The sequence below is a fragment of the Zootoca vivipara genome, chromosome Z1, assembly GCF_965207765.1.
Source record: "Zootoca vivipara chromosome Z1, rZooViv2.hap1.1, whole genome shotgun sequence".
NCBI lineage: Eukaryota > Metazoa > Chordata > Lepidosauria > Squamata > Lacertidae > Zootoca > Zootoca vivipara.
The window spans coordinates 69,256,355-69,378,250 of NC_142583.1; the positions used below are offsets into that span (position 1 = coordinate 69,256,355).

At 46.5% G+C, this 121,896-nt stretch overlaps 1 protein-coding gene across 10 annotated transcripts; it reads left to right on the top strand.

The window, feature by feature from the left end:
• Positions 1-53,583: 53,583 nt before the first annotated feature.
• Positions 53,584-121,543, top strand: RNF24 (ring finger protein 24). Of its 10 annotated transcripts, none has more exons than XM_035103049.3 (7): positions 53,639-53,747; positions 89,705-89,833; positions 105,673-105,822; positions 112,402-112,444; positions 112,883-112,924; positions 115,373-115,452; positions 119,202-121,543. In XM_035103049.3, the coding sequence occupies exons 2-7, from the start codon at positions 89,757-89,759 to the stop codon at positions 119,341-119,343; spliced, it is 534 nt and encodes a 177-aa protein (XP_034958940.1). In that variant the 5' UTR covers positions 53,639-53,747; positions 89,705-89,756; the 3' UTR covers positions 119,344-121,543. The 10 variants fall into 10 exon arrangements, with proteins under 10 accessions (XP_034958943.1, XP_034958940.1, XP_034958945.1 ...); XM_035103054.3 differs by lacking the exon at positions 89,705-89,833 and adding an exon at positions 62,163-62,256 and having other exon boundaries at positions 53,658-53,747; XM_035103052.3 differs by lacking the exon at positions 89,705-89,833 and having other exon boundaries at positions 53,584-53,747.
• The last annotated feature ends 353 nt before the right edge of the window (positions 121,544-121,896 follow it).

Here is a 121,896-nt window from a genome sequence, read left to right on the forward strand (position 1 = left end):
CATCTAGCTCAAGAAAATTTGGGAAGACACGACATTAGGTCCTTGTTTCTTGTAGGATTTGGTACACAAGCAATCAGATCAGCAGGGTTTTAAAAGAGTGTTAACAAGACTGATGAGACAAAATAAAAATAAAATAGAAAAATTCCATCCAGTAGCACCTTAGAGACCAACAAAGTTTGTTATTGGTATGAGCTTTCATATCTGAAGAAGTGTGCATGCACACAAAAGTTCATACCAATGACAAACTTAGTTGGTCTCTAAGGTGCTACTGGAAGGAATTTTTCTGTTTTATTTTTACTTTGTTTCGAAGGCAGACCAACACGGCTACCTACCTGTAACTAAGACTGATGGGAGGCAGGCCTGCGGGTGCCTGCTAGTCGTCGCGTTGAATAATAATAGAACCTCCATTTCCAGAAGCAGTGTACCTTGTGGGGACCAGATGTTGGGGAGCCAAAAAAACAAGAGGTCGAGAAACACTCACATTTTTTTTCTCAATAAGATCTGTCTTGTTTTAATTACAGGTAGGTAGCCGTGTTGGTCTGAGTCGAAGCAAAATAAAAAAATTCCTTAAAGACCAACTAAAAAAATTCCTTAAAGACCAACCAAATAAAAAAATTCCTTAAAGACCAACTAAGTTTTTATTTTGGTATGAGCTTTCGTGCATGCAAAATAAAAACTTAGTTGGTCTTTAAGGTGCTACTGAAGGAATTTTTTTATTTTGTCTTGTTTTAACTTCAAGATGATGATGATGATGATGATGATGATGATTTGTTACTTATACCCTGCCTATCTGGGCAGCTCCCAACAAAATACTGGTATTAAAAAGAAAAGAAAAGAAAAGATTAAAAACTTCTCTAAACAGGGCTGCCTTCAGATGTTTTCTAAAAGTCAGATAGTTGTTTATTTCCTTGACATCTGGTGGGAAGGCGTTCCACAGGGCAGGTGCCACCACTAAAAAGGCCCTCTCCTTGCTTCCCGGTAACCTCACTTCTCACAGGGAGGGAACTGCCAAAAGGCCCTCAGAGCTGGACCTCAGTGTCCAGGCTGAACGATGGGGGTGAAGACGCTCCTTCAGGTCTACTAGGCCGAGGCCGTTTAGGGCTTTAAAGGTCAGCACCAACACTTTGAATTGTGCTCGGAAACGTCCTGGGAGCCAATGAAGGTCTTTCAGGACTGGTGTTATATGGTCTCGGCAGCCACTCCCAGTCACCAGTCAAGCTGCTGCATTCTGGATTAGCTAATGCCTTGAACTGGCAGCCCACTGGCAACCATTGCAGTGCCTGATGTGCTTTGAACCCACATTGCAGCTCCAAATATCTAAAGCAACTGCATTCTGCACTTGCTGCAGCCTCCAGACCATCTTTGTACACACACACAGAGAGAGAGAGAAAGAATGTGTTATGGTAGGTGGCTCGTCTCCTAAGAATTTGAAACTCGGTCAATACTCTACATCCAAGTAATTTCCTGCCTCGTGAAAACATCAGGAGGCTTAATTAGCGTTCACAAGCCGTTAGGCTTCCTCTGGAAATGAACATCCAGGGAGTTCAGAGTGTTACTAATTAGAGTCAGGTCCTTTCTGCTTTCCTGATCCTTCAGTGACCCCTAGCCTCATCTGGGCTTCATTTGCAGTTATCTTCAGAGCAGCTTAGAATCCTGGGATCGTAGAGTTGGAAGGGACCCCAAGAGTCATCTAGTCCACCCCCCTCCACCGCAATGCAGGCATCTCAGCTAAAGCATCCATGATTAAGCAGAGATTGGATGGCCATCTGTCAGGGATGCTTTAGTTGAGATTCCTGCATTGCAGGCGGTTGGACTAGATGACCCTCAGGTCCCTTCCAACTCTACAATTCTATGATGCTATGATTCTATACAGCAAGGACAGGGAGCCTGAGGCCCTTTGGCTGTTATTAGCCTAGAACTCCTACCATCCCTAACCATTGGCCATGCTGGCTTTGGCTGATGGGAGTTGGAGTCCAACAACACCTGGAGGACCCACACTCAAAACCAAGTATAACCAAACTTCACAGCAGTATCAAGCTGGCCATCATTGGAGACTATATACTGGGCTAGAGGGACCGTTGATCAGATCAGGCAGGGCTCTTCTTGCATCCACCGGCGCGAGTTTTTTCGCAAAACATCTCACATTAAAGCACCCATTTCCTGTGAACTGGAAAAATCGCAGGGAAGGTTATTTTTAACCTTGACAACCGAAGAGCTTGCAGAAAGATACCATGGAAGCGAATATTAAACATTATATCGCATCCCACACCTTCCCATAGTCTAGGTTTAGGTATGTTAACTAAAAGAATGCAGAATTTAGGAAATAACAAGCAGGCCAATGGGGAGATGAGTTTCTCCATTTGGGAAACGGAGAAGCAAACAAACAAAAAAGGGGGGTAAGGGCCTGGTGACTTTAAAAGCATATTTGCATTCAGTGTTCAGGCTTTATTACATGCAAATGAGGAGGTTGGCTATTGGGATTGTGGCAGCTGTGGAAGGGAAACATAGGCCTGCCGTGATGCAGAAGAATATCCCTCCTTCCAAGCTAATATTTGCATTGGCAGCCACAGTGGTGGTGGGATTTGCTCCCAATGCAAATATGTACTTACTTAACTTACTTAAGGGTTTTATAGCTCGTGTTCCACTATATATGCCTCAAAGTGGCTTACAGGGGTGACAGTCTTAACAGTGAGTCTGTAAGTGACTGTGGAGGCCAATTCTGGATCCACACGTCCTTCCACAGTGGGGACAGAGGAGGATTCCAGGCGGGAGTTGATCATAGTGAGGGTCTGCCAAGCGTCCCTTCCTCTTAGCATGTTTCTTCCTTTCATCCTGAGGTCAAGTACCTTCAAAACTCATGACACCTTTGGTAAAGGCTGTTCTCCAATTGGAGCGCTCGCAGGCCAGTGTTTTCCAATTGTCAGTCTTTATAGTACATTTTTAAAGGTTTGCCTTGAGAGCCTCTTTAAACCTCTTTTGTTGACCACCAGCATTATGCTTTCCATTTTTAAGTTCGGAGTAAAGTACTTGCTTTGGAAGACGATCATCAGGCATCCGCACAACATGGCCAATCCAACAAAGTTGATGTTGAAGAATCATTGCTTCGACACTGGTGATTTTTGTTTCTTCCAGTACATTGACATTGGTTCGCCTGTCTTCCCAAGTGATGTGTAAACAATTTTGGAGACACCGCTGATGAAATCTTTCAAGGAGCTGGAGATGGCGTTTATAAGTGGTCCATGTTTCTTTTCTTTTTTAAAAAAAAGCAATTTATTAGATTTTCCAATTAAACACATTAAACAAGACAAAACATTCAAAAACAAATACCACACACACAATTTTTCTCTTTTTAACAACTATTCCCATATCTCTAATTCCCAATGCTCTGCCGAGCTCTGACTTCCCTCCCTCCCCTCATTTGGCTTTCTTTCCAACTCTTGTCTCCTAGTTCCTTTACTCCTTATTTGAAGTCAGTTTGTAGGATTTCTTTCAGTCCTGCAAGTGTCTTTAAGCTTCTACAAATATTTTTCATATAGTCCACAAATTTACTCCAGTGTTTTTGGAACCTTGCCTCTTCCTGGTTTCGGATCCTGCTAGTCAGTCTTGCTAATTCCGAATAGTCTATCATTTTTGTCTGCCACTCTTCAATCGTCAGTAATTCCTGGGTTTTCCATTTTTGGGCTAACAAAGTCCTAGCCGTGGTTGTCACATACAAAAATAATACTTGGTCCATGTTTCACAAGCATATAGTAAGGTTGGTAGTACAAGAGCTTTGTAAACAAGCATTTTGGTTTCCCTTTGACTGTCCCACTTGCTGACTTTGCAAGAGGGCCTCTTGCAGATACTGTCTTATCTGGTGGCAGGTGGAGGGTTTGAATGTCCAGGTGGGCGAGAGTACCAGAGTGGGAGAGTACCCCCACATTGTTTAACATCTACATGAAACCGCTGGGTGGGGTTATCCAGAGGTTCGGAGCACATTGTCAGCAATATGCCAATGACACTCAGCAGGTTCATAGTTTCGGGGTACTCCTGGATCCTTTGCTGTCGCTTGAGGCTCAGGTGGCCACAGTGGCCTGGAGTGCCTTCCATCACCTTCAGCTGGTGGCCAAGCTGCACCTCTATCTGGACAGGGATAGCCTAACTACTGTTGTCTATGCTCTGGTAACCTCAAGGTTAGATTACTGCAATGCATTATATGTAGGGCTGCCTCTGAAGACGGTTCAGAAACTTCAGCTGGTGCAAAATTCAGCAGCCAGGTTGCTCACCGGAGCAAGGCAGTTTGAGCATCTTACACTGATCTTGGTCTGACTGCACTGGCTACCAAGTAGTTTCCAGGCCCAATTCAAAGCGCTGGTTTTGACCTATAAAGCCTTAAACAGATCAGGACCGCAATACCTCAAGGACCGTCTCTTTCCATTTGAACCTACCCAGACCCTGAGATCATCCTCTGAGTCCCTTTGTGTGCTGCCTCCTCCTCGAGAGGTCCGGAGGGTGGCAATACAAGAACAGGGCCTTCTCTGCAGTGGCTCCCTGTCTGTGAAATGCTCTCCCCGGGGAGGTTCGCCTGGCTCCTTCATTATACACCTTTAGGCAACAGGCAAAAACGTTCCTTTTTAACCAGACCTTTGGTTGACTTAATCAACATACCCTTTTAAAATGTGGCTCTTTTGGGGTGGGGTATTCTTGGGTTATTATTTTTATTTTTTATTTTATATACTGTGATCCTTTTATGTGAACCGCCCTGATATAAATTCAATAAATAATAAATGGGAGCATGCTCAAGAGGGTAGGACCTGAACCAATTGCTTCAATTTACAAGAAAACATCAGGAATAACTTTATGGTGGTAAGAGCCGTTCAACAGACTCCCTTGCAAAGTGCTGGACTCTCCTTCATTACAAAAGTGTAACAGATATTGACATTTTATTTATGGATAACCTTGATTTTGTGTTATGTTTATGGATTTATGGATAACCTTGATTTTGTGTTATGTTTTTCGAAGCTCAATAAAGCAATTTTAAAAAAGAAAGTTGAGATTCCCCCATTGCAGGGGGTTGGAGTAGATGACCCCTGCAATTCTACGATGCTGCGATTCTATGGCCTTGTTTACAAAGCAGGAGACTCTTAATCACGGGGTCCTGGGTTCCAGCCCCACATTGGGCATAAGATTCCTGCATTGGAAGGGGTTGGACTATATGACCCTTGTGGTCCCTTCCAACTGTACAGTTCTACGATTCTATGGAAGGAAACAGCCCTTGTGTGCACGTGGAGTTCCTGGCATTCCCCAAACTCCGCGAACTGGGGAACTATGAACGAAAGGGATCGCTGGCACCCGCAAACTGTTCCCTCGGCTTTCTTTTCTGTTATCTGGGCGACATTCCACAGCCAAAGCAACTCTCCTGGGCAGTCTCTTATCAACCGGCTCAAGGGCCTGATAAAACACTCCGTCCAAGGCACTGCCATGCTCGGCCTCTCAGCTGGCTTCCTGGGCTTTCTTCCTGTTTGGATTAAAAATAAAGCACAGCTGAGAAAGCACAATAACTCCTTGCACAGTCCGGAGAAACTGTCTTGAAGCCATTGCAGCTTCCAGGCACAAAGGTTGCTTTGTGGGGACGAAGAAGAAAACCTTCCTCGAGACAAAAGGAGACTTTCTTACCCAGAAAATCTGGCCCAGGCGACAGAGGCTCTCCTTAGGCGCCCCCAAGCAAGTCCCACACAGCCGAGACCCGAGGCCCAGACCACATGAAGTGGCTCGGTCGCACTAACGGGCAATTCATGCAGGACAAAGCTATCAGAGGCAACTGGCCGTGATGGTTGTGAGAATATGTTATTTTAACAAAAAAATAGGAAGCTGCTTTATGCCACTGAGCTACAGGCGCTTTCCTCGGCTTGTATTCAGCATCTAGGAACCAGAGCATTTCTGCTATTGAAAAAGAGCCCGACCACCCCAAACTTCCTATGGCTAGTGCTAGACATTGAGAGACCTCAGATAATTCAACATTCGGTCTGTGAGCACTTAGAAAAAGATGCTGTGAGATCAATAAGGCCCAGACTAATCTTGGTTCTTCTTTTGATGGAGTTACAAGCTTGGTGGATGAGGGGAATGCTGTGGACATAGTGTGTCTTAGGAAGGCTTCCAACAAAGTCCCCCATGATGTTCTCGCAAAGAAGCTGGTAAAATGTGGGTGAACGAGGTACCTGTTAGGTGGACTTGTGGCTGGTTGATGGACTGAACCCAAGGAGTAGTCACCAATGGTTCCTCATCATCCTGGGGAAAAGTGACAAATGGGGTGCTGCAGGGTTCTGTCCTGGGCCTGTTGTTGTTCTACGTCTTTATAAATGACCTGGATGAAATAATTGAGGGGGTGCTCATCTAATTTGCAGATGACAGCAAACTGGGAGGGGTAGCTAATGCCACAGAAGACAGAATCAGAATTTAAAATGAGCTTAACAGATTGGAGAACTGGGCGCAAGCTAACAGAATGAATTTCAATAGGAACAAATGTTAAGGTTCTGCACTTAGGCAGGAAGAACCAGCTGCACAGATATAAGATGGGGGACACCTGGCTTACTAGTAGTACACGTGAAAAGGATCTAGGGGTCTAAGTAGACCACAAGCTTAACATGAGTCAACAGGGTGATGCAGCAACAAACAAACAAACAAACAAAGCTAATGCTATTCTATGCAGGTAGGTAGCCATGTTGGTCTGGATCGAAGTAAAATAAAAAAATTCCTTCAGTAGCACCTTAAAGACCAACTAAGTTTTTATTTTGGTATGAGCTTTCGTGTGCATGCACACTTCTTCAGAAGCTATTCTATGCTTTATCAATAGAAGTACAGTGTGCAGATCAAGAGAAGTAATAGTCCCACTTATTCTGCCTTGGTCAGACCATATGTGGAAGTCCTGTGTCCAATTCTGGGCACCACAATTTCAGAAGGATGCTGACAAGCTGAAAGGTGAGCAGAGGAGGGCGACCAAGATGATCCAGGAGGGGCTGGAAATCAAGCCTTATGAGGAACAGTTGAAGGAGCTGGTGTATGTTTAGCATGGGAAAGAGGAGATATGAGAGCCATCTTCAAATATCTCAAGGGCTGTCACATGGAAGATGGAGCAAGCTTGTTTTCTCCTGCTCTGGAGGGTAGGACCTGAACCAATTTCTTCAAGCTGAGAGCAGTACATGTGAAAAGGATCTAGGAGTCTTGGTAGACCACAAACTTGACATGAGTCAGCAGTGTGATGCAGCAGCTAAAAAAGCCAATGGAATTCTGGGCTGCATCAATAGGAGTATAGCATCTAGATCTAGGGAAGTAATAGTACCACTGTATTCTGCTCTGGTCAGACCTCACCTGGAGTACTGTGTCCAGTTCTGGGCACCACAGTTCAAGAAGGATACTGACAAGCTGGAACGTGTCCAGAAGAGGGCAACCAAAATTGTCTAAGGCCTGGAAACGATGCCTTATGAGGAACGGCTTAGGGAGCTGGGTATGTTTAGCCTGGAGAAGAGAAGGTTAAGGGGTGATATGATAGCCATGTTCAAATATATGAAGGGATGTCATATAGAGGAGGGAGAAAGGTTGTTTTCTGCTGCTCCAGAGAAGCGGACACGGAGCAATGGATTCAAACTTCAAGAAAGAAGATTCCACCTAAACATTAGGAAGAACTTCCTGACAGTAAGAGCTGTTCGACAGTGGAATTTGCTGCCAAGGAGTGTGGGAGAGTCTCCTTCTTTGGGGGTCTTTAAGCGGAGGATTGACAGCCATATGTCAAGAATGCTTTGATGGTGTTTCCTGCTTGGCAGGGGGTTGGCCTGGATGACCCTTGTGGTCTCTTCCAAATATATGATTCTATGATTCTACAAGAGGGGATATTCTGATTAAACATCAGGAAGAACTTTTTGACAGTAAGAGCTGTTCAGCCATGGGTGGTGGACTCTCCTTCCTTGGAGGTTTTTCAGCAGAGGTTGGATAGCCATCTGTGAGGGATACTCTAGCTGAGATTCCTGTATTGCAGAGAGGCTAGAGGACCCCTGGTGTCACTTCCAACTCTACAATTCTATGATTCTATGATTTTCCCCCCTTTTCTGGCACCTCAGTAATCTTCCATGCTCTGCTGTGTCACAGATCTCGAAGACAGATCCTTTTGAAATGCTAGCCAGACAGTAACTAAATCAGCTGGTAATTTGTTTGCTCAGCATGCTGCCAGGCCACATGAGTGTAACTTTAGATGGTCTCCAGTTTAAACAGCAAAGAATACATATGTAAAAGAAAGAAAAAGGAAGTCCCAATTATATATCTTAAACGAACTTTATGAGCTAACAAAAACAACATTAAAATACGTTGAACTTTCGGGGTAAGGGTGCGGGAAATCCATTTTTGGACTTAGAAGGTTATCTCTTAAAAGTTTCACTCCTTTATTTGCAAGGGCTAGCGACAGCATATCTAATCCTGACCCCTAGTGGCCATAGCTAAGTATTTCATTAAAACCTCATTCATTCTGACACATAGGAGTCTCTGGGCTTAAATTTTCCTGGCTTGTGGGACTTCTACTTGAGGCACCACGGAAGATGGCTGAAAATTCCATCGCTCTGGCTCCCATGGGGTAATTAGTGGCTGAGATGGGAGTAATAAGCCTCCCAAAATCTTCTCGGGGGGGTTCGGGAAGACACAGTCTCATCATAGCTGCCAAGTTATCCCTTTTTTTAAGGGATTTCCCCTTATGCTGAATAGGCTTCCTCGTGAGAAAAGGGAAAACTTGGCAGCTATGAGTCTCATCCATGGATGCCCAACAAACCAGCCCCAAATTCGGAAGGAAGGAAGGGCTGGGGGCACTGGATGGAAAGCCCCCGAGAGAGTCTGGCTCTCCTGGATGCTGTCTCCATGAGCGAATCAAATAATTATTATTATTTATTTATTTATACCCGCCCATCTGGCTAGGCTTCCCCTGCCACTCTGGGTGGCTTCCAACAAACATTAAAATACATCAAATATCACAGATTAAAAACTTCCCTAAACAGGGCTGCCTTCAGATGTCTTCTAAAAGTCTGGTAGTTGTTGTTGATGTCTTTGACATCTGTTTTTTTTTAAAAAAACATAATTTTATTGATTTTACAATTTACAAAAAAACGGTACATACCTGAACACCTTTTCCACCTTCTTCCCACCCCCCTCCATGGGTCCTCCCCTGCCACAGAAGTATCCCACGCAGGTGAACAGTCAGAGATGGTCCATTTTATGGTTGGAATTCTGTCCTCCTCCCCCTCCCCTGCCCCCAAAGCCCCCCCCCTGCCACCAGAGAGCTCCAGGAAACCAGGGCAGTACGCAGGAAGACGTCCATCCAACCATCTATTCTCATACCAAAAAAAAAAGAAAAAAGAAAAAAGAAAAAAAAGAGAAAAAAAGAGAGACAAAAAAGGAAAGACAAAACAAAAAAAATCTTTTTTCATTCATAATTAATAAACCATATTTTGTGGGCTTCCCCAACCTCCCCCCTTCCCCGGTTTTCATCCCTTTTTTTATCCTCTTCAACAGTTTCTTATTCTATGAAATAATTACCTTTATACCTTATACTACTTTAAAACTTAGCTATTATCATTTTCACCAAATATCCAAATCACTGAAAAATCAAACTCCCATTTTTTCTTCCCGTGCCTAATTTTTCCCCCTCTATAAGCCTCCATATTTTCACCTTTTTCCAAAATCAATTCACTTTTAAACTATAACTATTCCCAATCTAACCTTTCATCCCCAATTTCCGGCTCCAACCCCCCAATCCAGCAAGTTCCGTTGTCAGCAGTCCAGTTTTAATCCTAATAATCCATCCTATAATCACAACTTCACTTTCCCTTCACCCCACTCCCTTTTTACAGTATTTTGCCATCCAGGCCTCCATACAGCACCCCTGAGTTTCTTCTCTTCTCTGCTTATTTTTTTCCTCTTCCCTGTGGGTATTCTGGAGTTCCAGTAAATCCAATCGTACCCCCCCTCAAAGGAGGGGCACTCCACCTGACTTTTTGTAGAGTAAAATCATCTTTTTTTTCGTGGTGAGCTTCATTTTGTATTATACTGTCACAGTCCTCATCTTCATCTTTTCGTTCCAAATCACAGTCCCCATCATTGTCAAAATCCTCCAAATCACTGTCACTGTCATTCTCACACTCGTCTTCCTCAGTTTCAGTAGCTTCATCCTCTAAGAAGTCATATTCTGCCATCACCATCTGGAATTGTTGCTTTAACTCTTGCTGTTGTGTCTCCTCTTGACATAGTCCTATTCTTACTTCCCACATTATGGTCAAAACAGTCCGCTGGAACTCAGGCGAATACCTTTTTGTTGACATAGTTCAATCCTGTCAAGGTCAAAACTTGTCACATGGGGTGGAAAATGGTCACAGTTTATTTTCTCGACTCCATTTTAACAAGCTGGCTGCATTCTCCAAGTCTTATTAGAAATAAAGTTCAAACTCACATTTCAAAAGCATATAAACCAAAAAAAGGATTTCCAAAAAGTCCAAAAATAGAAATAAAAATAAAATTCCACTTATAGATCCTGATCAGCTCACTGGGTTGTCTGGGCTGCCGGCTCCCGGGGAAAAGAAAGGTCTTTCTTGATCTTAACCTCTTTCTGCAGGGTATTCACAACCGCAGTCTTTCTCCCCTTTTACCCTGCATCTAGGGGAGATCCTCTTTGATGCCTTTGAGGGAACCTTTTAAATTGAAATCTTCTATTTACGGCTTCGGGTTTCTATTTACTGTCTCTTAGGTTGCCGGTCTTTGACATCTGATGGGAGGGTGTTCCACAGGGCGGGTGCCACTACCGAGAAGGCCCTCTGCCTGGTCCCCTGTAGTTTCGCTTCTCACAGTGAGGGAACCGCCAGAAGGCCCTCGGCGCCATAGCTGCCAAGTCTCCCGTTTTCCCCAGGAAATCCCCATTTTTCCAGCTGTTCCTAGCTGAAAAAAACAGATTTTTTTGTTTTTCCACGCTTTATTCTGGCGCAGCGGCCATTTTGGAACTGGGCGGAGCATGCTCAGAAGCGACTTTTGATGCTGCTTTGCCCAGTTCCAAAATGGCTGCAGCACGACTTCTGGTGCGGCGGCCATTTTGGAACAGGGCAGAGCAGCATCAAAAGTAGCTTCTGAGCATGCTCTGCCCAGTTCCAAAATGGTGGCAGCGCTACTTCCGGTCTGCTACTTCCGGTCCACTCCCTTATTTCTCAGGCCGAAACTTGGCAGCTATGGACAGGGAGCGGGCGGGTGTGGGGGACTCCCTGGTCCTGAATGGGGTAACTGTCCCTTATTTCTCTGACAGCAACTTGGCAGGTATGCTCGGCGCTGGATCTCAGTGTCCAAGCTGAACAATGGGGGTGGAGACACTCCTTCAGGTATACTGGACCGATACCATTTAGGGCTTTAAAGGTCAGCACCAATACTTTGAATTGTGCTCGGAAACGTACTGGGAGCCAATGTAGGTCATTCAAGACCGGTGTTATGTGGTCTCGGCGGCCGCTCCAAGTCACCAGTCTAGCTGCCGCATTCTGGATTAGTTGTAGTTTCCGGGTCACCTTCAAAGGTAGCCCCACATAGAGCGCACTGCAGTAATCCAAGCGAGAGAAGATGAAAAATTGGATTTAAGTTTTGGACATGCTTCAAGTGAGACGGGAGGAATTACTCTGCTAAACAACCCAGCCACTGTGTCGCAGTTTTAATTTGGAAATCCGCCATATTGGAAGTCAAGACCGGGCTGCAGAATTATAAAATCTCCTTTTGAGTTCTACAGGGACAGAGGAGCAGGAAACTGACAGCCCCTGCCACCCCCTGGGTTACTTGGAAGTAAGATATCAGGAAGGTGACGACTAGCGGAGGGCAGACTCGGCAGGGTTGGTGTGCCCCATTCTGCTGCTTGAGGGCTGCCCTGCTGCTGCTGCCCCACCACTGTCGCTGGAGAAACATCATGCACTCCATGAGCTCCCACAAGATTTTTTCACGGCTTCTCCACCTTCTCATGTGTGAGCCGGGTCTGAGGCTGAGATTGGTGGGACAAAACAGAACAGCCTCCACTGTTAGGGGCTTGACATCCCCCTGTTTCTCCAGCCCCAGAGATGATGATGATGATGATGATGATGATGATGATGATTTTGATGATGATGATGATGATTTTGATGATGATGATGATGATGATGATAATAATAATAATAATAATAATTTATTCTTTATACCCCACCCATTTGGTTTCCCCAGCCACTCCGGGCAGCTCCCAACAGAATATTAAAAATAGAATCAAACATTAAAAACTTCCCTAAACAGGGCTGCCTTCAGAAAGTCAGATAGTTGATTATTTCCTTGACACCTGACGGGAGGGTGCCACCACTGAGAAGGCCCTCTACCTGGTTCCCTATAACCTTGCAGGGAGGGAACTGCCAGAAGGCCCTCGGAGCTGGACCTCATGTCTGGGCAGAATGATGGGGGTGGAGACACTCCTTCGGGTATGCTGGGCCACAGCCATTTAGGGCATACATTTAGGGCGGTGGGTGTGCTTGGCTTAGCAGGTTGTGGATTTCATGAGCCTGAGGTAAAGAGAAGCTAGGATTTCAGCCTGAGGAGGTTCCCCAGGTTGTCAAATCCGCAAAGCCTGAATACGGCAGACACCACAATTCCTTACACACAGGCCCGGCTCGCCCATTGACTCTAGTGGCGCAATGCACCACGGCGCCTGGGCGATCATGGGGCGCTGAGGGGCGCCCCAGCAAGTGGGGGAGCTTTGCGGCGGCCTCCCTTTTCCCTCCACCAGCCGCGCCGCGAGATCAGGGAGGGAAGCGAACGGAACAGGGGCACTAGGACCCTGTTCCACTCTGCAGCGCCAGGGTCATCCCTCACCCCGGCGCTGCGTTTCATTGGTAGAGGTGATGCCACATAGCAGCACCTCTACCAATGAAACACAGCGCCCTGTTGGCGGGAAGGAACCCGGCGTGGCCCGGCCTGCCCAGGCACCCCGCTCCACTGGGAGAAGGGAGGAAGGCCGCGCGGAGCAGCGGCGCCCCACCCCCACTCAATCCGGCGGCATCGGACAGACAGGCGTCCTCCAGCACAGTGCGGCCCTGCTGTGAGGTGTGGCGGCCGCCGTGAGGCTCCCGACGCCCAGCACGCCAGGTAAGAGTTTTCCTTTTTTTAAGAGTGGGGGGGCACCCGAGGGATCCCTGTACCAGGGCGCCCGATGACCTTAAGACGGCCCTGCTTACACACTTCCTTGAGCGTAACCCCCTCCTCCCCACCCACTTCTGATTTAAACATGAAAGCAGCATGGTCTGATTCAAAAGCAAAAGGTCAGGAACCACCAAGGTGTCTACTGTTTTTATCCCCCCCCCCCCCCAAGAACATACAGGAAAACTTTTCCCATTTTGGTCGTATCTTTGAGCAGCTGGGTTTTGTAAGTCTGAAGAGAAGATTGTCGCTATTACGAAATCCGGAATCCTCCCCAGAACATCTCAACAGTGCAATTGTACAAATTCGGCTCTTAAAATGTTCTCGGCTGACAATGCATTTGCATGAAAAGATACGCACCATAAGAGAAAATCAAGCTTCTTTCTGCAAGTGTATTTTGAGCCATCTTGACAGGACACCCTCAGGCCAATCACAACAAGCAAACCGCCTTCCCTCTCTTAAGTCATCGCAGTCTCGCCTTACATCCCATGACCCGGGTTCAAGTTTCTTGGCTGCTCCCTCTGAGATCTAAAGAATCAGCGTTAGGGGTGGATCTGACAACGCAGAGGGTGGAAATGTTCCCATAGTTGATGTAGGGGTTTTGTAAAGGTGATGTGGGAAATAAATATAACCCTCTGCAAGCAGGGAGGAGATCGTTGGTTGGAGATCAGAAAGATATCCTGATTCATAACCTCAGATCTTCCTACTGCAGCTGTTAACTGAGGGCTGAAGCTCACCCAGGCTTCTAGCTGGTCACTGAGAGGACAGGATGCTGGACTAGGTGGGTCTTGGGCCTGATCCAGCATCCAGCTCTCCTTATGTTCATTTCCAGGAGATAACCGAAATTTTCCTCCGAACCCAGAGGCATCTCCTGGGGCCAAAGATTGGGGGAGGGGTGGCAATGGCACGGTGCACATGTGACATCACACAAGCATCACACGTCTGTGATGTCACACACATGACACATGTCGTTGGGAGGTGGGGACATAAATGGTGGGAAGATGCCCCTTTTGGACAGCACCAGCCCTTCCCTCCAGACTGGAGGGCAAATTGAGTTGGGGGAGGCAAAATCTATATGTGGATTTAGGCATTCCTAAAATGGAGTTAAGCTCCTGTCTCCAAGTCTCAAAAAGCTCAAATTTCAGCTATATTTCTTTCTTTCTTTTTATCAGTCAATAGTTATTTAATGTGCTGACATATTTGCTCTGGTTATAAAGATTTATTTCCTTTAAAAATATTTATGCATTTTTGCAACATTTATAAACAATATCCATTGTTTATCTCTATTTCTAGCTTGCTGAAAGAAAGGCACTTGCCATAACTGTCCACACACACACACCAGGCAGTCATGCCAAACCTCAGGGAGGAAGATCAGGGTAAACACAAGCCCCTGCCTTGGTTTATAAGAACTTAACTCATTAGAAAAGTATTTGCCCATCGCTGGACCTCGTTGATCCTCTGCAAACTGGGCACACAGACAGAGGAAGGGGTGAGGAACTGGTGGGTATCTGCTTGGCAGCCTTTATTGGCCTCTGCTGTGTGCTTTCATCATATTTGGGGGGGGGGGTCCTTGAGCTCCCCACTATCAGCTCATCTATCTCTGTTAACAATATTCCCCACTCTTCTGCAGAAAAGGATAGAGAATCGGCCGATTTCAGTTTCTCTCAGTTTTTTGTTTCCTGCCTGAGCATTCAGTTTCCCACATTTCCACACTTGTTTGTGAATTTTTAAGTTCTGAATGAAAATGCGGCAGTACTTTACTGCAAATTTCTCCTAGCACACACATTTTTGGTGCAATTTTGCCAAATATACTGCGTTTCCAACTGTTTTCTGTGGGGTTTTTTTGCACAAATATTGCATTTACCTTACCTTTCTCGCCCTGATCTGGCCACAGTGATCCATGCAACGGTCACCTCCAGGCTTGATTACTGTAACTCGCTCTGCATGGGGCTGCCCTTGAAGCTGACCCAGAAACTCCAGCGGGTGCAGAATGCCGCGGCAAGGCTCCTTACGGGGTCCCTGCCGCCGGACCACATTCATCCAGTGCTTTACCAGCTGCACTGGATCCCGGTGGAGTACAGGGTCAGATTTAAGGTGCTGGTTTTAACCTTTAAAGCCCTATGTGGCTTAAGACCCTCGTACCTGCGGGACCGCCTCTCCTCGTATGCCCCATGGAGGACCTTAAGGTCCACAAATAACAACATTTTGGGGATCCCGAGCCAAAAGATGGTCAGATTGGTTTCAACTAGGGCCAGGGCCTTTTCAGTACTGGCCCCGACTTGGTGGAGCGCTCTCTCACAGGAGCATACCTGCCAAGTTGCTGTCGGAGAAATAAGGGACCGGGCCGGAAGTAGCAGACCGGAAGTAGCGCTGCCGCCATTTTGGAACTGGGCGGAGCATGCTCAGAAGTGACTTTTGATGCTGCTTTGCCCAGTTCCAAAATGGCCGCCACGCAGACGTCGCACTGCAGCCATTTTGGAACTGGGCAGAGCAGCATCAAAAGTCGCTTCTGAGCATGCTCCGCCCAGTTCCAAAATGGCCGCCGCACCAGAATAAACCGGGGGGAAACAAAAAAAATCCGTTTTTTCAGCTAGAAACTGCTGGAAAAACGGGGATTTCCCGGGGAATATGGGAGACTTGGCAGCTATGCACAGGAGACCAGGGCCCTGCGGGATTTGACATCTTTCCGCAGGGCCTGCAAGACAGAGCTGTCAGGGGACCACCAGGGGTCAGCGGAGAGCCCAGGAAGTGGGGACAGGAGCTCTCCGATGCAGTCAGAGCCCGGGATGTCAGCGCTTCGGAGCAGTCCGCGGAAGGTGGTGCTGACCCTCAGGAAGCGGTGCAGAGCCTTGAGGATGCTGAGAGGGCAAGGTTCCCAGAGGGAAGGTTTGGAGGGTCGGGCCAGAGCGCTCAGGAGGGGGGGGGTGCCAGAAGGGACAGCACCGGCTCCCCAGCTGGGCAGTTGGAGGGGGGGAAGAGGCACGAAGAGAGGAGGAGATTCAGGACGCCAAGGGTGTTCTGTTGGCGAAAGTCGCGACGGGCGGCGCTTCCAGAATCTGATTCGGAATAGAGCAGTCATGCATTTTGATCCTCTGCATTGTACACATGTATATAATAAAACTCTGTAAAAACCAGCTACAGAGTTTGGAGCGCTTTACTCCTGAGGAAGCAACCAGCACCATTACAGGAGCTGTTCCGCCTGGCCTTTGGGCTGGACTCAGTCTGACCCCTATGTTTTCCTCCCTTATGGTTTTGATTTGGGCTATTTTAAAATGAGGCTGCATTTTTAATTTTTTTATTTAAACTGTACTGTATTTTAACCCGTATTTTAATTAATTGTTTTTCTTTCTTTAATGTCTTATTGTAATTTTATTGGTGTCAGCCGCCCTGAGCCCGGTTTCGACTGGGGAGGGCAGGATATAAAGAAAATATTATTATTATTATTATTATTATTATTATTATTATTATTATGCAGACTTTATATGCACCCCACCACCCTGGGCATCAAGGCGTCTTTTTGTCACTCTCCTGCACAAACCTTGGCTTGGCTGCTGCTACTGTTGTTGTTGTTGAGGCAGCTGCTGCCGTTGTTCTGGGATATCCTGTCCTGAGAGAGAGGACAATGTCTGTGCAAAGAGATGAGGACAGAGGAAGGAGGAGGACAGTGATTGTATTCCAAAACTAAAGCATCCCATGGGATTTGATTCTTTAGTAGGAGCTGGGAAAACATAAGGGCTTCCCCCTGCCCCATTCCCTTTCTTTGTTCCCACCCAGTGCCAGATTTACGTATAAGCTAAACAAGTTATAGCTTAGGGTCCCACTCCCTTGGGGGCCCCAAAAAAATTTAAAGGGAAAAAACTGGATGTACATTTCAAAAATATTAGATTAAAAAACAAATAAAATAAAACCTACACACAGCAACAGTGTTTTGTATCATGTAGGCTCCTACGATGTAAGACATGGGGCCCGTCTGCTAGCCTGCTCCCTAAAATATCACTGGTTTGCTCATTTCTATATATAGGGTGCCTACATTCTGCATGGACTGGTTGCAGGGCAACATGAGCAAACGGCTTTAGATACCTATTAGGTCCATAAATTACCATATAGCATATATTTGACACACACAAAAAAACAGCGACAAAGGACAGCTGGACATATAAAATGCCTCATTACCTTCAGTAGCTTGGGGCCTCATCAAACCTAAATCTGGCCCTGTTCCCACCCCACTAAAAGTGTGGGTGAACGTTTCCTCTCCATGTTGTTTCTTGAACGTAAGAACAGTCTTGCTGATTTCGACCCACAGCCTTGGGGAGAATCCGAAGAGAGCTGCAAACCCCATTACCTTAAAGTTGCTAATGACTGCAGAAAAAGGTGCCGGCCCTTACATTGGCCAGGACTCGGGAGGCACAGAAATGTGGCACATTAAATGGTACCAACAGAAGTCCCCCCCCCCAAAAAAATAAAAAATAAAAGAAAGACTCTGTTCATGTATGCCACTAGGGCAGCCCAAACTTTTGCTTGCACAAAAACGGAGAACAGACACAGTACTGACTACAGAGGAACGGCCTTTCAAGATGTTGGAATGTGCGGAGTTAGCCAGTCTGACTAGTAAGACAAGAGAACAAGATGATCAAGAATACAAAAAGGATTGGGAAATGCTTGTAGAGTATTTTAGAAATCAGCATGAACAAGTGAACAGATTAGCAGGACTTGAATAAATTCAGCAGTAGGAGACAAAGAGTAAGAAAAGAAGGATCTGGTAACTTAGAATACGCCAAAGAGAGGGAAAATAAAAGGAACCAGGGAAGGAAAGGAAGTCCTTGTGTGTTTTGCTTTTTGTCTTTATTTTTTGCGATTTCTTCCTTTTTTCTTTCTTTACATGTCCTTTTTGAATAATATGTAAAAAAACACAATTATTATTATTATTATTATTATTATTATTATTATTATTATTATTATTATTATAAGAACAAATGTAGCAAGTGGGCATGTTGCAGATCTCCCCGATACCTTTGGCTTTTCCTGCTTCGGATGAACTAAATTCTTCGTTACAGGTAGGTAGCCGTGTTGGTCTGGGTCGAAGTAAAATAAAAAAATTCCTTCAGTAGCACCTTAAAGACCAACTAAGTTTTTGTTTTGGTATGAGCTTTCGTGTGCATGCACACTTCTTCAGAACTTCTTTGCACACTTCTTCTTCCTCTGAAGAAGTGTGCATGCACACGAAAGCTCATACCAAAACAAAAACTTAGTTGGTCTTTAAGGTGCTACTGAAGGAATTTTTTTATTTAAATTCTTTGGCTGACCACCAGAGGACAGCCAAGCACCACTTTCTCATTTAGCACCTTTCTCATTGCAACGGCTCTGTAAGGTAGACCAGCGCCATTGTTTGCATAATGATGTAACGGAGTGGGGTACGGGGAACATGAGGACTGAAGACATATCGAGCTGGAGCAGAAGTGCCCTGCAGCTGCCCAGGACTCAGTTTCAACTCACCTGAGTAGGAGGAGTTTAACCCATTGCTTTCCAGAGTCCTTCTCCTTGCCTACAGAAAACTAGCTCTCAATACCCAGGCCTTCATATTTTCAAGGCTGGGCTATACATGCTAAATACTCTGAGGCTCAAGGTGGGACCTATCTTCAGGTGCATATGGTGGTAACAGAGAAAGTCCAGAACAACCTAATATTGGGAATGTTCTATTATTATTATTATTATTATTATTATTATTATTATTATTATTATTATTCCTTCAACATCAACTTCGTTAGACTGGTCATGTTGTTTGGATGCCTAATTATCATCTTCCAAAGCAACTACTCTATTCTAAACTTAAAAATGGAAAGCGTAATGCTGGTGGTCAACAAAAGAGGTTTAAAGGCTGTCTCAAGGCAAATCTAAATATAAATGTCGTACAGTATAAACATCAACAATTGGGAAACACTGGCCTGCGAGCGCTCCAGTTGGAGAACAGCCTTTACCAAAGGTGTCATGGGCTTTGAAGACACTCAAACTCAGGACACAAGGAAGAGGAACGCACGCCTGGCAAATCCACACCGTGATCAACTCCCGCCCGGGAACCAATGTCCCCACTGTGGAAGGACGTGTGGATCCAGAACTGGCCTCCACAGTCACTTACGGACTCACTTTTAAAACCATGTTTATGGAAGGCAATCTTACTCGGGTACGAGTGATCACCAAAGAGAGAGAAGAGACTTAATATTTAAGACACTCATCTAGAGCACACATGGATCTCTTGAAAAGTAGGCACCAAGACTCAGTAAAAAGTACATTTAGAACTGTCCAATTGTGGAGATTTAAGTAGGGTTGTCGTACATCTGGGAATTCCTGGATATGTCCCCATTTGGGAGGTCCTGCCTGCTTATCCGGGGGGAATTTTACATTTTAAAGCAAATGTCCTGGATTTAAGGTTTTTTTTAAAAAAATGTTTTGTTCATTTATGTATTTATTTATTTTGTGCATGGGTGGCTCTCAGGCTTGGTGGCGGATTTTCTGGATTTTTACCTTTTGAAATATGGCAACCCTAGATTTAAGCCAGCTGTTAAGCAGAGTATATTGGGGAATGGATTATTGAAGTACACTGTGTGGACCAGGAACCGTATGTGGCAACCTCAGGCTTTGAGAAGGAACCTCCCTCTTCCAGGAAGAAGCTCTTTCTCCAACCTTTTCTGGTTCATCTTCCTGTTAGGGGAAGGGCCATAGCTCACTCATAAAGCATCTCCCTTGGATACAGAAGATCGCAGGTTCCATCCTCGGCTTCTCCAGGTAGGACTGGGAATATATCCCCCACCTGGAATCCTGGGACTCAGCTAGACTGGTAAAGAAAAAGTGATTTTTATGTCTTGTATGTGCGATACATCACTGTGCCGCCAGATGGCGCTGTAGAGTCCCGTTTTTCCCCCTACAGGATTTCCCTGTTTAAATTTACAACGCGTTTAAGTGAAACGCTTCTTTGAGGTGTCTAGATCCAGCCCTGGAGGGTCGCTGAAAATCAGTACCAATAATACTGGGCAGATGCAGTATTGGTCTTTATAAGGCAGTTTATGAAAGTTCACTATGCTTTTTTTCCTTCCTCCCCCCCCCTCCCCTCTGCAAGTAAAAAAACAAACCAGAATATTCCTCCCCCCCCCCAACTTGGCTAACTTAGAAGAGCTACTCTCAAGAGGTTTCTTCTGTGATGGGGCTGAAGAAGCCTTGCAGGAGCAAGACGTGAATGTTTCTCTGATCTGCCTGGCTGAGCATCTCATGTCTTTTCTGCCGAGTCATTTCTTAAAGCAGCTCAAGATGGAATTTCCTACATTCCTCGATAACATCAGAGCGGAGAAAAGACAGAGAGAGGTCGCCCTGCCTGAAGGCCTCTAGAAAAATAACTGGTACTTTGGATCTTTTTTCTCTGCGGAGCCCCCTTCAAATTTTCAGCCACCCAGGGTGGCTGGAAAAACCCAGCCAGATAATAATAATATAATAATAATAATAATAATAATAATAATAATAATAATTTATTATTTATACACAGGCCATCTGGCTGGGTTTCCCCAGCCACTCTGGGCGGCTTCCAACAGAAATATTAGAATACACTAATTTCTTAAAGATTAAAAGCCTCCCTAAACAGGGCTGCCTTCAGATGTCCTCTAAAAGTCTGGTAGTTATTTTTCTTTTTGACATCTGGTGGGAGGGCGTTCCACAGGGCGGGTGCCACTACCGAGAAGGCCCTCTGCCTGGTTCCCTGTAACTTGGCTTCTCGCAGCGAGGGAACCACCAGAAGGCCCTCGGCACTGGACCTCAGTGTCCGGGCAGAGCAATGGAGGTGGAGACGCTCCTTCAGGTATACTGGACCGAGGCCATTTAGGGCTTTAAAGGTCAGCACCAACACTTTGAATTGTGCTCGGAAATGTACTGGGAGCCAATGCAGGTCTTTCAAGACTGGTGTTATGTGGTCTCGGCGGCTGCTCCCAGTCACCAGTCTAGCTGCCGCATTCTGGATTAATTGTAGTTTCTGGGTCACCTTCCAAGGTAGCCCCACATAGAGTGCATTGCAGTAGTCCAAGGGAGAGATAACTAGAGCATGCACCACTCTGGCGAGACAGTCCGCGGGCAGGTAGGGTCTCAGCCTGCATACCAGATGGAGCTGATAAACAGCTGCCCTGGATACAGAATTAACCTGCGCCTCCATGGACAGCTGTGAGTCCAAAATGACACCCAGGCTCTGCACCTGGTCCTTCAGGGGCACAGTTATCCCAGTTAGATGGGTGGGGTATAAATATATTATTATTATTATTATTATTATTATTATTATTATTATTATTATCATCATCATCATCATCACCAAAAATATTCCCCATTGCACAGCCTTGTGCAAAATTCCTTTTGCACTTCACAGTGAACAGCTACACCACCAGAGCTGAGCCCTACCCCAGATGAAGGCCAGGGGAGAGAGGTAGCTCTGCGGCAGAGCATCTGCTTGGCATGCAGAAGGTCTCAGACTCGATAGCAAACGCCTCTTGTCTAAAACCCTGGAGATCTCAGGGCGGTTCACAGCAACAAAATGCAAGATAAAGGGCAACGGGGTCATGGAATCATGCAATCTGGCAAACGGTGTTTTTGGTAGAAATGGATGCAAAAATTAAAAGTAGCAAGAGGCCAAAAGAAACGCAACCACTTTTATGCAGTTTGGTGTGATTTTATTGATTATAAAGGTAAAAAGGTAAATGACCCCTGGAGGGTTAAGTCCAGTCAAAGGTGACTATGGGGTTGTGGCACTCATCTCGCTTTCAGGCCGAGGGAGCTGGCGTTTGTCCACAGATGGCTTTCCAGGTCATGTGGACAGCAGGATTAAACCGCTTCTGGCACAACGGAACACCGTGACAGAAACCAGAGCACACAGAAACGCCATTTACCTTCCCACCACAGCAGTGCCTATTTATCTACTTGTACTGGCGTGCTTTCGAACTGCTAGGTTGGCAGGAGCTGGGACAGAGCAACAGGAGCTCAACCCATCGCGGGGATTCAAACTGCCAACCTTCTGATCGGCAAGCCCAAGGGGCTGAGTGGTTTAGACCACAGCACCCCCATAGTCGCCTTTGACTGGACTTAAACATCCAGGGGTCCTTTATCTTTACTTTATTGATTATACAAATAATGTGGCACATGGTAGAACAGGACCTATAATTCATAGGACAGTTTGGCAGTTTGGCATGCATGAAGTTTAGGTTTTCATTTTTCATTTTCTTCCTTACTCCCTATAAATTAAAATTGTTATTGATACAAAAGACCTTTTACTAATGGTTAGCAATCTAAGCATACACCTTCTTATCATTTCATATCCCCAGTAGTTATTATATATAAACTTTAACACAACTTTGTTAATATATTCAGAAACACTTATCTGAGCATAAAGTGTTGTTTTATTTTAACTCTCATTTTGTGTAATTTTTGCATGCTGTATGTCTAAATGTCATGAATGAAAGTATGTTTAATAATAATAATAATAATAAGGGGGGGTGCAAGGCAAAAGCAGAGGTTAAACCCAGCTGGAGCAGAGGATGGGAAATATCTCTGTGCAAGTTCCCAAAGAGCTGCTGCCAACCAGAGCATGCAATACTTTGCTAGAGAGATGCTATAAAGGCAGCATCTTGTGTTTAAAGGGGAAAGGGTGGTGGGCAGGGAACATGCTGTGCCCCATCATGGCCAGCAGGTGGCAACAGGGTTCTGGGATGGATCCTGCACTCTCCTTTCCAGTTGCATGCACGACACCAGCTTCTTACATAAGTGTAATGCCCGTCTTCCCACCCACTCGCCATCACTTTTTCACAAGTCGGATCAGTTACATTATGTAACAGATAAATTCAAGTGTTTCAAGTTGCAGATAGCACCGCGGGGGGAGGAGGATAAATGAATTAAGGGGCCGGGGGGGGGGACAGGGAAAGGGCTTGCCGGGTACCTTGCCTCTGAGGTTGCCAACTTCCCCCCCTGACAGGGCTCCTGCACTTTTAACAGCTGCCCTACTATGTGGAGCAGCTGCTCTTAAGCAGCACTGGAGCCCTTCTGGGAAGAAAAAGTTGGCAACCCTGCTCAAGCCTTCAGCCTCCAACTTTCCTTCCTTCCTTCCTTCCTTCCTTCCTTCCTTCCTTCCTTCCTTCCTTCCTTCCTTGCTCGTTTAGTTTGCCCTGGGCTCTTTTGCAGAGAGAAGCTCTTTGCTCCTATCTTGCGCTCAGGACAGATGAAGAGGCTGGGCAATCCAGTCTTGGCATCCAATAAACTGTGGGGCACGTTCCAAAGAACAGGAAGAGCAAACTGTCTTTCGTGGACTGTGGGTGTCTGACAGGGCCAGCGCAAGCGTTGGGCAGAGGGAGGCGACTGCCTCAGGCAGCCGAGCATCTTTGGAGGGCAGAAGCAGCCGTGCCAGCGGCACAGAACAGACAGCGCTGTTGCTTATTTTAGTAATTGCACATTGACAGCTTCAGGTGCGTCCCATCTGATCTTGTCCAGGCGAGGAATCCAAAAGAGCTGGATCCCCATGCAAGCTTCATGGCCAAGGTAGGATTTGAACCCTGGCCTCCCAGGTCCCCATCCAACACTCTTAACGGTTAGAGTCTAACCACTACACCACACTGCCTCTATAATCTCCGCTGAGCTTTCCTCCTCCCCAGATGGAAGCATCTTTCCTCATTCCGTTGCTTGGCTTCGCAGTCATGAGTTGGCAGCCCTTGTGCCATCTCTCGACGAAAGCCTGGCTGAGTGCTCAAACGCAGCTTGCCTTCGTGTCGCTCCTCTGCCAGCTCCCAGCAGAACAGCGGAAGAAAGTAACCTGCAGCACATCGACGCCCTTATTATATAATGGCTTTGAATTTCAACCAAGAACCAACCAAGCCACCGTTGGAGTCTTGCCATTCGCAAGCAGATCAGCTGGGTTTTAAAAGAGTGTTAACAAGACTGATGGGAGGCCGGCCTGTTGGTGCCTGCTAGTGGTTGCGTTTGAAAATAGAACCTCCATTTCCAGAAGCAGTGTACCTCGTGGGGACCAGATGCTGGGGAGCCAAACAACAAGAGGTCGAGAAACACTCATATTTCTTTCTCAATAAGATCTGTATTGTTTTAACTTCAAGATGATGATGATGATGATCATTAATACTCCATCCATCTGGCTGTGTTTCCACTCTGAGCGACTCCCAACAGAATATTGAAAACACCATAAAACATCAAACATTAAAAACTTCCCTAAACAGGGCTGCCTTCAATTATTATTATTATTATTATTATTATTATTATTATTAATAATACCCCATCCATCTGGCTGGGTTTCCCCAGCCTCTCTGGGCGGCTTCCAACAAAATATTAAAATACAATAGTCCTTCAAATATTAAAAGCTTCCCGAAACACATGTCTTCTAAGTCAGATAGTTGTTTATTTCCTTGACATCTGGTGGGAGGGCGTTCCACAGGGCGGACGCCACTACTGAGAAGGTCCTCTGCCTGGTTCCCTGCAACCTCACTTCTCACAAGGAGGGAACTGCCAGAAGGCCCTCAGAGCTGGACCTCAGTTTCCTGGCTGAACGATGGGGGTGGAGACGCTCCTTCAGGTATACTGGACCGAGGCTGTTTAGGGCTTTAAAGGTCAGCACCAACACTTTGAATTGTGCTCGGAAACGGACTGGGAGCCAATGTAGGTCTTTCAGGACTGGTGTTATATGGTCCCGGCGGCTGCTCCCAGTCACCAGTCTAGCTGCCGCATTCTGGATTAGTTGTAGTTTCTGGGTTACTTTCCAAGGTAGCCCCATGTAGAGTGCATTGCAGTAGTCCAAGTGGGAGATAACTAGAGCATGCACCACTCTGGAGAGACAGTCTGCAGAACATGTACAAACAGTGGTACATACAGTAGCCAACCCAGTTACAGAATTCCTGCATAAATCATGATGCTATAAAAATAGGTGCATTGCTTTGTTTTGAGTGCCCTTGCAGTACTTGACCTTTCCATGTCCCATCATAAAAAGAAGGGAGGCTGAGAGAGTGATCCCCTTTATTTACATGATCCACACATAAACAACAATTCAATACCGTATTTTTCGCTCCATAGGACGCATCTGACCATAGGACGCACCTAATTTTTAGAGTAGGAAAACAAGAAGATTTTTTTTTGCTTTCTTGAATTGTCCTAGGCATAGCAGCCAACTCCTAGAGGCCTAGGTGCCTTTGCGCCCCCCCCCCCTTAAATATTTGAGGAAGCTTCTTTTGCAAAGGGGGAAAACTCCATTTTTTTTAGGATCAGCTCAAAGTTGTGCAGCTTTTTTTTGCAAATAGGAAAAGCCCCGTGGGGGGGGGGGGGGTTAGCTCACAGTTGTGCATCTTTTTTGCAAAGGGGGAAAGCTCCATATTTGAGGATCAGCTCAAAGTTGTTGAGCTTACCTTGCAAAGGAAAAAAAAATCCTGTTCTTATGGGGTTCAACTCACAGTTCTGCAACTTCTCTAGGAAAGGAAAAAGACCCATTTCTACAGTTTCCAGACAGATAATCTAATCAGCCAGTCACACGTCGCTGGGGAAACAAGCAGCGTCTCTCTGCAGACAACAATTGAGGCCTGGGCAAGGGGCCTGGGTGGGCCGGGAAGGGAGCTAGCTCCTTTATCCCCCTCCCCGATCTCTTGCAATCAGCTGCTGAGCGGGTCCTTTCAACACTCTTCCCCTCTTGTTAGCCTTTAGCTTATATATATATATATATATATATATATATATATATATAAGCACAATCTGCCTTTCACCCCTGGGCAATTCGGCTCCAGGGACCACGCATTCACTCCATAAGACGCACAGACATTCCCTCTTACTTTTTAGGAGGAAAAAAGTGCATCTTATGGAGCGAAAAATACGGTATTTTCCTAGTCCTTAATGACCTTGTCTCCCACACAGCTCTTTAACCAACCAACCTGGAAATGGGAGCGGTTATTTCTCCCAGCTATGGGGTGAACCCGCCTGATGCTATCAAGCCTTTGTTACTTCACTTTGCTTCCCCGCAACGTGACACCGGATCCACGTGGATTATGTAATGCATCCGTCGTCTCGAAAGGGAATTGGGAAATGTTGGAGGTGATTCCGCAAGGAGATATGGAGCTCTTTGGTGGTGGAAATGCTTCTCTGCAGAGCTGGAAAAAACGCCACGCCTCTTGCGAGGCAGAGCAATTTGGGCCCAGGATGGAATGTGCTGATGGATGGGATGTCTGAACTTGTGCTGAGTCAGACAAAGAGGCTCGCACACGCATTCGGCTTTGGTTTCTGCCATTGCATAAAACTGACACTTGTTTTCCGGGTTTATTTGCAACCAGCTATGGAAAGGTCCCCTCAGTGAAGAAACGCATGTTGGACACTTTCCTCCTTGGATGGGGAAATTGTGGGCAGCGGAGGTCCATTGAAAAATTGGTGCACCAATCCACTCACAAGCCATAGAATCATAAAATCATAGCTTTCTCCTGATTGAAGTGCAGAAAGTTTGAGGACCGGGACATTCGCAGGGAAACAAAAATGCTTGTTTACAAAGCTATTGTACTACCAACCTTACTGTATGCTTGTGAAACATGGACCACTTACAAACGCCATCTCCAACTCCTCGAAAGTTTCCATCAACGGTGTCTCTGAAAATTTGTACACATCACTTGGGACGATAGGCAAACTAATGCCAGTGTACTGGAAGAAGCAAAGATCACCAGTGTTGAAGCAATGATTCTTCAATATCAACTTCATTGGACTGGTCATGTTGTGCGGATGCCTGATGATTGTCTTCCAAAGCACCTACTCTATTCTGAACTTAAGAATGGAAAGCGTAATGCTGGTGGTCAACAAAAAAGGTTTGAAGACTGTCTCAAGGCAAATCTAATAACTGGGAATTCCCGACAACTGGGAAACACTGGCCTGCGAGTGCGCCAATTGGAGAACAGCCTTTACCAAAGGTGTCATGAACTTTGAAGATGCACGAACTCAGGACACAAGGGAGAAACGTGCTAAGAAGAAGGCATATTTGGCAAATCCATACCGTTATCAACTCCCACCTGGGAACCAATGTCCCCACTGTGGAAGGATGTGTGGATCCAGAATTGGCCTCTACAGTCACTTACTGACTCATTGTTAAAACTGTGTTTATGGAAGACAATCTTACTCGGCTACGAGTGATAGAAGAAGAAGAAGAAGAAGAAGAAGAAGAAGAAGAAGAAGAAGAAGAAGAAGAAGAGAATCATAGAGTTGGAAAGTGTCCTTAAGGTCATCTAATCCAACCCCCTGCAATGCCGGAATCTCAGCTAAAACATCCAGGACAGGTGGCCATCCAATCTCTGCTTTGCCATCCCAGCTATGTTCCTGCCCCTTCAAAGTTCTGTCCTTCCTGTTCATTTTTCCTGGCTTTTTAAAAGTACGTTCTCCCATCTTTGTGTGTAGTTTCAGAACTAATCCAGGGACGGCATTGTATTGAATAAAAAGTTTCTATTCCCATCAGCAGGATTTTAATCTCACTTGTAATGTAACAAACGCTATGGACCATATGGACAGATAACAAAATACAGACTATGAAATAATACCGGTATGCCGTTGAAAATGTTGACTATAGGACACATGGAGGGGGGGTAGTCTCGAGATTCAGAGAAATCTCTGTATTTGGTATTGTTATAAATTTGTATTTATAATTTGTATTCAAATAAAAATTATTTTTAATATAAAAAATGATATCCCTACCAATAAAAGTTTCTATTTAAACATCAAGCAATAAATGTTTATGATTGATTGATGTTTAAATAAAAACTTTTTTTCCTGGTTGGGTGGGTTTGGGGGAATTAGGCTACCGCTGCTTACACACCTTCCTGTTAATCTTTCATTCAGGACTTTTCGATGCACTCCCTCGTCACTTTACTTGGGAATACAGTAGTCTGTTTCTTGGAAAGTGGGTTGGTTGTGCCAGGGTGACAGAGCGCTGCAATTCAACTTAATTGTGCAAACCTAAATTTCCTGGTATGCTCTTGCTTCTCCCTCCCACAAAATACTGACACTCTGCATGGGTGCCACAAATGTCTTTGGTTTTGCCTCGGTGGATGCTAAGCACTAATCGGTTCTGTGTGCATGCTTTGGATTTTTATTTTTATTTTTGTGACAGTTCACAACACTGCTGTAATTTTGAAATATAGAAGAATGACTGTAATGAAAGCTCTTAAAATACACTGGTGTGGGGTTGGTTTTGGGGGCAATTTACTAGTGAATATAAGGGACGCGGGTGGCGCTGTGGGTTAAACCACTGAGCCTGGGCTTGCCGATCAGAAGGTCGGCGGTTCGAATCCCCACGGCGGGGTGAGCTCCCGTTGCTTGGTCCCAGCTCCTGCCAACCTAGCAGTTCAAAAGCACATCAAAGTGCAAGCAGATAAATAGGTACCGCTCCAAGCGGGAAGGTAAACGGCGTTTCCGTGCGCTGCTCTGGTTCGCCAGAAGCGGCTTTGTCATGCTGGCCACATGACCTGGAAGCTGTACGCTGCCTCCCTCGGCCAATAACGTGAGATGAGCGCCACAACCCCAGAGTCGGTCACGACTGGACCTAATGGTCAGGGGTCCCTTTACCTTTACATTTACTAGTGAATATATCTAACGGAGGGCTGTAAAGCTTGCTGGGAATCCAAAACAAATGCAGATCAATGAACAGGCTCTCCAGCAGGGTTTACAGGGTCCAAGTCAGAAGTAAAACCCTACACAAATGCACCATTATCCTTATGAAAATCACACACACACTCTCACTCCCAATGCACTTATGTCCCTGCGGTGGTTCTCATCCTCTGTTTGCTTATGCAGAGAATTCTTATTTAAATGACTTGCCCAAAGTTATTCCAGTTGAGCCTCCAGGGCATTTTCCCAAGGCAGCACCGGCAACCAAATCAGAAGCCGTCCAGCCTGCAACCGAGAAACAGGCATGAGTTGAGCCAAAAGGAATTCCACAGTGAGACAAAGACCATATGTCCCTGGAAAGTAGGGGGGGAGGTGCATTATATTGTCTGCAATGGCTCCCAGCTTAAAGCATTCTGTCCTCCTTAGGAGCAATCATCTCCAGATGTTACTCCTTCTGATCGCTGCTCTTACATTCCGCCACACTTGCCTTCCTCTCCTGGCACACCACAAACTTTGAGAACCACTGGGTTGGATTGTTGAATATTAGGACCTGGGTTCAAATACTCACTCAGCCAGGAAGCTTGCTGAATGGCCTTGGGCCCCCTCACTCACTCTCAGCCTAACCTACCTCACAGGGTTGCTGTGTGGATTAAATGAGGAAAGGGAGGACCAGGCATGCCACCCTGAGCTAGATAGGTGTGCTACAAATGCAATCAGTGAAATGAAATAAACATTTCAGCCTTGATTGTTACATAGCTGCCAAGTTATCCCTTTTTTACAGGGATTTTCCCTTATGCTGAATAGGCTTCCTCGCAAGAAAAGGGAAAACTTGGCAGCTATGTTGTTATCATTTCTTATTCATATTGGCCAAACCTCTCTCCACATGCATTGAATGAATGAATGAATGAATGAATGAGAGATGCCTCTTTGGCCTTTTGATGAATGGCAGGGATACAGCCAGCCTGTCTTGGGGGAAAGGGAGACATCACGGAGGAAGGTCAAATGCACCTGAATCACCACTAGCACAGCACAACCACGTCATTGCATTTTGACTGCAGTCACCGAGAAAATCCATGTGTCACCCTTTGCGCCAATTAGTCACCGAGATCTGGAGTCCATTCCCAGGATATCAAATACGACAATTAGCCTCCAGTTCAGGAATCTTGCAACATTCTTCTGTTGTTGTTTTTTTTTAAAAAAAAAAACTTTGGCTAGGAGGGGAAAGGAAATCTTTTTAAAGGACACGATGTTCTGAGTCGGACAGAGGGTTGTTGTGTTTCGTTTCTGCTTCATTTGCCGGGCCTTGGGTTTCCTGGAGGCACCCATCTACCAGCCCTTTGTTTATCAGCATGCCCTAGTAGGGAAAGTCTTGCTCTTGACTGGGACTCTCCTTTTAAAAAAATAATAATGACAACTTGGAGGGGGGGAAGAGAACAAAAGGAGATAATTCAAATACATAATCGAAAGCACATTCCTAACCACATCGATGCAGAAGCAATTCCTAATGAGGGGGTTAGGCTTGCGGCTTAACTTACGGAACTCCCTGCTACAAGATGTGGCAGGTACTGCCAGGTTAGAGCAGGACTAGATGATCCAATCATGCATTTCACATAAAGACAGTGCAGTGCGATGGTTAGCATGTTGGACTAGGACCATAGCTAACAAGTTTTCCCTTTTCTCACGAGGAAGCCTATTCAGCATAAGGGAATTTCCCTTTTTTTAAAAAAGTGAGAACTTGACAGCTATGACTAGGACCTGGGGATGCTGGGTTCAAACCCCCACTCAGAAACAAAGTTCCCTGGGACTGTCACTGTCTCTTGGCCTAACCTACCTCGCAGGGTTGTTGTTGACTGAAATCTGAGAGGGAAGGGTAGACAATGGGTGACATTGACTGTTGGGATGCTTGCAGCTCACCCCAGAATCTCCAGTTAAGGGTTCAAGCAGCACTTGATGAGTGAGACCTCCACTGGAGACCCGGAAAAGCCACTACCAAACTGAGCTACATGGAGCAATGGCCTGATCTGTTATCCAGCAGTTTCATGTGTTCCCCTTTCACCCTAGGGACTGCAGAGGAGAAAAGTAGTGGCATTTGGGTCACTGTGATACATCCAATCCCTAGCCATAGCAGCCATACATCCAATCCCTAGCCTCTTCTCAGACCTATTTGCATGCCGAACAACCGACACACTTCATTCCAAGGAACAGCGAACAAAACGAATGTGCCGATGATGAAGAAGAATGAATGTAAAAATACCACCATGAGAAAGAATGCAGCGTAGCCAGAGTCTAGCCGAAACCCTGCCGATCAGGCAGTTTGGCAACCCTGGGTTGCGGTTTGCATGCCTAAATTTCCTCAGAGACATTGCACCAACGGAATCTGTGAAGGAAGGGAGTCTAGTTAACTCTAGAAAATCTTGCAGGGAGCAGATGATTTATCGGCGTGAATGGTGTTCCCTGTATGAGTCATGGGGAGGAGAGAGGAATAATGAGGAAGCCAGCTGATGAGGCATGTTGCTGATAAGCTAGGCTCACCTTGAGATCCGGAATCATGCATAAAAAAAGCAAAAACACAGAGGTGGAGCGTTGCTTGCCCCAGTGCCAACATATTCCCTTGAAACAAAGCATGAAGGATGCACTGACCATAGTCCAAGGCTCATTTCCTCGTCACTTGACAACCATTCTCTCAGTCTCATTCATGAAGTCAGGAAAGGGTAAACATTTGTGCCTCCCTCAGATGAGCCAATGTTGGGCCAGGTCAACCCAGGGCATCACCTTTGTGAAAACTTCATAAGCATCCTCGGGTGGGTCCTGTCTCTGTTCAATTGCCTGGATTAATGCCAAATGGTGCATGCAAATATAATTAATTGCCAAAAGTTTAAGCATGCTTGGTTTGCTCTTTTGGGGTGGAAGGGGGATTATGGTCCAGGCCTCCTGAGAAGCACACTAGGGCAAAGATGAAGAACTGCTGTGCAGTAGTGTAGCCAGGCCCAAACAGAGGGTGGGCCATATGGGCCATTTGGCCCGGGCCTCCGATTCCAAAGGGGGCCTCGGTCAGGCTCACTTGTCTTATTCCAGCCTACTGTACCGCAGCTTAGCTTCCTTTCTTGATTAGCTCCTGAACCCCAGAGACAAAGGCACAGGGCAGACTCATGTAAACAAATCCCAAAATCCCTTGCAGAATCCCAAAAATTTCCACTCCCCCACCACCCCAGGGTAGGTGGGCTTACCTGGCTGGTTGCCACCCATCTTTCTATAGCTGGGGGTGGGGCAAAGGTTCGTGAAGGGCTTCATCTTTGTTTTCTTAGCAGCTATACTGCTCTTGGTCTTCGTTAGGTAAGTGCTTCTTACCTAATTCTGGGGCTGGGATACGACCTGTTGGGCATCCTGAGGATGCCGGGGGTTGGCTCCGGATAGTTGTGAAGGCCTTGGAGGCCTCCCACGGCCTGTAGGCCGATCGCAGAGCTTCCGCAGGCCCGGGGGAGGTTGGGGCTTGCCTCTGGGAGGCTGCAAGGCTTCGGAGGCCTCCCACAGCCTACAGGCCCATCGCTGAGCCTCCGCAGGTCTGGGGGAATTTGGGGCTTGTCTCTGGGAGGCTACAAGGCTTCAGAGGCCGATTGCAGCCTACAGGCCCATCGTGGAGCCTCCACAGGTCTGGGGGAGGTCGGGGCTGGCCTCTGGGAGGCTGCAATGTTTCGGAGGTCCATCGTGGAGCCTCCACAGGTCTGGGGGAAGTCAGAGCTTACCTCTAGGAGGCTGCAAGGCTTCGGAGGCCGATCGCAGCCTACAGGCCCATCGTGGAGCCTCCACAGGTCAGGCGGAAGTCGGGTCTTGCCTCTGGGAGGCTGCAAGGCTTCAGATGCCAATTGCGGCCTACAGGCCCATCGCAGAGCCTCCGCAGGTCCGGGGGAGATCAGGGCTTGGCTTCGGAAGGCAGCAAGGCCTTCGGAAAGCTGAGGAAACTCACTTCCAGGTTGAAATCTCAAAGAGCAAGCTGCTAGGATCTGGCAATGCAAATGGTATCACAAGCCAGGGCTTAAATGACTCTAGATCAGGCATCCCCAAACTGCAGCCCTCCAGATGTTTTGGCCTACAACTCCCATGATCCCTAGCTAACAGGACCAGTGGTCAGGGATGTTGGGGATTGTAGTCCAAAACATCTGGAGGGCCGAAGTTTGGGGATGCCTGCTCTAGTTCATGGGTAAGCAAACTAAGGCCCGGGGGCCGGATCCGGCCGGATTGCTTTCCTAAATCCGGCCTGCGGACGGTCCGGGAATCAGCGTGTTTTTACATGAGTAGAATGTATCCTTTTATTTAAAATGCATCTCTGCGTTATTTGTGGGGCCTGCCTGGTATATATATATATATATATATATATATATATATATATATGAGCACATGTGTGGTTTTATTTAAAATGCATCTCTGCGTTATTTGTGGGGCCTGCCTGGTTGTTGTTTTTTAATACAGTGGTACCTCGACTTACGAAGGCGATCCATTCCATGGCTCTTTTCGTAAGTCAAAACCTTTGGATGTTGAAGCGTTCATTTTGCGCATGCGCAGACCGTGCACGCCGCTTCTGCACAGGCGCAGAACGTGTGCGCCGTGTGCGTGCGGCGAAAATACTTCTGGGTTTGCCAACTTCGTAAGTCGGAACCTTCGGAAGTTGAGGCATTCGGAAGTCGAAGTACCACTGTATATGAGTACATGTGTGGTTTTATTTAAAATGCATCTCTGGGTTATTTGTGCCGCATAGGAATCCATTCATTTCCCCCCCAAAAAAATATAGTCAGCATAACTTATTTGTCAGCATTACTTTTGTAAAAAAATTTATATACTTACTTATTTATAAGACTTCAGTGATCCCCAGGGGAAAAAGGGGGGGGGCACATTATCAACTTGGCCCGGGCCTCTGCCTGGCTCTGCAAGGGCCTGAGTGTAGCATGGGTTACCTGTGTCCGGGGCATTCATGTCACCCAGGAGATTACAGCCGCAGAGATAAGAAAAGGAGAGTCGTTCCGTTTTCTGGAGAGGTTACCTCCTGGTTCGCATGGAGTAGTCATTTTCAATGGAGCCCAGCTACGGAAACACTGGGTGTTGAAATTTTGTACCCCTAACAATTTTGCTCCTGGGGCAACTGCCCCATGTTGAATCAGCCAGGGGCAAGAACGATCCCCAGGCATAATGCAGGAACAAATCCAGCCCATCTCTCCCATCAGCGTGCAGCATGCAGCTCTAGAGAGTTTCGACAACCCTTTCCCAACGATTTATTACAACTCATGTCTTGGATACACTGAGAACATATTCAGAGTCCAGCAGAGATAAAACGCAGATGGAGCCAGGCTGAGGTTGTGTAATGAAAGCTACTTTATTAAGTGTAAGGCAGAACAAAAGGAAAACAAGTCCGAAGAAGAAGAAACAAACGGAAGCAGAATACAGCAAACATCCGCTCCCGGGATTCCAACAATCTTTACTGGAATGCATAAACACAGGCATGTGACCTGCACAGTGAGAGGAATAGAAACCTAACACCCCAACGCTACGTCACTGTGGAAGCGGCTTACCTGACACTTTGAGCAACTATGCCACAGACACAATAGGCAAAGTCTCTCCCCAAAATACTCCAAAGCAGGTATGTTCGATGTTTTTAAAATGTCACCCTGCTAATTGTTGGGAGTCTTGGAAGGCCATTAAAAACCTGTAGTGGGTGGATCTGGCCCATGGGTCTAGGTCAGGGGTCCCCAAACTAACGCCCGGGGGCCGGATGCGGCCCAATCACCTTCTAAATCTGGCCCACGGACAGTCTGGGAATCAGCATGTTTTTACATGAGTAGAATGTGTCCTTTTATTTAAAATGCATCTCTGAGTTATTTGTGGGGCCTGCCTGGTGTTTTTACATGAGTAGAATGTGTGCTTTTATTTAAAATGCATCTCTGGGTTATTTGTGGGGCATAGGAATTCGTTCATTTTTTTTTTCAAAATATAGTCTGCCCCCCCCCAGGTGTGAGGGACAGTGGACCTGAGGGACAGTGGACCCCTGCTGAAAAAGTTTGCTGACCCCTGATCTAGGTCCTAGAGCAGGAGGAAGGAGCATCCAGACCGCAGGCCAATCTTTTCCCACTAGGCTATTTCCCCCAAACTGCACCCGCCCACCCATCTGCTGACATCACTGGAGCTACTTCTAGTGGGTTGTTGCAAAGGGTTTAAGAGTGTGGGGGCTGTTTTAAAGTATTTTGCTAGCTTTCCCCCCCTCCCCCTTTAAGTCCCTGATTTTGGAGGCTTAATGGGGAAATACAGGGAGACTTGGGGGTGATGGTGTCTGAAATCCTCTAAAGGATTCAACTTAAAATTTACCTTTCCAGTAATTATTATTATTATTATTATTATTATTATTATTATTATTATTATTATTATTATTATTTGTTATTTGTTATTTATTCAATTTATATACCACCCTTTATCGAAGGATCCCAGGGCAATGTACAACATTAAAAACACATTACAGAACAACAATGGTAAAAACATAATAAAAAGCAGAGTGACAGGCAGCCTAATAATAAAATAATCAGCATAATAGCAAATATCATTCAAATATCATTCCAAAAACAGCTGGCTGGCCAACCCCAATCCAAAGTGGTTTGTGGTTTTTAATAGAATCTGCTATACATATATATTTGTTCATTCTTCCAAGATGTGCTCGAGGCTTTTCCACCTCATGGTATTCTAATGCCTCCTTAGAAAATCTAATTATTTGTGCAAGGCAATGACTACAAAATACATGATGCAGTGAGTGAACAGCAGGGGAGCAAAGGAGCTACGTATTCGCAAACAACTCATTAAAGCAAACTGATTAATGGCAACTGAACCAGATTGGGTTCCAAAGTCCTAACAGAGAAATCTTCCCCAGAGAAGATTTTCTATTTCAAAAAAGTAGGATTTCTCTTGTGGTTTCAGCCCAACCACCAGAATTGTCATTTCAAGTCGATCTTCTTATTTTCTTAATCGTCCTTGCTAGGTTAACATGTTTGCACACTTGTAACATTTGGGTTAAGGATGGATTATGTGAGGTCTTTGAGTTCCTTTTAAAAAAAAGAAGAATCTCGACCTACAGGATATGTTTACACAAGCTGGGATGGCTTATTTGTTTTGCCTGATTGATGTGCTTTAGGGAATCCGGGCCTATTAGCCAAATACATGAGAAGCTTTGTTAATACTCCAGTGCTTATTACATCACTCACGGTCACCTCTTTCAAAAGTACCCATTCATCCAGCGCAAAGGACTTCCCCTTCGAACAAAAACAAACTGCGGACACGACCCAGAGGCTCACTCTTTAGGTTAGAGTGGAAGGAAGTCATCACACATCCTTCTTCTTTTCTCTCGGCCATTGAGATATTAATAGCCTTCCACGGTTTTTCAATGTTGCCACAAAGGGAGCATTGAGTATAGAGCGCAGGTCTCTCTCAAGAAGCATGAGCCCTGGCCGACAGCTTGGGAATTAGCGAAAGATGCTGATTCAGTCTCGAAATTTGGGGAAGCAGAGATTATTGTCATCGGCTGTAAATTCCGCCGATAGAATTACAGAACCATCCAACTCACACATATTTTTGGACAGGTTGTGCAATTTGCACGCTTTGTTCTGATGAGTGTGGAGAACAGAATGACCACGCAGATATTTACAGGCCTGCCCACCAGATACATCAAATCTGTAGAAGCATTTAGCATTAGCACATTCTTGTTTTAAGTAACATATTTAGGGAAAGGCGACACAGCGTCAAGGATACATGGAGTGGGGAGACAACTTTTCTCCTTGTGCTGCAGTGCTCCATGTGCCTTAGTGGATAAATGGATAAAAAAGTAGGTTTTCGGTTTTTTAAAAAATCCACACTGGAGACGGAATTGTTAGAGAACAAAACAAAAAATATTTCCAGAATGTATAATTTATTGTTGGAGTGGCATACGAAGGATGAACAAGTGTAATCTGTAATGATTCATTGGGCAGAAGATGTGCGGCATAACATTATGATGGAGAATTGGGAGAGGTTGTGGAAGAAGAATATTAAGTTTACAGCGTGTAATATCTTGAGAGAAAATATGATGAAAATTATGTATAGATGGTATTTAACGCCGGTTAAATTAGCTAAGATTTATCATACACATGATAATAAATGCTGGAAATGTAAGAATGTGGAATGAACCTTTTACCATATGTGGTGGACTTGCCCCAAAGTAAAAGACTTCTGGGAGAAGATTGATAATCAAATGAAAAAAGTGTTGAAAAACACATTTATTAAAAAAAACCAGAAGCCTTTTTACTTGGAAGAAATTCCCAGAAAGGATGTTACTTTCTATTTGTATGCCATGACAGCATCAAGAATACTGATAGCCAAGAATTGGAAGACACAGGAATTACCAACAGTGGATGATTGGCAAATGAAGATGGTGGACTTTATGGAACTAGCTGAGCTGACTGGGAGACTGCTTGACCAGGGAGAAGAGTCAGTGGAAGAAGATTGGGAGAAATTTAAAGTATATTTTAAAAAGAACTGTAATATTTGAAAGGTTTGAAATAGATTTAGAAGTGGCTATAGGCTGTAGGGAAAAACATGTTTAGTATTCTAGGATTTATAGGTATAAGTGTTAAGTAAGAATAGTTGAGATTTTACTCAATGAGAGATTTTACTTTCTTGGGTTCCATGATCACTGCAGATGGTGACAGCAGTCACGAAATTAAAAGACGCCTGCTTCTTGGGAGAAAAGCAATGACAAACCTAGAGAGCATCTTAAAAAGCAGAGACATCACCTTGCTGACAAAAGTCCGTATAGTTAAAGCTATGGTTTTCCCAGTAGTGATGTATGGAAGTGAGAGCTGGACCATAAAGAAGGCTGATCGCCGAATAATTGATGCTTTTGAATTATGGTGCTGGAGGAGACTCTTGAGAGTCCCATGGACTGCAAGAAGATCAAACCTATCCATTCTGAAGGAAATCAGCCCTGAGTGCTCACAGGAAGGACAGATCCTGAAGCTGAGGCTCCAATACTTTGGCCACCTCATGAGAAGAGAAGACTCCCTGAAAAGACCCTGATGTTGGGAAAGGTTGAGGGCACTAGGAGAAGGGGACGACAGAGGACAAGATGGTTGGACAGTGTTCTTGAAGCTACCAACATGGGTCTGACCAAACTGCGGGAGGCAGTGGAAGACAGGAGTGCCTGGCGTGCTCTGGTCCATGAGGTCATGAAGACACGACTAAACAACAACAAAATAATAGTTGAAAAGAATGATAAAAAATTAGATAAGTTGATTGAAAGTATGATATGGAAATTGCTAAGGATGATTTACAGTGAAGCACAGTAAGGGGGGACTTGAGGAAGTCATAATAATGTTAAGAAATAAGAATTATAAGTATGAAATTTTTCTTTTTGCTTTGTTTTCTTTTTTATTATTGTCATATTTTTGGTATTTTGTTGTTTATTGTTGTATATTGTTTTTATGTTTGTATGCGTTTGTGTTTTAGGTGTATGCTGTATGTTTACACTCAAAAGGAATAAAAAAAATTGGGGGGGGGGAACAGAGCTGGGAGACCAGGGTTCAAATCCCCACTAAGCCATGAAGCTCACTGGGTGACCTTGGGCCACTCACTTGCTCTCAGCCTAACCTACCTCACAGGGTTGTTGTGTGGATTAAATGAGGAGTAAGGGAGAGTCATGAATGCCACCTTGAGCTCTTTTTCTTTGGAGAAAAAGGTGGGGTGTAAATTCCATAAATAAATAAGTAATAAATAAACACTTTCCAAGCCACTGCCAAAATTGCAATTTGCTGGAGTGGGGAAAGTAACATCTTTCTCCTCACAGTAGACAGCTGCTTCTAGGAGTGGGGGGGGGGATGTCAACAGGACCGTGGCATGGACAGAAAGGGTTAAATAACCCTCCCTATGTGCCACAGTCCAAATCAGTCCCCCTCCTATTGCTGTTTTTTTAAAAAAACAATCAATTGTGTAACCACAAATGTGATGTATAGTTTTGCCATAGTTTCCTGTTCTGGTCCTAATTAGAAGCCTATTAGGGACGCAGGTGGCACTGTGGGTTAAACCACTGAGCATAGGGCTTGCCAATCAGAAGGTCGGCGCTTCAAATCCCCGTGACGGGGTGAGCTTCCGTTGCTTGGTCCCAGCTCCTGCCAACCTAGCAGTTCGAAAGCACATCAAAGTGCAAGTAGATAAATAGGTACTACTCCAGCGGGAAGGTAAACGGCATTTCCGTGCGCTGCTCTGGTTCGCCAGAAGAGGCTTTGTCATGCTGGCCACATGACCTGGAAGCTGTATGCTGGCTCCCTCAGCCAATAATGCGAGATGAGCGCCGCAACCCCAGAATCAGTCATGACTGGACCTAATGGTCAGGGGTCCTTTTACCTTTAGGGTGCAATAAGGTTGGTTATTGCAGCACCACGGAGAGATCCAAGTTAGCATCTTTCAGTACCACGGACAGCTCCAGGTTGAGCCCACCTCCCCTGTACTCCTTTGCTAGAGAGCTGCAGACCCTTATGAGGGCCAACATTTTGCCTTGAAGAAAGCTCCTCCTCCTTTGCTCCCTGACCTCCCTGCATTGTTGAACTGCTGAGGTAGTGTCGGAGGCTCCTGATTTCTCAGGTTTAGGGTCCTGGACTCTGGTACTACAAGCTGAGCCCTGAGAGATGGGAGTTCTGGTCCCCAACCAGTCCTGAAGCTCCCCAGGTGAACTTGAGCCAGTCACTGTCTCTCAGCATAACCTACCTCACAGTGTTGTTGTGAGAATAAAATGGGCAGAGAGAGAACTGTGTATGCCACCATGAAGGAAAGTGGGATATGCATGGAATAAATGAAGGAATAAATAAAATACTATAGTCTCAGGGGTAGCCAACTCCCAAGAGACTGCGATCTACTCACAGAGTTAAAAACTGGCAGTGATCTACCCCCTTTTTTGGACTTCAGGTCAAAGCGTTTTTTAGGAAGGAGGAAGGCCCATTTTTAGGGGGTTCAGGTCAAGGTTGTTGAGTTTTTTCAGGGAGCCACAGTTGTTCAGCTTCTTTAGCGGGGGCCAATGATCTACCAGTGATCACAATCTACCTGTTAAACATGCCTGCTATAGTGCATGGCAATTCTCCTGTTGTATTGCTATGTATACAAGCACATTCTCTTTTTGAAGGACTGTCCGGTACAAGACAGCTTTGAAGATAAAATAACCCCAAGAAGAGATATCAGTCATCAGCTGAATAGATACTCCCTGGTCAGAGGCAGTCTACCTCTGAATACCAGGTGCTGGTAATAGAAAACAGGGGAGGCTGTAGTTTTCACACCCTGCTCATGGGCACCTGGCTGATTGCCCTTGGAAATTTTGGGTTAGATCCCAACTTAGTCATGCTTAAAGTAAACGTATTGAAATCCCAGTGCGTCCACATTTACTTTGGCACACTCCCACTAAATTCAATGGGACTTGCTTCCATGTAACAATGCACAGGATCACTGTTGAATTTATCTTCACGCTGCCAGAGTTTTCAGCTGTACACAATTATTTCCCATATATTTCATAAACGTTTCCCAATATTCTTTAAACGTATGTTCTTCTTGTTCTCTTATTCTATATGTTAAGTCTGCAAGTTAAGTCTGCATATTCTATCAACTTAAGTTGCCATTCTTCTTTGGTTGGGACCTCCATTCAACATTTTAAATAAGTTTTGATGGATGCAATAATGGAAAAACTGATTGGTATAGTTTTTGTAAAATATGCAGGGACAGTGCTTTTTCTCTGGGGGTATGCAGGGGTACGCATATGCCTAAACGTTTTGTGAATCTAAGTTTAGCCTAATTGAGGGGCTGTATTTCAATATGAGTAGGAAAATGAGAGTATCCCTAAACATTTTTTTTCCAGAAAAAACCACACTGTGCAGGGATATAAGATGTGTAAAATGAACCATGGAAAGAGAAGAAGGGAAGTCATTGTTATCTTAAATAAACATGTTAAATGTTTATTTGAAATTGTAAAACAGAAAATTTAACAAAAAAATTACACACACACACACACACACACACACACACACACACACAATGCATAGGATCACTAAAGTGCCAGATTTATGTATAAGCTAAGCAAAGTATAGCTTTGAGCCCCACTCTCTTGGGGCCTCCAAAAAAAATTAAAGGAAAAAAACCTGGATGTATGTTTCCAAAATATAAGATAAAAAAATAAAATAAAATAAAACCTACATACAGCAACAGTGTTTTGTGTTGTGTAGGCTCCTGTGATGTAAGTCATGGGACCCAACTGCCAGCCTGCTCCCTAAAATATCACTGGTTTGCTCCTTTCTATATATAGGGTGCCTACATTCTGCATGTGCAAATGGCTTTAGATACCTATTAGGTCCAGAAATTACCATATTTGTTGTTGTTTAGTCGTTTAGTCGTGTCCGACTCTTCATGACCCCATGGACCAGAGCACGCCATGCACTCCTGTCTTCCACTGCCTCCCGCAGTTTGGTCAAACTCATGTTCGTAGCTTCGAGAACACTGTCCAACCATCTCGTCCTCTGTCGTCCCCTTCTCCTTGTGCCCTCAATCTTTCCCAACATCAGGGTCTTTTCCAAGGATTCTTCTCTTCTCATGAGGTGGCCAAAGTATTGGAGCCTCAGCTTCACGATCTTTCCTTCCAGTGAGCAAAAAAAATTACCATATAGCATCTATTCAACACAAAAAACAGCGACAATTTGTTGCTGACAAAGGACAGCTGGACATATAAAGGGCCCCATTACCTTCAGTAGCTTAGGGCCTCATCAAACCTAAATCTGGCCCTGATCACTACGCTAGTGTGACCACATGCCGGAATTCTCATGGGTTAAATCCAGGATATGCTATTTCCACGCACGCAGCCACTTTTGAGTTTCAGCCCATAAGCCCCCCCACAAAGCGCTCTGTCGGCAATGCAACCCCACCTCCCATGAGGCAAACCCACAGCCCATCGCTGATGCTGCTTCTACAGCAACCAGATTAGCTCTACTGACGCCAAGCGCAAGGAGGCTGGTTTAAGTGGATTGTGGATTACACTGGAAGTCTGACTCTTCCCGCGCTTCTTCAACCTAGGAGGATATGAAGATGAACCACCAGTGATCCTGGCAAGTCAGAAAATGGGTGGGGAGACCATTGAAATGATCCCTTCTGCTGAAAGGCAGGATTAAGAGGGTGACAGGTTAAACACAGCCGCAGCAGAAGCTAATTAAAGCCATCTGACTCACTGCCAAGCACCAGAAATTACAGATCAGGTTGGGTTTGGGTGAGCTGGACCTCTCCACTCAAGCAGAGACCTGCAAATCCATCTACTGAAACCAGAGAGAACTATTCCTGGCACCGGAGGGGTCAGCCAAAGTTTGGCATATTTTGTCATCCCATAGAAGGGCAAACGGCTTTCAGGGGGTCTCCAGTTTCATGCTCAGTCATTCACAAACATGGTCGCCTGGAAGAGTCTCTGGTCACCAGAGGCGACTATGTTTGCGGAGCACAGATCATCTCGGGAAAGAGTGACAAGTGGGCTTGTTGTTTTCCGAGGTCTTCATAAACGACTTGGATATAGGAATTGAGGGGATGATCATCAAATTTGCAGATGACACCTAACTGAGAGGGGTAGAGGACAGAATCAGAATTGAAACAATCTTGTTAAAAGGATCTATTAAATTAGGAATTGTAGGTACCGATATTCCAAAGGAGCAGAAAAGACTTTTTTATGTACGCTGCAACAGCCGCCCGGATGCTACTAGCCCAGAGATGGAAAAAATACAAAGTCCCTACCAGAGAAGAATGGCAAACTAAGATTCTGGACTATGCCGAAATGGCAAAACTGACCGGAAAGCTCAGGAACCAAGAAGACCAAAACTTTAATAAAGAATGGGGGGAAATTTATAATTTACTTGAGAGACCACTGTAGGCAGATGAAAACATTAGCACGGTTACAATAGCACTTGCAATGTAGCAAATAAATAAATAAATAGGATCTATTAAAAATCCAGATACGTAATAACAACAATAGAATTCCTTATGCAGATAGGAAAGGTGACTTTTGTACAGCCATGATGCCCATCACATTTGTTTTTTCAGAATTTAAGCACCGTCTGTGTCTGTGCAAGATTAGCCCAGTCTTCTTCTCCACCCCTGAATTGGATATATGGAGAGAAAGAATGCAAGAGGAAATGATGCCTAGATAACAGGCTGGCTTGTTAGGACATCCATTGCGGACTGATTGCTGTCAGCCTCGGTGGAATCAATGCCATTAGTCACTTCGTTTTCCCAGAGCAAACTGATCTATTGACATTCTGCCACCAAAAATAGTTCAGCAAAAATGCCGGCCCTGTAAAACACCCCTCCGGCATGCTGATCACATCCACATGGAGACAGAATTGTGGAGCAGTGAAATCTTGGAAGAACCTTAAACAGGAGGACTGGTAGACAGAAAACACAGACAAATGGCTGTTCACTAGGGCTGGGCGATAACTGGATTTCAATACTGTGATCTATCACCAGCTAAACACCGCAATATCTCAATACATCATGATATCTGAGATAAGGAAGGAACTACACAGAACTAAGCAGGACAGTGACCTGGCAACTGTTACTACTTAAGGGTCTAAAACTGATAAATGATGATATTATCAATCATCTCATGGCCACTTTCAGTAGCAGTCCCAGATTATTTGTATTCACTATGCCTCATTGCCATACTTTGGACTGTCCTGAACACCACCATTTGGTAGACAAGCCGAAAACCAAAAGTCTCATTTGGATGCCTTCTGGCTTACCTGTTGATGAAGCAGAGTGTGTGATCATTGATAATATTGTCATTTATTATTTTAGACCCCTAATTACCGGTAGTAGCAGTTGCCAGGACATTGTCCTGTTCGCCTCTGTATACTGTAGTTCCATCCTTATTTCAGACATTGTAGTAGATTGCAATGTTTAGCTACTGATAACATTGCAACGTTTTAGCTGGTGAGTTATCTCAATATTTAGCTGGTGTGTTATTGTGATGCTGAAAACCAGATATCACCTAGCCCTTACACACATTGTGATTCACGATATATTGTCAGCTCAAATATTATGAACCAATTATCACAATGTGAACTTCAAACCGGTTTTTGGACGATACATTCGTACCTCAGAAGTCGAACGGAATTCATTCCAGAAGTCCGTTCGACTTCCAAAACATTTGGAAACCAAAACGCAGCTTCTGATTGGCTGCAGGAAGCTCCTGCAGTCAACTAGAAGCCGCGGAAGCCCCTTCGGACGTTCGGCTTCCAAAAATAGTTTGCAAACTGGAACAATCACTTCTGGGTTTGCGGCGTTCGAGAGCCAAAACTTTCGAGAACTAAGCTGTTCGAAAACCAAGGTACGACTGTATATTGATATACCACCCACCCAGTCCTACTGCTAGCTACAGATTCAAGAGCTCCAGCTGTTGGCTAAGCTGCTGTGATGTCATGGAAAGTTTGCCAACGTTCTTACTGCCCAGCGTTGGAGCACAGACAAAGGGCACAGCGTCAGCAACAGGAATGAAAGGTCAGTGTGTCTTGGATGCAGCTCACGTTTGGTTTTGACACAGGAAGTCCACAAAAAGGCCATGCTTTTTTCAGGAAAGGAGGACAGCAGAAGAAAGATGAGGGCTGAGAAGCTAATTGGAAGTGCTGGGCAGTAAAAGACTTAAAACTAAGGGTCCGGAGATTGAATTGTGGTTTGTTTCCCCACCTGCGTTGCCCCACTCCTAGGAGGATTCGTAAGGAAGCAGACCCTCCAAGTGTCCCAGTTTGCCAGGGACAGTCCTGGAATTACAGAAGCCATCTCGGTTCCTGATTTGATCCTGGGCTGTCCCGCTTGTCCTTTTTCCTCCCCTCCACATATCAGAGAACCATTAAAAGTGGCGTGTGTGGGTGCAAAAACGGAGTCCTGTTTCTATGGAAAATAAAATCCCTGCACCAAATGAAGGAAACCGTGAAGCTGGCGTACGAAGCCCTTCCTATAATTTTGAATGAAAAGGTCACCAATCCACTTTAAATTCTTTAATTGCAATGCTTCCGCAACCAGCCACTTCTTAGGAAAATGTGGGGAGTGTTGATTCCTTTACTGTAGACGAAGCCTTACACTGTCTACTCAGAAGTAAGTCCCACTGTATTCAAGGTAACTGAGTAATGACTGTGCAGCCTTACACTGCAATCCAAAGCGTTTTTACTGAGAACTAAGTCCCACTGTTCAATAGGATTTACTGTCTGTTATGTTCCTGATCATTCTCACAGTTTCCATTATCATCATCACCCTCATCTCCTGCCTTTTTCTCTGACAGGGACTCAAAGCAACTTACAGCTGCAATTTTATTTCGTTCCATTTATCTGTTGAAGGCGTTGTACACGATCCCTTCCCTCGCATATTTTTTCTTTGAGGCAACCCTGCGAGGTAGGGGAGGCAGAGACGTTGCAATTGCCTCAAAGTGAGCGATGTCGATGTTTACATGCGGCGAGAGATCAAACATGGCAGCAGCTTCTGGATGTGGAATAGGACGCCGCTATTTTCATCGGAGAAACCCTGGAGGCTATGCAATAGTTTGGCTTCTGTGCTTGCTACGAAACAACAAAGGAACAGCATGCTCTTGCAGAACACATTGTCCTCGGTGGGCTGTGTCAGCAATCTGGCCCATTCTGTCACCGTGAATATATGCAGAAAGGCCTCCAGCAACACCACAAGCAAAGGAAGGCCTCCTGCCTGTAGCTCGAGGCCCCCACGCTGCTGACTCCGTCCCCTGAAATCTCGCATGTGGAGAGAGGCCAGTGCAAGAGCAGCCGACGACCGTTTGGGCCAGGGCTGTCTTAAGCATATCCGGTGCCGTGGTGCAAAGATCCCTCCGGTGCCCCCCAAAGAGGGAAAAAGGGAGGCTCCCCACCCCCCAAAAAACAACTTAAGCCAAACTTGAGGAGGACCGGCGGCCTCCGCCTCAATGAAGTCTCTCAGGCATCCCTCACAAGCACCGCCACCGCCGCCTCAGTTCCAAAAGCTCCCTCCGCGTCTGTCCCACCAGCACCAGCACCAGGGCCGTCTTAAGCGGGTTGGGCGCCCGGGCGCCATGGTGCGCGGATCACTCCGCCGCCCCCGCCCCGCCCCGTTTCTTCCTGCGGCTGGTGGGCAGGCACAGCGCACAGCGTGGTTTCCACGCGGCTTTGCCGTGCAGCGCCCCCTGTCGACCCGGCGCCCTGGCGCCCCGCGCCACCCAGCCTACCCCTAGAGCAGGCCCTGACCATCCCCGCAGTCCATGGGGGGCCGGCAGATGGCAAGGGGCCTGGGCGTGGAAAACGGGCGTAGAAGACGGGGCTCGGGAGCGCTCGTCAGCCTCTCTGCAGCGGCCCGGGGTGGCGGTTTCTTGGGGCCAAGGGGGCAAGGAGCTGGGCAGAAACCACCCCAACGTGGTGGTGGGGGGCTGAGGGAAGCGAGCGGAGCGGGTGTGAGGGAGGCTGCCATGTCTCTGCACTCCTCGCAGAAGCCCCCCACGGGCAGCCACTCCCCGATGGCAAGCTTCCCTTTTCTGGGGCCGGAGCCCTCCCGCCGGCAGCGGAGCGCCATGGAGCCAGCGGGGAGAGCCCCAGACTGCAGGAAGGCATCCGAGCCTTCCCGCCAACAGGGATGACCCTGGCGCTGCGTTTTCATTGGTAGAGCTGCTGCCATGTGGCATCGCCTCTACCAATGAAACGCAGCACCGGGGTGAGGGAGGACCCTGGCGCTGCAGAGCGGAACAGGGTTCTAGTGCCCCTGCTCCGCTCGCTTACCTCCCTGCTCTCCCCTGAGCCCTGAGTGGCGTGGGGTGCAGGAGCAGGGAAAAGTGAGGCCGCCGCGTAGCTCCCCCACTTGCTGGGGTGCCCCTCAGCACCCCTTCAGCGCCCAGGCGCCCTGGCACCCCGCGCCACTAGAGCCAATGGGCGAGCCGGCCCTGGTTTGGGCTATACCATCAGAACCAAAGCCCCCACTCCATGCACTTCGAGTAAGGGTGCAGAGTAGGGAATATCAGCTGGCGCAGCTTTGCTTCCTCCTGAAGGATAGGACATGTTGGTCCTCTGTCCAGGTGTTGGGCCATGGAAAGTCCATTGGAATGCGTTCTGTGAGACCCAACATCAAACTGACTGTCCGGTCTCACAGAGCACTGCAGAAGGTGCTTTGTTGTTCGGGACCGTGCTGAGGATGGCTGCACTGAGGAGTAATGGTGGGAGCCTCCCCTTCCCCCTCCCCCTGCTCGTGCACCTGCATCTTCCCGGGAGCAGGAGGACAGTATAGATTTGGAACAGTGGTTTGCAGAGGGACATAGTTCAGAAATGCAGAAGCTGGGAAATACTGGATGCGGAACAGCTAGGAGTCTGTGCAGGTTGCATTTTTTCTCATAAAGCGTTAACCCCAACTTGCATGGTGTGATTTACTGCCAGCACAGTGGCGCTGTGGGTTAAACCACTGAGCCTAGGGCTTGCTGATCAGAAGGTCTGTGGTTCAAATCCCTGCGACAGTGAGCTCCCGTTGCTCGGTCCCAGCTTCTGCCCACCTAGCAGTTCAAAAGCACATCCAAGTGCAAGTAGATAAATAGGGACCGCTCTGGCGGGAAGGTAAACGGCGTTTCTGTGTGCTGCTCTGGTTCACCAGAAGCGGCTTAGTCATGCTGGCCACATGACCCGGAAGCTGTACGCCGGCTCCCTCGGCCAGTAAAGTGAGATGAGCACTGCATCCGCGACTGGACCCAACGGTCAGTGGTCCCTTTACCTTGACCTTTACTCTCCTGACAGCAGAGAGGGGTGTATGATTAAATTAACATTTCTTGCTCTGCCCACTTTTGCTTCTGATTCTGCCCGCCGCTGGGATGTCGCCCCTGGAAGTTGGCCTAGGAAGGTGTGGCCCCCAGGATAAAAAAAGAGGTTCCCACCACCCCACCCCAAACCATCCACATTGGGAAGTATCCAGAGTCGAGCTACTGCAGGAATTGACCCCAGACGGCTGTTCATGAAAATAGCCTTTGGGAAAACCCTCTCTTTTCTGGGCAGGGGATTCCCACAGGAGTAATAAGGTTCTCATTAGGACAGGCTGTCTGGCTGTTTGGCTCACACGTCCCTCCGGCCAGAAAATCCCCTTTACAAAATACAGCAATAAGGGGAAAGCTGCTTGCATCATTCACAGAGACCAGTTAAGCTGAACCCTTAAGAACGGTGCTCGACCAAAATCCTGCTGATTCCCTGGGCTTAGGCCAAGTGCCGTCAGCTTACCTGTGTCAAAATCTCAGGCAGAATTTGCGAGCTCTCCCAGTCGCTTATTACACAACAGTGCACGGGGTTTTATTTTCCTGGCACGGAGGGCTTTCCCGTCATCCCGGATTAAAATGATGGTGGCTGAAAGGCTGAGAATTACACGGCAAACCCAGGTGCTGATTATGCACACCTCTAAGAAGGGCTTGCAAAACCTTTGGCAGCAGAATGCTACCCTGGATCTGTGACAGCGATGGTAACTGCTGCCCATATCCCTGTCAAATGATGTCTGAGAACAGGGTTGGGCCACATTTTTCCTGGGTTCCCTGGAGTTGCAGGTAGGGCCATAACTCAGAGCTACAGCAATTGCTTTGCATGAAGAAAGTCCCAGGCTCGAGCTGGGGATGTGTTTGTTTTTAAACTCGCTTGCTGCTGCCCCTCGTAGAATAATAGAATTGCAGCGTTGTAAAGGACCCCCAAGGGTCATCTAATGCAGGAATCTCAACTGAAGCATCCATAGCTGATGGCCACCCAACCTCTGCTTAAAAACCTCCAAGGAAGGAGAGTCCACTGCTTCCTGGGGGAATCTGTTCCACTGCCGAACAGCTCTCAATATTCCTAAAAGGGATACTATAGTACAGTTGTACCTTGGTTTTCGAACAGCCTAGTTCTTGAACATTTTGACTCCTGAACGATCGAAACCAGGAAATGACTGTTTCGGTTTTCAAACACTCTTTTGGAAGCCGAACATCCAGTGGGGTTTCTGTGGTTTCCAATTGGCTGCAGGAGCTTCCTGCAGCCAATCAGAAGCCGCGCTTTGGATTTCAAACACTTTGGAAGTCGAACGGACTTCCGGAACGGATTCCGTTCGACTTCCAAGGTATGATTGTAGTGGGTTTCCTGGATTGGCAGAGGGTCAAACTAGATGACCATGGGGAAACCCTTCCAGCTCTATGATTCTACAATTTTGTAAATCCTCGGCTGCAAAACGGAGCCAATATCCACTCAGTTATATAAATCCAGTGTTGCACATGTATTTTATGTATTTATGTATTGTATATAGCTTGTCTCACTCCTTATGCCACCAGGAGCCACCACGTTGGGCAAAAGATTTCCCACCTGCAGGCAGGGGCGGAGGAAGGGGGTGCGGTGAGGTGGGCCGCCCCGGGTGTCACACTGGGGGGGTGACAAAATGCCGGGCAGCACTCACCGTGGGGCCTGCAGCGTGCCCGAGCCACGCATCCCTCCTGGGAGTGACGCGGTGGCTTGGGCACCAGCAGGCTCCGCGCTGCCCCAAACGGTCCACCCGCCGCCTCCCCCTCAGCTGTAGGGTGGCTGAGTGGGAGGAGGCAGGCAGACTCCTCGGAGGCCCCACAGAGCGTCCTGCCCCAGATCACCCCGCCCCGCGGGCAGCTGGCCCTGCTCCTGGGCGCAGGGCATGTGTGCCACCCGAGGCGCCTGATCGGCTTGCTCCACCGCTGCCTACAGGTCCCTTCCAACTACAGTTCTGTGGTTCTGTAATTTTATTACCGTACCTATATGTCTACAGCTGAAAGCTCACATGTCCTAAATCAGATGTGAGCTCCTTGTGGCCCTCAACTGAATTTCATGCAGAACTGGGAGCAAACAAGAGAGAAAGAAGGGGGAATGTAAGGAATGCTGGAAAATATAGAGCAATAGAAGAAGGAGGTGGAGCCCTCTGCAATCTCTTCCTCATCCAGCAGCTTGCCCCACCCATTCTTGGCTCTGGCCCCACCCACTGCAGATCACCCCTTAAGACATGTAACCCTCAACAGAAAAAAAGCTTCTCCACTTCTTCACTAAAGGGAGATTGGAATTATAGGGACAGAGCTACCTAAATTGTATGGAAATTTATTTATGTATGCTACTATAGCAGCAAGAATTCTACTTGCCCCAAAGTGGAAAGAAGCAGAAGTCCCAGTAAAGGAAAAATGGATACAAAAACTAATGGAATATGCAGAAATGGCGAAACTTACTGGAAGAATAAGAAACCAAGATAACAACCTTTTTATAAAAGGATGGAAATGGTTTATTGAATATTTACAGATAAATTGTAAACAGATAAAAACATTAGCGAGGTTATTGTAATAACCTGCAGTTTCACAAGAGTATATATATTTACAGTAGATAATTAAATGAGCAAGGGAAATGAATTTGTGTATGCAGAAGACATTTTTTAAAAAATAAGTTTAAGGAACTGCAGAAAAAGGGGGGGAAGGAAGTCAAATTTTGAAATGTTAGATTGATTGTAAAACTAATGAAATGTATAAACTTGAAAAGTATAAATAAAAACTTTTTTTTAAAAAAAGCAAATGTTTCCACCAATTGTGGACCTGGGCTTACCTTTTGGGTGTTTCCAAAGATGTTCTTCATTTAGTTCTTCATTCCCCAAAGCTCTACCCAATGAATCACTGCCTTTGACCTCCAGAACCCTGGATCCAGCCCTCGGGTGTTGCAGAAGATGACTAGAAAGGTTTGGTTTGAAGAGCAGACATGGGCTTCTGCCATTATGCAATGGCTTGCATAAATTACGAGAGTTGGCAGGTGTGGAGTTCAAGTCTGTGATGCAACACTATTCGCTCACACAAGCCAGCCTACCTTGAACTACCTCTGGAAGCCAACACACATCACGATGCGTAAAGCCAGGAGTCCACAGAGCAAATATCTTGAAGCGACATTTGCTGCAGAACTTTCGGCTTGGATCTGGGAGCGTGAAAGCAGCAGCAAAATTCCTCACTAAGTTTTTTGGGGGAAATTCAGGCCTAGAGATGGCAAAACTGACTGGAAAACTCAGGAACCAAGAAGACAAATTTTTTTTACAAAAGAATGGGTAAAACGTATGAGTTATCTAAGAGACCATTGTAAGCGGATGGAAACATTGGCAGGATTCTGATTCTACTTGTAGTATAAAAATTACCATGGACAATATGGATTGATACAAAAGTTAAGAGTTTGGAAGAAGATGCCATTTTAAATGTTTAAAATGGGACTCCATGGAGGGCAGAAGTCCTGAGATTCGGAGAAATCTCTGTATATGGATATATATTTGGCTTTTTATAACTTTGTATTGGAAAAATCAAATAAAAATGATTTCCAAAGAGAGAGAAAGAGCAGAGGCGATAGTGATGGGTGCATGTCTAACTCCACCCATGCAAAAACGGAAATGTTTCTGACTTTTGTCAGAGGCGTCTGAGACACACACACCTTTCATCATCCCCCATCCAGGCAGCCAAGAAGCATTAGGACACTTTGAGGACCCACCTTCAAACAAGGCAAAGGTACAGGGATGTGGAGATGGGAGGAAGGGTGGTGAGAGGCGTGGCTTAGTGAGGGGTGTGGCTTGGGGAGAGTAATCTCTCTCCCTCTCTCTCTCTCTCTCTCTCCCCCTCACACACACACACACACACGCACACACATTGGCTGAAGTTTTACACCAACGATCTAACTCAGAAAAATGAAATTATTGCAACTTCATAGGAGCTGCCTGGGAGGTGCAAGGAGGAGCAAAATGCAGTCCATACCCTCCAACATTTCTCCAATGAAAATAGGGACATCCCATTCCATAATGATAATTTTACTATTTATACCCCACACATGGGACGCGGGTAGCGCTGTGGTCTATACCACAGAGCCTAGGGCTTGCTGATTAGAAGGTCAGCGGTTCGAATCTCCGCGGCGGGGTGAGCTCCTGTTGCTCGGTCCCAGATCCTGCCAACCTAGCAGTTTGAAAGCACGTCAAAGTGCAAGTAGATAAATAGGTACCGCTCCGGCGTGAAGGTAAACGGCGTTTCCATGTGCTGCTCTGGTTGCCAGAAGCGGCTTTGTCATGCTGGCCACATGCCAGCTCCCTCGGCCAGTAAACGGTCAGGGGTCCCTTTACCTTTACCCCGCACCTCTTATTGGGTTGTCCCAACACTCTGGGCAGCTTCCAACATATATAAAAATATAATAAAACATTAAACATTTTTTAAAAAAACCTCTTCCCTAGACAGGATTGCCTTCAGATGGCTCGGGGGTTGGATAACTCCATACCCTCAGACATTTCTCTGGTGAAAATAGGGACATCCTAAGAAAACTCCATTCTGAAGTAAATCAGCCCTGAGTGCTCACTGGAAGGACAGATCCTAAAGCTGAGGCTCCAATACTTTGGCCACCTCATGAGAAGAGAAGACTCCCTGGAAAAGACCCTGATGTTGGGAAAGATTGAGGGCACTAGGAGAAGGGGACGACAGAGGACGAGATGGTTGGACAGTGTTCTCAAAGTTACGAACATAAGTTTGACCAAACTGCGGGAGGCAGTGCAAGACAGGAGTGCCTGGCATGCTATGGTCCATGGGGTCACAAAGAGTCGGACACGACTAAACGACTAAACAACAACAAAGGAAACACAGGACATTCCAGGATCAAATCAGAAACTGGGATGGCTTCTCTAAATCAGGGACTGTCCCTGGAAATTAGGGACACTTCGAGGGTCTGGCACACACACACACCCCAATAAAACTGAGCCCAGGGTGACTGCCCCATGCAACCACCACTGTGTGGCACCAGGAAAAGATGGTGAAACTGGCTTTGATTTATTTCATTTTCACTATCCTGCTGGGGACATTTAAACTGCGTGAAGCAATTCCATAAGCCTCACTGCCTCTAGCTGTTTCCACAATCTCTGTCTTAGAAAGGCTGCTCTTCCCACCATGACGGGGGCCTGCTGCCACCCTCACCCCCCTAAACACACAATAGCAGTAAAGTATGCTGGATTATAAAATGCTTTCTTTCCTGTTCCAGCCACACTCTTTGAGAATTGGAACTCATTACCAAGCTTAAAACCATGGAACCACCTGGGATGAACAAAGACATAGGATTCTTATCTCATTATGCATGATCAAGCTTTCTTTAGCGCCTCAGCCCTTGTTCCCCCCCCCCGACCAATTGCAGTCATCAACAGTTGTTAACAGCCATCTACAGGTTTACCACTCCCATCAGCCCATCACCCATTCCCATCACCCCACCCTCTGAATATACATAAGGGTTTGGTGGACTCTGTTTCAGTGTATCTGACGAAGTGTGCATGCACATGAAAGCTCATACCAAAATAAAAACTTAGTTGGTCTTTAAGGTGCTACTGAAGGAATTTTTTTATTTTGCTTCAACTCAGACCAACAAGGCTACCTACCTGTAACTAGAATGCTGCACCACTGTGAGACTAATAATTTGCTGTTTGCATTGTTTTATGCTATTCTTAATATCTGTAGTTATGTTTTTTATTATCATTTATTACAATTACGTATATTATATTAGCTGTGATTAAGAATATTATATATATTATATTGAGTTCTCACTGTCTCCCTGCGTCAAGCCAAATTGCGCCTGCGCACTACGGAGCGGGAAGCTGCGCCACGGGGCGCTTTTTCCTTGCCCTTCGACGGGCAAAGTCTATGGGCGGGGCCTGAAAAACGGGGCGGGGCGGGGCGGGGCGGGGGGTGAAGGGAGACGCGCGCGGGGCGGAGTGTTGCAGCATCCGGGTCCCTTTCCCGCTGTTGTGTGCCTGCGTTCCATCCCGCCTGGCATTGAGCGGCGCCTGTGCCTGTGAAGCGGCTGCCAACGTTCGGAGCAGAGCAGACTCATCTCCTCTGGGTGAGTAGCTAGTCCTGCGTGTGCATTGCGCCCCCCCATTCACCCCTCTTCTCCATTCAGGCTGGGGTGGGGTGTGTGGGTCGGGATCGTTTCCAGCCTGCCATGCAAAAATGAGGTGTCTGGGTCTTTCTCCTTAAGGTCTCCAGCCTTCCATGCAAAAAATGGGCTTTTGCAGCTTTCAGCATCTCGTGCAATAAAAAAATAAAAAAATGGGGGTTCTCTTAGGTATTTCTCTCTGCCCCTGCCTGGCTGCTAGGCTGCACAGGGGCACGGCAGTCCTGTCTGTGACTTACAACAAAGAGAGGGAAGGTGCGCGTTGGGAGGAGGGTTGCTATCTGCGCTGTCTTTCTGCTTCCCAGTGGCAGCATCTATAGGGGATTATTGGGGTCGAGGGGAGAGACTAGGAAGGGAGGAGGTGGGGGGCACCCGCCTGTCCTTTCTCTCTCCCCTCTTTAGCCCCAGTTCCCCAAGGAAAAGAGCATCCGTCTGGGATGCGTTTGGCTCCGGCCACTGGATGGGAGAGAGGTGGGTGGTCTGTCCTTGTGGGTCTCTGTGGGGCGTCCGAGTGGGGTGGCGTTTCTCCAGAGAGGCGGGGCGGTCCTCTCTGCACGCTCCCTGCTCAGCTTTGTCTTCTTATGGGGGCTGAGATGGGCCGGAGGGCTCTGTGAAGATGGCCTTCCCTAGGGGCGATGAGGAGGGGGTAGATGGGTCTTGGGGTACGTCGGGGATCCCCTCTATAGGGCCGTGAGAAGATGCGACGGGGCAGTCTGTAGGGTAGTGCATATGTCGCTGTAGAGCCGTGGGGAAGGAATCTTGTCTCATCTGTGGGGCTGTGAGATGTAGGGAAGACATTTGTCTGGGGCGGGCGGGTATCTGGAACTTGGGGGGTGGGGTGGGATAGGGGGCCCTGACCTCATATGCTCCCTGAAACTGCGCTCTTTTCATTCTTTGTATGGGGCTAAGGTGGGGGGCATAGCTAGACTTGGAGGAGTCCATTCCCAGGGCTTCTGTGGGGCTGAGGAGGCATATCTCCTCCAGAGCAGCTGTGGGGCTTGCCATCCCCCTCCAGAAACAGGACAGCCATTCTGCACAACCCTGTAGTGGCATCCCTTCTGCGGAAGCATGTGATGCTGGCGTTCTCCAGGTGATGTCTGGGTTGTTCCTGGGAACTGGGAGGTGGCCGTCCCTGTGGGTTCCTTTCCTGTCAGGTTGTGGGGTGTGTTATTCCCTAAGGGGTTATTTGACACGTGCGCGGCAGTTCGAGGCTGCTGTGGGGTGTTGTTCTGTGGAGCCGAGAAAGCCTTGCCAGGTGCGTTTGGAAATAATGTGGCATCCCTTAGGGGAGATTCCAACAGCGTCGTTGTGGTGGATATATATATTAATGTCCGTCCCGAAAGGGCTGTGGGGGAAAGGCCAGGTCTCCAAGGCACTGCCCCAGTTTCTAATTCAGTTGTTGCTGTTTTGTTTGGCTGGCCTCACAAGGTTGCAATGCCCAGTCTCTCTGCTAGTCTGTATTGAGCTGGGATATGCCAAATAGCATGGGCACCACTGAGTGGCTGCGTGGATCCCATCTCCCCCCCCTCCCGGATCTGGGATGGGTCTTCCTCTGTGCTGAGCACAGGCCCACATATCTGTGGATGTGCTTGCACTTTTAGCTGTTTCCAGCTCCTCTTTTAAATGCGAACCACCCAGCCTCCCGTCTTTCAAAAGTTGACAGGAGGAGAAACAGGAGGGCGAGTTCCCTGGCTTGTTTAAAGGCAGAGATCAGACAAGATTATGAGAGCGTCTTTTATATGTCTGGAGAGGAAGTTGCAGCGATTCTCAGCGACTCCCCTCCTTTGCAAAATAGCCTTTGATTATAGAGTGAGCCAGCAAAGCACAGGAAATTCCTAACGCTGAGTAGGAGAGAGTCTGAAAGCACAGTGCTTAGGTTGTGGCGAGTAGCGGGCGGGCAGAAGTGGGGGGGGGAGTAAGCACCAGAAAGCAGAGATTGCCAAAGTGGTGCTCTCCAGATGTTTGCATGGTTAAACGCCAAGGGTGGCAGGGAATCCACATCTGCAGGGCTCAGCCAGCGTTGGAAATTTACCCCCGGGTGTTTGCAGAGCAGCTGGTTTTGATAGCTTGAGGAGCCAATGCAGTTCTCTGGCCCCCTGATGCTGGGCCTCCACCACTCCCTTTTGCAAATATCACAGGAGATGCCAAAGATTTCCTGTGTGCATGTGTGTGTATTTCTAAAGAAACTTTGGCAATGCATTTCGATTGCATATTGCTTCTCTCCTCCGGCCTTCCCCTTTTCATCTGTAGTTCCTGATCGCGCCTGCAACGTGCTTAGCAACACGGAAAGCTGGCTTAGTGGCTCTGCTTGCTTGCAGGACTCCTTCGAAATGCAGTGTTTGCTTCCCCTGCTGTCTTCTTATCCTTGTTTTGAGTGTCTGCGATTCCCACAGACTCCCCCTTTTTGCTAAGTTGCCTGTGTGCCTCTGCACTTCTGCAAGTTCTCTTCTCCTCTCTTGAAGTACAGTAGGTGTACATTGCTGGAAATATCCAGCTTTTTAAGAAATAACGTCATTCTAACAACAACAAAACAGGCTTGTGGTTTTCTCTGGGGGAGCTGTGCAAAAACGCTCAGTGTTACAGCCTGAGACCTCTCTTCCTTTTCCTCTTTGATGACAGCTGTCTTCTCTGCATGTAGCCACACGGTGTTAATTTGAGACTAGATGTTTTGGTGAAATTAAACATTAATACATAGTACGTGGAGTAGATGTGTAGCTGTTTTAACAGAGCGGTGAGTTAATTTTCAAACACCAGTCAGACTCTGGGGCGGTTTTTTGTTTTTATAACGGTTTGTGTGAATCGTTGGTTGTTTTTGTGGTAGACTTCTGTGGAACTGAGAGGTTCTGGAGAGCTGGTGTGGCATAGGGGCTAAGAGGCTGAGCTGATGCTTCTCTCCTCTCTGCCGTGAACTTACTTGGTGGTCTTAAGAGAGCCGTGCTCTCTCTGCCTCAGTCTCCCCCATCTGGAAAATGGGAGACAATATTTTTGTACAGTACACTGCTCTGTGACTCAAAGGTGGAAGGTGGTTTACAAATAGTCATATAAATAAATAATGCTAGCTTACCTGACAGGGATGGTGAAGCATCACAACTAGATGATGCATGTGAAATCCATTGAACACCTTGAACACACTCTACAGATGTTAGACATTATCACGAACATGGTTGTTCTGATCTAAAGGAAACTTGGATTGTTGAAAAAGGTAAGGCTGTAGAGAAGCAAAGAGTTCCACGTGCTTGGCTCTACAAATGGATTTAAACAGAGCTATTTGCTTAATATTTGCATTGGGAACCAGAAGACCACATCAGTGCAGCAAAATACTGGAATGTCTCAAGACAAATTGGGAGGAACAGCTTGCATTTTAAGTTCTGCCAGATTAGAGAGTCCGGATATCGTTGGTTAGAGTGTGGTGCTGATAATGCCAAGGTTGCAGGTTCGATCCCCGCATGGGACAGCTGCTTATTCCTGCTTTGCAAGGGGGGTTAGACTAGATGGCCCTCAGGGTCCCTTCCAGTTCTACGATTCACTCTGACCCTTGGCATAGAAGAACCGGGGTCGAAGATCTAACAGCCTTTCACATGGGGCTCATCCTCCCACGACACAACAGAATCAGGAGTGAGACCTTTCCTGTGTAATTGGAACATTAATTGCTCTGTTGGGTTGCCTTTTCCACCTGCGGGCTTTGTAAGAACATCCAAACGACTTTCTTTGCGCCAATGTGCCGTCCACATGGCAGGTGGCAAAGCATGTGGTTTGGGGGAATGCAGCAGTGATTGTGTACAGAACTCCTGTCTGGAGTTGTGCATGGCTTTTCACTGCAGGTACCACTTTGGTTATTTGCCTAAGATCCGGAAGCCCAGCCGCTGCTCAAGCGATGCTTGATGTCCATATCTGGCCTTGGAAAGGGATATTCTTCCAGGTCACATTTGTGCAGCTCTGTCCCTACGGCAATGGTTGCACGTCCAATGTCTCTCCCGCTTGCATTTATTTCCCTGCCAGACACAGCAGCTGACAGGCTCTTTCCTGGGCCTCTTCTGCTCTTGGCACTCTGCAGTCTGCATGACGATGGCTAATAAATTAGGAATGTTCGGTTGCGGGGAATCCTCCCTCGGAGTTGAAGGCTACGAAAGCCGAGCTTGCCTTCCTTTTCAGCCGTCTGATTACTGGACATGTGTTTAATTTCAGCTGCTATAATCTACACAAACAGAAGATCACATGGCAGAAGTGTTCCTGGACTGTGGGAGTGTGGGAGCATTCTGTTCCATTAAAATACATATATACTCCCTGCACATAGAAAACTAAGTGTCAGGGAGAAGCGTTCTAGCCTAGCCTTCTGCCTGGCATGCTGTGAATGAGGATAGGGGAGCCATTCAGACATACAGTAAATACATTTCCCCCTGACCTGCAGCCTGCAGTGTAAAGATGGGTTAGATTCCAGGTCGTTGGAGGTCCAGGGCTGATTAGAAATGGCTCTAGCTTGGGTGCTTTTAGAGCAGGCATGTCAAACTTGCGGCCCTCCAGATGTTTTGGCCTACAACTCCCATGATCCCTAGCTAGCAGGACCAGTGGTTGGGGAAGATGGGAATTGTAGTCCAAAACATCTGGAGGGCCGCAAGTTTGACATGCCTGTTTTAGAGGGTATATGGAAATGACTCTGTTCTGCTGCAGCCTTTGGTTCATGAATTCAAAGGGCTACAACTATTCCCTCCCAACCAGCGTTCGAAATTCACCAGGAGCCAGGCGCATTTTGCACCTGACTATCGCCCACTTGTGACCAAGTGAAGATTCCTGGTCCACCATCTGGAGGCGCATGCCTGGGGATCCTTGGATCTTGACCGTTTTCATGCACTAGCAACACACCCTGTAGAATTCTGTCTGTGATGTTTTATCTGCACAATCAGAATGGATTTCAGGAACCAAAAGATCATATTGAAAAGTACAACTTCTGAGCCTCCTGGTTGAAGAATGGCAAGTGGACATTCCGTTTTGGTGACTGTAACCCTGGTTTAAGGAGCCATTGAGCACCTAGCTTATATATCTGAGTTTCTAACACTATGCCCTCAATGCACACACTTTGCATTACTATGCTTTGTACTAGCGTCTAGATCTAGAAGAAATAGGTAGCCTCCATTCTGTCCCCTAAGGAGTGGTGGGGAGGGGAGCCGGTGTTCTTCCAGAAGTTGCTGGATTGTAGCTCCCATCAGCATGGTTGGTGATAAGGGATAATGGGAGCTGTAGCGCAACAACATCTGGAACACTGCATGTCCCCCACCCACGGTCCTAAAGGATGCAACACAGTGTCTTGGCCCTTTGGACCTTCAGGGAGCCATGGGAAATTCCACTCATCCCTTTCATGGACCACGCCATTGCTGCTTTAGGCTTAATGTGAATACCATCACGACTTGCTCTTTTTCTGCGACATGACTGAAGCAAACAAAGGCTTCCCTGCCGTTGTACAAGTGATTCCTTGACAACTTGCATCACCGGTTCAAACGTGTATTAAAGATTAACTAAGGCTGCAAGCATCCTTGCACAACTGAAAGCAAAGTTCTAAAACGTGCTCCGAGACCTTGTTTTGGAATGCAAGAGGTGTTCGGTGTCTCGTTTCCTTTGTGTATACAAGAATTTGCTACCCCTTTGCTGTGAGTGATATATATATTGCGTATTCGGACGCCGACTCAGCTCTGTGAAAACCCCAACACACCTGGGTTATGGAAATCTTAGACTGTGCACCTTAGCCCACGAACGTGGTAATTTTCATTGGCCTCTGTGTGGCTTGCTTCCAAGGAAATGTGCTGGGGAAGAACTGTAACTCAGTACTAGGAAGCATGCAGAAATTCCAGTGTTCAATCTCACGCGAAACCCTAGAGCTGCTGGCTGTTAGTGAAGACAAAACTAAGTTGGATGGCTGCAGTGGTCTGATTCTTCATAAGGCATCATCCTTTGCTGGAGTAGGCACAAACTCCACTGGCCATGTCTCCTAGCGCTGCTTTAACAATCTCAAAAGTGCCAAAGAAATTTCTTCTTTCTAGTATTGCAGTGGAATTGGCACACATGCCAGCATGCAAGTAACCATAGGTGTTTTTTAAAAGCAAATATGGCATGGGCAACTCGCCATAACGGATATGGTGCCACGGAGATTTCTACAGTGGTACCTTGGTTTACAGACTTAATCCATTCCAGAAGTCTGTTCTTAAACCAAAGCGTTCTTAAACCAAGGCGTGCTTTCCCATAGCAGCAGGGGACTCAATTTACACTCAACTTGTTCTGCTTCCAAGGCAAAGTTCACAAACCAATACACCTACTTCCGGGTTTGCAGCGTTCTTAATCCAAGTTGTTCATAAACCAAGCTGTTCTTAAACCAAGGTACCACTGTACTTAAATAAAGCACAATTTTCCATTGTTGTCCTCCTCTCGGAAGCAATTGCACTTGCTGTTTGTCATCGCATCTTGAGAACTGGTCCTCTCACCTGGCATTGGGCACATACAAAGGTGCGTTCCATCAAGTCAATGACTCTGCAGGATTTCAGAAAGTGGTCTCTCTCCCAGCCCTTACCCAGAGACGACGGGGATTGAACCTGAGACCTTCGGCTTGCAAGGCAGGAGGTCTTCCACTGAGCTACGGCCCTTCCCAGGCAATCCTGGACTAGACAGATCACTCATTTGATTCCCTATATGGCAGCTTCCCCCATGTGCATTATTAATTTTATTTTTGTGCAAAATGCACCTGCTGCTTAACCGACAAAATATCTCCAAGCAGTTTGCATAAAATGCTGTGAAACAGATATTTAAAACAGCGGAGCAGGTGGACTTTAAAAACAAATAAAATTGTAAAAATAAAATTTCAAAATGAAGATAAAATGATTAGATTTTTTTTAAAAAAATGTCCATAAATAATATTTAAGTTGCTTAAACAACAACAGTAAAAAGCTTTTGGCAGGCATCGAACAGAACAGAGAAGGCATCTGCCTAATATTAATATATTGATACTAATAAGGTAATATAATTGTAAACATGATGGGAGAGGGAAAAGGAGCAGATGGTTCCCTGGTTTTTACTTCCTTTTGCCAAACCTGTTCTGGCAGGAAAGTTGACACGTGGCCATTGTGTGTTGATTTATCTGCAGTGCTTTCTTAAAAAGCTCCTCCACGTGGCTTCTGTAACTCTTTCAAGTACTGGTCCGTTGATCCATCACTTCCATCCATTCCCTTGTATCTCAGATTGCTTGCAGGACTTTGGGATCAATTCCGGAACTGGCGCTTAGATGGCTTCTTTTGCTGCTTCCTCTCCTCGCTCACGCAGTCACAACCCTTATGAAGAGACGTCATAATACATGTCTGATTTTACACCAGCAAAGGTCACGCTTTGGTTTAGTGGCGGGGTGAAGTTGCCTGAGGTTTGCCTCGCATTTGACACCTTGCTCTGTCCACATTCTTTGTGTGTTTTGGATTATGTTGGTGGCTCGGGCGCAAATCAGCAGATCGGGTTAACATTTGCTGTGCGCTGATGTAACACCAGGCAGCGAAGTCACAGGTGGGCCAGTGCCCCATCTAATCCAGCGCCCTGTTCTCGCAGTGGCCAGCTTGTAGGGAACCAGCAAGCACGACCTCAGCCCTCTCCCATCCTACAATCTCCCAGTGTCTGATAGCTAGATAGGTTTCTTGTACAGTGATACCTTGGTTCTCAAACTTAATCCGTTCCAGAAGTCCGTTCCAAAACCAAGGCGCGCCTTCCCATAGCAAGTAATGCAAAATGGATTAATCCGTTCCAGACTTTTAAAAACAGCCATTATTAACATGAATTTTACTCTCTAACAAGACCATTGATCCATAAGATGAAAGCAATAAACAATGTACTGCAGTCACACAATCAATCCGTTGGTAGCTGAACTGGGTTCCACACAGTCACAGTCACACACAAAAAACCCCAAAAAGAGCTGCAAAAATGAAAACGCAAAATAAATAGCAAAACCAGACAGACCTCAGTGTAACACTCAAAACGGAGCACATTCGGCTTCTGGAAAAAGTTTGCAAACCAGAACACTTATTTCCGGGTTTGCAGTGTTTGGGTTCCAAGTTGTTTGAGTACCAAGGTACCACTGTATTACCGGTATTAGACGTTGGTGACTGGCAGCTGTTAGCCGTCACAAAGACCCCGTCTGCTTGTGCGCAGACTGGAGGGAAAGTTTGTGAGCATTGGCAACAAACTATTGTCTCGCAGCTTAAGGGTGGGGCCTTTCAGATCATTCAGACTTTGGCTCCCACCGTCTTGACCACTGGCCATGCTGGGTGTGGCCGATGGGAGTTTGGAGACCAACAATGTTTAAGGGTGTTATGGGAATCTTTATTGTTTTTCCTGTAGCGGAGTAACATGGCTGCCCATGTGGAAATTAGGGTCTTCGATGGAAGGAGGTGGAAGTTTCCTGTTGCGTTTGTGCAAATGGTCGCCTTAGTAGGTAAGCACTGTACTGTATGTTTACCTGCTTTTGACTTCTCAGCTTGTTGTTAACATCCGTCTGTCTCGGGAGACAATGCAGGAGTGCGTCTTTGGGGGTGAAGTCTTTTATGTATATATAAAACAATTTATTGTTTCCCCAAAAACAACAATGTAAAAAAGGGGGAAACCATAACCAAATTAAACCATAAATTTTGCTCGACTTCCCTCCACTCCCCCTCTTGGTTCCATTATAATATACTTGTTTATACACATCCATAAAACCTTATATACTTAACAATCCAATTTTAAAACCTTCTTCATCTTGGCTGGTCTTGGCCTGGAATTCAGTCTCGTATATCGGAACAAAGTCTTTCGTTCAAACAGTCCATCAAGTCCTGTACATCTCAATATCATAACTTCAATTTTTTTAACAACAATCATTTCCCACAATTTCTTAAAATCTTTATATGTTTTTACCTTTGGGGGTGAAGTCAAACGGTTGGAACTTGCAGAGCCTGCTGTGGCTGCAGAGAGGCATGTTTCGTTGCAGCTGGGGCAGAAGAAGGCGTCCGGTTATGCTGCTGCAGATACACCGTGACGTTTCTTCTCTCTATGCTCCTCCAAGTGCTCGTTCCTTCTCTGGTCACTGCTGTGGATGCCTGACCTGACTATCTGCCTCCTGGCACTGCGGTCATTTGCAATGGGTTGATGTTGCCAGACTTCACATCCCGTTTGTAGACATCTTTGTAACGCAGAGCTGGTGCCTGAAGCCAGCTCCCCATATCCTTGGGAATCCTGACATCTTCCATTCTGTGTGCATGACCAAGCCAGCATAGATGTTGCTGAGATGGGAATGCGGACGTCCAGGGAATGCGGGTTTGGAAGAGCATGGCTTAGTTTGAGACTGTCCTGCCATGTGCAAGTTGGAAATAAACAGTCAAACCTCGGTTCCCAAATGCCTCCGTTTTGAAACATTTCGGCTCCCGAAAACCTGGAAGCAAGTGTTCCTGTTTTTGAACGTTTTTCAGAAGCCGAACATCCAACGCAGCTTCCATTTGAGGGCAGGAAGCTCCTGCAGCCAGTTGGAAGCCGCGTCTCAGTTGTCGAACCTTTCGGAAGCCGAATGGGCTTCCGGAACGGATTATGTTTGACAACCGCGGTTTGACTGCATCCTGAAAACACCATTTCTCTCCAGTATTCTTTTCTCAGTGGGAAATGGACTCAGCTTACGTACAAAGCTGTATTTGCAACTTCCTCATGATCGGAGGAGTGTGAAGTGCAGGGATCAAAAGCAGCCTCATTGCCAGTCCTTTCGAATGGAAGTCCTTTTGCTGGAGGACTTTCCAGGTGTGCTTCCAGCTGCTCCTTGTCCTCAGCATCTGCGGATCCCATGTGAAAGGTACATATTGGAAGGGAAGTGGCGCATTGATTCACGCAGTCCATTGATCTGCTTCCCACTCTTGGCAAAGTATTGACAGCAGTAAATGGAACTCGTATCCGGTTGGAGGGTATATTAAAAGTAGGTACATGATAAAATTCACACAAATGAACCAGCTTGGCTTTATCTCTCTTCTTTGTTGACAAAAAGATTCTGCAGCAGGTGCTGTTGTTATAAAAGCCATACTGTCATATATAAAAGTTAACCCTTTCTCTTCAGCGACGCAGAGGAAGGAGAGCGCACTTTATAGAAAATCAGCTGCTTGGCAGAATGTGCACAGAAATCTTGAAAGAGAAGTTGGAAGGCAATGTTGGCCTAAACCTCAGGGGAGAGGGTTTAGAAATGTTATTTTATTGAGTTTTGAACAATCTAAACGGTACAATAAAGAGTAACAATGGTAGCAAAGCAATTGCAGCTCTCTTGCAATTTGTTCCATAAACTAAGATGTACATTGCGAAGACAGAAACAAGGAGTGGAAACGAAGATGGTCTCAGATTAGTTCATCAAATCTCCCTGCATGTAAAAGCTGAAGGTTTGCTAGCTACAGATGAAGCACTGATAAATAGAAACCATGCAGTTAAAAACATATCAGGTTTAGCCTGGCCGTTGGCTAATCTGAAAGGTTCATTTTTCTAGTTACATAATGCCTTAAGGCAGTGGTTCTCAAACTTTTCAGTCTTGGCCTTTAGCCCTTGCCCACACTATCAGAATCAAAATGTGCTTGCACCACATCAAAGTTTTTGTTGATAAGAAATATGTCAGAAAACCAAAAGAAGCAACTTCTAGCCGTGCTTGGTTTCTAACATGGAACACAACTGCTTTGTGATATGATCATGGGGCAGCCCGGAAGGCAACCCTGTTTAGGGAAGTTTTTAATGACTTGACGTTTTAATGTATTTTTAATCTTTTGTTGGAAGCCACCCAGAGTGGTTGGGGAAACCCAGCCGGATGGGCGGGGGTATAAATAATAAATTATTATTATTATTAATTATTATGGTACAAAACAATGCAGCTAAAAAAAGAACATGACTTACTCCCAAAATATAATTATAAATGAGCCTCTTACATACGTACCTTAGGTATGTATAGAAAACACAGTGAGAGGTGTGAGCTTGCTTTTGCCAGGTAACCTCTGTATTGGGTCTAATTAGATCAATAATTAGGACCCAGGTGGCGCTGTGGGTTAAAGCCTAGGGCTTGCTGATCAGAAGGTCGGCGGTTCGAATCCCTGTGACGGGGTGAGCTCCCGTTGCTTGGTCCCAGCTTCTGCCAACCTAGCAGTTCGAAAGCACGTCAAAATGCAAGTAGATAAATAGGAACCGCTACAGCAGGAAGGTAAACGGCATGTCCGTGCGCTGCTCTGGTTTGCCAGAAGCGGCTTTGTCATGCTGGCCACATGACCTGGAAGCTATACGCCGGCTCCCTCGGCCAATAATGTGAGATGAGCGCGCAACCCCAGAGTCGGTCACGACTGGACCTAATGGTCAGGGGTCCCTTTACCTTTACCTTTACCTAGATCAATATAGGTCAAATTAGACTTATGCTAGGTCTAATTTGAGACAAACAAAATCTGCTCATTTCTGATCTTTCATGTTTGTCGGAATTGAAAATCCCTGTTCCCAACAATATTGTCCTTGGTATCCTTTGATGCTCTTGCTCTCATTTTGAAAAGGTGCCTACCCATATAATGCAAATAAATAAATAAAAATATTTTGTTACTACACTGAAATGTCTAAATGTCTCTTTGATTGACCTTGAATCTTCCTGCCACGCTTGCCATCCTCTCCTGCCCCACCAGTGTGGCGTGCCACACCCTTGGAGAACCACTGGATTACAGCAAGGGGTAGAGATCCTATGGCCATACAAATGTTGTGGGACTGCAACTACCATCACCCCTGCCCAAGGCTGAGGGGAGTTGGTAATCCAACAACAACTAGAGCAGGGCCAAATTTGGTTATCCAGCTGTTTTTGGACTACAACTCCCACCATCCCTAGCTAGCAGGACCAGTGTTCAGGGATGATGGGAACTGTAGTCCAAAACAGCTGGAGACCCAAGTTTGGGAAATGCTGACCTAGAGAGTCACAGGTTCCCCACCCCTGTCTTATAAAGAATAGGCTCAAACTCTGGCCTCTTGTGACTCAGCTACGCATGCAGAGAGTCCCGGGTTCAAATCCCAGCATCTCCAGGCAGGGCTGGGAGAGATCCTGCTCCGAGCTATACAGACCATTGTTCTGGCTTTGTATAAGGCGGATTCCTAGGCTCCCAGCGCTGCTACCGGTATGTCGGCTTGAGCTTCTGTGATGTCATGGAATGTTCACCAATATCCCAGATGAAAGGGAACAGCGCCAGCCACAGAAATCTTAAAAGCAGACACAAATGAAATGGGCAAGACCTAGAGATGGAAGATGGGCCGGTGGCTGTAAAGTGAGGACAGTGGCAGAGGTGCTGGTGGTCGGGGAATCAAGTAGGAAGAGGATCGAGTAGATGCTAAGGGACCCGGGGGGGGGGGATTTCGCTGAAACAGGGCCTGGGAACAAGAAGGCATCTCTGCGATGTGAAGAGCAACAAAGATGCTTCTGGGTGGGAGGCAGAGATCTTTTGGACTGGAGAGCCCCAGGTTTAAAGAAGCACAGCAAATTACGTTTCACATACAGTGGTGCCTCACTATACGAATTTAATTCGTTCCACGGGTCTTTTCTTATAACGAAAAATTCGTCTAGCGAATCCCATAGGAATGCATTGAATTTTTTTTGAATTTTTTTTGCCCATAGCAACGCATTAATTGAATTTCAATGCATTCCTATGGGAAACCGCGATTCGCTAGACGAATTTTTCGTAAAACCTTTCGTTAAGCGGAAATTTCGTTAAGCAGGGCATTCGTTAAGCGAGGCACCACTGTATTAATATAATGTCCGTGAAATCTTATGCCACAAGAAACTGGTTAGTGTTTAAGATGCAACAAGGCTCTCTTGTTTATATTAATAACAGTTCTTCGAAGTGCTAGGCCAGGCCTTTGGCTGTGGGTCGCTGGTTATCTAACATGTGGGAGTTCATCTCGGGACAAGGAATCCAACAGAATGGATCTCTGCGCCTGGCCAGAATCAGCTGAAATAAATCCAAGGAAAGCCCCCTAAGCTCCCTCAAACAGCGTTCAAGAGTCAGACTTGCACCAGTGCTCTCCGGGGGCTGAGATAGGTGCCGTGGGTGGGGGTTATGGCAGACAACTTCACTCAAAAGAGTTTGCAAAACTGTGTCTGAGTGAGTGAAATCTTGATGGATCCAATCTGGGAACCTGCCCCTCTAACCAGCTACGGTCCCTTTGGTTGCAAAGGCGATGAGGGTGGGTATCTTGGTTTCCAATACCGTGAGCAAATCCACCTCTAATTATCCCTGCGAGTAAACATAAAATATAAACGAAGCAGGTGTGGTTGCTGCTTGGAACACACAGCTGGGATCTGGGATAGATGACCGGTCTGTTTTTTGCCAGGTAAGTCATGGACGCAAATGGCCCAACTGCTGTGAAATTGCCCGGCCTCTCTCTGCTAACAACAGAAGCATCTCGGAGGGACCTCACCTTGTAGTTGGCGGCTTGGCGCACACCTTGGACACAATGCATGTTCAGACCTTGAGATCTTGGGTAAAAATCCCACTTTCTGAAACTTTGGGGTGCCCTTACCTGAGTAGATGGGACTGGTTTGATGGGCCAAAGTCTAAGCCATTTCCCAGAATGTCTAATCCTCTTTTAAAGCCATCTTGGTTGGTGAGCCTGGCTGCCTTCCGCAGGAGCAAGTCCCATAGTTTGGCTGTATGAATAAGTCATTTCTTTTCTTTGTACTAGATCTTAATGGGATCTCCACCAGTTCTAGTGTTATGAGAGGGGGGGGGAGTTTTTGGAGAGCCTCTGCACACTTTTGGGAGGAAGTGTTTTGGAGGAAGTCTTTTGCCTCTCCTGAATCTTCAGCTTCATTGGACGTCCATGAGTTCCAGTTTTATGGAAGAAGGGGAAGACCCTATTCTCTAGCTGCCTTCTCCACATAACTAGTGCACTGAATTCTATTTTCTGCTCTTATGTACATAATAAGTTATGCGGGTGATAAAGACCGCATTATCTGTTGGCGAAGGTTTTAGAAACTGCCGCGCATTTCATTGAGGCCTAGTGTGTCAACAAACCCTTCTCCGGTTCCAAGATTTCGCAGCTTGCTCTCCGACATAAGTAAATTCTGTTTTATCTTGCCTCCCATTCTTTCTACTCGATGCCATGATAATAATAATAATAATAATAATAATAATAATAATAATAATAATAATAAAAACCATTCATTGTTCTATTTATGGCTGAGCCGTGCCTGTGCTTATTGGCCAGCCTCCAAAGGAGTTTCTTCCAGGTGTGCCCAGTCGAATTCTTGGCTCTAAATTTCCCCCTTTCTGAAGCGGTAGACGCCCAACCCTTATCACAAACCGCTTATGGGACTCCCTCAAATTTCAAATGTCACTTGCCATCTGGCACGGGCACCTCCTTTTCAAAGAACTGCAATCCCGGCCTCCCTTGGATGTGGTTCATCAGATCTAGTTCATGGTACAGTCGTACCTTGGGTCCTCAACGCCCTGAACTCTGATGTTTTGGCTCCCGCACACCGCAAACCCGGAAGTGATTGTTCTGGTTTGCAAACCTTCTTTTGGAACCCGAATGTCCAATGGGGCTTCCTGCTGCAATTTGGCTTTCGAACGTTTTGGAAATCGAACAGACTTTTGGAACAGATTCCGTTCGACTTCCAAGGTACGACTGTATAGAGAAGCTCCCTTAGCTTCAGCCTTGTGGCCAACCTGGTGCTTTCTTGATGTTTGGGACTGCAACTCTCATTAGCCATGGCAGGCACAGTTTTGTTGGCTTGGGCTGGTGAGAATTGGAGTCCCAAAATACCTGGAGGGCAGCAGGTCGCATGAGGCTGATCTACTGTTATGGACTGGCTGGATGCAGAAGAATGGTGGTGGTGGGGACCCCCCCCCCAACAGAAAAAGGCTCAGAGCCCAGGGATTGGTGGTGGGATGACGATGAGTGGTCAGAGGGAGAAGAGGGAGCAGACTGGGAAGAGAAGGTGTCAGAAGAGGCAACAGGGTTTAGTGAGCAGGCAGAGGCTGTGCCAGACAGCAGTCCAGAAATAGCGACAGAAGCAGAGGCTGGAGAGGAGGCAGGGAGTCAAGAGGCAGAGATGAGTCAGGCTGCTGAAGATGAAGCCAGGGACTCTCCTCCTGCTGCTGCGACCAGCTTCCCTCCCCCTGGTGTCCCAGGACACAGAGAGGAATGAAGAGGGCAGAGCAAAGAGAGACAAGACATCATCTTCTGAGCAGATGAGAGGAGGCTTTAGCCTAGTTGCCACTGAGGTGGCCAGCCTGTGCTTGGGCTGTACCCACTCAGGCTGCAGTTAGGAGCTTGCATGTTGGACTTCTCTGCCATATAAGCAAAAACATTGCATGCAGAAAAGTAGCACATCATGGAGAAAGAGCCCTGACAGGCACTCTTTCTATGTGCATGGAATGTGTATGAAGATGCAACCAACTGTGTGAGCCTATACTGCGCTTTTGAATAGTACTACATAGAAGGAGGTTAACAAACCTGAGGGAGAAGGAAATATGGGGAAGGGAACTGGCAGAGGCGAGGAAATCTTGCATCAGTTCGGAAACAGGCAACGTAATCTTTGTCTGCTTGCCTCTAGTCATGTATCTTAATGCTTAAATGTGGAGTTGGAAACTGGGTCAGTCGTGTCTAATGGTCATTACGGCCTCTAAAATATCCGGCACAGCAGCTTCCTTTGTTAAAAATAGGATGGACTGTGGCTTAGCGGAATGTACATGTAGAATGTGCATTCCACGTTCTGCAGGTGACATGTCCTGGGTTCAATTCCTGGCATCTCCTGCTACCTGATCCTTCTGGCAGGCGATGCCAAACACCTGTGTCCCAAGGCTGTGGGGATCGGCTGACAGTCAGACTAGGCCAGTATCCTCTAGGTCAGTGGTTCCCAACTAAGTACTGCAGACCACCCATTTTTCAAAAGCCAAGCCATGGGGCCCCTACTTTGGAAAATGTTGATATCTATGGTAGAGGACCCCCTGGGTGGGTTATGTCCACCAATTGGGACCACTGCTCTAGATGTTGTCGACTAGCTCCCATCACCCCCGGCCACTGGTCACGCTGCCTGAGGCTGACGGAAATTATAGTTCATTAGCATCTTGGAGGGAGGGTGCCATTTTTGTTACTCCTGGCATAGGTTGCATTGGGTTGGAATGATGGGACAATGGCTTGGCTTGTCAGCTTCCTGTGGTCCTAAGGCATTTTGGTGTTACCTAAACAGCCTCTAAAGGAGCGTCTCCAACCCCATTGTTCAGCCCAGACACCGAGGTCCTCCTCTGAGCGCCTTCTGGCGGTTTCCTCACTGCAAGAAGTGAAGTTACAGGGAACCAGGGGAGGGCCTTCTCGGTAGTGGCACCCGCCCTGTGGAATACCCCCCCCCCATCAGATTTCAAGGAAATGAATAACTATCTGACTTTTAGAGGACAACTGCAGGCAGCCCTGTATAGAGAAGGTTTTAATGTTTGATGTTTTATTATGTTTTTGTATATGCTGGAAGCTGCCCAGAGTGGCTGGGGCAACCCAGTCAGATGGACAAAGTATTATTATTATTATTATTATTATTATTATTATTATTATTAATTTTGCCCCCCCCCAGTTTTGTAGAAGAGTTGTGGTTGGGCTCTGCTTAAGTTTCCCCCAGGCTGGCCCGTGCAGAGCTTGTCTGAGGCCAGAGATGGGAGTGTTGTTGCAATAAAATTGTAAACTCAAACAGAAAAGCAGCCGTTCGGGTTACATAAGAGGGCAAGGGAGCTCGGTTAAACCAGTTTATTTTGCAACATCTCCACTGCAATATCCTTTACATAGCTGTTTATACACGAGAAGCTCAAAAGTTAGCAATCAACCGTACCTGGTGACCTGCTCCGACAGACTCACAGTCCTTGAGACATGCCACATCAGCAGCAGCCCCTAATCTGGATTAATTTCATTTATTATCTATCATCATCATCTTTTATTATTATTAATTAGCTTTTCGTTCACACAAATCGCAGAGCAGCTCACAAACTACAATCACATAATAGAGCATCACAAATGCAACATAAATCACGTGGAATAATAAACAAGCCATCAGTAGCTCAGTTGGTTAGAGCGTGGGGCTGATAATGCCAAGGTTGCAGGTTCAATTCCTGTATGGGGCAGTCGCATATTCCTGCATTGCAGATTTTCAGGGTTCCTTCCAACTCTACAATTCTGATTCAGAAAACAAAACCACTATTTACAAAACTACTATAATCACAAGCTGAAGAGCACAGTTGCAGCGGAAGCTCATATTGCTAGATTCACAAAGTACTGCATCATTCATAATATGCAAAGCAATATTAGCAATGTTAGGAAGCCAGCAACCAAAAATAAACCAAGCATTGCCGAAATCGTACACTCAGTCTTCCCACTCCCATGACTCATAATCTTACACCAGTTCATTAAAAGACACATGCGTCTAAACGCTCGTGGCAGCAGCTCCATTCTGAAGGTTTCTCAGGCTGGAGGGCGGGTGGGAAAAGCCATTGCCTGGTCTGACACTACACACTAATATGCAGTAACATGGCTGCAGATTTTTTACCATCAAAGCCTTGTAGTGCATACAGACACTTAGACAGGCAGGGCGTTCTGCCCATCAGGTGGGAGGCAGGGGGCAATCTTGGCACAACATCATAAGTCTAGCAGGCCCCTGGCGGGGACCCCCAGCCAACTTAGCTCTCCAAAGTCTGGGGCAAGTGTACCTGAAGGAGCGTCTCCACCTCCATCATTCTGCCCGGACACTGAGGTCCAGTGCCAAGGGCCTTCTGGCGGTTCCCTCGTTGCGAGAAGCCAAGTTACAGGGAACCAGGCAGAGGGCCTTCTCGGTAGTGGCACCCACCCTGTGGAATGCCCTCCCATCAGATGTCAAAGAGAAAAACAGCTACCAGACTTTTAGGAGATATCTTAAGTGAGCCCTGTTTAGGGAAGCTTTTAATGTTTAATAGATTATTGTATTTTAATGTTTCTGTTGTAAGCCGCCCAGAGTGGCTGGGGAAGCCCAGCCAGATGGGTGGGGTATAAATAATAAATTATTATTATTATTATTATTATTACTGCCCCCACAGGCATCTGTTTGGTCACCGTAAGAGCAGGATGCTGGACTTGAAGCTGCAGACGTTATTTCTCCCATAAAAATGACAAAACGAGAACAGCAAGGATTGGGTGGCAAACCCAGTCCTCGCTTATCCATTTGCTACCTACCCTGGGCAGGTTACGGAGATGAGGAGTAAGCAATTGCCAATATTTTCATTGCTTGCAAGCGACCTTTGTTCGGATGGTGGTATTTGTTTTATTTATAAGTGATTGTTCCGGTTTGCAAACGTTCTTTTGGAACCCGAACGTCCAACGAGGCTTTCGTGGCTTCTGATTCCTGCAGCCAATCAGAAGCCGCAATTTGGTTTTCGAACGTTTTGGAAGTCAAACGGACTTCCGGAACAGATTCCGTTCGACTTCCACGGTACAACTGTACTGCAGTTTCATTTTAAAAAATCAAATCATTTTACAACAGCTATAATTGCACAAATGCACACACACACACACCAATTTAATATTGCAGATCACCAGCTAACTGAAATTTTTATTGATTGCATAAGCCTAAAAGGTTTTCAGAAAATGTGCACAGGTTAATAATAGAATGTCCTGCTGTATATTATGCCCCTAAATCCCAGTTTCTGGAAACTGCAGGAGGGGAGAGTGCTGGTTGGCCACTGCAGGATGTTGGAGCAGGTGGACCGCTTGCCTGATCCAGCAAGTCTCTCTTCCTATATTTTAGAGGGCGCTTTGCTGAAATCTCTGTTGGGGGATCATTGCACTGGGCAAGAGTGCTTCATGTCACTGTCAAATGAGCCTCACCAGCTTGGGGAGCACAGACAACCAGCGGCGATCCTACAGGAGGTCTTGGGGATTAAGCTAGGATAGAAAAAGTAAAGGTAAAGGACCCCTGGCAGTTAAGTCCAGTCCAAGACGACTCGGGGGTTGTGGCGCTCATCCTCTTTACAGGCCAAGGGAGCCGGCGTTTGTCCGCACAGGCAGTTTTTCCAGGTCATGTGGCCACCATGACTAAGCCGCTTCTGGTGCAACAGAACACCGAAACCAGTGAACGGAAATGCCGTTTAGCTTCCCGCTGGAGCGGTAACTATTTATCTACTTGCACTTTTGGCTGTGCTTTTGAACTGCTAGGTTGGCAGAAGCTGGGACAGAGAGATGGGAGCTCACCCCGTCGTGGGGATTCAAACCGCCGACCTTCTGATCGGCAAGCCCAAGAGACTCAGTGGTTTAGACCACAGCGCCACCCGCATCCCTATAGAAAGGTTAGGTGGTCCCTAAGGCAGCTGGACCTAAGGGCCTCGAGCCTGGCTCTGTACCCAACTTGGTATATATTTCCTGATTGATCAGAGGCTGATGGAAGACACACTGAATCCTGTGTCTGTTTAGACAGCGATGACCCTGGTTTGAAGCAGATGTGCTTGTCAGTCAACAGCCCCTTCTTGCTCCGTCAGGGCTCTTGCACTCTGTATTAATTTCCAGCCTCGTTGCAGCTGCCCGTCCTTTTGCGGCCAGTGGGATTCGGGGTTAGTGGCGCTCTCGTTCTTTCGACGCTTCTGTTGTTTTGCGCTTTGTCTTTGAGCCATCGTTCTGTTTTTATTTATTTTATTTTCGAAACGCTGTCTCAATGTCCTCCTCCATTAAGATGTCCAGCTTGCTGTAAGTCAGATCTCTAACCAAAGGCAGGGAGGGCCAACGGAAGACATTGAAGGAATTGTGTTTGGGGGTCAAGAGGGTGAGGGAGGCCGACCCGGGGGTCCACCAGTTCCTAATTCTGATAAAACCAAAGCTTGGTTGGGTGTCTGGATTTGAAGCGGTCGACTTTAAAAACGCAGGCTCTGCCAGGTTTATTATAACTGCAAACATGTTTGGTTTTTTCGTACAAAAAGGGGGGGTGCGTGTTTATGGGTCAGGTTTAACTTGGCGGTGTTACTGACTTTCTTACAGAGGTGAATGCTTGAAATGTTGTTCTCTTTATAACTGCATTTCCACTTGTACCTATTCATTTAGAAAGCGCAGTGCCTGCCTTCTTATATAGATATATAGATAAAATATATGTTTCAGGTGCTTTTTTGTACCATATCCAGTGCTAGCCTTTTCCTGCTACTGTACTTGAATTTAATTTGGCTGACTCAGTATTGCGTATCTTGAGATCGGGATCGCCAGTCATCACTGGTGTGAGCCGAAATATTTAAAAAATTGGACTAGGTGTGGGTAAAAAAAAAAAGCAGGTTTAAAATGAAATCTGGATTTATTTAGCTAAGTCACACTAAGAACTGAGCTCTTGAAATCAGTGACTTAAAGGATCTACTCAGAGTATGAGTTATTTGGATACAGCCAAATATGCAAACACATTAAAAGTCTACACTTATGCCTTCTTAAGGTATATAAAACAAATTGAATTTAAACTCTTAGAGATTTTTTTAAAAGGAAGAGAAAACTAGTCTGCTAACCCTCTTAATGGAGTGCTTTCCATTTTATAGGTATTTCTGAATTCTAGGTTGATTTCCCCCCATTTATCTCCAGGAGGGTTCTGTTGCCAAATCTGCAACAAGAGATGTGTTGAGCTGGCTCGATCTGCACATCATGAAGCCCTAGGTTGCGTAACAGAAAGCTGGTGTATCTGTTTTCATCTGACACTATCCTCTTGCAAGTGGAGGGTAGTGAGGTTATAAAAATTGCAGGGTTTTCGTGTTTGCTGGATCTGGCAATGGTTTTTTGGCGAACCCTTGCAAAAGACTGCCCTCCGCCCCTGTTGATGATGTAATTTTGGCCGGGGTATCCCTGACTATCAATGGGAGAGCTTAATTCTCCTTTTCACGAGAACCTCCCTGCTGCACACTTCCATAAATAATATGCAAATCAAAGTGAAACAATCTTCTGAAATATCACGCTTCTCTGAATTTTGCAAAAATAATAATAATTTATTCAGCTGGCAAACGTGTGTATAAGGAGGAAGCCTACATATAAATTAGTAAAACAAAAACAAAACAACGCATGGAATTCATTATGCCAGGAGAGATTGCTTGGGGAAAATGTGTGTCGTAGGCAAAATTGCATACAAAAGCATATAAATTTGAGGAAAAGCACACCAAACTCCAGACTTTTTAAAGAATAAAATACAAATCTTAAAGAAATGGCAGGAATGTGGTGACTGAGTATGATAGCAAAGGGGAAGAAACTGAAACAGAGATTTATCCACCCACCCCTATCCCCGACCTATAGACTGTGGCCTTGGCTTGCGAGTGTTCAGGTTTTGAGCTAACTGTTTACTTTAGCTCTGGAGCCTGTGTTCTTGCGTTGGTGTGTCACCTGGCCAACTGGGACTATTGCTCCCATGGCACCTGGTTTGCGTGGGTGCTTTTCGGCTCGTGAAAGGCAGCTTCTGAAATCACCACATCCACCTACAGTTGGAAGTTCGACAGTGTGCAAGTCTGTAAGTGTTGGAGAAGCGAAACCGATTGTTCTAGCTGGGATTCTTGCGTATAAAAGTTTTGACTTGTCGATTGCACGTGGCTCAGGCTGGTTATGTAATTCGGTAAGATGCAACGAGAAAGTAAGTGGATGCCATTGTGTTGCAATGGCGTCTTTGTTTATGTTTGATTTGGTCACACATCTCATTATTATTACTGTGTTTCTTTCCATGGGGTGGGTGCCGAGTTTGGCAGAACTACTGTGTGCAAATGGAATTTAGCTGGTGCTTGTCTTAGGGGAAAAAGCCAACAGTGAATACTGTTTTGCAACAGCATAATCTGGGTGCATTTTGGACACTCACGCTTCTGTGTCAAGGGGTTCCCCTTTCTGCTTCACCCTTCTTACTTATTTGGTGCCATCAGATGCCAAGGAAATAAATGACTATCTGACTTTTACCCAGCCAGATGGGTGGGGTATAAATAATTTTTAAAATATTATTAAATTATTATTACGAACACTAGACCAAGATTGAGGTGCCTGAATTTCCTGTCCCACAGAGCTTGCAGTCTAAATGTTTGATGCTGGACTGGTTAGAAACTCAGATATATAAGCTAGGTGCCAAGTGGTTCCTTAAACCAAGGTTGCAGCCGCCCAAACGGAATGTAGAGTTGCGATTTTTGGGCAAGACGGATCTCAAGCCTTCTTTTTCAAATGATGGACTTACTGTGATTGATTCTCAGTTAAACATCTGGCTACTTCAGATGACAACCTTGAGCCGGGTTAAGAGCTTTGAGGACTTGAAGAAAAGTCACTTGAACCAGGGACAGTCTACATATATATTGGCCCGTTCCGACCTCTTTTTCTTAATGGTGACACAGATCATTCATAACATAAGAATATTCATCACAACTGTGAGCAGGGCAGTGGGGCAATTGTCGTAGATGAGCTACAACAATTAACTATACCATTGTTGTCTCCTCCTGCTCAGGCTGCACAGAAAAAGCAATTTGGCTCCAGAAATTCATTCTGATTGTGCAGATAAAATATAACGGATAGAATTTTACAGGATGGGGTGTTAGTGTGTGAAAACAGTCTCGATCCCAGGATCCCCAGATCGTGGAGATGTCAGGCACCCTCCTGGCACCCACCCATCTTCTTCACTTTGTCGAAAGTGATCGAAAGCCAGGTGTAGCTTGGTGCCCGGCTAATTTCAAACACTGGAAGTGTGGGTTGGTAAGGGACATACAACTATTGCTGACTTTATTGTAGCACTTTTCAAAAAAATGCATGGTTTTTTTTCCCACCCAGTCATCCAGAGCCACACTAAACTCTCCTGATTTTTGAAGCCAAAACTGTTTTTGGCTGAGGTCCTTCTGAGCTGGAACTGAATGAATACTTCTATATTGAATCTTTGTGGTTGGCCTAGAACCTCCTATCGAGACTTGCAAACTTGGGGATGAATTCAAGTGAAGATTGGAGCAAAACTCTGTAAAGCGATTCAAGTGCAGTGGTAGTTAAATTGCACGGCAGAACTTGGTGCTTTGATGATGGCAGCTCCTCGGAGCCGCAGTGTTGCACCTGCAAAGCACGGTTGCAATTTGTTTGTTTCGGTACTCCTGCTCCACTCATGTGTAACGGTACTGAGAGAGAAATCTGGACGCATGCAGACAAGGCTCTTTCAAGGCTCTTTTTGGAATTAACTGCTGAGAGAGATAACTTGGAAGTGGGAAAGTGCTTGCTATGAGCTGTTTTCCGTGAACGCCCTAAGTCTTTTATCTATCCTCTTGTGCTTTATGTCTTGATGGCTTATAAAGCAGCTGTTCCCAAAACATCTGATAGCTGAAGCACAATCCTCTGCCACCACTGGCTGGATGAAAACATCACTCCTTGCAGCCAAAAGTTGTTTTATTTTTAAAGTGTGTAACTCTTGGCCTGCCCTTGGATGAGAGCATCCTCTGTCTTAGGAAAGAAGTATGCAGCTGCCCAGTCTTAGTCTCCGATGAATGGCAGCGGCTGTCCAAAGCCTCAGGCAGAGAACTCTTTCCAACATCGGCCACCAGGTCTCTTTTAACTGGGGGTGTCGGGGAACGAACCTGGAGCTCTCAGCATGCCACATCCATGCTGTTCCACAGAACTGCGGTGCCTCCAGATTTCCGCACGAATCACTGATGTGGATATCCCTGCTGCTTAGAACAAGGCAAACCCAGGGCAGGAACTCATGCAGAGATGCACCAGCCAGTCTCTTCTGTGTGCATTCAATTCAGTGTGTGTGTCCCTGGTACCTGTAGAAGGCATTAAGGCGAGTTGAAGATCAAGCTAGGGAGCGGGAGACTGGAGCTGTGGAAGAAATTCCCCATGCAGTGGGCAGAGTTTGTAAAAACCCTAGGCTAGCCGCATCATTAAAAGTCCCTTCTCAGAATGAAGGGTGCTCGGGGAAGACAGCCCAGCAGAGCTTCCCAGGGTGTTTGTATTGCTGCCACCTTTGAATGATTTCTGAATTCCCTGGATCTGATGGCACGACGGCTACCTGGGACCTCCACCGTCAGAAAGAATGCCAGGCACTGGAGAACACCTGTGGCAGAGAGCTGTTTCCTTCATGCCTTGCTCGGGGGCTTCCCAACAGCATCTCTTTGCCCACGGTGCGAAGCAGGATACTTTGTTTACGGGGTACTTGGGTCTGATGCAGCAGGGCCCTTCTTAAGCCCTGCTGAGCTTGCGGATCTGCGAGTGAAGCAAAATCCCGTTTTCGTTGGGGCTGAAAACCCTGAATCATTTAATTGCGACTCTCTCCTGCCTCTTCTCCCATACCACTCGAGACAGCATGCATGGAAGATCTTGGGTGGCCTCCCACCCAGGCACTGACCAAGATCCCAGACCTGGGTGCCTTCGGGCTGTAGACTTGCAACCGGATCGTCAAGGAATGCCGAGTCCCTGCTGTATTGCCAGGCGCCAAGGACGTTCTGCTGGCATGTTTTCTCCTAAGAACTCTCCTCTGTGACGCTGGTGAGGTTCTCAAGCTACCCCATACTATGGCAGGAATTCACCTTGGGCGCATGCTTGCGCATCTCCTCTTCTTCCCCTGCCTTCCTCATTTATTTAAACCAGGCAGCTGCATGAGGGTCCCAGAAGCTATATTCCAGTGTGTGTTTGTTGCATGCCAGTAATTTCAAAACAGTGCAGTAGGTCATTCACTGCCCTAACTGCTGCTTGGGTCTTGGGTCGCATCTGATTTCCTCAAAATAAGCAGTCGCAGCGTCTGTGCGTTGCCTGAGGTCTACACACACATTTCACAATGATCTTTTGTCCACAACATCTCCTGTTCCATATACAGTGGTACCTTGGTTGTCGAACGGCTTGGCTTCCAAACAAATTGGCTCCTGAACGCCGCAAACCTGGAAGTGAGTGTTCTGGTTTGTGAACATTTTTCGGAAGCCGAACATCTCACGTGGCTTCTGCGGCTTCCAATTGAGTGCAAGAAGCTCCTGCAGCCAATTAGAAGCCGCATCTTGGTTTTCGAATGGTTCCAGGAGTCGAACGGACTCCCGGAATGGATTAAGTTTGAGAACCAAGGTACCAGTGTATAAACATCCAGACAGAGATTATTGCAGCCTCCCACAGACTACTGCAGCCCCCCCCCCCAGGTGCAAAGTTAAGCGAGAAGCCTGTCTGAAATTTCCCTGCGAGTCAGTACATACAGCGCAGCAAGTTAGTATTAAGACCACTTCGTATGTTCCTGTTGTCTCCAGCCACCAGTAGGGACTGGTGGACACTGGAGTCCAACGTCCCCTGGAAGGAGCCCTGCAGGGTGACGACAGGATAATTCTTTAGCTGTGGATTGTTACACAGTAGGATCCTTTTGGCGCAGTTGATCATGGGAACATTTGTGTGTGGCAGGCTAGCAGGGTGTGTGTGTTGTTTTGCTTTTTGGCTGCAAAGTCCTCTTTTTTAAAAAAAATAAAATGCTGGCAGAAGAATGAAGGCCTCTAATTCCTTATAATGAGATCAAGGGCTTAATGGCTTAAAATGCTTAGAAAATTGCGGAGATTATCATAGTCCCCTCGCCCCCTCCCTTGTCAAATATGACAGTGCAGTAGTGCCCATGCAGAAAAAAAGCCCGCCGTGCAAATTCTGCTCGCTGGCGGTCAGCCGGTTCCCCCACCCTCAACCGGTGAGCGGAAAATAGCAAATTGTAATGGTACCTTCCACCTATTCAGTTGTACGCTGCGGAAGGATGCGAAGCCCTCCGGTGCCGTGAATGTGAATCCTGCCCAGGGTTTTGCTTTGGAAAGGGTTTGGAAGCCAGGCTGTGTGGTAAACCCTCCATTCTTCCTGGATGCAACATGGGCTGCAAGCTGCAAACTCTTCTCTTTTGCAACTTCACAGGAAGCAAGCATATGTTGTCACTGAATTGCGCAAATGGAGCACAGGCTCTTTAAGGGAAGGACAGAGAGTTGCAAGCCTTAAAGAAGGGGGGGCGCACTTTTGTTTGCTTGTAAAGTTTACATGTCGTATTGCTGCCACCTCCAGACACTCACGCAGGACCATAGAATCATAGAGTTGGAAGAGATCACAAGGGCCATCCAGTCCAACCCCTTGCCAAGCAGGAAACCTTCACTGCCCTCACTGGTTCTGATTTAAAAGAGAGGTAGAGCTTTTGCTGCTCCCATTTCATGCCTATCTGGGTTCTTGGAAACCAGGGGAAGAGGAGAGCTTGTCGTGCCAGGATGGAGAGACAGCTGTGCCTCTTCACCACCTTTGGCCTCCCCCATGCCCCTCTCCTGCTTTGGCTTCTGCCTCTGCTTTTGGAGTTATTAGCAAAAACATTATCTCCCCAATTTGGCTGAGCATCAGCCCTAAGGAGCAGAGCGGCTCATTCCCAGTGGTCTTCCTCCATGAAAATCAGTTGCCGAGACTGAAATTCCAGACACCTGCTCACAGCCATCCCCTCCTCGCCAGGGTTTTCCCCCAAGCAATCGGAGACCACGCCTGCATGCAGACAACCTCTCCTCTGCCCTTTTCATGTCTCTGCTGGGTCTGGGAGAGAAGTGGGGAAGGGAGTTAGTTGCAGCAGGATGGGGGGGCACCACTCCTCTGCATCCAACAAGTCCATTACATCCCATCTCACACACACACACACACCCAGCCAGCATGACAAGCAGTCACAGATTAAGGAAGTTGTAGCTCCAAACGATCTGGAGGGTGCCATGTTGAACCATCCCTGGCATAGCCAGTGCAGAAATAGTTGGGCCATTGGTCTTCTATGGAGTAAGACAACTTCCTGTGTTTACCACTGATCTCACCTGGCGCCCTTGAAATGTTTTGCGTTGTAATTCCCACCAGCCAGCAGGAGTTGTAGCCAGAAACATCTCCAGGATGGCAAAGGCTGCCCTGATGCCCAGAGCTGCCTAGGGCGTGAACGTGTAAAAGCAAAGATTATTGTGGAGATTGTGTCTACTCTCCTAAACTTCCCCATCAAAATGCAGAATCTTGCTGGCTAGTGAATGGGGGTGGGGTTTTTTCAAACCTGCCTGTCTTGTTTGATTTTTATTCTGAGTGTCATGATCTTGGCTCTGACTGTGCAGATAGGTGTTTCTCATTGGCAGAGGAAGCAAAAGCATTCCTGCTGCCCAGGATTTTCTAGGCATGTGGTGTGTGAGGTTTTCGAAATGATACGTAACAATGAAGGAGTCACGTTTTCAAACATGCAGTGTTCTCTTTTGTAGACAGGCTTGTGCAAAGTCATCTGTAGCCCTGCCAACAATAGCTACCATGACAGTATTTTTAGCAAGCTTGTTCCACGAGTTCGGTTTACAATGTCAAATACGTCAGTCTTGCTGGAGCTGAGATGCTTCTGTGATTCAAGGCAACTCTTTTATTTTATATACCGGTATATCTATAATAAAAGTAGCTTTTGTTGTTGTTTAGTCGTTTAGTCGTGTCCGACTCTTCGTGACCCCATGGACCAGAGCACGCCAGGCAGTCCTGTCTTCCACTGCCTCCCGCAGTTTGGTCAGACTCATGTTCGTAGCTTCAAGAACACTGTCTTGTTCTAAGCTTGTAGCTAAGCTTGTTCATAAAAGAAAACTGCCAAATCCATGGTTGGGCAACACCTGTCCAAGCAAAAAGTCACAGAACAGAATCACAGAATCATAGAATTGTGGAGTTGGGAAGGAACCCAAAGAAGAAGAGGAGGAGGAGGAGGAGTTTGGATTTGATATCCCACTTTATCACTACCCTAAGGAGTCTCAAAGCGGCTAACATTCTCCTTTCCCTTCCTCCTCCACAACAAACACTCTGTGAGGTGAGTGGGGCTGAGAGACTTCAGAGAAGTGTGACTAGCCCAAGGTCACCCAGCAGCTGCATGTGGAGGTGCGGGGAAGCGAACCCGGTCCACCAGATTACGAGTCTACTGCTTTTAACCACTACACCACACTGGCTCTAGTCCAACCCCCTGCAATGCAGGAATCTCAACTATAACAGGGTTCCACTCTAAAGTTTGACCGTTACAGTAAATAACTGTTCTACAGTAGATGGACCTTCAGGAGGTTATATGAGAAAATAAAATATTAAGCACAACGTTAAAAAGAAAAAAGAAAAGTGCAAAAATTAGACTGGACATTGCAGTCTCCGTGTAGACTCGGCTCCAAGATGGAGACTGCAGGCAGAATTAGGCCTCTGGCCGATGCTGCAAATATCAGGTTGCACCTAGAATTCTTGGACCAAGAAGCAATGACTGATCCCCGTTTCTGAAAATATAAAGGCTGGCTGTGTCCCAGAACCTTCCATGTAACTCGAGACCTTCAGCGCCGGAGAGTAATAATTCAGTCGGCGCTCTCCCTCTTAGAACTCGGTGCTTATTCATTTTTTGATGCGCTCGTTTTCTGAAATACACACAGCAGCGCGAGGGCCAGGGCTGGGCTTGTCACTGGAGAGCGATCACTAATTGACTCCGAGGGCTACCCCTTATTTTTTGTCCTCATTGAGTGTTGTCAGCCTGGAAGCTGGGAGATGCCAAGACTTGCAGCAAGACGTTTTTTCAGTGGCGTTTATTTCTGTCCGTCATCTTCTCATTATTCCCGTCAAATCAAAGTACAAGTCTGCCAAACTGTTATTACAACAAAAGAGAAGGCCAAAGAGATAATGCTAATGGTTTAAATAATAGGTACAGTAAATAAAATCAAGATTATGAGAATAGCATATATTCCAACAACACTGTTTATCTAAACAGAATGGTATAGGTAAAGGACCCCTGGATGGTTAAGTCCAATCAAATTTGACTTTGGGGTGCGGCCAGGGTGGATAAAAAACAATGTTTTTGTTTTTTTGGTTTTTTTTAAATAGAAATTAAAAAATGGATTTTTAAAAGTTTAAATCAGATTTTTAAAAAAAATCAGACTTTTTAAAATAAAAAGCTTTTGGAGGAAAAATCTTTCTAAAGATAGTTTTCTATTTAAGTTACATTATAGTCCAAAGGCTATTCATCAGGAAATAAGGATTTTTAAAAAGTTTTTCATGTGTGCTAAAACTCAGTCTGTTTTTTTATTAAAAAAACAACAACAACGTTTAACCACATCAGTTAACAAACATGGATACATATGCTATAATGTTATTGCTTTAGTTAAATAAATTGTTTAAATTGTTATTAAGGAAATGATCGTTTTTCTCCTTCCAATAAAGTACAGCAGAAAAGTTATCCAAATATACTGTAGTTAGCTTGTTAAACCTCACAATAATTTCATAATTATCTGTCTATGTATTTCTAAAAGTATAACCAAACCAGTAATTTTTGATATAACTGTAAAAACTACTCTGAAAATTTATTATTCCAAAAATGAAACCTTAAATGTATATATTAAGATTATACCAACAAGAACAAGTCTTTAAAAAAAAGAAAAAAGATTTAAATCAAGTCTTACTGACTAGTGATTTAAATCATGATTTAAATCAAATCCACCCTGGGTGCGGCACTCATCTCACTTTTCAGGCTGGGGGAGCCGCCGTTTGTCCACAGACAGCTTTCTGGGTCATGCGGCCAGCAGGACTAAACCACTTCTGACACAACAGAACACCATGATGGAAACCTATTTATCTACTTGCACTGACGTGCTTTCCAACGGCTAGGTTGGCAGGAGCTGGGACAGAGCAACGGGAGCTCACCCCATCGCGGGGATTCGAACTGCCGACTTTCCGATCGGCAAGCCCAAGGGGCTCAGTGGTTTAGACCATAGCGCCAGCCACTTCCCTGCGGTGATATATGTGTGGCCTTGCATGCTCATTTTCTATTTGCAAAAAACTATTTTTTGTATGGCGCCACAATCCATCATGTGATTCTTCTCCAGGCAGTGCAGTCCACAAAGCAGATGATTACCTCCTCCTCTGCAGTTTTGTGAGATTTTGGCCATGGTAAAAGCAGCTCTGCAATAATGTTTGGGGTGCTGTATTTTTTTTTTATTTTAGAGATGGCCTGTTGTAAGGCATCTGCAGCCTGTGTTTCAAACGCTTGCGCTTCTCCTTGACTGCGGATGCACGCAATGTCTTGACCTTTTTTAAATTCTCCGGCATGTTAGTTGCTAAATCTTGCAGCTGGTGCAGACAATGCCATACTTCCTTCCATCGTTTCAAATTTCTGGTGACATTTAAACACTGTTGAGGGAGCACCAGCCTTCCACAACCCGGTGCCCTCCAGATGTTGTAGACTGCAATTCCTTTCAGCCGCATCCAGCACAGTTCTGGTGGGAGCCGTGGTCCAAAACATCTGGATTGCACCAGGTTGCAGAGGCTGATGCAGGATATATGCCAGGGATGGAATTGAAAGTTGCACGAAGGAGATGGGGCCACCAGTGCGAGAATCTCTGCTCACCTTATACAGTGGTTCCTCGGGTTACGGACGCTTCAGGTTACAAACGCTTCAGGTTACAAACACCGCTAACCCAGAAATAGTACCTCGGGTTAAGAACTTTGCTTCAGGATGACAACAGAAATTGTGCTCCTGCGGCACGGCGGCAGCGGGAGGCCCCATTAGCTAAAGTGCTGCTTCAGGTTAAGAAGAGTTTCAGGTCAAGAACGGACCTCCGTTAAACAAATTAAGCTCTTAACCAGAGGTACCACTGTAGAACTATTTCCCCCTGTTCCTCTGGGGGTTCTCCTGACAACCCCCAGAGGTAATTTGAGGGGGCACAGGGGAGAAGAAAATGGAAGCCCTATTGTGCAAGCGAGACTCATTCCACTGTCTGCTGTTAGCACAACTGTTTAGTGTATTAGCTTTTTAATTTCATCATATTTTTTCAGAGTTGGTTTGTCCCTATCTGCTTCTAAAATTAATTGGTACGTAGGCCACTCTCCTTTCATATTTCTTTTTTTTACTGCCATGGCTTCTGTAGGTGATGTCCAAAGGGGTATTTTTGTTCTAGTGTTCCTTACTATTTAGTCCATATCTTGTACAGTGATGCCTCGCGCAACGAAACATTCGCAAGATGAAAGCGTTTTGCGATTTTTTTTGGTGACTCGCAGGACGAAATTTTCTATGGCCGTGCTTCGCAAGACGATTTTTTTGCCTATTTTTTGTTTGTTTGTTTTAAATCCTATGGGAAACCGCAATACGAAACGACTGGCGGAACGAATTAATTTCGTCTTGCGTAATTACTTTTCCGTATATTAAATAAGCGTGCCATCCGTACCGATTATCATGGCCTTCGAGGGAAGACCTGGTTTCAAACACCTGAAGGGACATCGATTAGCCATCCCTGGTCAAGTTCTGCACTCAGGAAAGATTCTGCGCCTTGTGTCGATTCTTCGTCATCTGTGCTGTGCTGTGTTTGCCATTGTGTATTGTTGCCACCTGCGTAATTCTCTTGGGCTTTGTTTAGTCACGGCAAAATGCTCTGGAAGGTGCTGGCATCTCGCCCCTGACCTCTGAAAGTCAACAGCCGCTTCTTAAATTGCACCGGACGTTCCCCACGCATTCTTCATGCGTATCTGCCCTACCATAAGAGTTAGGGACTTCCTATTTGAAACAAAGCAGGGTTGCCAGGAAGCCGTCTTCCTTGCGTCACAAAGCGTTCGGTGTTCTTTCTGGCAGTTCCTCAGAATCGCAACACACCTCTGGGGACACAAGTGGGCTTCCTTCGCTGTAATGGGCACAATGCTTAGAGGTTTCCTCTTTCGCTCTTCGCTTTTTCCTTTCTTTGCATTCTACATTAGAGGCAACAGCTGCTCAGATGCCATCTCAGGCAAGCGAGGGCTGATGCCACAAGATTATGGAACATAATCTAGTTCAGGCATCCCCAAACTGCAGCCCTCCAGATGTTTTGGCCTACAACTCCCATGATCCCTAGCTAACAGGACCGGTGGTCGGGGAAGATGGGAATTGTAGCCCAAAACATCTGGAGGGCCAAAGTTTGGGGATGCCTGATCTAGTTCCTTGAAAAGAGGAGTTAATTTTTGGATTGTGGGTCAGTTTTGCTTGCTTGGGGGACCATCTCTCTCTCTTATTTTAGTTCCCTCAACAGTATCCACCTTTCCTGTGTAGTCAGTGAGTGGCATAACCCAGAGGTTCTCCAGGTGTTGCCACGCTACAATTCCCTGATGGGTGTCGGAGTCCCAAGATTTTGTGGAAGGTCACTACCTCCCCATCCCTGGCACAACCATTTCATCCTTGCTCCCAACTATAATCAGAATAAAAAGCATGCATTTGTGTACATTCAATCCTTGCGGCATTTATTTTCCCCTCTCCTTGTTGTCTCACCCAGGGGTTTCCCAAACTTGGATCTCCAGCTGTTTTTGGACTACAACTCCCATCATCCCTAGCTAGCAGGACCAGTGGTCAGGGATGATGGGAGTTGTAGTCCAAAAACAGACCCAAGTTTGAGACACCCCGGTCTAGCATGTTGGCCTGCTTAACACATACAGTCAAACCTCGGTTGTCAAACGTTGTAGAAGCCCGTTCGGCTTCCGAAATGTTTGACAACTGAGGCATGGCTTCTGATTGGCTGCAGGAGCTTCCTGCGCTCAAATGGAAGCCACGTTGGACATTCGGCTTTTGCTTCCGGGTTTTCGGCATTCAGGAGCTGCAACGTTCCAAAACAGAGGCGTTCAGGAACCGAGGTTTGACTGTAACACTAATCCATGGTTTGTTTAACAGACCATCACGTAAACCACCAATTGTCCTACAGATGATCAAATAAACCATGGCTTACCTTCTCCAAAGTTTTGTTTTGTTTTCTAGCTGCTCATGCCTTTGTAGTCAAGAGAGCATAGTTAAGGAAGGATGCTGTGTGTGCACATGACGCCACGCCATAGTTAAAAGAAGCCAATGCTCCTAGTTCAGCCACTGGGGAGAGTTTTCGCATAACACCAAGCCATTGTTTAATAAACCAGGCCATTTTTAGACTGCAGAGTCTTTTGAGGACAGAGACCTGTCCCTCTCTCTCGGATGAGGTTACTGCATACCGTTCCCCCATACACTGCTGACCCTGTAGAAAGAACAATAAGTCTTCTTGGTATCATTCGTCTTCCTGTATGTTATATAATCTCCTGTCAGTTCCAAGGATGAGCAGAAGTGATTCTAGCAGTTTAAAATCAATACTCCCATCCCTTTGTACGCAGAGACCCCAATTAATTTGTTTGGTTCCTCCCACACTGAAGAGGGTGTACCAAGGAAATTGCAAGTTATGTAAGCCCCCAGCTTGCAAGAGTGGTGACCTTCTGCTGATCGCGCAGAGCAAGTGGCACGTTTTCCTTGCCCGGTATTGAGTATTCATGTCAGTCCTGACATGCGGTGCCGTTCCCCAGCAGGCCTGCGATAAATGAAAGCAAAACACTGGATATGACTTTTTGATCTCTTCGTTTTTGACTTTTTGATCTCTTCCTTTCCCACCAATCGCCAGAAAACAAAGAAATGGGAAAGTGAAACCTTCAAGTTTGTTGATTCCGCTCCACATTGCAAAGCTAGAATGCATGATTAAATACCTTTTCCTGGGCAGATGGAACGTTTACCCTCGGTAATGGCAGACCGTGGCTTCAAATCCTGCTTTCTGACCGATTCTGAAGTATGTTTCAGGTTCTGGGTGGTTCGTGGGCCAACTGTGCAACACACCCCTAACTTTGTCTGCTCAGAAGTTAAGTCTTACTGAATTCAGTGGGGCTTACTCCCATAGAAGTGGGTCTAGGATTGCACCTCTCAGCGTGGAAATAGCTTTCCAAAATGTCTAATCCTTATGTGCCAAAAAAAGAGGCAGTGAAGCCTGAAGCTTGGCTCTGTTCCATATCTTACTCAGTATTTTTTATTTATTTATGATTAATTAAGAGCTGTTTGTAACTTTCCAACAAAATTCATGACACAAATATCCTGCAGAGCATAAACATTTCCTTTATTTTGGTGACTCCTGTATACTTTTTATAAAAAGGCTTTTCCAGCTAGACCTACATTCCAAAAGCTGCCTTTTACAACTGCATTTGGACAACAACAACAACAATTTATTTATTTATTTATACCCTGCCCATCTGCCTGGGTTTCCCCAACCACTCTGGGCGGCTTCCAACAAAAGATTAAAAATACATTAAGACATTAGTCATTAAAAACTTCCCTAAACAGGGCTACCTTCTGATATCTTCTAAATGTCAGATAGTTGTTTATTTCTTTGACATCTGATGGAAGGGCGTTCCACAGAGCGGGTGCCACTACTGAGAAGGCCTTCTGCCTGGTTCCCAGTAACTTCGCTTCTCTGCTGCCAAGACCATATAACACCGGTACTGAAAGACCTACATTAGCTCCCAGTATGATTCCGAGCACCATTCAAAGTGTTGGTGTTGACCTTTAAAGCCCTAAACGGCCTCGGTCCAATATACCTGAAGGAGCATCTCCACCCCCATCGTTCAGCCCGGACATTGAGGTCCAGCACTGAGGGCCTTCTGGCGGTTCCCTCCCTGCGAGAAGCGAAGCTACAGGGAACCAGGCAGAAGGCCTTCTCGGTAGTGCCACCCACCCTGTGGAATGCCCTCCCACCAGATGTCAAGGAAAGAAACGACTATCTGACTTTCAGAAGACATCTGAAGGCAGCCCTGTTTAGGGAAGTTTTTAATGTTGGATCTTGTATCGTGTTTTTAATATTCTGTTGGGAACAGCCCAGAGTGGCTGGGGAAACCCAGCCAGATGGGCAGGGTATAACGAATAAATTATTATTGTTGTTATCATTATTATAGTGACATCATAGTGCTTTAAATGCACTGCGTGACTGTTGCCTTAAATTGAGCAGCTGTTGGGTTTGCTGTGCGTGCATTTTGGGGGGTGTTGGAGGTGGAGGAATGCAAAGGCAAGGCATGATGCAAGAAGCCCTGCTTCCAACAGGGCCAGAGTTGCCCTGGAGATAGCCTCTTCGTGAATCTGTCATTCGGAGGTTTGGGGTGGAGACGGTCATGCCCTGCGCAGGACATTGGTCAATACGTCCCCTCCCTCCTTCTCTCTCTCCCTCGCTATTTGCATTTCGTCAGTGCAGCCAGGCGGTGTTGCAACTTTTACAGCGCTGTTTCCAAATTGGCCAGCTGATAAATGGGTAACTTTTCTGTCCTGGCTACATAGTCTCTCCTCCTGATCATGAGTGGTAAAGGCAGAAGCCGGGGGGGGGGGGGGGAGAAGGACCACACGCAGGCCAAGTGTGTTTGGAAGCAGTGTTAGAAACTCAGCTAGGTGCCAAACAGCTCTTTAAACCAGGCTTACAGTCGCCAACACGGAACACTTAGTTGCCATTTGGAGGCCAGGCAGATCTCAAGTCGTATTTTTCATTCTGTGTGGCTTTTGGGTTCCGGAAATTCGTTTAACTGGACACTGAGTGAAGAAGCTCTTCCTTTGGCCGTCTTCCGTCGTTTCCCTCAGTTCTTGCCGGCACTGCTTTTTGCGAAACCACACTGTGAATCTCTCATCTTGCTTCCCTCTCGGGGAGAGAATAGGATCTGGGTCTTGGCATCGACCAGTGGGAACATAACGTAGCATCTTGGGATGATTGAGGATTAGATATTATTAGCTCTGTTCCAGGCAGCCGTTTCGCCCTGGCAGAAATCCCAGACATGCACCCCATGTGGAAACCTCAAGTTGTTGCCGTGTTGCCTTTTTAACCAGGGAGTCTCCCAATCCCCCACTGAAAACCTAAAAATTATATCCTGGGACGTGAGCCGACTTAAAGCCTCTCGGCTGCCTCTCCTCCCTTACGCCCCTTTTGCTCAAGTTAAAAAATAGTTACTTAGAAATTGCTACCAGCTGGAGCTAAGCCTCCTGAACTTTCCCCTTCTTCTTTAAATAACATTTGTGGTGTATTCTTGGCCAGCGTTTTGACATTTCTTGGAACCAACAAACCCCTCTCTCTCTCTCCCCCCTCTCTCTCTGTCGCACACCGACACACAACACATGCACAATTATTTCCTTTTCACAGAATTGTAGAGTTGGAAGGGACCGCGAGGGTCATCGAGTCCAACCCCCCTGCAATGCAAGAATCTTTTGACCAAGGTGGGACTCGAACCATTGACCCTGACATTATGAGTCTCAAGCCGGTTCAAACGAGGTACATTTCATCTCTGATTTTCCTTAGACTTTTCTTAGTTTGTTTCTTATCTTTTCCTTTGCCCGTAATTCTTTTGGGTTTTGAGACACTCTTTCTGTCCAGTGCTAAAAATCTGAGGAATTCCTACATGGAAAACTGTATTTCCCTGCAACAGCTGTTCCTTTCCAGTTTTCTGCAAACCTTTAAAAACAAAGGGTGGTATTCAGCTAACTTGTATTCAGAGAAGACCCATTGAAATCAATGGACCTAACTTGTTCATTCATTTCAATGGGACTATTCTGAATTCTAAAAACTTAGTCAAATACCACCCAAACTGTTTAGGCAGCTAGGGAGGGCGCTTCGTTGAAGATGGGTCACTGCACCGATCCTGCGTCGTCATTTTGTTTTCCAAAGGGATGGCCATGTTAATATGTGACAGCGAAACAAACCCAGAGCCCTGTAGCCCTTTTAAAGATTAATTTGTTACGCCTTCAGCTTTTCTGGAGTAGACTCTGCTTCCTCAAAGGAAAGTCCCTCCTTAATTTGCAGGTTTCTATATTCATAGGTGTAGAGGAATGTTATTTTTTATGTTTTAGCCAAAGGTAGGGTCTGTTTTTTGGGACACAGGTGGCACTGTGGGTTAAACCACTGAGCCTAGGGCTTGCCGATCAGAAGGTCGGCGGTTCGAATCCCCGCGACAGGGTGAGCTCCCGTTGCTCGGTCCCAGCTCCTGCCATCCTAGCAGTTCGAAAGCACGTCAAAGTGCAAGGAGATAAATAGGTAGGCTGCAGCGGGAAGTTAAACGGTGTTTCCGTGCGCTGCTCTGGTTCGCCAGAAGCGGCTTAGTCATGCTGGCCACATGACCTGGAAGCGGTACGCCAGCTCCCTCGGCCAATAATGCAAGATGAGCGCCGCAACCCCAGAGTCGGTCACGACTGGACCTAATGGTCAGGGGTCCCTTTACCTTTACTAGGGTCTGTTTTTACTTTCCCCCAGGGCTGAGAATGGGAAATGTGGTTGGAATTTGGCTGGGGATTTTTGTGGGAAAGTGGTTTTCTTTCCTTTGTGTCTGTGATTTGCTTTCCTTCAGGTGGACAGGCTTGTTTTTGCATGTACAGTATTTAATTCGCTTGTGCTTTTTCTTCTGGAGGAGAAGAAGAAGAGTTTGGATTTGATATCCCGCTTTATCAGTAGCCTAAGGAGTTTCAAAGCCGCTAACATTCCCCTTTTCCCTTCCTCCCCCACAACAAACACTGTGTGAGGTGAGTGGGGCTGAGATACTTCAAAGAAGTGTGACTAGCCCAAGGTCACACAGCAGCTGCATGTGGAGGAGCAGGGAAGCGAACCCGGTTCACCAGATTACAAGTCCACCACTCTTAACCACTACACCACACTGGCTTTCTGGTGGTCCTACGGTAGCCAGAGCCAGAGCAACGCTGGGCTCCCAACTCCCATCATCCAGTGTGGCCAATGGTTGGGGATGATGGGAGTTGTAGTCCAACAAGATATTGAAGAGCATCATGTTGGCCACCCCTAATGTAGATCTAACATGGGATACTAAATGGCAGAGAAGCAGGCGTGCAGACATTGACGGGTATTTTCAAGCGTTTTGATCAAACCACTAGCTTCTGAGGTTGATGTTGCCTCCTTTCCCAGGAAGCTACGAGTTCCTCTGGTTTGGGCTAAGCAGATGCATGTGAATTTTGAAATACAGAAGGTGTTTTGCCCAAGCCTGCAGAGAATCTGGCCCCACCACCAGCCTGACAAAGACCAACATCCTGGGTCAGGACATCTCCAGCCTTCCACGCAACAGCATTGGTGACCACATGCTTGAGGTGGTAGATGATTTTCTCTTCCTGGGTTCCACCATCAGCCTCTCCCTGGATGCTGAGTTGGACAAGCAGATTAGCAAGACAGCAAACGGCTCACATCTCCAAAAGGGCATGGGAGAATGAGATGCCAACGTCCAATTCCAAGATGAAGGTCTACCAGGTTTACATGTTGAGCATGCGACTTTATGGAAGTGAGTTGTGGGCAAATTAGAACCGCCAGGAGCAACACATGGCAGGACAGAGTCCCCAGTGCTCTCCCAAGCTCTTATGGGGAGCTGGCTTCAGGCCCAGGCCCGTTGGCAGACTGAATCTGCGTTTCAAAGACGTCTGCAAATACGACAACATGACTGGCAACATCAGCCATGTGGGAATTCCTTGCGCGGTGCCTGGAAGCAGAGAGTCAAGTCGGGCACCCACAGCAGTGACCGGAGGAGGAATGACCGCAAGGAGGAGTGCAGAAAGAATAAATTCCCTGGTGCACCTGCAGCAACACAACCAGACGCCTTCGCCTGCCCCAGCTGCAACAAAACATGTCTCTCCTGTATCGGTCTCTACAGCCGCAGCAGGCGCTGCAAGTTCCAACAGGTTGATTTTACCCCCAAAGGCGAACTCCTCTGTTGCCTCCCGAGACAAACGGATGCCAATCAGAAGGTGGCTGACACTCAGTTGTCAGGTATCTTTTTAGTGTAATAAGCTAAGTTTCCAGGGTTCAACACTGACCACGATGGAACCTCAAGCCGGATTTTTGAAAGCAACCACAGGAAATCAAATGTTAGGGTTGTGTATATCCCAAACATTCGCCTCGGGCATCCTTGTCTCTGTTGTTGTCTCTCTGTGTTGTGGTTCAAGCAATAGGGCTTTCAGTATTTCTTACTTCTTCCAGTCTTGCACCCTGCTGTAATTTTCCTCTCTGTCGCTGCTGGGCTGTTTTTGGTATCTTTCTCCGTCTCCTTTTGATCTTCCTCATGGGTCAGCAGTCCTGTCTTTCCTGCAGAGGTGTGTTAACTTCCCCTGAAACAGATTGTGAACCGTGGTTTCTAAGCAGAGTTTGGATGGCCACCTCTCATGAATGCTTTAGTTGAGATTTCTGCATTGCAGGGGGTTGGAATAGGTGTCCTTTGATGTCCCTTCCAGCTTTGTGATTCTATGACGGCTGACTTTCGCCCCACCCACCCCGATAGTCATTTGCTGAAGTCTTTGCTGATGTACAAAGCTGAGGGGAGCCAAGGAAAAAGAGAATGGAGGCAGTTTGCAGGGTGGGAGACAGAAGGCAGGACCAGAGGCAAGGAAGGGGAAAAAGAGACATTTTGAGTATGTCAACAGCTGACCACTGTTGGTGGCAGGATACTGGTCTGGTATGGGTCTTGATCTGATCCAGAAAAGCAGTTATTGGGGTTCGAATCAGCATCTTGAGACCTTACGCAATGTGAGTTTGGTCCTCAAATCAGGGTTTAACTTTGAGCCTCTTCATACAGTTGACATATTTCCAACATATTCATTCTGTGAAAAGTGTGAAGGGGAGCTGTGCTTGCACTGGTGCCAAGTACCAAACTAGTGATTTAAACTATTGATTGATCGAAACACCGACCTTCTAACAAACGGATTACATTTACTTTCCTGTTGCTCAATCTTCAATTACCGGTTGCGACTTTGTAATAAACAGAAGCCACCTTTCCCTGTGTGGTGGTGGTGATGACATCAGAGCATGACACCAGAGCGTGGGTGGTGGTGATGACATCATGCTGTGGAGGCGGTGCTTGTGGCAAAAGTGGGCTGGGCTATTGCATTAGGGCAGCCTTCCCTGGCCTTCTGCTTCTCAAATATTTTGGATCATGGCTCCTCCAATCAGCCGCAGCCAGCATAAGAAATGGCAAAATTCCACCCTCCAGTCATTCATTTTCTTCTTCTAAACTATTAACCATCAAGAATATAGCCTCTTCCACCTTAAATCTCTCCTTTCTCAACAGCAGCCTTGCAGAGGAAAAACTTGGGAAAGTTTTGACTCTTCAGCCAGTAATGCATGGAAATATGCTTTTCTTGTCGGTATCTGGTTGTTGTTTTTATTAAAAAAGCCTCTTAATCTCTTGCCTCTGGCCAAAGGCAAAATTATCTCTGAAATGGTCACAGAAATATTTGGCTGGTCTTTCTCCCGGGGCATTTTGGCACTCTTTATTTAACGTTATCTCCTAAAGAGCATATTGAAGAATGTGACTCAGAAGAGAACGATCCCGCAGGTCGCAACGGAGTACATTTCCGAGTGTTTCTTTCATTCTCGGCTTTTTAAAGCATATTTTAAGAAACATTTTTTAAAGGGAAAAGAAAACATGTTTCCAACGGTGGGGCAGGGGCTCCCTTGGGAAGGACTCCTGACGGCCTCTCTTAGAAGAAGAAAATAACCGGGCAGGGTTTTTTTTTAGGGGGGCGGGCGGGCGGGCACTGTCAAGGGTTAATTTGTCCTAGTAAGAATTCTGCCTTGTTCTGTGTTCAAGTCACTCCTTCATCTGCTCAGACTCTGGAAATCCCTGCTGTTCATAGAACAGCTGAATGGATTTGATTATTAAAGACACTTTACTTTGTTTGGAGTTAATGCCTAGATATTTCCTGGGTAGAGGCAGTATTTGTGCCTCGCAAACAATGTCTGGGCATGTCGCAAGTATATTTTCATTTAGATTTTGCAAAATCTAATTTTTTCTGACTTCTCCATCCTAATTCTTAAGTGTTTATGGGGCGCTCTAGAGCGCCATACATAACATCACTTTTAGGTAATCGGCACGACAGTCCGGCGATGCAGTTTAGTAGTAATATTACCTTCCCTGTTTCGTTTTATCGTTATTATTTATTGAATTTATATGCCGCTCTATACCCAGAGGTTTTGCAGGGGGTGGGAGGCCTTGCCTGAGTATGGCGCTGCGTGCTGCAACATAAACGCGTCTCACTCAACTCTGGATGCAATTATATCGAGCTTCCCAATGACAAAATAAGACATTTACATTCCACCAAGAGTCCGTGACTTTAAATAGACCCTTTGCATAATTGCAGACAAAGTTGTGCCTCTTGATTTCTCAGTATTCCTTTGCGTGGTGTTTTACTGACGACGAAAACACACACCGAGGGCTCGCCCGCACTCCCGCTTGTTCCGTGCCTAGAAAGCTTGTGTCCAAGACCTTTTTCCACTTGCCTCCACACAACATGACCAGTCCAACGAAGTTGATGTTGAAGAATCATTGCTTTGATACTGGTGATCTTTGTTTCTTCCAGTACACTGATATTAGTTCGCCTGTCTTCCCAAGTGATGTGTAAGATTTTTCAGAGGCACCGTTGATGGGAACTTTCGAGGAGTTAGAGATGGCGTTTATAAGTGGTCCATGTTTCACAAGCATACAGTAAAGTTGGCAGTACAATAGCTTTGTAAACAAGCACTTTGGTTTCCCTGTGAATGTCCCGGTCCTCAAACACTCTGCAATTCAATTGGGAGAAAGCCGCACTCGCAGAGCTCAGGCGATGCTGGATTTCGGCATCAGTGTTGACCCTTGTGGAAAGATAACTGCCTAGGTAGGAGAAGTGAAATATGTACATCGTATAGGAGCCTACACAACACAAAACACTGTTGCTGTATTTAGGTTTTATTCCATTTGTTTTTTATGTTATATTTTGGAAATGTACATCCATTTTTTTCCTTTACATTTTTTGGGGGCCCCCAAGGTAGTGGGCCCCTAAGCTATAGCTTGTTTAGCTTATATGTAAACCCGCCACTGCCCACTTCATAAAAGAGCAGTGATAAGGCTGCAGGGATGTATTATGTGGAAGATTAGGCAAGTGAGGCGAGCAAACAGCAGGCTGAGAGCACACAAAGCACACCCTTGCCCCACCTTGAGCAAAGTGCTCTCGCACCCCCACCCCACCCCAGCCCCGATCCTCCGCAGCTGCTTATTCCTTGGGATTTCTGAAGAGCCTCTCAGAGGCAATGCCACGAATCTGGGTTATTTGCAGTCTCGATTTGGCTTTTCGTTTTTTAAAACGTAGCCGTTTCAGTCTTCTGTTCTTCTCGAGCCATGTCTGTGGTTTTCGTGCCAAGTTTGCCTTCCTTTCAGTTTTTTCCCTTGTTCTCCAATGGATGCAAAGTGCAGAAAGAGAATCCTGTTTTGTCTCCTCGTGGCCTTCAAAGGGGGTTTCGCCCAATTCGGGGAGAGATACGGCTGTCAATGGCTACGAGTCATCGCAATGGCTTTGTGCTCGTTCCAAGATCAGAGCCGCCATGCTACAGTAGGGGACCCCAAGGTTCCAAATTTCAGTCGCGCCCTGCGCAACGCCACCCCTCTCCCTCTCATGCACTATTCTTAACAGGATGGGTAAAAATCAATTGTTATTTTTCAACAAAATAAAAAAAATCAGTGTTTTTTAGAATTTAAATTGGATTTAAAAAAATCAGGGGTTTTTCAATTTTAATCGGATTTTTAAAATAAAATGCTTTTGGAGGAAAAATCTTTCTAAAGTTTTCTATTTAAGTTACATTATAGCTCAAAGGCTATTCATCAGGAAATAAGGATTTGTTTGAAGTTCTTCATGTTGCTAATACTCAGTCTTAAGGTTGTTCTTCTTGTTGTTTTTGTTTAACCACATCAGTTAACAAACATGGATGGATACATATGCTATAATGTTATTGTTTCAGTTAAATAAATTGTTTAAATTGTTATTAAGGAAATGATCATTTTTCTCCTTCCAATAAAGCACAGCGGAAAAGTTGTCCAAATATAAACAGTTATTAACTTATTAAACCTCACAATAATTTCATAATTATCTGTCTATGTGTTTCTAATAGCATAACCAAATCAGTAATTTTTGATATAACTGTAAAAACTACTCTGAAAATTTATTATTCCAAAAACGAAACCTTCGTCTGGTTGCAAATATTAAGATTATACCAGCGAGAATGAGTCTTTCTGTAAAATAAAAATATGATTTAAATCAAGTCTTATTGACTAGTGATTTAAATCGTGATTTAAATTGATTTGATTTAAATCTAATCCACCCCAATTCTAAATAATAGCTGTGGCGTCCCCAACGACATCCCTGAGACTCTGTGCCCAGGTTGACCGAACCATTTACACCCCCTAAACACCCCCCTCTGCACTCTGCCTTTGAATATTAACTTCTGGGTCGTGCAAGTAGGGAGAGTGTTTTGTCCCTCTCGTGACCTGCTTGTGGACGTCCCCTGGGGGCACCTCATCAGACCAGGCATTGTGTCAACACACAGCCAAGTGCCAAGGTATGACCCGCCACCATAGCTGCCAAGTCTCCTGTTTTCCCCGGGAAACCCCCGGTTTTACTTACCTTTTTCCGGTGGTCCCCCGTATCACTTCGTCTCCCGTTTTTCTCCGTTATTTTCTCCTGCCGGCGGCCATTTTTTTCTTTCTGATTTGCCCTTCTATGGGCACAAAAAATGGCCGCTGGCGGCTTCAAAAGTCGCATCTACGCATGACCGGACGGAAGTGCATAGATGCGATTTCCGGTGTCGGCGGTGGCCATTTTGGTGCCCATAGATGGGCAGTGCGACACCGGAAATTACGTCGACGCAACTTCTGGTGTCACACGGCTGCCGGTCCCAGATTCTGCAGTCCGGGACTTGGAAGGTAAGCCCGCCACGGAGGCCTCGCTTGGGTTTCCCACACTCCTCTTTAACTTGGCACCGTATTCAGCACCTGACAACTTCTTGCTTGCATCCGTCTGGCTCGGGAGACACCGGAGGAGTGAGTGCGCCTTTGGGGTGAAGTCAAACTGTTGGAACCTGCAGCGCCTGCTGTGGCTGCAGAGACCGATACAGGAGAGACATGTTTTGTTGCAGCTGGGGCAGGCGAAGGGCGTCCGGTTGTGCTGCTGCAGATGCACCAGGGAGTTCATTCTCTTTGCACTCCTCCCTGCGGCCATTCCTCCTCTGGCCATTGCTGTGGGTGCTCGACAGGGCATGGTGGCTTAATGTGAGTTGAATGCATGCCAAGTAGGCTGTGTATTCCTGTGGCAGTAGTCACAGAACTACCACCCCCATTTTCTTCCTCTTTTCACCAGTCAACCTTATTCCAGGAGGTCAGGGAAGCTGCAGAACAGCTCTGGCGAGAGAGATTTTGCTCGGGGACTCCTATGTCTGTTGGCTCCACCCAAAAAACACATACGTGCACATTCTCTCGCACGGATGTGCAGCTAATTATTTGTTAACCAAGCTGCGTTTATAATGTTTACCTCATTCATCCTCCTAACGAACTTAAGTGAGGCCAGGAGACAGCGACTTGCCCAATTCTGACAAAGGAGCTAGGCTCTGAAATTGAATTTCCTCCAAGTCTAAACCTAATACTCGACACCGCTTGTTCCCAAACACCTTCTGCCCTTGCATCCCTATAGGAGTTCCCTGTCCTGAAATAGTTTGAATTAAAGTATTTATATACTTCTTTTTCAGGTGGACCTCCCCAGCCATTCTGTATGGCTCCCAACAGAACACTAAAAGCAAAATAAAACTTCAAACATTAAAATTTCCCTAAACAGGGCTGCCTTCAGATGTTTTCTAAAAGTCAGATAGTTGTTAATAAAAATTAGGCAATGAGACAAGACGCAGAATTGTTTCTGCCATTCCCTGCCTTTCATGGGGTTGGACTAGATGATTCCTGGGGCCCCTTCAAACTGTGATTCTGTGGTTCAGGGCAATATACATCTTCAGAAGCCCCTCAGTTGGCAAATGCTAGGAAAAATCATGCATTGCGGGTTACCCAAATGGATTAGTTAAATTAGTAGGGGGGGGGGAATTGTTTGCATAAATGCATAAATGTGCACATTCAAATGGTGCTGACCTTGAAAGCCCTAAACAGCCTCAGTCCTGAAGGAGCGTCTCCACCCGCATCATTCTGCCCGGAGGTCCAGCACCGAGGGCCTTCTGACGGTTCCCTCCCTGCAAAAAGCCAAGTTACAGGGAACCAGGCAGAGGGGCCTTCTCGGTAGTGGCACCCGCCCTGTGGAACGCCCTCCCACCAGATGTCAAAGAGAAAAACAACCACCAGACTTTTAGGAGATATCTTAAGGCAGCCCTGTTTAGGGAAGCTTTTTAATGTTTAATAGATTATTGTATTTTAATGTTCTGTTGGAAGCCGCCCAGAGTGGCTGGGGAAACCCAGTTAGATGGGCGGGGTATAAATAATATATTGTTGTTGTTGTTGTTGTTGTTATTATTATTATTATTATTATTATTAGGCAAGGTTGCACAAGCGTATGTGTCCAACAGGACATGGCCGTGCTAAAACGCTGGTACGTTTTCAGTAAGATAAGAGTGTGTGTGTATATATATATATATATATATATATATATATATATATACACATATATATATATATATATTTAAGCGACCATCGCAGACTGATGTGGAAATGTGGGGAACTGAACCTAAAAGATTGGAGAAACGAAAAACAGAGAGAAACTTTATTTGAGCAGGTTTGCCCAGGCTTCACGGTGGCAGCTCCCCAGACTCTATCTGTAAGTCTTCTTAAGTCAGAAAATGGCTCCAGAACAAGGTGAGGGGGCTCCTCTGTGTGTGGGTGACACTTGTTTTCCACACTTTGCTGTCAGGAAGCCTCTCACTCCCATCAGCGATACCTGGCGTGGCCAGTGGTCAAAAATGATCAGAGTTGTAGAATTGCCCAACGACCCTGCGAGGTAGGTTAGGTCGAGAGGCAGCGAGCTTCATGTCCCAAGTGGGCATTTGAACCCTGGTCTCCCCTGTCCGAATTCTGACGCTCTAACCCAGGCATCCCCAAACTGCGGCCCTCCAGATGTTTTGGCCTACAACTCCCATAGATCTCTAGCTAACAGGACTAGTGGTCAGGGATGATGGGAATTGTAGTCCAAAACATCTGGAGGGCCGAAGTCTGGGGATGCCTGCTCTAACCACAACCCCCCCTCCACTGGTTCTCTAGTACAGAAGGCTGATATAATCATCATCATCATCATCAGAAATACAAAGTTGGGAGGAGATACTTTGACATGCAGGCTACAGCGAGGGGGCATTGAGGGGAGCGTGGGATATTCTGAACACCTGCGTAATAAACGTAAGACAGATAATGAAGCTGGTGGCACACCTTTGGGAGCAACCGTTCGGCGGCTTCGTAGAATTGTAGAGTTGGAAGGGACCCCGTGGGTCATCTAGTCCAACCCCCCCACAGCACAGGGAAAGATTCTCCCCAGAGGAGTATTACTCGCCAGAGTTTGTTTTGCAAAAGAGGTTTGTGCACAAGAGAGAGTTGTGCTTGCCCATATCTTTGTTTGCCCAATTAATTAATCACTCCTATCAGTTAACCCACACCGCAACCTTTTCATTACTGTTTATAAAGTGCAGGGAATTCAGGCAGCAGTGCTAGTGACCTAGTTTTCCTGCTGGTAAAACTCGAGTGAAGCAAACATGTAAAAAAACGTCCGCGGAAGCACAGGGGCCTTAACCCAAACAACCCCGTAACTCGATTCCGCCTCTTATTTTTATCCAGTAGCAGCAGCAACACACTATCCTTGTTGCAGGGAGAGTGGGCCAGGCTCCCTGTTGGGTGCAGAACAGCGTGAGGGGCAGGCGAGACCCTTTCCACGAATGGCGTCACTGGCGCTGTCCAATAGGTGCTTGCAATAGCCCTGTCTCCATAGCCCATGCTCAGTGTGTAATCAGAATGGCAGAAATCTCACTTGCCCCGCAGCAGATGACCCTGTTTCAAGTCTCCAGTAAAGGTAGCGCTCGCCTAACAGAAGCACTCTCTTAAGATAGCAGCATCTGAATCCCCGGGCATAAGCAGGATGTGGTGTAACAGTTAGAGTGTCAGACTATGGCAGTAAGAGACCAGGGTTTGAAACCCCACTCAGCCATGAAGCTCGCTGGGCAACCTTGGGCCCGTTGCTGTCTCTCCCCGCCCCCCTGCAATCTACCTCGCAGGGTTGTTGTGAGAATAACATAGGGAGAACCAGGAGCATCGCCTCGAGCTCCTCCGAGGAAAAGGTGACGTAGATGCAATAAGTAAATAAACAAGGGAATCTTTGTTCTATTTATTATAAAAAGTATTTATAAGCCGCCGTATCACAAAATGCCAGGGCATTGCACAGCAACATTTTTTAAAAAACCCTTCATGCTGAGTAGTAACCGCTGTTGTCTCAATGAACCTGTTTTCAGCAGTGTAGAAAAATGCCTCCCCGTGTCGACAGCTTTCTCAACACAGCTTGAATAAGCAAACCTTTCTGCATGAGTTCGTCATGCAGTCAAATGATTGACTGAGTAGCAGCTTGGCAACGTCCTGTTTGATGCTTGAACCCTCCGTGCACAGGAATAGCCCACGCAGCCAATCAGATACTAAATGGAGCTTTTTTAAAATAAAAAAGTAATATTCCGAACATGCTTGGGGTCTATTTCCTCCTTTACCTACCTGAAAATCAAAAGTGGCGCATTAAATATCTACCTCTTTTCCATCCTTTCTCTTTTGCGCAAATTGGCCTACAGATAAAGTCGCCAGCTTTTCCCTAGTAGAGTCCCTTCAACCATGAACTTGCAGAAACTTTAGCAGGTGGAGTCCCGGAATTGGGCATGAACGGCTAGGGGCATGTTTGCGTGCTGAATTTCAGGAAATTCAGGAAAGGCTCGTTCGTGCAAATGCAGTGGGAGTGTGAATATGCTTTGGGAATAAAAATAGAATTCCATTATACATGCTGTTTTGTTGGCTGCCAGGTGAAACATTTCCTCCTTTTGCTGGGGGCGTGCAGGTCCGTGCAGTTGAAAGACTTTTCAGCCCCACTCCTCGATGGAAAAGGCTCCCTGAGGAGCTTGCAAGGGTCAGTAACCAATAAGCCTATTCTAGGCTGCATCAACAGAAGTATAGTGCCCAGATCAAGAGAAGTTATATTCCCGCTGTGTTCTGCCTTGGTCAGAGCTGGGTAGCCCTATTGCTTAGAGTGTGGTGCTGATAATGCCAAGATTGCAGGTTTGATCCCTGTGGTGACAGCTGCATATTCCTGCATTGCAAGGGGGTTGGACTGGATGACCCTCAGGGTCCCTTCCAACTCTACAGTTCTATAATTCTATGACCACACCTGGAGCTGTCGCTCTAGCCACTACACCGCACTGCCTCTCGCCTGCGCACATCACTTGGTGACTCACCGCTTTTTTATTTGTTGTCAGTTACATTTATATACATCACCTTTCTCTTGCAAGGACCTTAAGGCAAGGCACGTCGTTCTCGCCTCTCGCCGTTTCATCCTCAAAAAAAACCTGTGTGGTCAGTTAGGCCAAGAGATGGCGACTGGCCTGAAGGTCAGCTTCATGGCTCAGCGGGGTTTCGAACCCTGGTCCCCCGGGTCATAGTCCAACACTCTAACCATTACACCACGCTGACATGTGGGCAGAGTGGTCTGTTTGGGAGCCAGTAAATATGCTGGAATTCAGGGTGTCCATTCCTGGCAGCAACTCTCCAGGAGTCAAAACAAGGTCCTCCTGCAGGGTGCAGAGATTGAACCTGGGCTCTTCTGCATTCAGGACAGGTGTCCCACAACTGAGCCACCTTGCATCTCAAGGAACAGTTCTTAAAGTCACAAAGCCGTCCACGGCACAGATTTTGCGTAAAATATGCGCACGTTGGTTTATGTGCATAGGTACAAGTTAAGTCAGTGCGGGACGGGGGTCTCGCAAGCTCCGAGCTTTGCAACATGCCCAGCAGCTCTGCTGTTGCACGAGGATTTGAACCCTGGTCTCCCAGGTCCTCATCCAACACTCTAACCCAGGCATAGGCAAACTCAGCCCTCCAGATGTTTTGGGACTACAATTCCCATCATCCCTGACCACTGGTCCTGTTAGCTAGGGTGTGTGGGAGTTGTAGGCGAAAAACATTTGGAGGGCCAAGTTTGCCTATGCCAGCTCTAGCCCAACGGCTCCTAGACTTTTTTCTCTGGGCCACCCTTTCAGAATGAAAATTTTTAGTTGATAAGAAATACATTTGGGTGGGGGGGAACCAATTCCTAGCAGAGCCTGATTTATGACACAGAACACAACTGCTTTATGATACGATCGTGCCACATCCAGAAAGTAGAAAACAACCCTGCTAAAAAATAACATGAATCGTTCCCAAAATATAATTATAAACAAGCCTCTTACATATGTACATTAAGCATGTATAACTCCATGAGAGGTGGGAGTTGGCTTTTGCCGGGTAATCTCATTTATGTTACGTCAAATTTGGGGGGGGGGGGAGCGCCATGTGAAAGTTGCAAAAAAAACCATTCTTGTGACGCTTGTAATTTTCCTCTGTCTCTGCCACATGCTCAATGGAAATCTCCTCCTCCTCCTCCTCCCCCTGAAAGCCAAACATAATAAAAGCCACGATAGGGAAGCCACGCCTGGAAACAAAAAGGGGAAACTGCTCTCTGCCTATAGGATCAGTCTCCGGGACCAAGCCAAGGCAGGGATCAGCTCGGAGCCTTGGAGAGCAGCCAGGTTGAGCAGCGGAGGCTGGAGCTTCCAGGAGGGAATTTCTGCCGGATGAGAGGGCTGTTTCTCGCAGCTGCCAAAAAGCATTATTCATCTTAGCCAGGAGCCACTTAGAAGGAAACTTTCTCCCGGTCCGTTCTTTAACCATTTTGCTTTCGTGTCCGACCCGTCGCCACGATGCCGCACAGCATGTGAGTCCTAATTTTGCCGGAATTGTCTTAAGCGCCTCTTAGAGGGCTGCTTGTATGAATGTCTCGGGAGGGAAATACTGAGAAGATCAAATAAAGAGGAAGGTGGCAAAAGTTTTGGCCCTCTGCTTTGTTTGGTGGGTGTTGCCTCTGCAGGGCTGGAGTTGTCAGCCTTTCTCAAGGTGGACAAACCAGCTTTGCATTTAGCATCTACACAAACCTCCATGTTGTCTCTTTTTCGCAAGGGGGGGGCAGGCTGAAGAAGGGAGGGACTTGGTTAACTCTGCCTTGTGGCAAAGTTATGGCGAGGGCACTTTGGAAGCCGCCTTATTTCTCTCTCTCGGCTCCTCCAGGTTTATTCTCTGCTTATTGAGCATTCGTCCTGATTTGCTTTGCTTACGCAGAGGTTGGACGGCATCCGGACTTTTATTGAGCATTTATTCCAGTTTGACTGCGGGACTGTCATACAACCAGTGCTTTTTTTCTTTGAAAATGTTTAGGGGTACTCTCATTTTCCTACTCATATTGAAATACTGCCCCTCAATAGGGCCAAACATAGATTCACAAAATGTTTAGGGGTACGCGTACCCCTGCGTACCCCCAGAAAAAGAAGCACTGTATACATCTATGTACTCCACGTGTTCAAACCTAGCTTATCTCTAGGAACAAGAACAGTGTTACTGGTCCTGGATTATTATTATTATTATTATTATTATTATTATTATTATTATTATTATTATCTCTCGCTTGGACTACTGCAATGCGCTCTACATGGGGCTACCTTTGAAGGTGCCCCGGAAACTACAATTAATCCAGAATGTGGCAGCTAGACTAGTGACTGGGAGCAGCCGCCGAGACCTCACAACACCAGTCTTGAAAGATCTACATTGGCTCCCAGTACGTTTCCGAGCACAATTCAAAGTGTTGGTGCTGACCTTTAAAGCCCTAAACGGCCTCGGTCCAGTATACCTGAAGGAGCGTCTGCCCGGACACTGAGGTCCAGCTCCGAGGGCCCTTGCTGGCGGTTCCCTCGCTGCGAGAAGCCAAGTTACAGGGAACCAGGCAGAGGGCCTTCTCAGTAGTGGCACCCACCCTGTGGAACGCCCTCCCACCAGATGTCAAAAAGAAAAATAACCACCAGACTTTTAGAAGACATCTGAAGGCAGCCCTGTTTAGGGAAGCTTTTAATCTTTAAGAAATTAGTGTATTCTAATATTTATGTTGGAAGCCGCCCAGAGTGGCTGGGAAAACCCAGCCAGATGGGTGGGGTATAAATAATTTATTATTATTATTATTATTATTATTATTAATTGTATGCCACTCTTCTAACTGCATTGCACCAGCCATTCTGGGTGGCTCCAAACAGAATATTAAAAACACAATAAAGCCTTAAAGCTTTATTGAACAGCTGCCATCTGCTCCTTCCATCAGACCTCAATGACCAGACAACAGCTAAGGTTGCTAGCTTCATTGCTGGGGCAATTAGAATATGGGCCACCAACTGGTTGATAATTCAGGATTCTAATTTGTGCTTTTATCAAATCTGTTTGTGTACACACTATCGTTTTATTGTTGCAATGGCCTTTGGCTAATGTGAATAAAGTTTATTATTATAAAGCATTAAAACTTCCCTGTAGAGGGCTGCCTTCAGGTGTCTTCTAAAAGTCAAATAGTTGTTAATTTCCTTGACATCTGATGGGAGGGCGTTCCACAGAGCCGGCGCCACTACTGAGAAGGTCTTCTGCCTGGTTCTCTGTAACCTCACTTATCACAGGGAGGGAACTGCCAAAAGGCCCTCAGAGCTGGATCTCAGTGTCCGGGCTGAACGATGGGGTGAAGACGCTCCTTCAGGTATACTGGGCTGGGGCTATTTAGGGCTTTAAAGGTCCGCACCAACACTTTGAATTGTGCTCGGAAATGTCCTGGGAGCCAATGAAGGTCTTTCAAGACTGGTGTTATATGGTCCCGGTAGCTGCTCCCAGTCACCAGTCGGGGATGATGGGAATTGTAGTCTAAGAAACAGCTAAAGACCCAAGTTTGGGAAACCTTGGGTTAGACTATAGCTGGTCTTTATTGAGCATTCGCTCTGATCTGTTTGCAGAGAGGTTATACAGTGATGAGACACTTCTACGACAATGAGCATTTATGATGATTTGCTTGCTTGGTGCAATGCCACACAGGGCATCTTCTTGCTAACTGCCCGTCCCACACTTTTCATTGCGTTTCTCTGTCATTTTTTTAAAATAATGTTGTCAGCCGCTTTGGGGGTTCGTTGAAATCAAAGGTACAATGTTTCCAGGAAATAATAATTCAGAATTCTCACCGCCTTGTTTTTTGTTTCGTTTTTCTTGCCAGACCATCCATGAGCTCAGATTTCCAGCATTACAGTTTCAGGATGCCAAACATTGGATTTCAGAACCTGCCTCTCAACATATACATTGTGGTCTTCGGCACGGCCATCTTTGTCTTCATCCTGAGCTTACTCTTCTGCTGCTATTTGATCAGGTAAGGACATAGAAGAGCAGCAGGTGGGCAAAGGCCGCTTTATTCCAAAGACAGGCTGCTAGGGGACTGTGTGTGTGTGCGCGCGCGTGCCAAAGGCTGGAGGAAACCCACCTTGGTGGCATACGCCATTCGGAAAGAAGGAGGCTGTGTTCAGCTCGGCAGATGCAAGGAAATGTCTCAGATTCCTGTGTGTAAGCCACCCACACTGTGAGGCATGGCTTCTTGCCAGGGGGTTCCTTTTAGTCTTCCCCAGTCTAAAAGGCGACAGCAAATCCTGCTGCCTCTAGAGAGAGCAGGCGATTTGTGTCTCCCAACTCCCTTGCTTAGGAGAACTTTGCTCCGAGGTTTCCACCGGCAGAGTGGAAGCGTTCCTTTGATGTATGGAGCTCACATTGTGCCGTCCTAATGTGGACAGACTCCAGTTCCCATCACTCCTGGGCCATTGACCTGGCTGACCGAGACTGATGGGATCTGGAGTCCAGGAATATTCAGAGGGGACCATGTTGTCTACTAAGCAGGCCTGAGGATCCTGGTTCAGAAAAGCAATTTTCCGGTTTTCGAGAGGCTTCGTTTTTTGTGAGTGCGTCTTTCCCGGTGCACAAGGGAAGTAGTTTCCATTTGGCGATTTGCGCAAGAACCTGCCGTCTCCCTTTCACAGCTGTCGGGATGCAGAAGCGAGCTTTTCAAGGAATTTGCTCTTTCTAACACTTCAGGGCATCCATCTCTCTCTCTCTTTCTCTCTCTCACCCTCTCATGCGAATAACTTGCATACTTGTGGTTAAGAAATTGTCTGTATTCCCCCCCCCCCCCGCCCACCTCTCCAAAGTGTCTTGCATGCAAGCTGCTCTCCCAGCAGCACGGTTCAGAGGTTAGTCGATGAAACAGGCTCAACTTGTTAATCTGAAGAAAGTGGGAAAAGGCAGCCCTTTCCAAACCAATTGCCACTTGGGAAGTTTGAATATTCAGTGGCGCAGACCAAACAGGTTGGAGTAGGATATTTACATGGTGTGTGTTTAGCTTTAAGAAAGTCTGCATGCCGGCCACCAAAACAGCAGGTTAAGTCCGGTGGGCATAGCTGCCAAGTTTTCCCTTTTCTCGCGAGGAAGCCTATTCAGCATAAGGGAAAATTCCTTTAAAAAGGGGCAGCTATGCCGGCGGGTAGTCATTCAACGGGCAGCATTCTGGCTCTTTGTCAGGAACAAAGGGATTTTATTGTGTGGGATTAGCTCCTATTGTGCCACATCTTGCACAAAGATTGGTTTTCTAAACTATCAGCTCAGCAGTGACAGGCTGTACATTTTGCACCCATCAGAGAGAAAGACACTATTTGGCCACTGCTCCAAGCTATAATTTAGTGTGACGAGAATGAGTCACACTAACACATGACTTTTTCACACCCCACCATGACTCCCTCCCTCCTTCGTGGCCTCAAGGAGGAGTTTGTACTTCTATTCTTGTTGAATTGTAGTATTGTGATAAGGTAAAGGTAAAGGGACCCCTGACCATTAGGTCCAGTCGTGACCGACTCTGGGGTTGCGCGCTCATCTCGCATTATTGGCCGAGGGAGCCGGCGTATAGCTTCCAGGTCATGTGGCCAGCATGACAAAGCCGCTTCTGGCAAACCAGAGCAGCACATGGAAACGCCGTTTGCCTTCCCGCTGTAGCGGTTCCTATTTATCTACTTGCATTTTGACGTGCTTTCGAACTGCTAGGTTGGCAGGATTGTGATACAAACCAGTAAATTGTGGTTGATATTTTTAAAATATATACTATATATATATATATATAGTCATACCTCAGGTTACAGATGCTTCTGGTTGTGTGTTTTCGGGTTGCGCACCGTGCCAAACCCAGAAGTTCTGGAACAGGTTACTTCTGGGTTTCGGTGCTTGTGCATGCGCAGAAACACCAAATCACGACCTGTGCGTGCACAGTCGCGGGGCTGCAGGTTGCGAATGCTGCGGGTTGAGAACGCGCCTCCCGCACGGATCATGTTTGCAACCCGAGCGTACACTGTATTTGGTTTTTCAAATTAAAATTTTACAATCACATATCCTACATACAACATAAAAACAAGATTCCAAGGAATGTCCTGGACTTCCCTCCTCCCCTTTGTGGGTCCTTTTGTTAATCATTTCCTCCTGCATCTTTTATAATAATCCAAATCTTTTCTCTCTCCATTGTATCCAAAATTCACTGTTAAACTACAAGTGATATTCCAATCCTCCTGTTTACAATGGTCTTTAGGATAAGTTATAAATTTTCCCCATTCCTTATTAAAAATTTTGGTCTTCCTGATTTCTGATTCTTCCAGTCATTTTAGCCATTTCGGCATAGTCCATCAACTTGATCTGCCATTCTTCTCTGGTAAGGACTTGATCTTCTTTCCAGGGATGGCCCAGAAACTGTGGTTGAGCTTAGCTTGTTTCAAACAAACCATAGTTAACTTGGAATGATGGGCTTTAAGGCTGAGTTGTTTAAAGGAACGACAGTTAACATTTGTTGCAGCTGAGATGTTGGAACAAAGATTAATCTGTGGCTAATTGGAAGTGAAAGCTTCAGAACTCACCGGAACTCGGTTCTGGCACTCCTGATACAGGATTGAGAAACCCAAAAGAGCATGCAATTACATGTGACCTTTAGCCCTCCGGCTAAACTACAACTCCCATCAGTCCCAGCAAGCGTAGCCAGTGGCCGGGGGCGATGGGAGTTGTAGTCTAGCAACATCTGGAGAACCAGAGATTCCCTCCACCTGGTTTAATTGTATTTTCCCAGTATTGCCTGGGTGCAGGTTCCTTTATGTAGCTACGTTGGCTGATTTAAACAAATCTTAGTCAATTGGTTGTGTGGGTTTTTAATTTAGTTAGCGATTCTTCCAGGAAGCTTTTGGTGGCGTACTTGAATTCTTCCCACAGCCCTTTTATTCTCACCACAACCTTCCAAGGTAGTTTGCACCCAAGGTCCAAGGTCACCCATTGAGCTTCATGGCCAAGGGAGGATTTGAACAGAGTGCCACCCTAGTGTGACACTCTTAACAGCGACACCCCCTGGCTCTTGCCACTTAAAAGTACACATGAGCAAAAAAGCCCGATAGTTCTAAAACAAAAGGCATTCTTCCTTTGATTTTTAGATTTTGGACCGGTTTGTTGCAGGCGTCATCACCTTAGAAGTGAGTTTTGTTCCCATTTGGAGGGCAGGTTGATTGGGGGAAGAAGCCTCTTAAAATAGACCTCACTAAAGTATAGTTTTCTATTACTATTTCTTTTCTTTTTTTTAAAAAAAAGCAATGTAATTAAATTGCAGCACCTTTCTAGTTGATGAAAAGGTTTTTAGAACGATTCAGCTAACCAACTAATTGATGTAAGTGTTGCCTTCTCAAGTAGAAACATTCAACATCCAATTTTCCCTTGAAGAAGAGCACCATTATGGGGTCCTAACTGCCACCCCAGTGGCGATGCTCTCTTCCAGCTCTGTGACATTCGCATGTTGCAGCTAATGCCTTTTTGGCCAAGGCATAGCCAACAACTGCATTTTAAAACACAAAACTATTGGGGGAGTGGGTTTGTTTTCAGCTCAGATCCAACAAGTTGTTTGTTGTTCCTCTTGCGAGGTCAAAGATGCAGTATCTCTCCGTCCCACGATGTACATAGATGCCGTTTCTATTTCCCTGTTAAATCTAGTTATTTATACATAATTATGCGCTGTCGCGGCACCGAGGCTCGGGCGACTCTGTCTACAAAGATTGCATTCTGTTCGTTCGTATAGAAAAAGAGCGTCTTATCTAAAAGCACTGCACAGATCTCCATTCTTCCTTTCGGGCAGCAGATCTGTCCGTCGATTGCCACCGTGGGTTGTGAATGGGCTTTCTGGAGACATTGAGGGGCAATGCATGGCACGGACTTCGTGAGATAGCTCCACCACATAATGTACCAGGAGGTTCGCTTCCTTTTGTCAAAAAACCAAACCCCAGCATTAGAAAGCTAGCACGTCAGCAAGGAGGCTGGACCAGTTGTTTCACACAGAGGAAGATTTTGCAGCCTAGGACTCTCGTACTTACGGGACCACCTCTCCTGGTATGTCCCGCAGAGGACCCTAAGGTCCGCGAATAATAACAGTCTAAGGGTCCCGGGCCCTAAAGAAGCCAGATTATCCTTCACCAGGACCAGGGCCTTTTCAGTGATGGCACCGACCTGGTGGAATGCTCTGTCCCACGAGACTAGGGCCCTGCAGGACTTGAACTCCTTCTGCAGGGCCTGTAAGACAGAGCTATTCCGCCTGGCCTTCAATTTAGCCTGATCCTCCATTCCTTTTTCCCTTCCCTTTTTCTATGAAGAAACCTTTCTGGGTCCCCACATTCTAAATACTTCCCTGGTCTCCTTGCTGGCCATAGCAGGACTAACTTGGTCTGTTAGACTGGCGATGCTACATTTATGTCGTATTTTATGTTGTTTTTAAGCTATAATAATAATAATAATAATAATAATAATAATAATAATAATAAATAATTATTATTATTATTATTTATTTATACCCCACCCATCTGGCTGGGTTTCCCCAGCTTCTCTGGGCGGCTTCCAACAGAAAAATAAAACACAATAGTCTATTAAACATTAAAAGCCTCCCTAAACAGGGCTGCCTTCAGATGTCTTCTAAAAATCTGGTAGCTGTTTTTCTCTTTGACATCTGATGGGAGGGTGTTCCACAGGGCGGGTGCCACTACCGAGAAGGCCCTGTGCCTGGTTCCCTGCAACTTGGCTTCTCGTAGCGAGGGAACCGCCAGAAGGCCCTCGGCGCTGGACCTCAGTGTCCGGGCAGAATGATGGGGGTGGAGACGCTCCTTCAGGTATACTGGACCGAGGCCGTTTAGGGCTTTAAAGGTCAGCACCAACACTTTGAATTGTGCTCGGAAACGTACTGGGAGCCAATGTAGGTCTTTCAAGACCGGTGTTATGTGGTCCCGGCGGCCGCTCCCAGTCACTAGTTTAGCTGCTGCATTCTGGATTAGTTGTAGTTTTCGAGTCACCTTCAAAGGTAGCCCCATGTACTGCGCATTGCAGTAGTAGTCCAAGCGAGAGATAACTAGAGCATGCACCACTCTGGCGAGACAGTCTGCAGGCAGCTAGGGTATCAGCCTGCATACCAGATGGCGCTGATAGACAGCTGCCCTGGACACAGAATTAACCTGCGCCTCCATGGACAGCTGTGAGTCCAGAATGACTCCCAGGCTGCGCACCTGGTCCTTCAGGGGCACAGTTACCCCATTCAGGACCAGGGAGTCCTCCACACCTGCCCGCCTCCTGTCTGTCGTTTTTAATCAATGTTTTATATTTGTTGTTAGCCGCCGTGAGCCCGGTTTCTGGATCGGGAAGGGTGGGGTATATATAAAAAAATATTATTATTTATTATATGTAGTAGCATGGATTATGGGATAAAGGAGGCCTCCTTTAAATAGAAATGCTGCTTGGGTCCTTTATCGTTCAACTCAGGGATGGAGAACTTGTAGCCTTCCAGATGTTGTTTTTAAAAAGCCCAGCTCACATCATCCTTGACCGGCGACCACACTGGGTTGTGGCTGATGGGATTCGGAGTCTGGCACATCTGGGGTGGCTAAGGGTTCTCTCAACCTTATTTCAACTGGTTCCAAGGAGTATATCCCGAGGAGCAGAATCTGTGTGTGGGAATCTCAGGCCCCTGTGATGAGCACCACTGAGATCTGGTGGGGTGGAAAGACGGTGGATTCCTCTTTTGTGTAGAAGCTAGGGCTGAAGGGAAAAAAAATTTTAAGAAAAGAAAAGAAAACAGAAGTACCAATTTGAACATCAATCTGCATAGGTCTTTTTTTCCATTAGTTATTAAAAAATACCGCAATTGAAACAACCATCCAGGAGTATTTATAGCAGGAAAAACAAGTTCCTGGTCTTAAAACTTGTTGGCGGTATTCTTAAGAATTCAAGAGCCCATGGAACAAGAAGCAGAGAGGAGAATTATATCAGGCAGATGTTTCTTTTTCTTCTTTTTTTTCTTTTTACCACCTTTAGAAGGTGGTAAAGGGAAGGGGCACTGAGCTAGCATTTCCACCCTGGGGTGTTGTCCACAGAGACATACTGCCTCTTTAAACGCACCCCTGTTGCAAACTGTCAGGTTCCGACGAGCTTCCTTTCCTTCCAAACTGTGCTGCCTGTTTGCTTACAGGTCTCTGCCTTTGAACTCAGAAAGGGTTGAGCATGCTATTAACGGAGGCAAATCTACAAAAACGTTATTCATTTTTTTCTTTGCGTTTTTGCATAGCGTTGGCAAACTTGCAAAGTGTTCACTTTCCTGTGTACGAGTGGCAGAGTCCAGTAAGCCTTTCACTACTCTGTTTTCATTTGGGCAGACCAGGCCTAAAAATGACTGCCTGGTGTGATCTGTTCCGAAGGGTGGCGATTCTGATGTGCTGTTAGAGTCATAGACCTGTAGAGTCGGAAGGGACCCCAAGGATCATCCAGTCCAACCCTCTGCAATGCAAGAATTCTTGTTCCATTCTGGGTGTTTTATCTACCTTCTTCATATTCAATCTTCTTCTTCTTCATTTTCTAGGCTTCGACACCAAGCCCACAAAGAGCTTTATGCCTACAAACAGGTAAGCTTTTCTTCCTCTTTGTCCCCTGCTGCCGATGTCGCTACCACCCGGCCGCCCTGACAAATTTCAATCAGGGCATAGTTGAAAAGCTTCCCTGAGCTTTCACTTCAACTAAAAAGCCAAATTGTTTTCAGGCTGCGGGCAAGCGAGCAAAACGTCTCAGGTGGTGCTCTCAGCCCTTTGCAGGCGAACAAGCCATAAGATTTGACCCCTGCCCCAGGGAGCTTCCAAATTAGAATTCACCACCAAGGGGAAAAAATCCAATGACCGCAGGGCTAACTAGGAGCGACTCCGACACGCCCGTACCTGATTTATCCTTTCCTAGCCAAACCACAAACTGTAGCCGAGGTTTGTTCCATAAACTGCGGTTTGTTGTTGTTGTTTGCACAAGTACAGGCCACCTCCGTTTTCTAACTCTCTCTCTCTTTCCCCTTGCAGGTTATTCTAAAGGAAAAAGTCAAAGAACTCAACCTACATGAGGTAAGCTGGCTTTGTCACCCACGAAGAAAATCAAACTGATGTGGAAACAAGGAAAGCTGAATTTAAGGATGGGGGGGGGATGAGAAATCGAGAGAAACTGAAATGGACAGATTTGCCCTTCCGCTAGCCACCAAGCAGATCTATACCACAGCCCCAGTTTGCCTTAATCTTGATTCCAACCCTCCAAGAAACTCTGGGAACTGTAGTTCTGTGAGAGATTGGCTATCTCCCATCAAAGAATTCTAAACAGCCACCCCATTGTCCAGCTTCCAGGGTATTTGGGGAGGGGGGTTGAAGAGGAGTCATGGCAGTTAAATAGATATAAAACTAACTTTTTTATTAATAATATTTGATTAAGAAGATTTCAGTTACATCATACTGAACAATATGGGATAATTTAAATCTTTGTTTTGTGTTGGTTGTAAAATGAAAAGTATAAAGAAAAATTTAAACAGAAAAGAAAAGAAATAATTTCAGTTATAGAAACTAAAGTGAAAGGACAGAAAAGTGCAAATGTAAAGAACGTAATATATACTGTATATATAATATAGTACACTAACTATACAGTCTTACCTCGGCTCCCGAACGCCTTGGGAGTCGAACGTTTCAGCTCCCAAAGAATCAAAAATCGGAAGTGAGTGTTCCAGTTTACAAACGTTTTTTGGGAAGCCGAATGTCCGGCGCGGCTTCCACTATTGTTTGCGGCACACCTGCACAATTGGAAACCATGCTTTGGTTTCCGAACATTTCGGAAGTGAAACGAAATTCCGGAACGGATTCCGTTCGACTTCCGAGGTACGACTGTAATCAACATAGTGCCAGCAAAGATATGAAACCCATCTAATTTTCCGAACTCTGTCACATAAGCTGTGCTCTCCCCTGGTGAATAATGTAGAGCTTTCTTCTCCAAAAATAAGTCAGGGGCTTTCTTTTCCATCCAGAGAAGAGTCTTGTCAAGTCTGGAATCTTGCCTCCTCCCTTTGCCGGTGAAATAAAGCATCACCTTGCCTTCGACCTTTCCCTGAGCTCAGCAAGGATGTTTTCAATCTCTTGTAACTCTTGAAACCTGGCAAGGTGGGAAGAGACATCGAGCCGAGGAGGGAAAGAGAAGTTTGAAACCCTCCTCAATTACCGTGGCGCCATCGGCGCTGACAGAATGAGTTACAGGGCTCAAAATTTAAATTTTGGAGGAAAGTGGGGAGTGTGCTGGGCCCCCTGGTATAAGTGCTCAGAAGGCTGGCCTTTCAGCAGCACAAACCTGACACCGTTATCGCTCTGCTCGGAGGAAATAAAAGCCAAAAAAGAAAGTTTGGTTATGCAACTGGGCTGCCCCTGCCAGTTGCCACGCAGCCGGAGAAGTTATTTTTATAGGCTATAAATCCTTATCGTTGTTTGAGAGTCCCAGCAGGCCTTAGAGGAGGCTGGAAAGTTCTGTCAAAAGAATTGGCTCCGACTCGGGCACATTTCCCTCCAGTCCTTTTCATAGAATTGCAGAGTTGGAAGGGGACCCTAAAGGTCCTCTAGTCCAACCTCCTCCCTGCAATGCAGGAATCTGAGAATAATGCAGGAATATTGGAGACAAATGTGTTTTTTCTGAACTGGGAAATACAGCCCTGGGACCCACAGGGTACTGTTCTCATTTCTGGTAAATTGTCCTGCAAAATCAGGACAGTCCAGGAGCCAGCACAGTTATGGGTACCGTCAAAACTATTTCACTTATTTTTATTTTACCAAAATTATCTCCCACACAGTCCCCGGCATCCTTACCTTTTAATCCAATCAAAAACATTCTTGCTTTGTGGCATCAAAACTCTTCTTCCAATGCAGCAATAGCAATTCAAATTCTTTTTTAAAAAAAAAAACATAGGAAGGGCCTGCAGGATCAGGCCAGTGGTTCTCACCTTGTCCAGCATCCTGTCCTCAAAGTGGGGGAACAGTTGTCTGTGGGAAACCAGAAATCAGGATTCGAACACAAGAGCAACTCGCTCCTCCTGCAGTTTCCGGCAACTGGGACCCTCATGCATTGCTGCCTCCAACTGGCAAATATAAATATATTAGCTGCAGCCAGTAGGACTGTTCCTGTGCACCTAATATTGTTTTCTTCTTTTGAAATCTATCTGAGTCCATCATCCCTGGATAGCTCAGTTGGCTAGAGCGTGCTGCTGATAATTCCAAGGTTAGAATCATCGAATTGTAGAGCTGGAAGGGACTCTGAGGGTCATCTAGTCCAACCCCCTGCAATGCACGAATTTGTATTATTATTATTATTATTATTATTATTATTATTATTATTATTATTATTATTATTATTGGTTGCCTTTGCAGGGGCTTGGATTAGATGGTCCTTGGGTCCCTTCCAACTATGGTTCTGAATGCTTCTTTCCCACCCCCTGTCTAACTGACCTTTCTTCTTCCTCCCCTTGTCCCCCCCCCCCCCGCTCCTTTCAGATCTGTGCTGTTTGTTTGGAGGAGTTCAAGCCCAAAGATGAGCTGGGAATCTGTCCATGCAAACACGCCTTCCACAGAAAGTAAGTGCGCAGAAAGGTTTGGAGAGAAATGTTTGCAAAGGCCTCCGGCCTCTCTTGGAAACCCCTGGGGCCTGTGGGCAGCCTGTAAATTTTGGGGGGGGGCAGAGGGGGAGGGGGAGTGAGCATCTCGGCAGGTGGGCCTTGGCCGTGAGGACGGTGCCTCCTTATTTCCTCTTGAGGGTTGCACCCACAACCTAAGAGCCAGAGTGGTGGCCGCAGAGGAGAAAGCCTTCCCTGTGATTCCAGGCCATGGGGACATCCATTAGGAGCATCCATTGTCGTGTACGATAAACAGAGCCAGACCCCCATCAGCGCTGCCTGCAGAAAGTGCCAAGCTCATTCCCCTGGCAACGCAAGTTCGAAGGATTGTGGGTGCCAGAGCTCAGAAAGAAAGACGACCAAGCCAAGAGGCTGGCAGTCTGATGCAGTATAAGGCAGTTTCAAATGCAAGCAGGGTGGCTTTATGATTATTAAATTTATTAGTTGCCACAGGCAACTCAAAGCGACTTACAAAAAAAGATATTTGCCCATTAAAAGTCAAAGGCTTGGTTTAAAAGGAATCTATTCGCTTGGCACCTGAAAATAGGTAATGACGGGAGAGCCTCCCTGGGGAGAGCATTCCACAAGCCGGGAGCCACCACTAAAAAGGCCCTGTTCTCATGTTGCCACCATCCAGAGCGGTGTTAGAAATTCAGATATATAAGCTAGGTGCCAAATGGCACCTTCAATGAGGTCGCCACAACAGAATGTCTGTTCGCCGGGGGTTGAACTAGATGACCCACAGGGACCCTTCCTACAATTCTACGATTCTGTGATTTTACGAGTCCAACTGCGTTGCTTGGCTGTAGCTTGCTCTTAAAACAGTTCACTTGTCCCAGTATGCAAGAAGGGGGAACACACACACAGTGGAAATGGAAAATGGTGCCTGGCTAATTTCTAACACTGATGAAGGCGCCAGGCGAGCCTCCCAAGGGAGAGCTTCCCACAAGTCGGGAGCCGCCACTAAAAAGGCCTCCATCTGCGCCTCTTGTGGGTTTTTTAAAATATCAGAATATGGATCAAAACAAAACATCCATCTAGTCCAGTAGTCTTCAAACAGAAACCCTTGAGAATCTTGCAAGTGGAGCAAAACAGAGCCACGTTTATTGCTCCTTGCCCCCAGCAGCTGTTCCTTGGAGGGATCCTGTCTCTCTCTCGGCCTGATGATCTCTGGGTTCAGAGCCCTAGGGAAGGGTTAGGGTTAGGGTTAGGCATCTGTCAGCATCTCTTTGAAGGATTGGGGAGCAGGGAGGGAATGGAACGGCAGACTGGGGAGCAGTAGGCATTTCCTGCACGTGGTATATAAAGGGTCTGGCCCCAGGGTTTTAGGTGGGCAGGGACCGTATCTCGGTGCTGTGCTCTGCATGCAGTAGTTCCCAGGTCCAATCCTCGACGTCGCTCCATTTAAAGGATTTTGGATATCTAGTCTGAGGGTGACCTCCTTCTGTCTAGGAATACTGAGGGTGTAAGGAGAGCCCTGTAGCCAGTGGCCCACGCAGTCTGGGATCCTGTCCTCCCTGTGGCCAGCCAGGTGCCTGTGGGAAGCCCGCAAGCAGGATTCGAACACAAGAGCAACTCTCCCCTCCTGTGGTTTCCAGCAACTGGCGTTCAGAAAAATAATAATGTAATAATAATTTATTACTTATACCCTGCCCATCTGGCTGGGTTTCCCCAGCCTCTCTGGGCGGTTCCCAACAGGATATTAAAAACACGATAAAACACCAGACATTAAAAACTTTCCTAAATTGGGCTGCCTTCAGATGTCTTCCTAAAGTCAGAGAGTTGTTTATTTCCTTGACATCTGGTGGGAGAGTGTTCCACAAGGTGGGCGCCACAACCGAGAAGACCCTCTGCCTGGTTCCCTGTAACCTCACTTCTCGCAGGGAGGGAACCACCGGAAGGCCCTCGGAGCTGGACCTCAGTGTACGGGCTGAACGATGGGGGTGGAGACGCTCCTTCAGGTCTACTGGGCCGAGGCCGTTTAGGGCTTTAAAGGTCAGCACTAACACTTTGAATTGTGCTCGGAAACACACTGGGAGCCAATGCAGATCTCTCAGGACCGCTGTCTCAGTGGCCACTCCCAGTCACCAGTCTAGCTGCTGCATTCTGGATTAATTGCAGTTTCCAGGTCACCTTCAAAGGTAGCCCCACGTAGAGCGCATTGCAGTAGTCCAAGCAGGAGATAACCAGAGCATGCACCACTCTGGAAAGACAGTCTGCAGGCAGGGAGGATCTCATCCTGCGTACCAGATGGAGCTGGTAGGCAGCTGCCCTGGACACAGAATTGACCTGCGCCTCCATGGACAGCTGTGAGTCCAAAATGACTCCCAGGCTGCGCACCTGGTCCTTCAGGGGCACAGTTACCCCATTATGCTGCCTCCAACTGGCAGAGCACAACCATCTGTGGGTAGTAGCCCTTCTATTATGAGGGTCCTCCTTTGCTTGCCCCAACCAGGAATACCCTCCCTAAGGAGGCTAGTATGGCCCCAGGCGGAGGAAAGTCTTTTTGTTTTCGAAGGCCTTGTTTGATGCTGTGGCTCTCTCTCCCCTCGGCCCCATGATCTGCAATTTTATCATTTCACTTTTGATCTTATTGTTTTAATTGTGTTAATGCTTCCTTGGCCACCCTGGGAGCAGCAGGGCTGGGAAAAGGAGCTGCAATTAGTCTAAAATGAAATAACAAGCTTTTCATTGATCTGTCCTCCATGAACTGGGTTTTGCACGTGGTCAAGCAATGTGCAGCTGCATGTCAGGAGGAGCAACCATGTTCCCAGAAAATGCCATAGAATTGTAGAGTCAGAAGGGGACTCCCGGGTCATCTAGTCCAACCCCCTGCCATGCAGGAAGCACACATAAGAATCCTTGGCCTATGTCCATCCTATGGTTCCCCTCTTCTTCTTTTTTACTTCAGGCTTAGCCAAACTTCTTTGGGGGCAATGGGTCTGAGTAGTTGCTGTTTTGTTCTACTGCTTTCCCTGGGAAAACCCGCAGTTTAGACCCAAATCAGAGCAAACATCAGTCGGGTTTTCTGTAGTTTTCTCTTCATTAAGATCTATTTCATGTTGCCATTCAACTGCCAGAGGCAAATCAACTCGGTGCGGCTCAGGAGCCCAGTTGTGCCTGCAGAGCTGGCAGCCTCTCACCCTTTTTCGAATACCCTTGCGGAGGGTTCCCTCAGCCTCCTCTCCTCTCCCCTCTCCTTGGGAGTCCTCCGGGCAGCCACTGCTGCCGCCCCTGGTCTCGGAGCTGCCCCCAAAGAGAGGAGGTGCCTCCTCACACTGCCCCACAAGGGCCTGGGACTTGTCTTTCCATTCGCAACAACAAGGGCTGGCAGACTGGCAGGCTCGACTCCCCTGCCCGCTTGCTTCCCTACCCTGAGGGCACCTCAGTTCCTGGCAATCAGCGCCCCCTGGCCAGCCCCAGAGGCACCGTTCACCTTCAGAGCTTGTAGCCAGGGCTGCTGCAACAAACAGCCACACAAGCCTTTGGGAGGCAGAAATGCAAGAGGGCATCAAAGGAAGGGAGGGAAGGAAAGAGGGATGGAGGCCAGTGTTGCCCACGGCACCCCTGACCATCATTCAAGGCACCCCAGGTTGCCGTGGCATACTGGTTGAAAACCACTGCTTTATTTGGGTTACTATATTCCTAGTTTGAAGGCTGCCTATACTGAAGGGGCTGCTTTCTCTCTCTCCCCCCCCCCCCCAAAACAGGTGCCTCATCAAATGGTTGGAGGTGCGCAAAGTCTGCCCGCTCTGCAACATGGCCGTCCTGCAGCTGGCGCAACTCCACAGCAAGCCGGATGCCCACGGACTCCCCCAGGAGCCCCTTCCCGGGGCGGCCAACATCGTATAGCTCCCCGCGAGCCTCTCTCGGGCGCAGCCTGCTGCCCAGAGATGTCCCGCTCTCTGAACCTGCTGCTTACGGCCTCGGGGCCTCCGCCGGGGCGTCTTCCATCTCGCGAGGAACTCCCAGGACACACTTGAAGGAGGGGGAAGGCGCGGGTGCTTGGACCGCAGAAACATCCTCAGCACCGAGACCACCGCCGGTGCAACAAGAAGAGGCCTTTCCGGGCTCGGCCTTTTCCTTTCTTCCTTTCGACCCCCTTTTTCTTTCCGTAAGAGCACTTTACGAAGGACACATGCAGGTCCGACGCTTCCATTTGGACTGAGCTGCACACATGCCGGAGCGAGGGATGTGAGATCGGACAAGCGCACTCTTTGCGCCTCGGGATCTAAGAGACCCTGCGTGGTCCTTTTTTGCGGGTGGATTGGGAACAGTGTCCCGAGATTCTGCCGCTCAGCGGTTACCTCATACCGAATTGCCTGTGGCTTCCAGAACAGAACAAAACAAGGCAAGGGCCCGGCATGGTTGCAGAACGATCCACAGCAGCAGTCCGTGTGACTCTCTCGTACGCTGTGGGACGGAGAGCGAGAGCAGAGCCCAGCTCTGCAAAGGAAGAGTGGGTGCCTAGAGGCCTAGCGGCAACGCACAGAAGATTATTTGGTTACCAGTCAGGCCGACGTCCACCACTGCCCTGCTAGGCACTTGAGATCCACACTGGCTTGATTCCTGCCTCAGAAAATGATTCCTTAAGTGCCCCGGGAGGGAGGCGGGGGGAAGCAAACCGCGCAGATTCCTGCCACGTTAATGGACAACTCAGAAGCCAAGGAAAAGGCTAGGCCCTGCCAGCATCCCACAGAAGAGGCAGCTTTGGGATTCTGCAACAGGGGAGCGTCCCTTTTTAAAATCCCACAATGTGGCAAATCCCTTTTTTTAACCAGGTTTGAGTGCAGAAGGGCATTTGCATGCGTAGAAGCTAGACCCGATTGGAATTTAAAATAAAAATGACAACTATTAGGAACCCTGGGATCCGCAAGCTTCTTAGCAGCTTTGCGTAGAGTTGAGCGCAGACTTTTGGCGGGGGGATTCATCTGAAAAAGAAGCCTGCTGGATCAGACCAAAGACCCTTCTAGTTCAGCTTCGAGTGTCCCACAGCAGCCAGCCAGACGCCTCTGGGGAGCCGTAAGGGTGATAAGCCTCTCTCCCATTGCAGTTCACAAGCAACTGGGGAATCTCTGTAGGCCTCCTGCCTCTCAACCCGGAGGGTCTCCCATCATAACCAGTAGCCATTGATGAGTCTCCGTTTTCCAACGGGAGTTTCAATTCCATCAGCCCAAATCTAAACTTTGTCAACCGCTAAGGCGCCAAGCAAATATAGTTCGACGTACCCGAACGTAGAGAATTAATTGGATTTGTTCAAAAATAATTGTTTTCGGTTCCACTAGATAACCCGTCAGGGCAGGTTGGAGTCCAATTCATGTTCCCTTATCGATTTGTGAAAATATTATTTTTTTAAGCAAGTTTCTGGCCAGAGAAAGTTCTGATGGTGGAAAGGTCCATTTCCAAGATTACCTGCGCAGATAATTTCGGGGTCTGCTAAGGAGGCAGGATGCTATCCTCAAACCCCCTTTTGGGCAGTGTGTTTTGTTTCTGTGTCAGCACTTGTTCAAAAGACACAGGGAAGGGATTTTGCAGTATTACGTTGTACAGCGTGAGGTTCCCTTTTTGCTAAAAATAAATTAAAATGGCACAGACTGTTCTTCCCAGTCCTTCCATAATAGGGGCAAATTTCCAATAGCCGGTTCTTAGTATGGCATGACTTTCAGTTGCCTTTTACTGTTTTCGTCCATCCGGGTTCAACCTGATCTCTTCCTGCCCCGCCTGCCGCGGTCTTCTTTTTGTAAATAGCGTGTGATTCGAGAGAGAGAGTTTATGAACCTTAGACGTCCTCCTGGAGGAGACATTTGTACACTAAAACAAATAAATAAAATTCTGCAGCAGAATTTTTGTTTTTTTTAAAGAGAAAAGACACAAAGAAAACATGCTGGGTTTTTATTTTGTAAACTATATTTTTGTATATTTAATTGCTATTTTAAAATTCTAATGCATCTTTTTTGCTAATCGCTATTCTTAAATGCGGGGAGGGTGGGGGAGGGGAACGTTTGCATGCGATTTGACTTGAACTGTAAATAAAGGCAGATTTTGGAAATAACAGCAGAGTGGTGGAATCTGTGGCTGCTAATCTATATATCCGTTTGGAAAGTCAAAACCAGCTTTAGGTAATCTCTTAAGGGATAATATGAACTATGGTTGCAGAGCCACTAAGGGGGCAGAGGACAGTGGATGCTAAGGCATTGAGGGGGGGGGAAGGTGTTTGCCGATTTACTTTGAAAAAACAAACTCGCCAACAACAAATGAGATAGAGGAAGCCTGAGGAGAACACATGCAGATAGCTGTTTTCTCAAACCTCCGTCACTCTTTTCTGTAAGAGCTCTGGTTTCAGTATATTGAAATGAGTTCACCAAGGAGCCGTGGAACGTTTATGAACATTCTTAGCTGCCTGGA

What these genes read in the sequence shown, in the direction of transcription:
- RNF24 (XM_035103049.3), top strand. Translation starts at nt 89,757, where the DNA reads ATGCAAGAATCTTTTGACCAAGGTGGGACTCGAACCATTGACCCTGAC. An exon ending in TTCTGCTGCTATTTGATCAG is followed by an intron (nt 105,823 to 112,401) that starts GTAAGGACATAG and finishes TTCATTTTCTAG; the next exon opens with GCTTCGACACCAAGCCCACA. An exon ending in AAGAACTCAACCTACATGAG is followed by an intron (nt 112,925 to 115,372) that starts GTAAGCTGGCTT and finishes CGCTCCTTTCAG; the next exon opens with ATCTGTGCTGTTTGTTTGGA.